Below are 144,179 nucleotides of genomic sequence, written 5' to 3'. Positions count from 1 at the left end.
TCAACCCCTTGAGAAACTCTATGAATCAGCCTACCACAATAACATACTAAGGTTGGCCAACAACATTGTCTCTGACCCCAACCATGTCCTGAACAGTGAATACGAATTGTTACCATCAAATCGGAGGTACAGGGTACCAAGATTTAATGACGTTAGACTGAAGCACTCTTTTGTGCACCAGTCAATCCTAAAACTAAACATAGAACTTAATTCCAGATCAAATGTACGTTGAATGGTCATGAATGTGTCGTTATTTGTGATTGTAATGTTATGGTGAATATGTGTATCCTCGTTTCTTGTCATACATTCTTTGCCTTTGTTGATGTTGCAAGTGGAGCTGCTGAGAAGCAAGAAAAATTTTAGACTTGATCTGACAATAAAGTATTATCGTATTATCGTATTAGCAATAATGTCCTTCCTCAAATTAGGAGACCAATATTGCACACAATTGTCACCAGGGCCCTGTACAACTGCAGTCGGACCTCCTTGCTCCGAAACACAAATCCTCTTACAATGAAGGCCAACATGCCATTAGTTTTCTTCACTGCCTGCTGTACCTGCATGCTTAATTTCAGTGACTGATGTACAAACACACCCAGGTCTCATTGCACCTCCCCTTTTCCTAAATAGGTCCACAATCAGTTCCATAAACTCCTATCACCTGTTTACGATTTATGTGCTGGCTGAAGATTGTTGTGTTCCCTTTAATGATGGCTATTGGTATACCTTTTATTTCCTTTTCCATTCCCCTTTTGATTCCCCATTTTTTTTAATGTGACGGAGGTGACGTGAGAGGACGCTGGCGCTGTTTGTTCGCCGCTTCTCACCGCTTCTCTGTTTGGATTAATCTTTCTGTTTTTGGATTAATCTTCTCTGTTTGGATTAATCTTTCTGCTTGATCCTCCCGGCTTCACCTGCCCAGCTCTTCCATAGCTGCCTCCAACCCACTCCTGGACATCTCACACCTGTCTTTGTTGGCTTGGACTGCTCTCCTGTGGGTTACCTGGACAGCTAGCTAGCTCCCTGCTAGCCACCGCTGCAGTCATCGAGCTGCAGGATACTCGCTAGCTGCTAACGCTAGCAGTTGCCCGGCTGCCTCCTCTGCCTGCACGTCCTCAGCTCCCTATTAATCCTCAGGCTGCTCAGCTTCCTCGGTCCTCCTCATAGGCCATGCTCTGGATCAGCCTGTTGTGCCTGACGCTTTGGTCAGCTAGCCCGCGGCTGCCGGCTAACTTCTCCGGGCTCTGCGCTCCTTCGCTCCTGCCTGGCATGGCACTGAGGTACTTCGCCGCGAGGCTTCTCCAACTCAACAACCACTCCACTCCGCCATCATCTCTGCCATCAAAAACCACGGACTTCTACGACGACCCAGATACATCCACAGAGGCTCCGGTCGCAAGTTTGTTTACTCCCAGACCGGTCACTCCATCCCCGCACTCTGGTCAGCTGAGCAGACTTCCACTCGTCGATTACGTCAACACAACAACGCACACAAGCACGCCCTCTGTCTGCAAGCCCTGGCAAAATCACCCGAGTCCATCCACACCATACAAAGCAACATGAAGCTCACTCTGTTCAATACCCGGTCCCTTAACAATAAAAGCCACATTCTGAACGACTTCATCCTGGACAATAAACTGGACTTTCTCTGTCTGACTGAAACCTGGCAACAACCTCTGGATTACCTCTCACTCAACCTCACTACACCCAACGGATACTCCTACATCAATAAACCACGTTCGGAGGGCCGAGGTGGTGGGATTGCCGTAATACACCGACAGGACTTCAAGACCAGCCCCATCTCCATCTCATCTGCTCCTTCATTTGAACACCTGGCTTTTAAACTCTCTGGTCACACACAGTTAGTCATGGTAGTTGTCTACCGCCCTCCCAAACCACACCCATCATTCCTCTCAGACTTCTCCGACTTTCTGACCCAGCTCTGTTCTTTCTCCCCCTCAATCCTCCTCCTCGGTGATTTCAACATCCACATGGACTCCACCGACTCCACAATAACCGCTGACTTCACTGATATACTCAACTGCTTTAACCTCACTCAACATGTCAATTTTCCCACCCATAACCGTGGGCACATTCTGGACCTTGTCTGCTCCACTGGACTAAATCTACATCACCTCTCTGGCTCCGACCTCACCCCCTCCGATCACTTAGCCATCACCATGACCGTCAACATTCCCACCTCAGCACCAAGGCAAAAACGCATAATCAGCTTCCGTAAGCTTAACTCTGTTTCACCTACCTCGCTCTCATCCTCCTTCTCCGAAAAAATGCCCGCCTCTCCCTTCGTTGACCTCCACAGCCCCTCTGACCTCACTGACTACTACAACCACACTCTCTCCTCCTGCCTCGACCAGCTTGCACCTATAAAAACCAAAAGTTTCCTTCACCCACTCTGCTCCCTGGTTTACCCTCGAACTCCGCATGATGAAAACCCATGCCCGCCAACTTGAAAGACTCCGCAACAAAACAGGTCTCACAATTCACTCCCAAGCCTACAAAGACCACCTGCAGCACTACAAAGATGCCCTCTCCCGCGCCCACTCCACCTACTACTCTCAAATAATTCACTCTGGCTCCGGAAACCCAAAAGCACTCTTCTCTACAATAAACAAACTCCTCAGCCCCCTGGACACCACCTCCCAGTCATTCACAGTCGACAACTGCACCTCTTTCCTCTCATTTTCCAAAGCAAAATAGACAACATCTACAGCAGCTTAACCACCACCGCACCTGCTCCCCCTCAAACCACCTGCCCCCCCTTATCCTGTCAACCCCTGTCTCAGTTCTCCCCAGTCTCCCCTACCGACCTCTCTGAACTCCTCACAGGAATGAAAACTGCCACCTGCTCTCTGGACCCCATCCCCTCCAGCTTTGTCAAGGCCTGCCTTCCTGCTCTCTCTCCACTTATCATTGCAACAATAAACTCCTCCCTGTCCACTGGCATCATCCCGCCATCCCTCAAAATCGCTGCTGTCACCCCTATTCTGAAAAAACCTGGACTCAACCCTGACACCCCAAACAACTTCAGACCAATCTCCAACCTACCCTTTTTGTCCAAAGTTTTGGAACGCGCTGTAGCTTCTCAACTCAAACATCACCTCTCTACCAATAACCTGTATGAAACATTCCAATCCGGCTTCCGCTCCAACCACAGTACTGAAACTGCACTCCTCAAAATCACCAACGACCTTTTCCTCTCCTCCGACGCTGGCAACCTCAACATTCTCATTCTACTCGACCTCAGCGCCGCCTTTGACACCATCAACCACTCCATCCTCCTCACCCGACTTGAAACCACCTTTAACATCACCGGCACTGCCCTCTCCTGGATCAAATCATACCTCTCCGACAGGCACCAGTTCATCTCCATTAATAACTGCAAATCCCCCACCGCTCCCCTCCCCCAAGGTTCAGTCTCGGCCCCCTCCTCTTCATCCTGTACCTGTTCCCCCTTGGTCAATTAATCCGCCGTCATGGTCTCCAATTCCACTGCTTCACCGATGATACCCAGCTCCTCATCTCCACCAAGTCAATCTCTACCGCCACACACTCTATCCTGACAAACTGCATCACTGAAATAAAATCTTGGCTTCAAATCAATTTCCTCAAACTAAACTGTGACAAATCCGAAATCGTCATCATCGGACCAAAAACGCACACCAAATCCACCCACAACTTCACCCTCAACATCGACGGTTTCTCAGTATCCACCTCCCCTCACATCCGGAATCTTGGCATCATTTTTGATCAAACCCTCTCCTTCGACAAACACACCAAACACATCACCAAGACAGCCTTCTTCCACCTCAAAAACATCGCCCGTCTCCGTCCATCCCTCTCCTCCACAGCTGCAGAAACCCTCATCCATGCCTTCATCACCTCCCGTCTGGACTACTGTAACAGCCTCCTCTATGGTTCACCCTCAAAAATCATCAATAAACTCCAATACATCCAGAACTCCGTTGCCCGTCTACTCACCCACTCCCCGACCCGTGACCATATCACCCCCGTCCTCTACAAGCTCCACTGGCTCCCCATCCCCCAGAGAATCCAGTACAAAATCCTCCTCATGACCTACAAAACCCTCCATAACCTGGCCCCATCCTACCTGACTGACCTCCTCCACAGACACACTCCAACCCGTAACCTCCGCTCTGCTGCTGCAAACCTCCTGTCCCCCCCCATCCGGACCAAACTCAGAACCTGGGGGGACAGGGCTTTCTCCATCGCTGCTCCCACCCTCTGGAACTCACTACCCCAAACCGTCAGAGACTCCTCCTCACTCACCACATTCAAAACATCACTGAAGTCTCACTTGTTCAACACCGCCTTCAATCATTGACCGTCGCTCCACCTTATTCTTCCTTTTCTGTTAGTTTATTTATTTATTTTTATGTTATATCTAATATGTAAAGCGTCTTTGTGTTACTAGAAAAGCGCTATATAAATGTAATGCATTATTATTATTATTATTATCTTTTTTATAGTCAGACTGGATTCTATTTTTATTATCAACCTGACATCTTTACATGCTCTTATCTCATACATAATTGAGGGCACACTGCCCTAGGTCCTTTGCCTTCCCCCGATAGGAATGTTCTTCTGTTTTCGTCACAATTTGGTAAAGAAATACATCCTCAGTTATTCACGCTAAATGTGAATATATTGCACAGCTGCATGTTATTCTTCTTTTCTGAAATTTAGTTCAATTGGTTTCAAGAGAACTAAATTTCAGAAGCATTTTACAAGGCAGATTAACGTATCCATATCAAGGTTTAGCATTGGTGATCAAAGGAAATATTTTACCAATTTGCGTTGATTTTTTATGTTGTTTTGTGTTGTAGATCCACCTACACAAAATAAAACTATTTTGACGCCTTTAAAACCTTTCATTCTATTATTCTGGACTGTATGCATACAATGGTCACATAGAATAGTGAATTCAGTAAATCTACAGCACGTCTATAACATTATTTCCAATTATATCCATATATAGCTGACCATTGCTCACATGAAGTCTGAAATCTGAATGTATGCTATTGTATTAACTCACTATTTAATCCTATTCTATATAAGACCATTCAATTAAACTAAATCTACATTGTATAATTTGCCTCACTGCTAGTATAAATAAAATCATTTATGTCCTCAAAATCCTCCAGAATGTTTATCTAGTGCTGAGTTATGAGATGTTTCATATAGTAGCAGTTTACAGCAAAGAGGAAAGGCCCATTCAGCTCTTCATGTTGGAACCATGGTCTTGGCTACTAAAATGCAAAGTAAATCCCACTGATCTGCTCTTTTTCCATGAATTTTAAACTACTTTGCTTCAAAAAAAATTAGTCAATTCTCCCTTGCAATGAGTAGAAACAAGGAACTGCAGATGCTGGTTTACAAAAAGAGACACAAAATACTGGAGTAACCCAGTGGGTCAGGTAGTATTTCTGGAGGATATGGATAGGTGAAGTCTGAAGGAAGGTCCCAACCCAAAACATAAACTATCCATGTTCTCCAGAGATGCTGCCTGACCTGCTGAGTTATTGCAGCACTTTGAGTCTCCCTTGCAACAATCTCCCTCTCAGTAATTCCATATCCAGAAAATCTCAAGTAAATATATTTCTCCAAACTTCATTGCTCAATGAATTAGGAATAATTTTAAATTGATGGCTGCTTGCTACTGGAATCCAAGTTTGGCAACTTAAATTATGATTAATCCTATTTAAGAGTCATGAAAATGAAATTGTTTACAACTGCTGATCTTCTATTTCTCTCTGTGAAAACAGCATCATTGATGTCAAATTTACAATCTGGCAACCAATGTTTCAGTAACATATCATAATGATTGTATTGTAGGACGTGTAAGATTGGCTGAGTGAATATTCCAAATAATTTTAATTCTGTGAATCAAAAAAATGCTGCAGAGATATAAAAATGTTATTCGTTAGGAATTGTTACTGCCCTATATAATAGTCTCTCCCCTTTTATATTACTTACTTTTTCATCATATTATTCTGCTCATCCACCCTCATCTTTCCTTTAGCTTCTTCTTAAGTGTGCCTGTGCTTTTCACCCCCAGCTATTCTACACAGTAGATTCCACAATCCAACTGCTCCCTAGACGAAAAAAAAATTCTCCTGAATTTTTTATTTGATTTATTAGTGACTATCCTTAGAGTCCCACATGTGGAAAATCTTCCCGTTGACCTTAACAATGCATAAAAGTCTTTCAACTTTCTTTAAAAGCTTAGATTGACTTTACCAAGCACCTCTCTCTCTTATCCTCTCAAGACCTCTATCTATAAGGTCACCCCTAATGATGATATCTTCACTTTGATACAAAAGGTACCTTATTTGCATTAATTAAGTTCAAAGTGATCTACTAGTTAAGGGAATTGAAGAGGAATTATCCAAGGATTACTTCTTCTTTCATGTTCCAGATTTGTGTTCCCACCTGACATCTCAAAGTTTCATGAAAATGTCTTTAAGTAAAATAAAACTTACTTTGTTTCCTTTTCGTTTTCACATTCTCCTCCTTGGATTTTGGCTGGGCTGCATCTGTAGATTGTACTGTGGATACTGTGGATTGTATTTTCTCAGACACTTTCTTCGGTTCGATGTAGTTCAAGATTTTCATTTGCTTCAAAGGAGGCTTATAACTTGCCTCCAACTTTTCTGCTTGAGAATCCGATGGGCGTTTCACCTCCAGAAAAGATTGTGGCTGCTGCATTTTCCTCCCTGGAATCTCAAACATACAAAAATCCTTTGGTTTTCTTAACGTATGGTGCTGGATTTTCTTTCTCTTCTTCCCTGCAATTTTAGAACAGACATTTTGAAAACCCAGCAAAGTAGTTTGCTTCTCATGCTGAATTCATTAGTAGCATTTTGGCATTTAGGGTGCAACAAGCAGAATATGCATTGACACCATATTAGACTCTCCTACTCAACTTCTAGTACATATTTATGTTTTTATGTTTAGGGACAGGAGGGACCACACAGCTATTACAGCATTCTTATTACTGGCTAGACCTTGCTTGATGTCAGAATCCATAAAGATCTACAATGATAGGGGATGAGATCAAGCCAGTTAACCAAGAGGTGCTGTCTGACCCACTGAGTTATTTCAGCACTTTATTCTTTTCTTTAAACTAACATCTGCAATTCCTAGTGTCCAAAGTTAACAGTTTTGATGAGGCGGTGAGAGGTTGAAAATTTACGTGTCTGTGTTTTTTAATTACATCAGGAATTTAAGCATCATTGGAGGCACCAGGATTTCTTCGCTACATTATATATTTGCCTTGAGAAAGTAGTAGCGAGCCACCTTTTGAATCGTTGCATTCTATGTGATGAAGGCACTCCCACAGTCCTGCTGGGTGGTTTCAGAAATTCGAAAAAGATATAGCAATATTTTCCAAAGTCAGCATGACGTTTGACTTGAAGGTGAACTTTATGTTTTGGAATTCCTATATATCCGTTACTACGATCAGAGGTTCATGATTGCAGTTTGGGAAATGCTGTCAAAATAACATTAGCATGTAACTGCTCCACACCTTATCAATGTTGTACAGAACAATCATGGTATGGTGGAAGCGGCTGAGCAGATGCGAAAGAAACCAAGAGTTGCAGTGAATGGTGTATAGAAGGTCTACAGAGTAGTGAAGTGAGATCACTAATGTTTGGATACTTGTTAATGATCTTAGCTTGGGATACGATTTCAATCGCAAATTACAATTAAAATATTGTTATTGGTTCCTTGATGTCATAAACGGAACCATTGAGTCCAACGGTCAAGAATTTTAAAACACTAGCTCGGTCATATTGTGTCCAATTCTAGGCGGTACACTTGGAAGTAAAATTAGGTTATGATGAGCATTTCGGAGTAATGTGCTAGATGAATGCATAGATGAGGAATGACAGTAACGTAAATAGATTGGAGAGAATGAAGTTGTTCTCCTCAGATCAATGAAAGCTAAGAGTAGATAGGAAAAAAATAAAATCATTAATGCTTTTGATAAAATGAAGAGAAATTATTTCCATGATTTAAAGGTCACCAACCAGAGGGAACAGATTTACAGTAACTGGCAGACTGAACTTGTCATGAAGAAAATCTCTTCGGATAGAACTAATCGTTAGGACATGGAATCCACTGTTGACAACTACAAACGGCTAAAATCACTTAAAATTATGTGATATGGCAAAAGAGTGCAGAAGTGAGATTAATTGGATTAGTCTTCAAAATGTCAATACAAAGCCAATAGGTTAAAATACATCCTTTTATTCTCTACTATTGATTCTACAGCAGAATCAGTAAACCACATTTTTTGCAAGTGTCTACCAGCAATTATTACCTTAGCCCCTTAACTATCACTTTGCTGATATATACTAGTGTACATGTAAGAATATAGTGCCTTCAACATCAGACACCTACCTGAGCTTTGTAACGTGGCAATGTTATAATTTAAAGCAACTCAACGATTAACAGTGTAACATGCATGAGCCAACCGCAACCAGTAATGGTTGTGTTTCTCTTACCCGTTTCTCTGGTGCTTTTGTCGCTCTTTCCATGATTTTTACCAGGTCTATTTAAAACATTATCAATAAACCTATTCATAAATTTAGAATCATTCGTGCCCAATTTATTTTTCAACTTCTTCCTGATGGCACGTAGTTTTCTATCACGCTTCTTTATGAATTCTTTCTTCAGGTCAGTTAGGGTAGTTTGTGGTGCACCTTTTACGTCAATGCACAGATAATCAATATTCTGGGATTTTTGTTTTTTAATGATTGGAAGCATATCGTCAAGTGAAAAACCTGATAAAAGAAAATGGAAATATAAAACGAGTGCTGATTCGTTACACAGATTCTTCTAATATTGATGTATATACTAAGATTTTGCGATGAAATGGTAGAAATACAGCTGGTGGGAAGCTTATAGGAAGTTATAATAGAAATGTACATCCAAGGATAAAGTATGAATTTAAAGTGGAAACTGAATTAGTTCAGCACATCCTCATGCTGGAATAGTAGACACAAATGCTGGAGTAACTCAGCGGGTCAGGCAGCATCTCAGTCTGAAGAATTGTCTCGACCCGAAACGTTACCCATTCCTTCTCTCCAGAGATGCTGCCTGTCCTGAGTTACTCCAGCATTTTGTGTCTACCTTCGATTTGAACCAGCATCTGCAGTTATTTTCCTACACTCATGCTGGAATAGTCATGCCTGTCATTTTGCCTGAAGATCACAAATGCTTGATTTCCTCTTCCAATGTAGGAGATTCATTAAATGTTGGCACTAATAGAGTGAGTATGGGAAGAGGTTGACAATTGGAAAGAGGTAAGGATAATGAAGGACATATGCATTTGGGTGCAGAGAAGTCTGCAGATTGTTCAGCTGTGCGAGGATAGGAAATCTCTTGCTATTTCTCCCATTTCATGGAACAAGAACTCTTTGATTGCCACACTTGAAATTATATTATGCAATAAAGATGATCAATTAACACTTTTTGTCCACAATTTTTCTCACTGCTGTTTCTCAATTAATCATTTTATTGGAATCAGATCAAATCACAGAGATAGAAGAAAATCAGAAATTATAAAACATGCTGTTGAAAGTCTGAAGAAGGGTCTCGACCCGAAACGTCACCCATTCCTTCTCTCCTGAGATGCTGCCTGACCTGCTGAGTTACTCCAGCATTTTGTGAATAAATACCTGTTGCAACTGGTGATGCTCTTGTTTTTGGTTGCTGTTTTTGGTTCTGTAAACGTAGCATTGGTACTGGTTCTTATGTATTATTGGGTAGATCTTGGCTCAGAAACTCCTCATTGGTGGGAAAAGTACAAAATAAGTCATGCACTTCCACTTCTACATTCCATTGCACAAAGCCCACGGACCTAGACTGAGAGGGATGGTTGGGCTTTATGCAGGGTAGTGACAAAACCAGGATATTATGGAATTGGAAAGAGTTGCGAATGGTCTTAGTGATGGAGAGGAGGATGTTGTTGGTGGCAAAAGCAATTGCTCAGGTGGTGTTGAAGTCACCATTGTGCCAGGCTCAACTGGAGGGGCCAAGGAGGTGGAGCTTTAGTGCTCAACGGTGACCCACAGTGAAGGAGCTGATATACCCTTCAACCACATAAGCAGATAACAAAGCTGGAGAAGGATCATCGCACAGGACTCCATGACATATTAATCAGGAAATTCCACTTTAAATTCCACTGAAACAGCTCTCACATAAGCTGTGAAATTCAGGCATGTGAAAGAATATTTTAATCAAAACATGTACTAAATACTGTGGAATGCCACTCACAAGCTTGGAAACCGTAAGCTTTGATGGCCTGCCATCAGCAGTGAAAATCTGAAAGCAATTTGGCAACCTTTACAACTTGGTTATTAATTATTCAACTATGTTCAGGGACTGGCTTATTGTTAAATTAAATTAAATTCTATCGAAATTCAATTGATAAAGTTCAATACAATTGTTGCCCTGTGTAAGGACACAATGGTGCAAACACATGATAGCAAGTCAACAACCCCTTCCCACTGTTCCCTTCCATCCATATTACTCCCTCCGGCTTTACATTTCACTCCTCTTCTCTCCTTATCTGACACCTTTTTGTCTACATTTCACCTTTAGCTTTTGTCATTCATTTGTCCAAACACTCTTGGCTGCTATTCTATTCATAATCACTCATACACTATACCCTCAATGAACTGAATTAATCCTTGAAGTCACAACTCCCCAGACTAATACCCTGCCCATCCTCAATAGGCATTTCTATTGTGTTGAACGCCCTAACCCCGCTGAGTATTCAGGAGCAGGCAATGCAAAGCCCTTTGACACTTGTGTGCTGCAGCATTTTCCTGAAATGACCCCTCAAATAAAATGTCCAATAGTGCAACATAACTTTGGTGGCAGAAACAAGGAGGCAGATTATTATCTCAATGGAGTTAGGTTAGGTAAGGGGGAGGTGCAGCGAGACCTGGGTGTCCTTGTACACCAGTCACTGAAAGTTGGCGTGCAGGTACAGCAGGCAGTGAAGAAAGCTAATGGATGTTGGCCTTCTTAACAAGAGGATTTCAGTATAGGAGTAAAGAGGTTCTTCTGCAGTTGTAAAGGGGCCCTGGTAAGAACACATCTGGAGTATAGTGTACCGTTTTGGTCTCCTAATTTGAGGAAGGACATCCTTGTAATTGAGGCAGTGCAGCGTAGGTTCATGAGATTGATCCCTGGGATGGCGGGACTGTCATATGAGGAAAGATTGAAAAGACTAGGCTTGTATTCACTGGAGTTTAGAAGGATGAGAGGGGATCTTATAGAAACATATAAAATTATAGAAGGACTGGACAAGCTAGATGCAGGAAAAATGTTCCCAATGTTGGGCGAGTCCAGAACCAGGGGCCACAGTCTTAGAATAAAGGGGAGGCCATTTAAAACTGAGGTGAGAAAAAACTTTTTCACCCAGAGAGTTGTGAATTTGTGGAATTCTCTGCCACCGAGGGCAGTGGAAGCCAAATCACTGGATGGATTTAAGAGAGAGTTAGATAGAGCTCTAGGGGCTAGTGGAATCAAGGGATATGGGGAGAAGGCAGGCACGGGGTATTGTTTGGGGACGATCAGCCATGATCACAATGAATGGCGGTGCTGGCTCGAAGGGCTGAATGGCCTCCTCCTGCACCTATTTTCTATGTTTCTATAAGCCACCTCAAATGCACCTTCAAAAGCACCATACCATTTGTAGATCGGAATGTTTTATTCTGCAACATGTTACACAAATGCAAGCCATTGTTGTAACAGAAACGGTTATAAGTGGGAGATAATCAAGCTGATGCTGTAGAAAGCCTGGATCATCATTTCAAACCTTCCTTATCTTTCCTCTGTCTGAAGAATGGTCTCGACCCGAAACGTCACCCATTCCTTCTCTCCAGAGATGCTGCCTGTCCCGCTGAGTTACTCCAGCTTTTTGTGTCTATCTTCGATTTAAACCAGCATCTGCAGTTCTTTCCTACACATTTCCTCTTTCCTTTCTCTATTTACTTCTGCAATTCAAACCTCACCAAAGACCTACCTGCACAGAAGAATTCCAGTGCACTTCTGTAGGATCCACCTTCAAAAATGTTTTGGAAAGAAAACATTGCAGGCATTATATTTTCATATGGAAGTTCTTCCATCAATGCATCTCGTAGTTTCTGGTGCAATGGAGCAAGTTGCGTTATCCCCTTCGATGTTTCTCTTTTATGCAACTGCGTGACGTTCATGAGTGCCTCATACGATCGTAGCTGCAGCTTAAGTTCTATGCATCCTGATAAAATCTTCAAAAGCTTGCTTTGCATGCAATGGACAATATTTGTTATACTGAGGTATAATTTAGGATCATTGTTGAAAAACTCCTCATTAAGTGCGTTAGATAATTTTACAGATATTCCATGAGTTTTCATTATCTCCACTTTAATCGTATGAACTGCAAATGAAAGCAGACAATATTTATTTTTTCATTGCATCACTTACAACAGGCAAGTTTCCTAATTTATGTTTCAGGTTGGGATCCTTCTTCAGACTTGATCTGAGAAAGAGTCCTGACCCTGAGATGTCACTTTATCCATGTTCTCCAGAGATGCTGCCTGACCTGCTGAGTTACTCCTCCAACTTGTGTCCTTTTGTGTAAACCAGCATCTGTAGTTCATTGTTTCTACATCTTCACTAATTTATGTGATACTATTGGGATACTATGTATAAATTTCCCTTTTTAGGCATTCACTCAAGGAGAACTACCTCCTAGTGGAGAAATTGAAGAAAATAACATCAAGTTGTCGGATTTGGTGACTTTGAAACATTTTTGAGGAAGGATGTGAAAAAAGGATGTGTACTTTCCATACTTGGTTATATACCCCTCAAATGATCCGATTATCCTCATATTTCACTGGCGTAGCTTACAACTCAGCAGTATGAAGCGAGACACACAAAGCTGGAGTAACTCAGTGGGGCAGACAGCATCTCTGAAGAAAAGGAATAGGTGACGATTCGGATCGAGACACCTCTAAACAGTATGAAGCGATATTGATTTCTCTAACTTCAAGTAACCCTTGCTTTCCCTCTCTCCATCCCTCCACCACCCTAGTTCTCCTACTGGTTTCACTGTCCTCCTGATTAATTATACTGTTTGTATGCCTCGGTATCACCTTCCCCTCATCTGACAAATGAACCATGGTCCATTTCCTTGATCATCGTCTGCTTTGATCTGTTCCTTTCACACCTTACATGTCCTTTGTGCCCTTCCATATCTTGTTTCCTTCTCCCCTGAATCTCAGTTTGAAGAAGGGTCTTGACCTGAAACATCACTCATTCCTTCTCTCTAGAGATGCTGTCTGTCCCGCTGAGTTACTGCAGCATTTTGTGTCTATCTTCTATTATCTCTGCTGGTGGCCATGCTGAGAAAACATGGAGCACAGAAGATTAGCCATCGTGAACTGTCAGAGGATAAATTTTTCAGAAAATAGTTTGTTTCATATGAGCCTGAATAATTGAGAAAAAAATTGTAGTCAGACCATCAGAAGTCGATGTTGGCGACGACTGGGGCAGAACACTTCACCAATCAGCTTAGCAGTGCACAGGAAAGACTTTGTTGCAGAATCAATGCAAGACAAAGTGTCCACGCAAGGCAAGGTACCTACTTTGCCATTCTCTACACTTAGCTCTTCATCGGGTTTGGCAAAACTTAAACCGTAACACTAATCATTGATTGCAAGAACTACATAAGATAACTGAGGCATCCTGCACATACATGCCTCGGCAAAAACTCACACATTGAACTTACTTCAAGCTGGGCTTGCGGTAGACTAAAAAGCCAGAAAACCCGAATTAAGCTTTCAAAACTATCAGGGCCAAGCCAGAATGTAGACTCACTGCTGATCAGCAACGCAGAGCTTCTTGAACCTCAAAGCTGCAATTAGGTTGGCAGAAAGCTGTTCGAACTTTGACTGCAAGTGGACAACTACAGCCAGTTAAAACTATGTGCAACTTTCACAGCATGAGCTCGACTGGATTGGGTGTCATTCCAGGAGACCGAGCTCGCAGCGATGGAGGATGCCTACAGCTTTTTCTAGCTCTATAATGCATTGGCATTCTCTCAGGACCCAATGTCCAATGGGTTTGTAATCTGGTGCCATTCTACTCATTGTCTCCATAGTCACACTGGCACGCATGATCAACATCTGTTTGGCTACTATTCATTCTCTAAAAGCCTGCACTGTACTTTCAATTGGCACCCCGCACAGTTGGAATGCACCTGGGCTTTTGAGTTGCTTCTGCTTGTCCCCACAGCATTAACCTGCTCTGTCAACTAAACCATAGAAAGATTGGGTCATAGCTGAAAAGAAGGCCATCGAGCACATCGAACACTTGCTACTTCCCTGCAAAGTCATATCCCCTAGCATTCTCCCTGTGGCTCTGCATATCTTTTCCCCAGAAGTGCATATCCAGTCATCCTCTGAAAAATCTGACGATTCCTGCTTACAGCACCCTTGATCCATAGCAATTTACCTACCTCCACGACAGGTCCATGACGGATGTGACATGCCTGCCCCTACACTCATCGCGGAACATGTGGATAGCTAGGACACTTACATCGGGCTCCAATTTATGGACTGTAACAATGCCTTCAATGCTATAATGCCAGCTAAACTCATCTCCAAATTCCTGGACTTAGTGCTCTGTTTTTTTTCTCTGCAACTGGATCCTTGACTTTGTGACCCATAAGCTGCAATCAGTGGGGATATGCAACAAAACGTCCCCCATAGTAATTCTCACAGCAGTGCCATGCCAGACTGCATTCTAAGCCCCTTTACTATATGCCATGTAGATTCATGACTGTAAAGCCAAATTCTGCTCTAATTTCATTTGCAAGGTTGGGGACGAGACCACCAAAGTGGCAACAAAGCATTTTCCATAATATTTCTCAACAGCCGTGCCCTGCAAAGCTGCGTTCCTATCCCCTCACTATACTCCCTATGCCCTCAGGACTGTGCGGCCAAATTCTGCACCAACTCCATTTACAAGGAGATGGAGAGCTTAGCCACATGGCATCAAGACTGCAACCTCTCCCTCAATGTCAGTAAGACAAAGGAGCTGGCCATCAAGTTCAGGAAGCGGGATGGAGTACATGCCCTAGTCTATATTAAGGTGCTGAAGTGGAGATAGAAACATAGAAAATAGGGTGCAGGAGGAGGCCATTTGGCCCTTCGAGCCAGCACTGCCATTCATTGTGATCATGGCTGATCATCCACAATCAATAACCTGTGCCTGCCTTCTCCCCATATCCCTTGATTCCACTAGGCCCATGAGCTCTATCTAAGTTTTTTCTCACCTCAGTTTTAAATGGCCTCCCCTATATTCTTAGACTGTGGACCCTAGTGGCGGCACGGTGGCGCAGCGGTAGAGCTGCTGCCTTACAGCGAATGCAGTGCCGGAGACTCAGGTTCGATCCTGACTACGGGCGCCGTCTGTATGGAATTTGTACATTCTCCCCGTGACCTGCGTGGGTTTTCTCCGAGATCTTCGGTTTCCTCCCACACTCCAAAGACGTACAGGTATGTAGGTTAATTGGCTGGGCAAATCTAAAAATTGTCCCGAGTGTGTGTAGGATAATGTTAATGTGCGGGGATCGCGGGGCGGCGTGGACCCGGTGGGCCGAAGGGCCTGTTTCCGTGCTGTATCTCTAAATCTAAATCTAAATCTAGTTCTGGACTCCCCCAACATTGGGAACATTTTTCCTGCATCTAGCTTGTCCAGACCTTTCATAATTTTATACGTCTCCATAAGATCCCCTCTCATCCTTCTAAACTCCTAAATTCCAGTGGATACGAGCCCAGTCTTTCCACTTTTTCCTCATTTGACAGTCCCGCCATCCTGGGGATTAACCTCGTGAACCTACGCTGCACTCCCTCAATAGCAAGGATGTCCTTCCTCAAATTAGAGATGGTCAAGAGCTTCAAGTTCCTTGGTATAAATACCAACATCAATTTGCCCTGGTACGACCACAAATTGGACTACTCATCACTACTCTGCACATAAACATTTTTCCTCACATCTCCCTTTCTTTTGCCCTTAACTAAATCTGTGTCCAAGATGTTGAATAAAAGGCATTGGTCCCTGAACAGTAAAAAAATATCAAAAATAACCATGTTCTCTGGTGTGCCACAGACATTTCCAATTGTCACATTGAATAGTCAATAAATGCAGGATATTGGTGTCTTATTGTGCAATTCCTGTGCATTAAAGTAATACATAAAGCATTGCATGCTAAAAGCACTTGCACTCTATTTCACCAGGATTGGGATATAAAACTATGCACAATCTCCCTTGACATGGTTTAAATGAACAGGCACACATTTAGCACTGATTTCAGAAGTTATTTTCAGTTAATAGTTATTTCACTGATAAGAAATTGCCAGACTTTCTATCTTGATTAAGATAGTATCAAAAGTCAATTTATGAACTGGAACCTCATCCCCTCCACTGTAAGAGTATCTCTCAGCCTAACCGCAAAGAACCCTTTCACATTGGCAGTCCTTGTGGAATCCTAAGTGAGATGACCATTTTATGCTGAATTCAGAGCGGTTTAATGGTACAATCCATTCCTGTCACTTATGTGAGGCATAAATGCCCAAGGCATTTTAGTTCTACAGCATAATGGTTTCATAGGTTGAAACCCCGAGGTAGGTCATGCAATGTTAAAAAAAAGTCACCAAAATAGATCAACATCGGGTCAGCTGCAAGGGTGTTTTTAACAAGTGGGATATGTAAGGGAGAGGGTTGCCTGAGAGCTTAGGGAGAACAACTCTGTAGATGGAGATATGCAGCTCGCCAGCACCATGTAACAGTAGAATATACATGAAATATATTTTTCTCATGCCACTGCCTTTTAGGGTTACGCTTAGCTAGCTATTATTAATAGTCATGCAGGTAAACCACTGAGTCAAAGAGGTCACCTGAAAAATAACTGAAAACCATCGGCATTGAATGTACCCACTTATTACTGAGCTAAGAATGAACAAACTCACTTTACAATTTAATTACCTTTATGCCAAACTTAGTCCCAAATTACAGTGGGGTAACTGGTTAAAAAGTGTGAAAGATCTACATAAACATATCCACGACTGATGAAAACAGACTATTTGGCCCAACCCATTCATATTATCACATAGCCTGAACATGAGCAAATAACAAATGTTCAGAGTTGGTTTATTACTTACCAACTCCTCCAGGTTCAGAATTTGAGACAAGGATTTCTGAAAGGAAATAGATTGAAAATTAGCTCTGAAAGTACGTCATCAGCAATAGGCAAAAATGTAGCTTTCAAAATCAAACTGGAAGCACAGATCATTAACTGGGTTATGGAGCACCTCAAAATTTTACAGCACTTAACATTCCTAAATTTTAACAAAGAAAAAGTATTGAGTATTTACTTCCAAGTTCTAATGAAACGATATTAACCTGAAAGATCAGCCTAGAATTTGTCTGTAAGTTCCAAATGTTTGAAATGGAAATGCCAATATTTTTCAAGGACTTCAAATAAAAATGAATCTAAACACATTATACAGCCAATACTAATTACACTGCCAGCCAATACCCATGGATTCCAGCAAAACCACAGAATCGTACAGATTTTCTCCAACTTTGAGAGAACATAGAAAAGTATAATATAGGAACAGGGCCAGTAGCGCACAATGTCTATGCCGAACGTGATGTCAAGATAAACTAATCTCATCTGCCTGCAAATGGTCCATATCCCTCCATTCTCTACATATCTATGGGCCTATCTAGAAGCCTCTTAAACACCACTATCGTATCTGCCCCCACTACCCATTCTGACCACATGTTCCTGGCACCATCAGTGTTAAAAACTTTGCCTTGTACAACTGTTTTAAATTTTGCCCCTCTTATCTTAAAGCTATGCCCTTAACTCTTTGACACTTCCAGCCTGGGATAAAGTGTACCCTAGATATGCCTCTCATAACTTTATATACTTCTATCAAGTCTCCCCATAACCTCTGGTGCTCCAGTTTGTCCAACCTCTTTTGTTTTAGTTTATTTTTTTATTTTTTGTTTTAAAGATACAGCGCGAAACCAGGCCCTTCGGCCCAACAATTCTTTTTAAATGGTCATGTTTTTAATACTGCATTTCATGTTTTCAAGATCAAGCATTTTAATTTAGTTTTATTTTTAAAAGAAGGGAAATTATATATTGGGATTTGCAGCAAGGAATTTGGAGTGCAAGAGTATGGAGCCTTGCTGTAATTGTACATAGCTTTGGTGAGGCAAGATTTGAAGGACTGTGTTTAGTTTTCTCTCACCTTACCTCCTCAAGGTGTACTTATCTTGAAAGCAATGCGACTTTGATAGACTAGATAGGATTCCTGGGATGAAAAGCTGTCCTGTGAGGGACACTATGGACAACGGAGTTGACTGAAGTTGAGGAGAATGAAATGTCATCTCTATGAAATATATGATGCTGAATAGGATTGACAAATGATGTTGGGAGCCTGATTCCTCTGGATGTAGTGGCTAGAAGTAGGGAGCATTGTCTCAGGATAAGGGTGGACCACTATCTTCAGCATCCTATCTCTGTTGGGTATATTGCAACTCTTATGACAAATTATCAAATGTTACAATTTCAGGTAACTTGCACCTGTCTTTTGTTTTATTTTTGCTTCTGAGATATTGCTAGGTATTTTGACGTCAATTTGCTCTTTTATTCCCTTTGTCTCGAATTGCTGGTATTCAACTAATTGCTAACATGACAACTTTGATCTGCAGCCTAGTACCATAATTCCCTCTGTTGTCTCCAACCTCCTGCTCCACACTGCGACTTGAAACATGATAATTTTCTCACTTTCTGTTTTTAATGTAGGCTTCTCGACATAAAATGTTAACTCAGTTTCTCTCAGGAAATGATTATTTCCTGAAGTGCTTCTTGCATTTTCTACTTATAATTCCAAATGATAGCAATCGACCTTTGTTTGACATGTATGAACTATGCATAAAATTATACTGATTTATCATATCTGTACTTTGCTTTTTATAATCGTGTTTACAGTATTACACAGAGATTGCCAGTTACTGGACATCTTGCATTAGACATACACTAGAACAAGCAGGGAATAGAGTGAAAGAGACCTTGTGCAGGCAGATGGGTTTAGTTAGATGAACATCATCTGCATGGCCACCACACACATGATGGGCTGTATTGTTCTATGCTCTATTGCCTGGCTGAATACATTGGACCAAATTTTAGAAGCACTCTTAATTAGTATCTAATTTCCATTAACAGCAAGGATTACATTCCCTACATTATGCTTGTTTTTAAATTCTGATAGACTCTGACTAAATATATGTCTTCAAACTGAAGGTTTCTTACCTTGAGAATGGACACAATTGCACGAACAGTCATATTTCTGGCAACATGTGCAAAGCAAATCTATAAGCAGAAAATAATTTTACCAACAATAATATTTCCTCAAGCTTGAAAGTCCCTCACACAAAAAAACCCTACTCAGGCAGGTCTGAGAATCTGGCACCACTTACTTTGGAGCAAGATAGACTTAGAGAAATCTTAAAGGTTGCTTAATTCTAGCTAGCATGTTCATTCTTAATTATTCTGCTTCGAAAAACTGGGAGGTCCAAGAGTTGTGTTTAAACTATTTAACATTAAGATTAGACCAGAGTAAACCCACATTTTAACGGACTCCTTTATAACAGATTTCAGATATAATGGATGAACCTGCTGATCTACCCCCAGCTCCCACTGTCTCCTGAGCCCTTTAGACACCCAGCATCTGACCCGCACTCCCGACTCGCAAGGTACACCAATAAGACCCACTTCACGGTCTGATGACACGGCTGTTGTTGTGGCTCATGTTGTAGCCCCTGGGGACAGCATTTCCACGGTGACCAAGCACATTTTGCCTGAAGAAAGTGCTGTCCCCATGGGATACAATGTGAGCTGTAACAACAGTCGTGTGAATCGGTGAAGTAGGTGTGCATCAGAGTCTAATTTTAAGGTGAAATGACACCTGGTGTGCTGGTGCTAGAGTTACTCAACAGACTGAATCAGTCAGAAGGATCCTGATGTCACAAGCGATGTTGCATGACCCGCTGAGTTACTCCAGCACTTTGTGTCTTTTTGTGTATTAATCATCATCTGCAGTTCTTCGTTTCAACTACATACAATAATACCTTATTCAGTTATAACAGACAATCGGCAATAACAGACACCATTCCCCCTCCCCATGGCTTGTTATAACAAGGGTTTACTGTATTTGGAAATTGGTTCTGTTAACCTCCCAGACTGAAGAGATTCAGAGATTTACTGCCACTGATTGACTTTGTGCACAGTTTAAAGTGGGAACTGGGCAAGCCATAGCGCAGATTGAGATCACAACATATAGCAAATAAATTATTAAACAGATAAAACTTGGTCCTTATGACTTCCTAGCCGTTTTGAATTCCTGAGTAGTAGCAAGTTTTCACATCAGTTGGTATGATCAGGCATTGTTTACTAAGTTTGGTCAATGTCAAAGATTTCATTGCAGTTTAAAAAAAAGATTTTCCCCATTACCTAGACCAATATTCATCTCTCACCTAAAACTATCAAAACAGCTTAAATGTTCCAAATACCGTAGTGCTGTATGGGGAATATTGGCATCAAAAAATTATCGGCTATGATGTCTACCTCACAAGAGTGACTACAGCTCAAAATTAACGAATTGCCTGGCTATAGAAAGGATGTCATTAAGGTGGAAAGGGGGCAGAAAATATTCACTAGGATGTTACCTGGGCTTGTGAGTTTGAGTCCTAAGGAAAGGTTGGGACATTTTTCTGTGGAGTGTAGGAGACTGAAGGGTGACTTTACTGAAGTATACAAAATCATAAGAGACCTGGATCAAGTGAACACTCACAATTTTCTTCCCCAGAGTAGAAGATTCTAAAATTTGAGACCAAAGGCTTAAGTGAGAGGAAAGAGATTTAAGAGGGATCTGAGGGGCAACTTTTTCACTCAGAAGATAGTTTGTGCCTGCAATCAACTGCAGAGGAAGCTACAGAAGCAGATACAATTGCAACTCAAAAGACATTTGGGCAGATATACACAAGGAACTGCAGATGCTGGAATCTCACGTAGAACACAAAGGGCAGGAATAGTTGATGTTTTGGGTTGTGATCTTTCTTCAGTTCCTCCTTCTCCACACATACATATATTTGGACAGGTATGTGGATAGGAAAGGTTTAGAATGATAGGGCCTATTGGGGGCTTAGTACACTCCCAACAAAATTACCATTTTATTTCTCAGCTCCACCCATATAGCTTCACTGGTCAAACCATGTCGGGCAATTGCCACAACATTCTCCTTATCATAAAGCAACTCCCCCTCCTCTTTTACCCCCACCTCTACCTCGCCTGCAGCACTTGTGTCCTGGAATGTTACGCTGCCAGTCCAGTCCCTCTCTTAGCCAGGTTGCCTTAATGGCCATAACATCCCAGTCGCATGTACCTATTCATGCCCTGAGTTCATTTGCCTTACCTGTCAGGCCTCTCTCATTGAAATAAATGCAAGTTAATCGAAGAGTGCATCCTCACTCCCTGCCGTGCTCCTGCCTATCCCATCTAGAGAACTTGCTTTCATCAACTTTCAACCTCTAATGTCTCACTCCTGCTTTGGATCCTATTAAATACTCGTTGTCTTGAAACATTTTTCCTGTAATTTACATATCATATTAGACATATATCACTATGCTTTAAACCCCGTCTGGAAACATTACCATTAAAACGGTTGTTTTCATTCTCCAGAAATTCCAATGCATCAGGATGAATCTCAGCGGCATCCAGATCATGGATAAGATTTGTGATTGTTGCGGGCCTTTGCCGACATTTCCATTTGTATAGCATATTAAACACTTGCATTTTAAGATTCTGTTCTGCAGAAATAAACTGTTCAACCTCAATTTTTGTAAAGCCTAGGTGTCCTATTGCTATGCACTGCCAATCGTTCCCGATTTTTCCAGCTAGATTCATCAGCAGTTTTTCCGTTACATTATCTGTAATAGAAAGAAGAAAAACATTTTAAAAGCAGTAATGCAAAACTAACTTCTTAATTGTAGCAAAATGAGAGAAAGTCTAGAGGAAATAAACGGCACGTATTATATTAAATTCTTGTTTATATTAGTTCCATGTTTCAAAGAAAGCATATTATGCATATTAATACACAAGAAAATGCAAATGCTGGAATCTTGTGCAAAGACAATCTGCTGGAGGAACTCAGCGGGTCAGGTAGCATCTGTGGAGGGAAACGGACAGCCGACGTTTCAGCTTGAGAGCCTTCCTCCAGACACATTGAGCTTATTTATTTTAATTATCATTACATCTTATATTTATTTTAATATACAACTGGTTCTACGACTTTAGACCAATTCAAACCCAAAATGTGAGGAAAAACCATGGTGCATTTTCAGTTGGAGATACAAGAGATTGCAGATGCTGGAATCTTGAGCAAAAACACAAAGTACTGGAGGAACTCAGTATGTCAGGCAGCATCTGAGGATGGAAATAGATAGACATAGATAGTTTCAGATCAGGCACCTTGATCTTCTTCAGACTGACTCATCTTGATCTTCTTCAGACTGCCTGACCCGATGAGTTCCTCCAACTGCTTGTTTTATGCATTTTCATTCATTCTCCTAAACCTTTACCTTTTTGACCGTTAGTGGCTTCCAAATCACTTGTCAATGCACTCATCCTTTATGTCTCGAGCCTAGAGAAAAATAAGATGAATAAAAAATCATTCTGGAACAATACGGGAACTTTGTAGGCTTTTTATTGTTTTCTGCGCACAATAATGTTTCCTGCATTAGCCCTTCATGAGTGTATTGAATTATTAACGTGACCAAGAAAACACAAATGACATTCTTCTATCTGATATTTTAAGGGAATCTAATTTATTAATTTTATCTGGCCAGAGAAAATCAAAGCAGCAACAAAAGAATAACAAGAGTATAATTTTAAAATTAGAACTGGTCATTTAATAACTAAATAAGGAGATAGTGTAGCACACAATTTGTAATAGAAATCTGGACCTCTAGCCTGCAAAAGGCTTTCACGACTGAAACTGGCAGAGATTGGTTGGGTAAGAGCAGCACAGTGACACAGCTGGTAGAGCTGCTGCCTCACAATGCCAGAGACCTGGTTCACTCCTGACCTCGAGAGATGTCACGGTACGGTAGCGCAGCGGTAGAGTTGCTGCTTTACAGCGAATGCAGCGCCGGAGACTCAGGTTCGATCCTGACTACGGGTGCTGCACTGTAAGGAGTTTGTACGTTCTCCCCGTGACCTGCGTGGGTTTTCTCCGAGATCTTCGGTTTCCTCCCACACTCCAAAGACGTACAGGTATGTAGGTTAATTGGCTGGGTAAATGTAAAAATTGTCCCTAGTGGGTGTAGGATAGTGTTAATGTACGGGGATCGCTGGGCGGCACGGACTTGGTGGGCCGAAAAGGCCTGTTTCCGGCTGTATATATATGATATGATATGATATGTCTGTGTGGAGTTTGCATGTTCTCCCCATGACCATGTGGGTTTCCTTCGGGTGCTCAGATTTCCTCCCACATCCCAAAGACATGGGGGTTTGTAGGTTAATTGGCCCTCTGTAAATTGCCCCTGGTGTACAGGAAGTGGATGAGCAAGGGAGAGGGTGCAAACTTCACTTGCACAGTAGCCACGGTCAGGGTCGAACGCGGGTCACTGGCACTGTGAGACAGCAGCTCTACCAGCTGCCGTCTATAATAATTTGCTAGAAATTAACGTTTACAACAAAGTTTTAAAATTCCACCTATTCTCTGCCAGAGTGATGGCAAAAACCGATTACTGTGAAAATGTAGGGCGTCCAAGTACAAATTGGAAGAATACTGAAACTTTCCTATATCTGCACAAAATCATATTGTTGTAACCAAGAAAATTTGGATGACATTCTTCTCTCTAGTGCTTTAATGGGATTTAATTTGATTAGTTATAAATGGCCAGAGGAAATCAAAGTGGAAACAACAAAAATGAAGCAACATAATTAAAAAAATTACAGCTGGACCATTCACTGACTAAATTAGGAGATACAGTACTGGCACATACAAAATATATTAGAAATCTGGACCTCTCCCCTCTACACAGCTGCTCACCTATTTGTGCCTAAGCAATCTCTTGCAAGAGCTGCTCTGTTCAATCCCAGTCCCATGAATCCGCAAGTTCTTTCTCTTCAGGTGCCTACTTCGTTATACTCCTGGGGCTCAATTGATGTCCAGTCCCACTACCCATTTCTTTGTGGTATTCTGGATATATGTGCAATTTCTTTCAAAAACATAAAATATAGTCCCAGGCCAGGTTTTTCCCCATAAGGCTGCAAACGAAACAATCTTCACCTCCGTCCTACAATTACTCCCTTTCACCCACTGCCCCATGGTGGGCACCACAGACAGCTCCCAACAGTGCTATGGTGTGGCTGAGGGGTATCTTCAAAGGCTTCAGCTACGTTGTCAACGAGCTCATGTATTGGATCTGAAGATGTACAACAGTGCAGCACTAATAACTATTAAAAACTTTGTTTGTTTCTTTGCATTAGTTTTATAACTATTAATTTATTGATTTTTAAAAATATTATATATTTTATGTATGTTTTGCATTTACACCTGTAAAGTTCTACGTAAGAATTTAATTAATCTGTTGTCAGTACATATGACAATTAAATACTCTTGACTCTGAAAAGGAAAGACTGATTCTGACACTACCTTCAGCGAGGTGAGCTTATTAATACAGAAAGACGAGAGACCAACTTATGGACGGAAAAACAATTAAAAATAGGCGCCACAATCCTGTTACAGCCCGTAGAAATAATGCTCAGTCTCTTCCTGCTTCTGAGCGTGAGATCACAGGACAGCACGTAGCTGATTGGTGGGTGTTTTATAATTTTAGTTGCTTTTTGTTTGTTCTGATTGCACAAGTGTGAGCAGGTTCTGCACATTTGAAGTTATGAAGTATAACATACAGCCACATTTCGAGTACTGTGTAAGAAGGAACTGCAGATGCTAGTTTACACCGAAGATAGACACAAAATGCTGGAGTAACTCAGCGGGTCAGGCAGCATCTGTGGAGAAACGGAGAGGGGGACACTGGAGGTATGGGGTGGGCTTCAAAGGTATCGTTCGAGAATGATTTTTTATATATGCATATATAGAGTTGTAGACATGGCTCCAAAGTAAATAATAGGACTGTTCCAATATTGGGATGTTTAATAAATCAAGAGAAAATAAAAGGTTTAGAGGGATATGGGACAAATACTAGTGGGCAAATACTAGCTTAGATGGAGCATCTTGACCACCATGGGCAAGTTGGCCCAAGGGACGCACAAGGAACTGCAAGTGCTGGAATGAGTAAAACACAAAGTGCTGGAGCAGGCAGCAGAGTCTGAAGAAGAATCCCAACCAAAAGATCACCTATCCATTTCTTCCAGAGATACTGCCTGACCTGCTGAGTTACTCCAGCACTTTGCGCTTTGGGCTACAGGGCCTTTTTTGCTGTATGCTTCTACGACTCTAATACTAGAGAAAATGATGAGAAAATAGAAATTCACCATAACAGTTTCTCAACGTATGCAAAAGGGTAACGTCGGTCGGTGAGGCCAAATGTGTTTCATTAACAGACGGAGACAGGAGAATTTATGTTGAGTAATAAGGAAATGGTGAAGAAATTAAACCAACACATTGTGTCTGCCCTCATCGATGCCCACCAGAAATATTAGAGAACCAAGAATCCAATGTGATTGAGGAAAGACATTAGTAAAGTCCTAGAAAAAATGGTGAGACAGAAAGAGGAGCACATGTAAATCTGCTCATCTGCATTCTAGTTTTGAAAGAATTCTCAATAGAGATTGCCAATAGAGGTATTGATAGATTTATTCACAAAATGCTGGAGTAACTCAGCAGGTCAGGCAGCATCTCGGGAGAGAAGGAATGGGTGACGTTTCGGGTCGAGACATCTGAGGAAGGGTTTCGACCAGAAATTTCACCCATCACTTTTCCCTAGAGATGCTGCCTGACCCGCTGAGTTCCCCCCAGCCCTTTGTGTCTTTTTAAAAAAGTTTAGTTTAGTTTATTGTCACGTGTGCCTTCCATCTAATGTGTCCAAAGATAGGCAGCTCGATTTGTTACAAATACCTGTGAGAGAGAAGCGAGTGTTACCTAACTTCTAAATTCATTGGGGTGGAACACTCTCCAAGACAGACGTAAAGCCCACCGTTTGACCTGTTTTTACAAAATGTTAAATGGTCAGCTCGACATAGATTACCAAATTTACACCAAACCCAACCTATCGGGAGCAGACGAGGGCATTCGATTCAATTTGAGATCCCAGCTACCAAGACAGATGTGCGTAGCAATTCATTCTTCCCTCACACAGTTAAAGCATGGAATAGTCTTCACCCTACTATAGTTACTCAACCAGACGCAACTAAATTTAAGGTAGCTCTTCTTCTCCAAGAAGCCCTTCTTGCTTAAGTCCATACTCCGCCACCTCCAGTTTAAATTCCATTTGGAATATTTTGGAGGACCAAGACCCCAGAAGAAGAACTACCTTAGTACAGTGAAAAGCTTTTTTGTTGCATGCCAAAAAACCTGCATCTGCAGTTCCTCGTGTCTATGGACATTGGACAGCATTATTTACAGTGTTGAATTGTTCCTGTGGATCGGATTGCCGCACATGAGACCCGCTTTAGAAGAAAGGAGTGAGAGAGAGAGAAAGCTGCTGACCTTTCAACCAAAGGGACACAAGAGTGCTGGTGTAGTAGGGTCGGGCAGCATCTCTGGAGAACATGGATAGGCGACGTTTCGGGTCAGGACCACTTTGTCAGACCTAGCGACAGTAGGAGGAAAGAATAATTAATGTACTAAACAAAGTACCTAGAAATAAATGTTAGAATTAAACAGTCAACTCACCTTTCCCTGCGCTCTTTTCATGTTTATCGGAGATCCGTTTCCCATGTTATTTTGAAATGTATCTGTGCTTCGTTTCTTGTACTGTCTTAAACTTTACCTGGACTGTTTACGTTCCCTGCACTGTTTTGAAACTTACCATGGTTCCGTTTCCACGAACAGTGTGACGATCGGGAACAAAGGGGGTAGGGTATAAGATGTAACTAGGGTATAAGATGTAACGGGCAATTGCGGGGCAATTGGTGCGAGCGGACAAAATCTACATTTCCACCGCTTAAAAGTGAAACCAAATACACACGTTTTGCCGCCAATCGGCAGAAAACATGACGGCATTGGCGGCACTAATTTGGGTAGAACATTCATCGACAATGTGCGTGAGTTATGAACTAAGCACCACCAATACCTAGTGGATACGAGCAACTGGCGCAACACAGCGGGTCAGTCAACATCCTTGGAGGACACGGATACGTGACGTCTCGGTTCAAAACCCCTTCTTCAGTAGGATTGTAAGTAAGAGAATGAAACGGGAAGGGAGGAAGGGCAGGCCAAAGCATGACGAGTGATAGTTTAATGCAGGCGAGAGTTTTTTTGATAGGCAGATGTTTCAGTGTAGTTTATTATTGTCACGTACTGAGGGTACAGTGAAAAGCGCTTTTTATTGCGTGCTATGAAATCAGCGAAAAGACCATAGACAATAGGTGCAGGAGGAGGCCATTCGGCCCTTCGAGCCAGCACCACCATTCAATGTGATCATGGCTGATCATTCTCAATCAGTACCCCGTCCCTGCCTTCTCCCCATACCCTCTGACTCCACTATCCTTAAGAGCTCTATCTAGCTCCCTCTTGAATGCATTCAGAGAATTGGCCTCCACTGCCTTCTGAGGCAGAGAATTCCACAGATTCACAACTCTCTGACTGAAAAAGTTCTTCCTCATCTCAGTTCTAAATGGCCTACCCCTTATTCTTAAACTGTGGCCCCTTGTTCTGGACTCCCCGAACATTGGGAACATGTTTCCTGCCTCTAATGTGTCCAACCCCTTAATAATCTTATACGTTTCGATAAGATGATTACAATCAAGCTGTCTACAGTGTACAGTGCATGATAAAGTTCAGTGAAGTCCAATTAAAGATAGTCCGAGGATCTCCAATGAGGCAGATGGTAGGTCACGACCGCTCCCTAGTTGGTGATAGGATTGTTCAGTTGCTTGATAACAACTGGGAAGAAACTATCCCTAAATCGGCAGGCATTTTCACACTTCTTTACTTCTTGACTGATGGGAGAGGGGAGAAGTGGAAGTGGGAAGAGGAAGAGGGTGAAAATCGTCCTTGATTATGCTGGTGGCCTTGCCAAGGCAACATGGTGTAGATCGAGTCAATAGAAGGGAGGTTAGTTTGCATGATGGTCTGGGCTATATCCACAACACTGCAATTTCTTGCAGTCTTGGATGGAGCTGTTCCCAAACCATGCTGTGATGCATCCTGATAGAATGTTTTCTATGGCGCGTCTGTAGAAGTTGGTGAGAGTTGTTGGGGACACGTCGTATTTTCTAAGCCTTCGAAGGGAGGAGAGGCGTTGGTGTGCATTCTTGGCCATTGCTATGATATGGCTAGTCTAGGATAAGTTGCTGGTGATATTTACTCCTGAGAACTTGATCTCTAGTTCGGCACCATCTGCTATGTGGGGGATGGTTGGACAAAGGCCAGAGATGAAATGACAGAAGGTGTAAGTCAAGGATTGAAGAGTTATGGATTATGGATATCGAGGAATAATGTTGGTCATGAGGGAGGGGGGGAATAGGTGTGAGAAAGGGGCGAGGCGGGGGGGGGGGGGGGGGTGAGGGGAAGAATGGAGAGAAGGAGGGTTTTGTAGTTATCGAAATTTAAATTTATTACCTAGCATTATTAAACTTGCAGGAGATCATGTCTGCATGCACAGTAAGTTATATTTCTCCAAAGCTGGTATACCTCACACCATACTTAAAACAAGTTATAGTTTTTCTAATCAAATTTCCAAATTATAAATGAGCTAAGTTAGAATGGAAATGAGGACAAATTTCTTTCGCCATAGGGTGGTGAATATGTGGAATTCATTACCACAGATGGCTGTGGAGGCCAAGACATTGGGTATTTTTAAAGTGATGATAGATTCTTGATTAGTAAAGGCATCAAAGGTTACGGGGAGAAGGCAGGAGAATGGAGTTGAGAGAGAAAAATAGACCAGCCATGATCGAATGTCGAAGTAGACCGGATGGGCTGAATGGCCTAATTCTGCTCTTATGTCTTAAGGTCTAAATTCGATACCTCACAATGCAAGTGCAGAGGGTATGAGTGTGTAAAAATGGAGCTAGTGACAGTGGCTGTGCCCTCAGAAGAGCAAGGTTATAAAACAGAGAACAGAATAAATTCTGAGCCAGTGTCTACTAAGTATTGCAGGGATCCAGGTGATGCAGGTTCTGGAATGATTTTAGCACAGAAATAGTTTGCTCTGTTGCATTTTATGCTGTGACAATTAATGGAATCGTTGCCATCCACATGTAACCCTATTATCCAGCACCAATCCTTCAGTTTGTTGTGACCACACCAAAGCAAATTGCACAGTAAGACGACATAGTCTGAAGGTGTGTTAGGTGCACCAGGTGACCATGACCAATGGTATTAGACCTTGGGTGCCAATGAACAAATGTCACATATTTTTGGCACCAAAATTTTAAAACGTTGCTCGCGGGTTGGGGAGTCATTTAAATGGCCTGGGTGATTGGGAGTTGGAGGTTAGAGTCATGGCATAGGACTTGGTCTGTGATTAGATCAACAAATTAGCAGGTGGAGGTGTGTGAAGGAGCATCTACAGATGGGGATTACAGTGTAAACATCTGACAAGGAACTGCAGTTATGTTTTACCCAAAAAAGACACAAAGTGCAGGAGTAACTCAGGCAGCATCTCTAGAGGACACGGATAGGCAATGTTTCGGGACACAAATCTTAATTGATGTTTCAGAAGAGGAAGACAGATTGGTAGAATGGGGAGGAGATCAGGTTTCTACTCTGATTACAGGATGGCCAGGTCAATAACTTCAGGGACGATGTGCCTGAAGGATAAAAGACGAGTGTAGGACTTATCTTAAAGTATACAGTCCAGTAATATGCAATGAAATCATTATGGTCCTGGAAGTCAACAATAATTCTCACTCTGATATAATATGGACCAGTTTCCCTTGTAATGCCCCAGAATGAGCTCTGGAAGAGGAATGATTTGATACATCTGCCACAGAAAATATGTGATTCACTCTGGGTGTTTTTCTGCAGAAACTGCTTTACGAAGGACAGATGGTGGTGCATGGTCCGACTGAATGGATCGTTAAGCAGAATTAAGTCAGGCCCATCCTTCTCAGCACTGGGAACAGCTAAAACCTCAGCATGCAGTGACAATTGGTGTTTGTGTCGTTCAGTTCTATGCACAGCTTGAAACAGCCACACACAAAGGTGGCCATCTGGATGAGCGTGATGTTGAGCATGTTTTTTGCCCCCCCTTATTCTGGAGAATTGTACGTCTGATGAACATTCTCTATGATGGATCTCCAGAGGAAATGGATGATGGCTCAAGTAACTGACAAGGAGTTGGAGTGGAGTGTGGACCACAGCTGTGCTACATACAATAACACCGAGAGCACCTCACGCCTATTGATCAAAGACCAAGGATCTTGCTCGCCATCGAAAGGAAATGCACCCCCACATTCCCAATTCTTATTTTAACTCGGTTATCCATCTAGCCAGCACCTGCCTCAACTCCTCTGAATCAGACTCCCAGCACCTTCAGATAGTTGACGGTAAAGGGAACCAAAGATCAGCAGGGCCATTTCGCAAAAAGTATGCCACTCTCTCATAGGCCTGTCCAAACTGGTCACTGATGCGGATCAATGGATGGACCAACTGTGGGTACAAGCAGAAGACAGAGATGTTCATGTATAGGGAGGCTATGATTGAGTGCATGCTGCCTCTTATGCTTGTGTCCTTCCTGATGGATTTGGCTAAATATTTGATGTAACAAGATAGAGTTTGCAGACTTGGCTGACTCCAGACTATATGACGAAGTTGGACTTCACTGCTGAAAGTTACTGCAGAAAAACCTCTTGACCATATGTCCATCAGGCAATGGTCAGCACAGAATGACCTGCAGACCCTGTGGTATAAGGACAAAGTGGACCCAGTGGGATGATTTCGCTGGCACTTTCAAAACAATTTGGGCAGAATATTTCAATGCTGGAACTCACCAATAAGCTCCATGATGTTAATTTCCAGGCAGTGAGTAGGGTGTGCCCTGTCAAATCCATTCTGTAATCCTTACGCATGCTCTGCCGTTAAGACAGCTGCGGTAAGAATAAAACAAACGCCCAATGGCACGGTGGCGCAGCGGTAGCGTTGCTGCCTTACAGCGAAAGCAGCGCCGGAGACTCGGGTTCGATCCTGACTTCGGGCGCCGTCTGTACGGAGTTTGTACGTTCTCCCCGTGACCTGCGTGGGTTTTCTCCGAGATCTTCGGTTTCCTCCCACACTCCAAAGACATACAGGTATGTAGGTTAATTGGCTGGGCAAATGTAAAAATTGTCCCTAGTGTGTGTAGGATAGTGTTAATGTGCGAGGATCGCTGGGCGGCGTGGACCCGGTGGGCCGAAGGGCCTGTTTCTGCGCTGTATCTCTAAATATAAAAATCACCCCTTTGTGGCATGTATGTTTGCCAAATATGCCTGGAAAAGGATGTTATGGTCCTTGATGAGGTTCGTCCCAGCAACTGTTCAACAAAAGACTCTGTGATCTACAGGCTCACATACGGAGATGAGCATCAACTGCGGTAGAGTGACTCCATTTGGAGGTTCGGTCTGTGTGGAGTATGTACATTCTCCCTGTGACAGTGTGGTGTTCTACTGGATGCGGTCTCCTCCCTCATATCCAAAACCCGTGGGTTTGTAGGTCAATTAGCCTTTGTAAATTGCCCCTAAAGTGTAGGGAGTATATGTGATAGTGGGATAACATAGAACTAGTGTGAAGGTGTGGTCAATGGTCGGCGTGGACTCTGTAGGCTGAAGGACCTGTTCTCATGCTTTATCTATCAATTGCTGTATCAATACTGTCAAGGTAACTCAAATTTCACTGTACCTTAATTGGTACATGTGACAATGAATTGATCTTGAAATCTTGCTACAGGAAGATCAGTAACGTGGTGAAAGATGCACGTTGGTCTGTCTACAATGTTGGTCTTCCAATGTGAGGAGATATGCCTGTAAGTGAATGATGCCAGCTAGCACATTCCAGGGGTCAAGAGAGGCCCTGAAGCTTGGTGCAGCTAATGCAAAGTCTCTGTGGGAACAAAACCACACTTCATGGGTGTATTGTTTAACGAGGAAACATAAATAACACTGGAATATTGTACAAGTATGTATTGTTTTAACAGCACAATATATATTAAGATGTTTACTGGTTTTATTCCTGTTAATATTTTTTGCAAATAAAGTATAACTTTTAATTAAAAAATCATAAAACTCACATAGTGAAGAGTACTGTCAGATTTCCAGAATGATTTTAATATCCGGGAAATGGTCATTATAACATTTCCCTCTGCAATAACTACATTTTCGATTGTGTTATATTGAAATAAAAGTGTTCAGTGATCTATTTTCAGGATTTATAACAGCCTCCGGGATATTGATTAAAGACCTGCATGATGCATTATGTTTAATCTCACACCAGTTTGGAAGTCCTTCTAGTGTGCTTCATCTTCAAGTTGCCATGTAGTGATGGCAAAGTAATGTGTTCCCGCTGACAACTTGTACTAGAGGAAAGCTACAATAATCACAGAACCACATGCCCTCTCCCTCCTTTCCCAAAAGAGACAATGAGAGATACTCACTTCTCGGAGTGGAATGCCTCCTTGACCTCTCTTATACAACGGCAAATAAAGAACATATCTGCCAAAGATGTCCATGGTCACAGTGATCTTAATAACCATTGCACAGCCTTGAAGTTGAAGCTCTGGTTAAAGGAAGCCACATTTATTAGTGAGGATGCACACTTACCCCACACATGTTCCTCACTTAGATCTGGGCAGCAGGTAAGTCCGCCTATTGAGAGTCCTCCCTCTCTTCTGCTCCTTACACAGTGAACGGCTTATCCCATTCCATGTCCTCCGGTCATCCTCCCAGCCATGCTGCAACTTCTGTACAACTTTGAGTAGCACAGTGGTGCAGCTGGTAAAGCCACTGCCTCGCAGCACCAGAGACCCAGGTCCGATTCTTACCTCAGGTGCTGTATGTGTGGAGTTTGCACGTTCTTTCTGTGACTGCTTGGGTTTCCTCCGGATGCTGCGGTTTCCAGTGGGTGAGAAAGTGGGATAACATAGAACTAATGTGAGTGGGTGATCAATGGTCGGCATGGAATCAGTGGGCCAAACGGCCTGTTTCCATGCTGTATCTTACAATAGGTGACCGCATAATGCAACTGTAATGGAGAGATTGCACATTTAAGATGGTGGATAAAGTTCTTAAGGGGTGCTTGTCCTGGCTGCTGTTGAGCATCTTGAGAGTTGTTAGACCTGCACTCATCCAAGCAAGGGGAGCATTCTGACTCTGACTGCTGACTTGTACATTGTAGATGATGGAAAAGCTTTGTGGTATCAGTAGGTGAGTAACTCACTGCAAGAGTACAGTTAAACAAACAGGAAACACCTCAGAATTTTGGCACACTTGAGAGGAACAACACAGGGAAATCAACCTCAGGTACATTTTTGCATAAGCTGGATCTCCCAGTTGCTAACCATTTAACTCCATTTCCCATTCTCATACAGGCCTTTCTGTCCTAGGCCTCCATTTCTAGTGCGAGGCCACTTGCAAACTGGAGGAAGAGCACCTCATATTCTGCCTTACAACTCAAATAATATCAACAGTGAATTCTCCAACTTTAGGTAACACTTCACATCTGTACCCCCCCCAACCTGATTCACACCCACTACCACCCCCCCCTCCCTACCCATTTTCTCCACTCCACTGTCTCCTAGTTATTTCCCTCCTTCTGGCTTTACATTTCACTCCTCCTCTCCTCATCTGATACCCTTTTCATCTCCAGTACTTGCCCACCCATTTGTCAATCACCCCCTCATCTGTATCCCACCTATCGCTTGGCAGGCTTTATCCTACTGCAACCCTCCCTCCATTCAGCTTTCTTCTCCCCCCTACAGTCAGTCTGAAGAAAGGTCCCAACCAAAATATAACCTATCCATCTTCTCTAGACCTGCTGCCTGAACTGCTGAATTACTCTAACACTTTGTGATTATTTTCAAGATTCCAGGAATTGCAATTCCTTGTGTCTCAAGAATACTCTATATTTTTACTTGGAACTTGAAATACCATTTTACACCAAAAATATACATTTTCACGTTCTGATAGCACACAGAACTCCTATGATGTCACATCCACTGTATCAGAACATCACTAAACACATTACATACCTCAAGAATTTATTTCACTGCAGCACACAAATATAAACAATGGATATTGTTTATTTGGACGTAATACATGTTCCAATTCTGTCGTTTGGTTGTTATCAATTTATCCCTTCAGGCCAAATACAGAGGGAATCAACCATTTTTATATCACTTGAGACTATTCTATTGTAGAAAATGATCCTTATTAATCCCCCATTCAGCCAGAGGCAAGAAATGATGCTTCTATACTGTAACTTGTGAAAGGTTGCAGGAGGTTAGATCTTCCATTTCCATTGAATTTAACATTACATAAGACATGTGAACGTTTTGTTGGAAATGCATGTTCTAAATTCTCATTTCCAGCTTATGGTATCTGTACAAGAGCAGACCTTGGGCCTTGGGATGTTCTGGTGTATTTCCACATGCTGCCTTGTCCTGTTATCTCCAATTTGCCCTACATAATCACAAACAGCTGAGCAGAATCATTCAGGTCCCAGATCACGTTTTAAAAGTTTCACAAAGAAAACCATTAAAAAAATCAAGAGACTGCATAGAATGCACAAAGTCCATAGTCTTTTGTATATTTGTGAGCAACAAGGTGAGGGATAAGAATAATTGACTTCATCAAGTGTTGAAAAATCACTCGAGCAGTTTGGAAATATTCTATAAAGGCACAACTTTAATTATGGGAGGGAAAATAGCCATTAGATTAGAGATATGGTCTGCCCAGAAAACAAGGAAGAAATGGACATTCTACTGTTCACTCCCACCACTTCCAGACTGACAAACACTTAGAATGGAGATGAGGAGAACACATAGAAACAACACATAGAGTGGAGATAGGAGGCATTTCTTTAGCCAGATGGTGGTGAATCTGTGGAATTCATTGCCACAGATAGTGGTGGAGGCCAACTCATTGGGTACATTTAAAGTGGTGATTGATAAGTTCTTGATTAGTAAGGGCATCAAGGTAGGAGAATGGGGTGAGAGGAAAAAATTATCGATTTGCTGAGCAGACTCAATGGACCGAATGGCCTATTTCTGCTCCTATGTTTTATGATTTTATGGTCTTATAAACTGATTCTGTTCAACTAGTTGGTAATTCTCCTTCAATTCTTCCTCTGCAACTAATTTTCCACCTTCACTTGTCCTAGGGAACAAATTGTTGGTTACTTCTTCATATTCTCAGTTGCGAAATCCAGTTATCAGTAGAACTTTAAGCATTGCACACTACACGGATATGGGATTAAGAAGAATGGTACAGGGATAGTACTAACATGTAAAGCATGTATCTTCATGGAGTTCATGGAACTCACTGCTATCATCTTGCTGGAGCTATAAAAGCCTCAAGTTCCACACCAGGGTTGTGTTTATGAGCTAAAATGTTGTTGGTGTGTTCTAATTTTGTAGAAAGGGGAGCAGTGCGAACCTGCAGACATCAGGCCAGTCAGTATAAATTGGTGGCGGGGAAGTTATTGGAGACTATTGACAAGAAGAAAATAAATATTTATTTGGAAGTAGAACACAAAGTGTTGGAGTAACTCAGTGGGTCAGGCCACCTCTTTGGAGGACATGGATAGTCCGAAACCCCAGTTTTGGGTCTGGACCCTTCTTCAAACTTGAAACATCACTCAGCCAAATCCTCCAGAGATGCTGTCATCACTTTGTGTTCTTCGCAAGATTCCAACATCTGCAGTTCCATGCGTCTTCATTTGGAAGTATTGCTTTATTAAAGGACAGCCAGCATGGAATAAAGGAATATAACATCTAATTTGATTTAATATTGGTGATTGCTGTATTAATGCTCATTTCAAAGACATTTGATAAATCCATGCAGAAGGCTTATTAAATAGAGAACTTGATTTTAAAGGAAAAATGGCAAATATAACTTACTTAGAAACATGAAGCAAAGAATCATAGATCTGAATGATTATTTTGAGTAGGCAGTTTGCAGATGATATTCTCCTTAGGCTAATCTTGCAATGCAATTTAAAAAACTCGATGGGGCATATTGGTTGTCACGGAAGAGTTGGCCAAAGTGCCAATTTCCATGCTGTGTGACTGTGACACTACCTGGTGCAGGTAGTAGCATTCATTTGTCGATCATTTGAAATTTGGCAATGGAGTGATTAGAATTATAACAGAATATAACTTTTGGATGAATCTCCCAAAGAACCAAAACTGTTCGTGATGGGCCAAATAACATTCTTCAACTGTAACTTTGCATCATGTAGGTTTAGGTTTATTACTGTCGTGTGTACCGTGGTACAGTGAAAAGCTTGGTTTTGAATGCTATCCAATCAGATCAGATAATACTATACATAAATACAATCGAAGGTATTTATTCACAAAATGGAAAATATTTTGCTCTCCCGAGATGCTGCCTGACCTGCTGAGCTCTCCCGAGATGCTGCCTGACCTGCTGAGTTACTCCAGCATTTTGTGAATAAATACCTTCGATTTTTACCAGCATCTGCAGTTATTTTCTTATACATAAATACAATCATTTGAAACTCAAATACAATAGGCAGAGCAAAGGGAAAAATACAGAGTGCTGAATATAGTTCTCATCATTGTAGTTCCATAAATGGTGCTACACTTATAGGTAGAACAGATTTAGGTTTATTATTGTCACATGTACCGAGGTACATTGATAAGCTTGTGTCCAATCAATTCGCTAATACCGTACATGAATACATTCAAGCCAAACCCAAGTAAAAGAGTGGGGCGATTATATATTGGATGATACATGTGATTGTGTCAGATGATAGTAGATTGATAAATCAGAGAGAATAAGATAAAGATAATGAAGGAAGACACAAAATGCTGGGGTAACTCAGCGGGTCAGGCAGCATATCTGGAGAGAAGGAATAGGTGTCGTTTCAGGGTCGAGACCCTTCGTCAGACTGAGGTCTCCACCATAAACATCACCCATTCCTTCTCACCAGTGATGCTGCCTGACCCGCTGAGTTACTCCAGCATTTTGTGTCTGCCCTCGATTTAAACCAGCATCTGCAGTGTTTTTTTTTCCCTAAGATAATGAAGGAAATAAATGTATGTACTTTTACTGCCTCACCCTATAAAAAAAAACCTGCCTGGAAGCCAGGCTGTTTTGCAAAGGAGGAAAGCGTTGAGTGGATCTTGTTTGGGATGCAGGCCATTTAACCCAATAACAGATGTTGACCTCACCAATATGGCGGCGGCGGCGACGTGGAGACCGCAAGTGACGTTATGCGCCGCAGTGCGCGTTCCCGCGACGCTCATGAGCGCGCTCCGGCGGACTGGCAACAAAGTAGCGGCCGGAATGTAACCAGTGCACTGTAGCGAGGCCGGGCGCTGTGAGTACAGGTGGGCGGCTGGAGCACAGGGACAGGCGCTATCACTCTCTCTCTGTACGTTTCATTATATCAACGCGTCTTCAGTCCGCTTTACACAGTTTAAAATCTACCCTAAGACATCATTACCAAACTATTAATTTCTCGAGGAGGCGTTTGTTAATAAACAATTTTGCATTCCAGCCGGGTTGGAGACACTAAGGCAGGTTTTTAATCGGGCGAGGCAGTAAGTAGGGCAGGTTTTGATCTAGGCCTCGAGAGGGAGAGGGACAAGTCACGTTTTTTGTCCCGTGCATAGAGAGAGGTAGGGTGAGGTGTAGGTACAGTGAAAATCTTGCTTGCAGCATCTCAAGCGTATTGACTCGGGCAACACACAAAACATAAAATACCTGTTATACAAGACAGTGAAAAGTAAAAAAGACACAAGGAGCGGTTTACAATAACAAGGCACAAAGTGAAGGAGTAACTCAGCGGGATTAGCAGCATCTCTGGAGAACTTGAAAAGGTGATATTTAGGGTCGGGACCCTTCTTCAGACTTGTGTGCAAAAACACATTAGTGTAAAATACGATTCGGAAAGTCCACGGGAGTGCAAGAGTAGGCTGTAGTGCTCAGTTACTGAGTGAGATAGGATTAAGGTTGTGTGGGTCGGTTCAAGAACCTAATGGTTGTAGGAAAGTAGCTGTTCCTGAACCCGGTGGCGTGGGATTTCAGGCTTCTGTACCTCTTGCTCAATGGTAGTAGTGAGAAGAAGGCACAGTGCGGATGGTGGGGATCCTTAATGATAGATACTTCCATCTAGAGGTAGCGCCTCATGTGGATATTCTCGATGGCGTGCAGAAGAAACCAGTGGGTGGTGTTTATATTGTAGGTTTAATGCAAGCAAAATATTGGAGATTTATTTTCTTAAGTTTAATTAGTGACTAATATTTGCTAAGAATTATAATTTAGGAACAAAAGATCTCACACCATCGGTTTTAATCTAGCCTTTGTTCCACCCATCTACGTATCAAACCCTTACCTCGTCTGTGTCTATCAGCTCCATAGCCTTCCTGCCTCACCTCTCTCCCAACTTTGTCCGCTGCAATCAGTCAGAAGAAGAGTCCTGACCTGAAAAAATACCTGTCCAGATTCTCCAGAGATGTCGCCTAGCCTGCTGAGTTAATCCAGCACTTTGTATTTTTTTGGAAACCAACGTCTGCAGTTCCTTGTTTTTACGAACAAAAGGACTTGTTTGGGTGGGAGACTGCTGATCCCTATTCTTTATAATATTTTGTTAAATTTACTGTTGCTTCAAAGCTTTTGAGTTCTTTGCTCCATTTGAGATTCACAGTGACTTTTCAAATTCTGCAAACTTGGCCCTGATGAACATTATGGGCAGAGGACTTGTAGAACCATCTGTAAAATGCAGTTTCATTTTGACTTAGTATTATTGCCTTAATATTAATTTTCCGGTTTCACCTCTTGTTTACCAATGCGCATACATAACTGTTTGTCCTAACCTACTGGGTCACATGAATGTGGTTTAGTGGAAGGGGCTTTTTATTTTAAAGAAGATGATCTTGCAGATAAGTATAGCATCATAATATCTGCGATGCCCCATATCAATTGGGATTTGAAGAACCGGATAATGAAGTGAAGGTTGACTCATCTGTGTAGTACTGTTTTACATGCAGGTGCAAACAGCCACTGTCGACACATTTATTAAAATACTCTCGCGCCCTTTAGCCGAGAGGCTAAGTCTGTATGTGACGTTCAGCTGACTTTGCACGTCCAGAGTTACCGACTCTGGATTAGAATCTCCCAAGTATCGAGGAATCTGCAAAAAGAAAAAAAATTGCAAGTTTTGTTTTAAATGTCTCTCCTGTTCTTACTTTGGAAATGGTTGGGTGAAGGGAACAATGTATGCAGGGATGATGGCCGGTCTGAAGAAGGGTCTCGACCTGAAATGTCACTTTCTCTCCAGAGATGATGCCTGTCCTGTTGAGTTACTCCAGCATTTTGCGTCTACTTTCTGTGATGGAAGCAGTTGGTTCTATGTGAGAGTTTCGGTCTCCTTTCCTAAGAAAAGACGGTTTTGGAATGATGACAGCTGAAAAAAAGATTAACTGGGCTAATTCCTAGGAAGAGTGATTGTACTATCAAGAGAGTGTAAAATGGTTGTGTTTGTATTCTTTGGAATTTAGTAGAATTGAATGTAAAGGTTCTATAGGGATGTGAAGGGAAGATGTTTTTGCTAGTGAGAGAGGCTTGAACGAGGAGATGTAGTTTTAAAATAAAAGGCAAGTCTTAAAACTGAGGTAAATTGAAGTCTCTTTTTGCAGAAGCTTGTGAATGTCTGAAATTTTCTGTTCTAGAGAGTTGCAAAGGCTAGATTGTTAGAAGTACTTAACGTAGAGGTGGACACATTTTTGATAGATTGCATGACTAAACATTGTGGGGATTAGCCACAATCATATTGAATATGGCTGACCTGAGGGGCCAGAAGTACTATTTCTGCTCCAATTTTGTGTGCTGATGGGGATTGTCAAGCCTAAATGCTAAGAGTATTTGCAATATAGGGACCAGAGTGTCGAGAATAAGTAGATGGTCATTTAAGATTTAAATGATAAATGATTGAGGATTATACGGATTGTTTTCTCTGGAACGCCAGAGGTTGTGGGAGACCTGATAGAAGTGTATAAAATTTAGAGAGGCATAGATCAGGTACTCTGTCAGAACCTATTTTCTTAGAGTGGAAATGTTAAAGAGTGCCTAGCTTAAAGGTCAGAGAGGGAATGTTTAAAGGAGATGTGCGGGGCATGTTTTTAGTTTAGTTTAGAGATACTGCGCGGAAACTGGCTCTTCGGCCAACTGAGTCCGCGCCGACCAACGTTTCCCATACACTAACATTTAGGGACAATTAACAAGTTTTACTGAAACCAAATTAACCTACAATACTATATATCATTGGAAGGAAACCGGAGCACCCGGAGAAAACCCACACGGTTACAGAGAACGTCCAAACTCCGTGTAGGCAGCACCCGTAGTTACGATCGAACCCAGGTCTCTGGCGCTGTGAGGCAACTTTACCACTGCTCCACTGTGCTTTTTTTAAAACAGGGTGGTGGGTATTTACAACACACAGCCAGGGGTGTGGTAGCTGATATGATAGTTTCATTTAAGAGGCTTTGACATAGATATGGAGGGATATGAATCACATGCCGGCAGAGGAGATTAATAGGCTTCATGGTTTGCGCAGACATCGTGGGCTGTAGGTTCTGTTCCTGTGCTGTACTGTTCAATCTTCTAGGAAATGTTTCAAAACGATGCAAATTTGTGAAGAATTGCCAGGACTTTACCAATAAGATTATGAAGAAGTGCCGGTAGGGAAATAGAACGCTAAACTATGCTTTCATTGGAGATATTTGAACGATTGGAGAGTAGAGGGGGAAAATTGACTTTCGGGTGGCACGGTGACGCAGTGGTACAGTTGCTGCCTTACAGCGCTTGCAGCGCCGGAGACCCAGGTTCGATCCAGACTAAGGAGTTTGTACGTTCTCCCCGTGACAGCGTGGGTTTTCTCCAAGATCTTCGGTTTCCTCCCACACTCCAAAGAGGTGCAGGTATGTAGGTAAATTGGCTTGGTGAATGTAAAAATTGCCCCTAGTGTGTGTAGGATAGTGTTAATGTGCGTGGATCGCTTGTTGGCGCAGACCCGGTGGGCTGAAGGGCCTGTTTCCGCGCTGCATCTCTAAACTAAACTAAACTTCCTCAGGAAGGAAAGACTTGGGAAAATTAATTGGGAGCATCAGTGTGGCTCCTCAAGTCTATGTGGAAAGTGAGACCATGGTTCCAAACGTTATTCCTGTAATAGTTTGCTGTGTTCTGGATGTGGTCGACCAGACCTTCTGCAAGAGTGCAGCAAGATCTTCTCATGGACTCCAACCCCTTGCTATAAAGGCCATTATACAGTTTGCTATTCTAATTGCTTGTGCACCTGCAATTTGACTTTGTTTCCTGCCCTGTAGCCTCTGTGCACATGTTATTAGTTTCTCACCATTTTAAATCGAGTTCTGTTTTTCTATTTGCAACCAAAATGAAAAGGAAGTGGACTAGGCCATGTTGATACCAAAACTCCACTGCCATTCAATAAGATAAGGGATAATTTAAAATTTTGTCTCATTGTCACTAATGTAATGGTCTGAAGAAGGGTCTCGACCCGAAACGTCACCCATTCCTTCTCTCCAGAGATGCTGCCTGTCCCGCAGAGATACTCCAGCATTTTGAGTCTGGCCGCTAATGTGATGCTTGATTTCCCTCTAGTCCAAACATATATTTGTCTCTTCCTTGAATATATGCATTGACTCATCATTCTCTGCTCTCCAAGGTGGAGAGTTCCAACCATTCATAACCCTCTGGAGATAAATATATGTGATCGACCCCTTATCTTGTGACTCTGCCAACTATTTTCTAACTCGCCCTCTGAGGGAAACATCTTGAAAGCAATTACCCTCAAGTGCCCTCAGAATCTTCTCTCGTAACCTGATGATTCTCTACATTATACCCAATCTGACAACATCGAGCCCACTCGTGCTGAATTGTCTGTCAACCTTGCAGACTCTGTACCTCTATCTCACAGCTCATTTTTTCCCACCCAGTTCTGTGTCATCAGCAAAGGTAGACACCTTTTCACTGAAGTCATTGGTACAGATTGTAAATAGCTGAGGCCCCAAAACTGACGCAGTCAGACCCCATTTTCTAGCTTTCTAACCTGGAAATGATCTTTTCATTGCTCCTCTTCGGTCCAGTCTTCTAACTATGCTAATGTTACCTCAACTCTCTGTCTTTTTTCATGTTATGTCAGGATCAATCCATGCAGGGAAGAAAGTTAGGAAATGTTTCCTCAAATGTGGTACGAGTGTTACAGTTTCCCCCAAAGAGCAGGTGATGCTAGGGCAATTCATAATTTTAAATCTGTCACTGGCAAGACCAGCATTTTTTGCCCACAAGGCACAGGGGCAGAATTAGGCCATTCAGCCCATTGAGTCAGCTCGACCATTCAATCGTGGCTGATCTATCTTTTCCTCTCAGCCCCATTCTCCTGCCTTTTCCCCATAACCTTTGACCAACTTAGCCACGGCTGACGTATCACCCACCAAGTTTTAAAATGCAAGCTGCAAACATTATCTAGGATGAAATTAAAATGCTACTTGAAGTGATAGAGCAAGATTATCAGAGAAAAATCCTTTAGAATTTGACAAGGAACTTATAATTTAAATAAACAAAGGACTTGATCTAAGTACCTAAGACATGATAGAAGTATATTAAAAAAATTATGAGAGGCAGAGAAAAGGTAGACTGGTGGGAATGTCAAAGATTAAAGGGCATAGCTTTAGGGTAAGAGGGCCAAAGTTTAAAGGATATGTGTGGGGTATATTTTTTTCACAGATTATTGAAGGCAGATACAACAGTGGTGTAAGAGGCTTTTGGTTAGGCCCACGGATATGCAGGTAATGAAGGGGGTATGGGTCATGTGCAGGCAGAGGAGATTGATTTAATATGGCACTATGTTCAATTGAAACCTTGTGGGCCGAAAGGCCTGGTGCTGTGTTGTACTGTTATATGTTCTAATTCAAAACAACTGTGGGAAACATTTCCAATGTCCAGTGTGCAAGAGTGAGGCACACTTAAAATGTAAGAGCACTTTTCTCAGCAGTTTTGTATCAGGGAATTGCTTTGTGTAGGATTTATATTGAGCTAACTGCAGATCATTTATGTCCCTTATGTCTGCAGAACCATAAAGCATCGAACCCACTGATTGTTTCAAAGTATATATAAAGATTATAGGCGTGAGAAGGAATTGTTCAATATTCTCGGATTGATCCCCCTACTTTGCCACAGTTGGTAGACCTAGAAAATAAGCCACGCTGGAAATGTGTAGATGTGTTTTTTATTTGTCTGGATGAAGTTGGAAATAATTTGGTGTTGTCTCTTTGTGATTCTATCGTCTTCTCTGAAATTCTCCAACTGTGATCTGTTGCAAACGAATGAAAGGATGAAGCTGATTCTGTCCAAAAAATACCCATTCCTTGCTGGAGCCTTCTCCCTTTGAATGGTGTCTTGCTTTTGTTCCCCGTGTGTTGCTGTATTGGAGATCAGAAGCAAATCAATGATTTTTTTTTTCCCCCCATGAAAATAATTTAAATAATGAAACTCGTGCTATCGACCTTCGGAAGCTTTGTAGACAGATGAAAGATGAGCAAGGTCTTCAGGTGAAGTGAAGTCGCCATGGGGGGAGTAACTGGAGGCAGTGGAGGCCAATTCACTGGGGGTTTTCAAGAGAGTCAGATGTAGCTCTTAGGGCTAACGGAATCAAGGGATATGGGGAAAAAGCAGGAACGGGGTACTGATTTTGGATGATCAGCCATGATCATATTGAATGGCAATGCTGGCTCGAAGGGCCGAATGGCCTACTCCTGCACCTATTTTCTATGTTTCTAACCTCTTTTCTACACTTTCCCAGTTCATCTGGTCTCTGCTTAACCTGAGCTATTGCCCTTATACATCTCACTTTTTCCCCCTGACGACATACCTCCTCTACAACCAATTTCACATCCTCTCTGTTGCACCTGCCTTACTCCACACACTTCCCTTGCTGCACCTTACCATGTCTGCACCTAACAATGTCTGTATGCATCAGAGCTGCTTGTGCTTCTTGTACTGCTTGCTTTGAGTTCCACTTCCTCCCTCTAGTTGCACTTGGCACCAGATTACTAACTAAGGTATCCTTGCTCCCTGATAATTCCAACTCTAACCTCACCTGAGCACACTTAAACTCCTCTTAGGCTAGACAATGGTAAATGAAGAATACCTTTCCCACATAAAGCCACATTACTAAGACACCGTGGAACCCCTAACCATTTCCTAATATATGAACTAACCAATCTCTCTTTCCACCTTAAAAAGTGGCACCTCATATACCTCAATGGCCACATCAATCACCACAACTTCAACTTGCATGGGAGCCCTGACTTCTCTATCCTTTCTAACCCATCAGTAACATCTTTTCTAATTTGAACATGTTCAGTGTCATCCAATTTCCTATTATACTACCCACTGAAACCTTTAACTGGTTTCTCCATCATAGACGGGATTTCCTCTTCATCTACATAAAGCCTTTTCTCTACTACTTTTCCTCTTGCCAAAGAAAAATGTGTTGTGACTTACTAGGCTTAATCTTCAATCTAGCCTATTTAAGATTATCATTTATCTTCTCTAATAACATACTGTTCTGTACTGTAGGTTTGGAGACAAAGCTATAGTTTGTGCATGCCATGGTCCCACAAGGATGACTGTACCAAGGGCGGCACAGTGGTGCACTGGCAGAGCTGCCACCTCTCAGTGCCAGAGACCCGGGTTTGATACTGACCTTGGGTGTTGTCTGTGTGTAGAGTTTGCACGTTCTCCATGTGACTGTTTGGGTTCCTCTGGATGCTCTGGTTTCCTCATGTTCCAAAGACGTGTGGGTTTGTAGATTAATTGACCTCTGTAAATTGCCCCCGAGTATGTAGGGATTGGATGCGAAAATGGGATAATATAGAACTAGTGCGTACGGGTGATCAATGGTCAGCACGGACTCGGTGGGCTGAAGGGCCTGTTGCTATGCTGCATCTCTGGAACAAAACTAAATGTAATCTTTTTTTGTGTGACCAGTTAATCTCTTGTTGGTACTTTGTCAGTCACAACAATAGAAACAGTCACAGAAACAATTAACAACATGGAAGGAGGTCATTCAAACAAATGAGTCAATCGTAGTTCCATGCAATAATATCTCAGATAGTCTCATTTGCTCGTCCTCTTTCCCACACCCTTGCAAATTCTTTCCTACTAAGCCCTATCTATTCCATTTTCAACATTGGTACTCCAGAGGCCCTTTTTACAGGCCTGTCATGCTGCTAAAAGTAAAAAATTCATTATTCTGTTTTTGCTACGTGGAACATACAGCACAAGCCTGCCCTTTGGCCCACAATGTCTGCAGAACATGATGCCATGATCATCTCTTATTTACCTGTACATAATCCATATCCCTCCATTCTCTGCATTTACCAATGCCTATCCAAGACACTCTTAAAAGCCACGATGAAATCGACCTTGACCACTCCCCCTGGCTGTGCATTCCAGGCTCTCGCCACCTTCTATGTTTCAGAATAAATTGCCTGGCACACCGCCTTTTAAATTTTGCCCCTCTGACCTGAAAGCTCTGCCCTCTAGTGTGTAATAATTAAACACTCTTGGAAGTCTCCAGGACCTCCTTTACATCTCTCTTTAGAAAGATTCCAGCAGTAGCATCTTCCTTCTGTGATTAAAAGGGATATACCTAGGTAGCCAAACCCTCCGCCTCCTTGAGTAGATTGTGTTGGTCCCTAAATTCCCTCCTTTCCATTCTACCTATTTACATGCCGATGGAATACTTGGGGATTGTATTTCATGTTTATCACCGGGCTTCTCATTCCCCCACTTATTTCCTTTTTTCACTTCCTCTCTGAACATTCTACCATCAGCCCCGGTCTCGTCTGTGTTATCAAGCTGACATCTGCCATTTGCTTGGCGTTCTTTTTAAATTCATTTCTCTTTAGGCAACCAATTTCCTTGTTATTACATTATTCCTCATGGAATTACACCTTGGCAGAACTATTTCAAAGACCCACCTATTTTGTTCCCATCCCATTGACCTTCTGAAATGGGTGCACATCCAGGCGTGGGAAAGGTAGTAGAGTGGGAAACCGGGCGGGAGGGAGGGAGGGGGGCGGTGGGAAGGTGAGAAACTGCAAGATCTGGTAGGCCTTGGTGGACTGATCACCAGTGCTGAACGAAATGGTTGCCCAGTCTACGTTTGGTCTTGCCAACGTACAGAAGACCACATTGCGATATTGATTAGCCTGGTGTGAATTGTCAGGCAGTGAAAAAGGGATCGTATAACATAACGTCAACTCAATTTTGAAGTTGGATGGATGTCTATTTTTGGCCTGTGGATTGATAATAACAGTTTCACCTTTTGCTGCCTCCCATGCAGGCTTTTAACCCAAGGATTTGGGCCAAGATGTGTGGGCGCACGGCATGCACGCTGGCAGCTGATCAGCTCAGGCGCGCCTGTGCTTATCGAGACAGGCAAGGAAAGAGCAGAGATCCTGAATGGAGAGACGGGGACCACGATAAGTATAAGCCCTCGTTCAACAGAAGCCCACATTCCAACAGCCCAGTGCTGGTGTCCAGAAAGCACTTTGACAAGGTACCTAATTTATAACATGGAACATTGACCAAAACCGCACAGGAACAGGCTCTTTGGCCCTCAATGTCTCTGCCAAACATGATGCCAAGACCAACTCATCTGCTTGCGCATGATATGTATCTGTCCAATTCCTGCATATCCCTGTGCCGATCCAAAACGCCGCTATCGTATCTGCTTCCACCTCCACCCCTTGCAGCGCCTTTCAACCACTCGCCACTCTCTGCGTAAAAAATTAAATTTACCTCAAACATTTCCTTTAAACTTTGCCCCATCACCTTTACACGTTTGTAGGTTAATTGACTTGGTATAATTGTAAATTTTTCCTAGTGTGTGTAGGATTGCGTTAATGTGCGGGGTTCGCTGGTTGGCATGGACTCGGTGGGTCGAAGGGCCTGTTTCTGCGCTGTATCTCTAAACTAAACTAAATGGCACCAAAATATGCTGATTGTGCATGTGAGCTAGGCAAAAAGAATTTCACTGTGCAGTGCACACGTGACAATAAAGAACCGTTTAATATCCCTCAAAACATTTCCTATCCATGTACCTGTCTGTCTTTTAAATACTGTTATAGTACCTGACTCGACCACCTCCTCTGGCAGCTTGTTCCACATACCCACCACCCTGAGTGGAAAAAGTTGCCCTTCAGGTTCCTATTGTCTTGCCTCTCTCTCTCTCTCTCTTTAAACCCATGTCCTGTGGTTCTTGAGCCTCCTGCTCTGTGTGTTCACTCTGTCTAACCACACCCTATTTACACAGGTGTACAAAACTTCTCTGCTTTGTGTCATTGTATATGAATTCCAAACCCTACGTACTTCACTGACCACTCTCTGGCGTGAAGCCGTCCAGTCGCAAAGATTTATCTTCAACCAGCCACTGCGTATGCCATTTGATCTACATTGTCTTCCCACTTGCTTCCAAAATATATCACTGCACGTTCTCTGTGTCAAACTTCATCTGCCACTTATACATTCAGCTGGCTATATATAATCCTCATGCATTCTCCTACTTATCTATCTCAACTCCCTCTCTATCTACTGATACTTCACAAAGCAATACAGAATACTGTTAGTATTCCAGCTATGCATCATACCTCTGTCTCGATTGCTGCCTTTATTCCGATGAGGCCCCATCCCCCTTTTTGCTTTTAAAAGACGCAGTGGGTTCCGTTTCATGTTCACAGCTATAATTTTCTCGTACTGTAGTAACTGATATAATTAATTGTCCAATGAATTAACTGCAGGGGATAAACATTGCTTTTATATTTCCTTGATATCTTCCCTTGTGGCAATGCGACTAGATTGGCATCAGCTGGACTAGTACAGTGGCCACTAGAATGGATGTGTAGGAAGGAACTGCAAACATTGGTTTACACTGAAGATAAACACAAAATGCAGGAATAACTCTGGGTCAGGCAGCATCTCTGGAGAAAAGGAATAGGTGGAGTTTTGGGTCGAGATTCTTGGTTTGGTATGAAACCGGTTAGAGTGCCTGCAAGAGTATTTGCTGCGATCCAGTTTGTTGGCTGATTTAGTTCCTGGTGTAATGGGCTGCTGTCATTCTAGGGACACTTTCTCAGCTACGGAATGAGATATTCTCAATTGCAGGTCGGGAATTGCAGAGAATTGTGAACGCATCCTAGACCATCACACAGAGCAGCTTCCCTTCCACTGACTCCATCTACACTTTACGCTGAATCTGTGCACTGGATGGCTCAATTGTAATCACTTATTATTTTTATTTTAGAATTATAATCCTGTATAGTCTTTCCACTGACTGGTGAGCATGCAACAAAAGCTTTTCACTGTACCTCGGTACACAAGACAGTAAGCTAAACTAAACATTGTCATGTGGGCACTGGACTGAATGCATTTTCGTAGGTTCAAGGCGCATTGGTTTTGTGGGCACTGATCAGGTACACGTTTAGTTCAAGGGATGTGGGAACCATGGTCAAATGTTCCCCTTTCACCTCAGATTCCAGTCTGCCTTGATAGAGGTTGAACAATCTGGAAGTTGTCAGTTCAGCATCATTAACAAGAGAGGACAAAGTGCTGGAGTAACTCTGTGGATCAGGCAGCATCCATGGAGAATATGGATAAGTGACGCTTCGGGGCAAGACTCTTCCTCAGAGATGCTGCCTGTCCTGAGTTGCTCCAGCATTTTGTGTCTCCCTCTTCCTCAGATAGGTGCATGAACCAGTTTGGGGTATGAAGAAGGGTCCCAACCCAAAATGTCACCTATCCATGTTCTCCAGAGACGCTAACTGACCCGCTGAGTTATTCCAGCACTTGGAGTCCATTTTTGTAAACCAGCAGCTGCAGTTCAATGTTCTACCATTAACACAAGGTTCCACATCCCTGTTCTTCAGCTGCCACCTAGACTAGTTCAATGGTCCTTGTGGCGAGTTAGGTGTGCTCCTAAGTTGGAGATGTATTCCGCTGTTATTTTGCCGCTGGATTCTTCTTCCACCAGGATGCCGACAGTGCAGAGCCCGTGCTGACAGCCATGCGGTGGGGCCTGGTCCCTTCCTGGTTCAAGGAGTGCGACCCCTTGAAAATGCAGTACCACACCAGCAACTGCCGCAGTGATGGGATGATGCAGAAGAAGTCGTACAAGGTATGATACTCAGTGAGCAAGTCAGTCTCGCCCCCTTGTCCAATATCTCCAGCCAGGTGAAACGGTGGCATCCATCTTGTCAAGTCCCAGAAGTGTCAATTAGAAACAGGAGTATTTCAACTCGGTATTCAGAAATATTCAACTCGGAAGTATTTCATTAAGTTTCAATGAGCTTGCGTTTTATTCCTGTGAATTCTAGATTCAGGCCAGTCTGCTTAACCTCCTCAATTGGTACATGTGCCAATAAACAAACCTTGAAACCTTGACAGTCGTAGAGCCATACAGTGCAGAAACAGGCCCTTCGGCCCAACTCCTCCATGCCAACCAAGATGCTTCATCTCAGCGAGTCCCACTTATCTGCATTTGGCCTATATATCCCTCTAATCTTTCCTCTCCATGTACCTGTTCAAGTGTCTTTTAATACATGTACTTTTTTAAATCTTTTAAGAGCAGTACCTGCTACTACCTCAGGCAGATCAGTCCACAGTCTCCGTATGGAAAAAGTTGCCCCTCATCTTCCTATTAAATCTTCCCCTCTCACCTTAAACCTATATCCTCTGGTTATTGATTCCTTACTCTGGGTAAAAGACTCTGCACTCTATTCATAAGGAAAAACCTTATCTATTCATAAGGAAAAAACGACTTGTATGCAGTATCCCAGGTGCAGTCTCACATGTGGTTACTGGAGTTTGACAGTCTTGATTTAAAATTAATAATTGTCCCATTGTCAATTGTTATTCGTGTAAAAGTATTCCAAAATATAGGCACTTGTGGTATAGGAGTGTTTCCCAATCATTCCTGGAAGTATCTGTATGACAAAATATTTGCTATTTCAAGAGTTCTCATGTCATAGGAGCAGATATTAAGCCTTTTGGCTCATTGTCTACTTCCCCATTCATTCATTCATGGCTGATCTATCGTTCCCTCTCAACTCAATTCTCCTGCCTTCTCCCCTTAATCTTTGACCCCCTCATTAATCAAGAGCCTGCCAATGCCCGCTTTAAAACTTCCGTAAGAATTGGCCTCCCCAGTTTGTGGCAATGAATTCCACAGATTCATCACTCTCTGGCTAAAGAAATTCCTTGTCAACTATTTTTCAAAGATGCGTCCTTTTATTCTGAGACTTTTGGTTGGAGACTCTCTCACTAGTAGAAGCATCCTCTCCACATCCACTGAGACCCCCCTCATCCATCTGAACTTCAACGAGCACAGGCCCAGAGCCGTCAAATGCACATCATACGTTAACCCAAACATTCCCCGGGATCTGAAGAAGGGTCTCGACCCGAAACGTCACCCATTCCTTCTCTCCAGAGATGCTGCCTGACCCGCTGAGTTACTCCAGCATTTTGTATCTGCCTTTGATTTAAACACATCTCCGGGATCTACTTTCTATTAAATTGTTTCGAAATCTTAAATGACTAGTGCCTCCACTATTCACTTGGGAAGATAGATGATTTGCAAAATATTAATCCTCAGGAGATTTGGATATCCTTAATAATGGCGTCAAAAATAAGGAGAGTGCGACAATCCAAAACTGTCAACAGAGCGTGTAATCATCTTAATATTTCCTTTGACAGGAACCGTTGATGAGAGGTCGACGCTGTGTGGTGTTGGCTGATGGATTCTTTGAGTGGCAGAAACGAGAAGGAGAGAAGCAGCCCTATTTCATCCACTTCCCACAGACTCATGAGAAAGAAGAGGTGAGATAGCAAGAGCTTGATTTCCTTTTCTGCCTGGTCCATGGGTAGTTTTGGTGATTAAAAATTGTTTGCAAAGGAAAGTTGCCACACCAGGAACTAAATTTATTGTGTATTATGATGTAAAGCGACAAATGGGGCTTAAATGTACAGAGTGTGATGTTTTGGATTTTATTGAAATTTACATTGAGTCACAGTCATACAGTGTGGAAACAAGCCTTTCAGCCCAACGTACCCACACCGACCAACTGTCCCTTCTACACTAGTCCCACTTCACTGCGTTTGGCCCATATCCCTCTAAACCTGTCCAATCCTGTCTTAATTGCTGCTTAAAAGTTGCGATATGCCCTCAACTACCTCTTCCGGCAGCTCATTCCATACACTCGTGACCCTTTGTGTGAAAAACGTTACCCCTCAGATTCCTATAAAATCTTTCCCCCTTCACCTTACACCTATGCTCTCTAGTTCTCGATTCCCTTACTCTGGGCACGAGACTGTGTGCACCTGATTTCAAACACTTCTATAAGATCACCCAGCATCCTCTTGCCCTCCAGGGAATAGAGTCCCAGCCTGTTGAACATCTCCCTATAGCTCAGACCCTCGAGTCCTGGCAACATCCTCGTAAATCTTCTATGCACCCTTTCCAACTTAACATCTTTCATATAACGTGGTGCCCAGAGCTGAACACAGTGGTGCCCAGAACTGAACACTGGTAGATGATTAGAGATTTGTTGGTAGGTAGATGCCAAATGGCCAAATGGTTTAGCATTAAAATATCACAGGCTACCACAGGATATAAATCCGATGGAAAGTTGAATAAAGTGTTGTTAGATGGAATTTAATCCTGACAAAATGCAAGGTGATGGGTTATGGCAAATCTAATAGAGGTAGGACATAAACTGAAATTAGTGGAGTAGTAAGTAATGTTGATGAACAAAGGGGATTCGGGTCCATATTATAGTTCCATGAAAGTGGCGATGCAGGGTGAGCAGATGGTGAAGATGGCATATGGCGAGCTTGCCATCGTAAATCGAGGGCATGGAATGTGTATGTTGGAATCCCACATGAATTGAAGGAGTGCAATATTTTCAGATATTTTAACCTAATTCCTACCTACCTAATCAGTTAGATGTAAAAGCAGCAGTCCTGAAAAGATGAGAATGTGCGGCACCGCTCATCTGCAGCACTGTGCCTTTTAAAACATATACCAGCATCCTTGTATCTCCATTCATCTGTATGTTATATAGACTGGAGTGTGTGCTTTGTGGGATAAGCTGCACCCAAAGAGTCCTTTGGGATTAAACAGAGGTAATGTTGATGCTCGGTGTAGAAAATGAACCTGGTACTTACAACAGCGAGGAGGGATCTATGCTGACTCCTGTCATTGTACGAAACAAGATAGGGGCCAGTGTTCGAATTCTAATCGATGGGCACAAAACAAACGCCTCAAAATCAAGAGGAATTGATCCTCCTTTGGCCTTTTTGACCCTGTCCTTTTATAAATTGTTTAATTTTGCTGAGTGCGTCCCTCACAATCAGCTGCTTTTACTTGATTAGGTTGATGGAGATTCTATGGTGATTGCTCACGCATCAGTATGATAATCTGAGTGGGAGAGAGATCTGCGATGAGCTCAATGTGTGTAAATAGTGAGGGAGAGAGTGGAGATTCTTGGAAACATTGACCAATGACAGTCACCGCAATTACCTGTCTATTAATCTGATTCCGATAGACAACACTGGCAATTTATCGTTTAAAGTGATAGTTTGCCTCCCTGTGGCCTTATCCAATGTAGTGTCCTTTTTAAATCAGAAGATACTGGATACGATTCCCCAGTTAATTCATTTTAACTGCATCAGTGGTTTGAAAAATGTCACTCTTTTCCCTGGCTAGCAACAAGAAAAATTGGCCATAGTGTCTTTTCCATGTTCCATAGCTTTAAGGTAAGAGCGTCAAGTTTAAAGCAGATGTGAAGGGCACTTCTTTTACACAGCGGGTGGTGGGTGCCTGGATCGTGTTGCCAGGGGTGGTGGTGGAGACAGATTTGATTGTGGGATTTATGACTTTTGGATAGGCACATGGATATGCAGGTTGACTGGGAAATGGAGCAGGTATTGGCCGTGTTGAGGCAGGGCTGCAAGGTGCTTTGCACTAAACTTTAGTCCTGGTTTAGAAAGAAAGTCACTGTGAATCATTATCTCCGTCAGAGAGGTCACATGTATGGGTTGTGTGAGTAATGGCTAAACTGTCCCACAGATGCCAAAATGTCTGTGCTTCTGATGATGTGGGGGGGATTGCAGAGCAAGGAATAACAGGTTTTCTCGGTCCAGAAACTCTGCAGTCCAGACCGACACCCAGTGTAACACCAAAGGAGTGGTGTGTTGTCAGTCTTCCAAATTCAAAGTCAAGCTGCTGCCCTGCTTGTGCTTTTGAGTAGGGGTGAAGAACCGAGTGGCTCCATGTGAAAGGAAAGCAAGAAAATTAACCCCAATGTTTAGGCTATTTATCTCACAGGACATTATCAAAATAGATTGTTTCGTCATTGTAAATGGGCTGCTGTATAATCTATATTCTAACTACTGGTCCAAGCGTGCATAGACGGGTGCGCATTGTGACTCATCTCTTGTGGTTTGGGTGGCCTTGGGTCTAAAGTGTTGACATCATATGTTAACTCTTTCCCTATTAATTTTGAAGATTATCTTCACTCCTGCAGGGACTTTTGTTGCAAGTGAGGTGTAGGATTGCGTATTGAGAAAAAATGGAGAGACAATTAGGCAGCACGGTAGCGCAATAGGTGACACGGCGGTAGAGCTGCTGCCTTACAGTGCCAGAGACCCGGGTTCGATCCCGGCTATGGGTGCTATCTGTATGCGGATTAGAACAGAGGAGTAGACCGAGGTACATTGAAAAGCTTTTTGTTTTGTTATCCAGTCAGCGAAAAGGTAGACATGATTACAATTAAGCCGTCCACGGTGTAGAGATGCAGGATAAAGTTTATTAACGTTTAGTGCAAGGTAATGTCTGATTAAAGATAGTTTGAAGGTTTCCAGCGAGGTAGATGGGAGATCACGCCCACACTCTAGCTGGTGAGAGGATAGTTCAGTTACATGAAATGCTGGGAAAAAACTGTTTGTAAATCCGGAGGTGTGAGGTTTCAAACATCTGTATCTTACCTGATGGGTAAGGGGAATCGGAGGGAGTGACCAGGCTGAGACTGGTCCTTGATTATGCTGGTAGTCTTCTGAGGCAGCGTGAAGTGCAGATGAAATCAATGCACGCGAGGTTGGTGACACGTTGGATTGAGACTGTTCTTCTGTCATAAGTTCATAAGCATAGGAGCAGAATTAGGCCATTCGGCCCATCAAATCAACTCTGCCATTCAATCATGGCTGATCTATCTTTCCCTCTTATTCCCATTTTCCTGCCCTCCCCATAACCCCTGACACCCGTACTAATCAAGAAACTATCGCTACCTTAAAAATATCCATTGACCTGGCCTCCACAGCCATCTGTGGCAATGAATTCCATAGATTAATGGAGTCGTGGAGCAGTGCAATGCTGCAGTGATTTATGTCCGTGCTGCCTGTGGGGATTTGCACGAGCTCCCTGAGATGACGTGGGTTTCCTCCTTGTGCTCTGGTTTGCTCCTATAGCTGAACATGTGCAGTTTGGTAGGTTAATTGGCCGCTGTATATTCCTCCTGCTGTGTTAGTGAGTGTAGGATTCAGGGGAGAAAATGGGACTTGTGCAAATGGATTTGATGGCTGAAGGGCCTGTTTCCATGCAGCATGACTCCCAATGGATCATGAAACTCCCAAGATTTTTTTACCTCCATTCAATTCAGACTTGTTTTTCAGGGAATGGATTAACGCTGTTTATTGATGGTGCAGGTCGATGGTGAGGAGTGGGATGGCCGGCGACTGCTGACTATGGCAGGCCTGTTCGACTGCTGGAGATCTCCCAGTGGGGGAGAGGAACTGTACACTCATACCATCATCACTGTGAGTGCTTCCAAAGCCATGGACTGGGTGCACGATCGGTAAGTGGAAAGGGACTTTACATTTGTGCACGTCAGACCTAAGGCAATAATTTCTTACTGTGGCTGTGGGATCCATTATCATCATATCATATATATACAGCCGGAAACAGGCCTTTTCGGCCCTCCAAGTCCGTGCCGCCCAGCGATCCCCGTACATTAACACTATCCTACACCCACTAGGGACAATTTTTACATTTACCCAGCCAATTAACCTACATACCTGTACGTCTTTGGAGTGTGGGAGGAAACCGAAGATCTCGGAGAAAACCCACGCAGGTCACGGGGAGAACGTACAAACTCCTTACAGTGCAGCACCCGTAGTCAGGATCGAACCTGAGTCTCCGGTGCTGCATTCGCTGTAAAGCAGCAACTCTACCGCTGCGCTACCGTGTCGCCCATTATTCCTGGGGGGATTCTGGCAAAAGCGTTAAGCTGTAGTTCAGACGTCCAGCATGAAAACTGAACAGCCCTTTGGCCCATCGAGTCCACGCCGGCCATCGATCACCCATTCTCACTAGTTCGATGTTATCCCACTTGCGCATTTGCATCAGGGGCAATGTTACCGTGATCAATTAACCTACAAACTTGCATGTCATTGGGATGTGGGAGGAATCCCATGTGGTCACAGGGAGAGCATGCAATCTCCATGCACAGACAGCACCCAAGGTCTGGATGGAACCGAGGTAACTGAGCCACTTGGTGTAACATTTAAAAATATTACTCTGCTAAAGTGGGAATTGTTGTGTAGTCTCATGGACAGAATGGGTGGAGAGTGTTGTATGAAATGGTACGCTAACTCTAGAAGGCTTCAATGTGTTTCTCCTTTGCTTTCTCTGGGTAGGATGCCTGCTATTCTGGATGGAGAGGAGGCTGTGCACAAGTGGCTGAACTATGGGGAGGTACCGGTCTCCGAGGCCATTAAACTGATCCACCCAACGGAATGTATTGCCCTCCACCCAGTCTCCACTCTAGTCAATAATTCAAGGAATGACAGCCTTGAGTGCATCAAACCCATAAAATTGGAAGTTAAGAAGGTGAGAGATTTTGTTCTCTTAAAAAGGTTGAGCAATGCCACAGACGGCTGTAGAGGCCGTTATTGAGTATTTTTAAAGTGCAGTTTTGACAGATTCTTGATTCGTATGGGTGTCGGGAGTTGTGGGGAGCAGCTGGAGGATGGGTTGCGAGGGAAAGATAGATCAGTCATGATTGAATGGCAGAGTAGACTTGATGGACCAAATGGCCTAGTGTAGATCGCAGGTAACGACCCACTCCCACTTTGTCCATTCTTCCTGCATACTTCGGATATGAGTAGAGCCTATTCAGATCTAGACCAGAACAGAGCACGTTCCTATCCTGATCCATCCCTCATATATCATATCATATATATACAGCCGGAAACAGGCCTTTTCGGCCCTCCAAGTCCGTGCCGCCCAGTGATCCCCGCACATTAACACTATCCTACACCCACTAGGGACAATTTTTTCATTTACCAGCCAATTAACCTACATACCTGTACGTCTTTGGAGTGTGGGAGGAAACCGAAGATCTCGGAGTAAACCCTCGCAGGTCACGGGGAGAACGTACAAACTCCTTACAGTGCAGCACCCGTCGTCAGGATCGAACCTGAGTCTCCGGCGCTGCATTCGCTGTAAAGCAGCAACTCTACAGCAACATTTTGGCTCAAGATGTCAGGCCTATTCAATCGACCCAAGATGTCAGGCCTATTCAATCGAATAAAGTCCTAGCCTGCTCAACCTCTCCCTATAGCTCAGGCCCTCGAGTGCTGGCAATATCCTCCTAAATCTTTTTTGCACCCTTTCCAGCTTAACATCCTTCTTATAACAGGTTGACCAAAACTGAATACAGTACTAGAAATGTGGCCTCACAATATCATGTACAACAGTAGCATGATTGTGCCTTTCTCACATCATTAATATCTTGTGCAGCTGAGTAAATATCGATGTTTTCAGCTCTTGGAAGTTACTGCCGGGTCTCTCTTCTGCCATGCTTGCTTATTCTTCTAACCTCTGGATTAAGTCAGGCTCCACCTCTGCTTTGAGTGTGGGTTGATCGTTAAACTTCAAAACATCAACTCCAAGTATTGTTGAAGCCCAGGTTACTAGTAAAGACATTAAAAGGCATAAAATGCTGGAAAACTCACTGCACCTGAAGCAGCATGTGTGGAAAGGAACAGATTTATCACATCAAATTAACAGTCTCTTGCCAGAAGCTGCAATGTTGCCTCTGCATCTCTCTCTCCTCACAGATGCATGCTAACCTTTATATTTGCAGCAGTTTCTCTTTTAATGTCACTTTTCCATCAAAGGCAGAATTGAGCTTTTGCAATTGCGTATGGCAGGGATATATCGCTACACGCATTGTGTTCTGTTAAGAGCAATGGTGCCATTGAAAGAGACAGCGAGACTGAGAATGAAGCTGTGGTGATGGATCATACGATTGAATTTTGAAGTTCACCCATCTAGAGAGAACCTTCTGACATGTGGCAGCGCCTGTATGTCTAAAAAATGTTTATGGGGAACCGTAATGTAAAAATTGAGTTGCTGTTACAAGACAAATGAAAGTCAAAGCAAAACAACAAGCAGCTAAGAAATGGGGGAAGAGGTTGCTTATATGGACAGAGTGCCCCATGTGAGCAAGAATATTCCTCTGTTCCTTTGTGCACAATGATTTGTTGGTGTGTTAAATATAGTTTTAGACAACTGAAAATCTTTAATGATTGGACCTACTTTGGGCCCAATGTCTCGACCCTTGGGTCAGTGAAAACATCCTCCCAACATCCATGGATACAAGGAATGTAAAAATGGGGAAGTTTGAGGCAACTTATGTTTGGGTGCTGGAGTACTGTATGTAGATTTGCTCTCCATCGTCGGGCACGGGGGGAGTGGAGAGAGGGTTTTCTACGTTGATTCCTGGTATGTAGAATTTGATGTACGAAGGAAAGTGAATTAGGGTAGCGCAGCAGTATACTTGCTACCTTATAGCGCCGGAGACCCGGGTTTGATCCTGACTACAGGATCCTGTCTGTACGTTCTCCCTGTGACCGTGTAGGTTTTCTCCGGGAGCTCCGGTTTCCTCCTACATTCCAAGGACGTGCTGGTTTGTAAGTTAATTGGCTTTTGTAAATTTAGACCTCCCAACATACAAATTCATAATTTTGATGTCTGAAATTCAGAATTTTATATCAAAATTCATAATATGGCGCGTAATGCAACTTTTCAGCAAGAAACAAAGTATGCACGCCAAATGCGCATACGCATTGCGCTACATTCATGTGTGAAAAACAACTATTTTCAACGGTCTGTAGTTCTTGGACTACATGTACAATGTCAGGCCTATCACAAGTATATTCTTCTATTTATAGAAAGGTTATTGAACAGAAATACTTTTTGCAACACAAAGAAAAAAATGTTTTGTATTGTTTTTTCAATTTTGTTTTTTCCTTACACATCCCAATTCTCTTGGTATTGAATAAAACAATGGTCATAAAATGTATGACTAAGTTATGAAGAAAGAGTTGATATATGCTACTCGACTAAGTATACGGAAGTACTTGTTGAATTAAATTCGCACATTAATTGATTATCAGCCCAAAAAGGTGGTAATTGGCTTTTCTGCTGCGTTTTATATTTTAACCCCGTCTTAATTAATTAATATAGTTATATAATCTTGCACTTAAATTTAATATTTACTTATTACAGTTCCACCGCTGATTTTCTGGCACTTGGTTCCAGAGCTTTGCTGGTTTATCCAGCTGGCCAAGGAAGTCAGCTATGGGGATAGATGTGTTGGCTCCAGCTGGACTGGAGTTCCAGAGTCCCGGCCGCAGGTTGCAAATTCAACCCACCGATCGACCATGGAAGTCCCGATGAGGTCGAGATTGGCTGCCTTGCCCAGCCTAGGTGACACATTTTCGGAGACTTCCAGGGCGGGGGGATTTCTCACGGAACCCCTAGCGACCGAATTGACAAATTGCGATTACTGACTGTTTTGCGGAAAAATGTGAGGCGAAATCGGAATGACGGAAATGAAATAAGAAAGCGGAAACTTTCTACCAAATTCGGAAGGGTTGGGAGGGGTGTAAATTGTCCCTAATGTGTAGGATAGTGTTAGTATAAGGGGTGATTGCTGGCCGACGCAGACTCGAAGGGCCGAAGGGCCTGTTTCCTCACTGTATCTCTAAAATCTAAAGAGATGAGCAGGTTGGTTTGTACTTGGTGGCGTTTAGTCAAATGTGAGATGATCTTCCTGAAACATTTAAGATTCTGAGGTGAATTGAGATGGTGGGTTTTTTCCAAATGGAGGTAACTAGATCAAAGGGCCATTAATTCGGAATGAGGGGGTCTCCATTTTAGAAGGAGACGAGAAATTTATTTTGGTGGTGAATATTTGTAATTCTCTTTCACAGCTTTGGAGACGCATTCATTGAAGATATTCAGGGTGGAGAATTGCAGACCTTTACTCTAGTGAAAAAATAGGGAGTGCGCAGGAGAGTGGTGCCGAGGGCAGAAATGTATTGGCGTTTAGCTTGTGGGACGGGCAACATGATGGCGCAACAGTAGAGTTGCTGCCGTACAGCTCCAGAGACCTGGACTCGATCTTGACTGTGGGTGCTATCTGTATGGAATTTGTACGTTCTCCCTGTGACCGTGTGAGTTTCCCCCGGATACAACGGTTTTCTCCCACACTCCAAAGACATACAGGTTTGTAGATTAATTGGCTTCGGTAAAAATTGTAAGTTGTTCCAAGTGTGAAGGATAGTGCTAGTGTGGGAGGCTAGTATGGGAGGCGCATTCCCAATCTCGTTGTACCCCTGGGTACAATGACAATAAAGATATATTGTATTGTAAGGGGTGATCGCTGATTGGCACGGACTCGGTGGACCGAAGGGTCAGTTTCCGTGCTGTATCCGTAGGTAAACTGAACTAAAGAAGGAACGGCAGATATACCTTTTTACAAAAAGGCACGTTCTTCACTCAAATAAGCAATGTCTTGGGTCAGGAACTTTCTTCAGTCTGAGGGAAGTATCCTGCCCCAAAACATTGCCTATCCATTTTCTCCAGTTACCGAGTCCTCAAGTATTTTGTGTCAGCTTGTCGGGTAGCAGAACAGGCTCGGGACCAAATGGCCTCTCCATCTCCTAGTTCTCATCTGTTGAACATTTTAAAGAATTGTATAATGAAACTGTTGTGTGATAAATGTTTTAAGTAGGGAATGCATCAGACTCCTGCTCTTCTTCACATTAAATTGTGAGCTGAAGAAGGTAGAAGTGTTCAGAACGAGTTTTGTGCAGGACAAGGTGCAACCTGCCAATGTGAAGGTGGCACAATGCTACCATCTAGTGGTGCAAATTTGCATTGTATTCCTATTGCCAAACCATTCGTTCCAGTGCAGTGGTAGAATTTAACAATTAGGAATATACACCGATCAGCCAAAACATTATGACCACCTGCCTAATATGCTGTTGGTCCTCTGTGTGCAGCCCCATGCGCAGCAGGATGCGATGCACTGTGTATTGTGACACATTCCTCCCATGGCCATCATTAAAATTCTCTGTGACTTGTGCCACAGTAAACCTTCTGTCAGTTCGGACCAGACAGGATAGCCTTCGTTGCTCTTGTGCATTGATGAGCCTTGGGAGCCCAATACCCCGTTGCCGGTTTGTGGTTTGCCCCTCCTTGGACCACTGTCGGTAGGTACTCACCACTGCTGACCGGGAGCACCCCACAAGCCTTGCCGTTTCAGAGATGCTCTGACCCAGTTGTCTAGCCATAACAATTTGGCCTTTGTCAAAGTCGCTCAGGTCTTTACTCCTGCCCATTTCTCCTGCATCCAACACATCAACCTCAAGAACTGACTGTTCACTTGCTGCCTAATATATCCCACCCCTTGACAGGTGCCAGTGTAACAAGATAATCAATGTTGTTCACTTTGCTTGTCAGTGGTCATAATGTTTTGGCTGATGTCCAGAGCACTATATTTAATTAGAGGCTTTAAAGTATATATAATTTTACCAAACGAGTGATATAATGCATTTTTGCACACTTAAAGACTACAAGTTACCATGATAAGTATATATTTACCAGCTTTCAGTCTAAAATTGTTTTATGAAATTATAGCTGGCTGCATAATTAAGGATTATTAAACAGTAATTCCATAGAAAATGGATTTAGTTTTTACATGACAATTGCACGCATATTTTACTGGTGCCTTTTGAGTGCGATATCTCTCAAGAGAGTGTGATGGCTGGGCTGTCAGTGTGACTGCAGTAACCCAGCATTGACTGAAGAGCAACGATTAAGCAATAATGTCAAAGCAGAAAGGGTTGCAGCTGAGGATCGGCAGCTTGCTGAGAGATGAGAATGCACAACTCGGGTGTGCTTCATGCAAGCCGCTTACACTCTGTTGCTGTGGAGAAAGGTGTCAGTCTCTGTTGTAATTCAATTTCTTGCTGTTTGTGAAGCATGTTACCCAGGCTTGGAGCTGAGGTAAACACACCAGGATTCTTCCTGTCCCCATCCCTCCTGTGTGCTCTTGGCTGGCCTCGGATGGGTGACATTAAATTAGACACTGAGATTCAACTTGGCACTCTTACACCGCCCAGATAAGGTGGCCCTCGAGGTATGAATGTGCAGAAAGTGACAAAGTCAGACATGCCTTCTGAAGCTCACTGTGCTGCATCACACATGATGTTGAGCTGTTTGGATAGCTACTGAAGTTTGATTTAGGGATGGAAACAGGCCCTTCAGCCGACTGAGTCTGTGCCAAACGTTGATCACCCACACACTGGTTCTATCCTCCAGACTACGAACAATTTCCAGAATCCAATTAACTTACACACCTACACGTCTTTGGAGTGTGGGAGAAAATTCACGTGGCCACAGGGAGAACATACAAAGTTCGTACAGACAACACCCATAGTCAGGATTGAGCCCGGGGTCAATGGTGCTGCAAGGCAGCATCTCTACGCCTCTGTGCCACTCTAAAAGATGACCAACACGTGGCATCTTGGCACGTTGGGCTAAAGGGCCTGTTTCCATGTTGTATGACTCTGACTCTATAACACATTTGGAACAAGTGAGGCAGTGCACCAGGAGAGATAACTCTTTGCAGCTCTTTTGTAAAAATATTTTCACCTGTGTGCGCATTTCCTCATTAAATGCTGAGCAGCCTGTGGTTTAACTCCACATCTGCCCTTCAGCTGTGGTAGAAAGACCTCTACTTTTATTTTGATTAGTGGAAGATAATTAAATTAAGCAATAATAATATATGGGGAATTAGTTGGTTGATGAGGTCAGATTGAAGAAGGACAAGAATATGGGGTTCTGAGTTAATTGTAAAGAACATAATCAGTCCCCCTCTATCTATCTCCAGTTGACTGGCACCCTGGACCACATGTTCTGCTCCTGTCACCCCTTGGCTGGTTCCTTTCCATTTGTTGTCGGGGAAATCTCTGTAATGTATTTTCCCACATCAATATTACCTTGATGTCTTATTATTCCACCAACATGTTACTGGAATATTTTTTCTGATTTCTATTTGTGTAATTATGGATATCATTCACCATTGTTTTCTGTCCCTGTCATAACTTCCAGTCCCTTTGAAACATAACCAGACTGTTTGTGATCTTGGTATCGTAAAGGACCCCAAGTTGATTTTGTCAGTGCTCTCCCTGGGACTGCCGAATTTCATCTGACTTGTTCTACATTGGTTCTTCCATTCATGTCACCTCTAGACTTCAATATTCCATTGTGATTTCCTTCCTCTCTCTAACAGGGATATAAATTCTACTCCTCTGTTCTAATCTGCATCAAATTCGACATTGTCACTCCAATGCTTGTTGTTTGACAGTGGCTACAGGTTATACATTGCTTGATTTTTAAAGTTCTGTATTTAATTCACCATACTTCCCCCCCCCCCCCCCCCCCCCCCCCCATATGATATAGTTTATTTCATTGCTTTTCCAAAGCCTGGCTTATTGGTCACCTAGAAATTGCTCCACTATTTGCTGGTCTTGCTTTCAGCTGCCTGGGCTTACTGTTCTCAACGTCCCATCTATTCCAGTTGGGTGGTGTACATCCCAACGGTATGAGAGATTTCAGTAATCTGCAATCCCACTACCCCTTTCTCTCTCCTCCTGATCCACCCTGGGCACTTTGCACACACCCTTCTTTACAAACCTGTTGCCCAATTTCTTTTCCTCATCTGGTTCCAACTGCTTAACCCACACTCAATCCACGGGGTCTTCTCCTCCCATTATTCCTGTTCCCTCCCCTATCTGGTTTCACTCATTACTTTCTTTCCTTTTGATTCTTTTGCTCTGAGTAGGGGAATTGAGAACCATAGGACATAGGTTTAAGGGGGAAAAGATTTAATAGGAATCTGATACAAAGGGTGTATGGAACGAGCTGCCTGAGGAGGTAGTTGAGGCAGGTACCATCACAACATTTGGATAGGTACATGGATTTGTTAGGTTTAGAGGGATATGGGGCAAACACAGGCAGGTGGGACTAGTGTAGATGGGGTGTGTTGGGCGGCATGGGGAAGTTGAGCTGAAGGACCTGTTTCCCACGCTCTATGACTCCTGCCAGTTCCATTATTTCTGGCCCTTTTGTTTCCACACTGCCCACAATCTACTGTTAGCTCTACATTCTCTACAGATTCCACCTGCCAATCAATCCCTTCTCACCTGGATCCACATGGCTTGACAGTTCTTGCCTCATGCGACTTTATGCTGGTTATCTCCCCTTTACATTCAGTCCTGTGCAGGGTCTCGACCTGAAATGAGTTGAGTTCTTCCAGCACTTTTCTTTTTGCTCCAGATTCCAGCAGCTGCAATCTCTTGTATCATCTTGTTTCTCCATCCACTTTTTCTGCTATGATGCTTGTTAAAAGTTTCTCCTTTAGTCAAGGTTTTGTTCGTGTGGCTTGGCAACAACTTTATTTTGGTAACATAATGTTATGGCTTGTCATACGTTTGTTTTACTTAAAGGTACTGTACAAAAGGAAACATGTAAGAGATAAAGCTATCTCCTTGAGTACAATTTGCTATAAATGCAAGTTTGATTCCTATTATGTTCTATCACTATCACTATTGGACTGAAGTGCTCAGAAAATGCATATTACTGAATACAATATCAAGACTGGCCTCTTCAGTCTTAAAAAGACCTTAACCATGAAACATTAACTTCATTCTTGGCTTCACAGCATTTTTTAATGTTTTTTTATTTCAGTGATTTGTGTAGCTGGATGTGCAAATTAGCTGTTGGCTCTCTCCATTCCAGGGGAAATCAACCGAACACACTGGCTGTCTGATCCGAACCCAATAACTTAGATTGACTGTGTGAAGTGTGGGTGGTGTTTAGAAGGAGGAGCCTGTGGTTTGAGTCTTTAGCTTGAGGGGTAGAGTATTGCACATGAACGACTCCCAAAAATGTTGAGTTGAGGATCTGTACTGTTTGCGTGGTCTTTTTGGACGAAGGTGGTTGCAGAGGATCAAAATTCATATCCAGGGTCCAATTCCGTTTTGGTTAGATTTACTCTTTCCCTCCTAATAGTTGCAGGCTCCTTAAATTGCTTGATGAAAGAGCTCCCCAATCAGTTCCATTCTCTTGTTCATTTACTATATAGCATTGCAAATTTATTGAACCAACAGGCCTGTACACACTACTTGAGTAGTCTATGGCAAAAATGTTATATAATGAAACTGCAATTGATTTCAGTTGCTACAAGCATGAGATAGTGTTTGTATTTAAATGTTGTTATTCATTGCCTCCTCCAGGAAGCCAAGCCCAGTGCCAGCAGCAAGCTGCTGAAGAATTGGCTGCAGAACCCTTCACCCAAGAAGGAGGCAGCAGATGCAGGGACCCCTATGCCAGTTAAAGTGGAGACAAAGAAGCGAGCAGGGTTAATGCACATGTGGCTCCAGAAGTCAGAGGAGCCCTTGGCCAAGAAGCCCCACAAGACCTGAGGTACAGCGTGACACCTGGGCAAGCTTCAGTTGGAAGGAGTTAGCACGTTGAGTGTTTATTTTGTGGGTTGTTTAATTGTTTGTTCTTTATGGAGCTGCATCTTCCCAGCAGGGGAATTGTAATTGAGCTGATGTAGAAGACGGTTAACATTGGGCAGCCCTGCCCTAATAAACTCCAGGGTTCGTTCACAAGCCGAGCCATTCCTGTGATTTAGTGTTTATTAAGCATGGAAATGTTTGTTTTCAAGAACAGAAGATGTTTCAGATGTTGTTCCAATGGTTTACTGTTGCTTTATAATTAATAAATCAAAATACAAGTCTGCCTGTACTATAACTGTAATTTACTTAACCCAGCAGTGCCAGAGAAAGGGATTCATGAAATATGTACCAAGCACATTTTGGAGATCTGGGAATGTTCAGGGCCCTCTGCCCTACGCCTGTACTTTTGACAGGTGGGCTAGAGTGCCCACAGATGTCTGAGCAAGCTGGTGGCAAAGATCAGGCTTTATTCCCTTGTCTGTAGTATGATAGTTATTTGAACAGCCATTGCTTGATTTTTGTTTTCATCTTTGCTACAGCCCTTGATGTTGATCAGTATGGCATGATTTGCATAAAACAGGCAGTGCAAAATGCCCACACAAATCTTGGGAGGCTACAGTGAGTGTTTGATTGCCATGGTGTTATACTGCAGACTGAGGTACGGCATTAGGACCCTGTGGGAATGGTAATTGATGGGGCTACTGGTCTTTAGTAAATTAACAAACAGCAGGAGATGTAGAATGAACACAGAACAAGGATTTAGTGCAAAGCTTTAATTAGCTGTTTGTTCTCAAACAAAGGAAGATACAATTAGATTCAGCTGCTGCAGATATTTTATGCTTCATCCCTGCCTTGACTTGCTGCTGGCCTGTGTGCCCTCAGTCCTCCTTTCTCAGTTGAGTTGTTGACCCAGGCTGAGCATTGGTTACATGCACCAGAGGGACCCATTGGATGCATGTATATAAATTTATATTCATAAAGCACCACTCACCCAAAAGTGCTTCAATCACACAACCAAGCATCAAAATGATTGGTGCAAGACCTTATCAACACAAGCCTCCTGCCAAAGTGTTGTGGGTTAATATAACAGAAAATAGCAACAATAGCAGTTAGATGAATGTTAGCTTAGAAACTGCAGCCTTGCCTTTTTTAATAGAAAGGAAGACACTGCTTCCACACATTTCGATAATCCTGATTTTTTAAAAAGTTAGCAATGTTTCACAATAATTTCACGCAGGAGATTTGTATTTCTGCCTGTGGGTTCAGTCTGCTCCCTTCACCCCCACTGTATCACCAGCTGTCCCCCATACCTCACCCATACCTTCAATTCAATGGCTGCTGTTTTTAATCAAACTTGGTCTCTTGGGATTGTCTTGTTTAAAGGCTGCAGTATGAATGCGTGGTGAAGCACAATATAATTTCCTGAAAGTTAGTAATCCAGCAGTATCTGAAACACAATCCTCATTGCTTTACAATGGACCCTGTAATTACTGCCTTTCACATTCATCCTGCAATCATTTTACACTTCTCGCACAAGAGTAACCAGACAATCAACAGCCCACTTGAGACAGCAACAAACAGAGCAAATTGATGGCAAGGGCCAGGATTACCTGCAGCATAAGATGCCTGATGGAGAATTAACAGGGCAGTAAGCAGGTTTAACAGAGTTAAATGCTGCTGCTATTTGTATGTAGGTTGCTGATTTTCATTCTGCCTTCTACACTCAAGTGCTTTAAGTACTGACAGTGAAGGATTCTGTCCGAGCGCAAGCATAGAAGGATTCTGACCGAGCGCAAGCATAGAAGGATTCTGACCGAGCGCAAGCATAGAAGGATTCTGACCGAGCGCAAGCATAGAAGGATTCTGTCCGAGCGCAAGCATAGGCAGTGGGCCAGGTGGCATGCTGTACTCCCTCACATAAAAAGGCCCTTCTTTCTTACAAATGTATATATTTTTTAAATACAAGTATATGTTGCATGGCAAATCCAAATTTGTTTTCAAAATATCAACATTAATCCTTGGATAATCCTCCATTACTCACTACTGCAGTTTTTTTGTTAGTGTGGTCTGACATTTTAACTCAACATAACCAAATTCTGTCTTTTCTGGGTCATATTAAAAGGATTGGCTCGTTGGTCTAGGGGTATGATTCTCGCTTTGGGTGCGAGAGGTCCCGGGTTCAAATCCCGGACGAGCCCTTCTTTTTCTAGTCTTAGAGGGAGTACAGAGAAGGTTCACCAGATTGATCCCTGGGATGGCAGGACTTTCATATGAAGAAAGACTGGATAGACTAGGCTTATACTCGCTGAAATTTAGAAGACTGAGGGGGGATCTTATAGAAACATATAAGATTCTTAAGGGGTTGGAGAGGCTAGATGCGGGAAGATTGTTCCCGATGTTGGGGAAGTCCAGAACCAGGGGTCACAGCTTAAGGATGAAGTCTTTTAGGAGTGAGATGAGAAAACATTTCTTCACACAGAGTGGTGAGTCTGTGGAATTCTCTGCCACAGAAGGCAGTTGGCTATATTTAAGAGATAGTTAGATGTGGCCCTTGTGGCTAAAGGGATCAGGGGGTATGAAGAGAAGACAGGTACAGGTTACTGAGCTGGATGATCAACCATGATCATATTGAATGGCGGTGCAGGCTCGAAGGGCCTACTCCTGCACCTATTTTCTATGATGCTGAGAGTCCAGCCCAGCCCACCTCTAGTCTTCACAGACAGCTGCTACCTCACAGCTCCAGGTTCCATCGTGGGCTCTGGCCTGGTGGAGTTTGGACGTTCTTCCTGTGACCGCATGGATTTCCTCTGGGTGGTCTAGTTTCTTCCCACATCACAAAAAGTTGTAGTAAATTGGACACTTTAAACTGTCCCATCTCACATGGAAGTGTAGCATTTGATCGCAATGCAGAAAGAATAAAAATGAGATTAATGTAAATGATGCACAGACAGGTTGGGTCAAAGGGCCTGCTTCATACAACTATTTGAAAGAGATTAGGTTATAGGGACTGTATAATGCGATGATTTTGCCAGAAGACAGCATGGATTTGACGGGCTGAATTTCATAGCTGTTCCTAAACACTGGTCTGAGACATTATTTCCTAGTGGTGAATCTGTGGAATTCAACTGTGAAATCCCAGTCATTGGGTACTTTTAAGGTGCAGATTGACAGATTCTTGATTATAGTAAGGGTGTCGGGGAGAATGGGGTTAAGAGGGAAAGATAGATCAGCCATAATTGAATGGTAGAGTAGACTTGATGGGCCGAATGACCCAATTCTGCTCCGAGAACGTATGAACATTTCTTGCAGTTTCCAAGAAGCTACACGGCTGAAGTGGCAATTTCACTTCACCAATTTGTAATTTAGATGAAATGACCTTCTGAAAAATAAAAATTGCAAAGTCCAGTTGAGGAAATTGAATGTAATGCATCCTGAAGGTAGTGAGGGGTGGGGCTGGTACAGGTAGATAGCAGATTTTCATTCCCTGATTTTGGGATACTAATTACACTGCACAAGTGTATTTGTCTATGACGATTGGGTCCTTGTGATGTCTGAATACCCAAGCAAGCCATTTCTAGGCAAATTGATTGGTGGTTTAATTATTTTCAGTGCCCAGGGTGCAAAAGGAGGGATAAAAAGTTCCCACTGTTCATCACTTTCTGTGCAGCTCAATACAAGCAGTCTGAACCACTGTAGACAATGATCCCAAAATAAAGTGTACTATGCCAAGTAAACAACAAATGGTCTACCTATGGGAATTTTTATCAAAACCTCTTCTTACCCAATATAAACTGAAGCACATGAGACATAGAAAGTGGAATAACAAAGGCCATTGTATTCAGCAGATTGCAGGAAAGAAAACAAATCTTAATGCTCCTGTATTCCAGCTCCACAATTTATATATGCATATATATAACGTCTTTTTATTTAATGTAACAATCCTCATTATGGGGTTTTTAAAATTCCCTCATTAGCAGGCTTCCATAAAACCAAAATCAAGGTTATTAACACAATTAATAATTCAAACTCCTTTGCTTTCAAGTGCAAACATTTAGACACAATCTATGTAGGGCTAGCAACGTACTGAAATCTCCCCCACATAAATGGCAATAAAATGTGACGTTTTCTTGCAATTTCCCCCCATTATTTTCCTTCTCTCCCCCCCCCCCCCGCATCCCGATCACCAGAGCGTTATCCAGACTTCTTCACAGAAGAAACTAACCGACGGAGGCCATGATGACGTCTACAGGCACCTCGTCTTTACTTCGTGCTGTGACCTGCATTGTCACACTGTCCATCAGAGCCAGTCGTGCCCGCACGAGCAGGTCGTGACCCCCACGGTACACACCTGAAGGGGAACAAAAACCAAGACCCCAAAAAAATTGCAGTTTGTTATGTGACCCAGTCCATCACAGCCCAGACTTGCCATCACTGACTCCATCTACACTTCATGCTGCTTTGGAAAAGCAGGCAACATAATAAAAGACTCGACCCATTCCTCCTCCCTGCTCCCATCCAGCGGAAGGTACCGAAGCTTGAAAGCACGCACCACCCGATTCAGGAACAGCTTTTTCTTCTCATCAGGCTTCTGAACGGTCCTTCCATAAGTTCGGGTACTGCCCAATTCACTTCTACCCCATTGCTACAGCATGCGTGGCACACAAATAGACTTGTGTTGGACAGCTGCCTCATCACATCCTGCGTCACCTCACCCCATCAACACCACCTCCTCTCGTGTTTATCCATATTCCTGAATACATCTCTGCTTGCCTCAATCGTTCCTGTGGAAAAGGTTACCCATTCTAATCATTATACGGAGAATGAAGCTTCTCCACAATTCCCAGTTGAATTCATTACTGACTGTCTTACATTTATGATCCTCAATTCGTGCTTCCTTCTAGCAGAAACATCTCCTCTGCCTCCAGGTAATGGAGTAATGTGAGGGACCTTTTTGGCCCTCTGGTTAATGCAGAAGCCACCTGATGAATTAACATTAAAGGCCACATCCAGCCTGCTCCTATCGCAGCAAAGAGGAGTTGACTAGGAAATGATCTGATGTTGGTCACTGCTCTGTTGGCAGAGGATGTTCCCTTCATAGTAATTGAAAGCTGCAAGGGGCCAGTACAACCTGAACTAAAGTAAAATTACCATGGTAATTATATTACTACACCAAGGGCATTTTATAAATGCAAGTGGCTCTTTGTAATCACTCATTAACACAACACACCATCTAGTAAGTATGGGGAAGAGAGAGCAGAGAATCATTAATGGTTTAACCATATCCTGCACCTTTCCCCAACCCCATCAAGAAACGCTTCTCCACAACATTACTGGAAGTCACAAATGGCTCCAGTACCCTCCTTGAATCTCTCAGGAAGAGTGTTCAGCCATCTTACCTGCTAGGTAGAGTGTGTGAGAATTCTTGTTCTCCGGCACCTTATCAGATCTCTCACATGGCTGCATGCCCAGGAAGTTAACAATGTTATTCACAGCCTCTGTAAATACAAGGAGCACATGGCTTATAACATTGTACCATATGCTACTTCAAGACAGATGAGCTTAGCCACATCTGTCCATAATCCAATTCAAATAACCAATAATTTCACATAAACCCAGTGTTCACAGACTAATTATTCATTGCCTGATATCAAAGATTACCAGCAAGCAATAAGCAAAACATCCATCCTTTCTGTATGACCAGCGCTGTGCCCACTTAAAGGTTTTCGTACCTGGCAGGAGCCAGTGCAAATCAGATGACACGCCTCTCCTGCACACACGCACTTGGCCCACTCACCAACACCCTCATCAAATTGCACCAATACACAGCACAACCTTTCTGCCAAATGATGTGTTGAATAAATCACATTTAGAAGGTGACCATTGTACTATCTGTTCATCTCCATCCACCCAGCTCCTGCTGTATGACCAAACTGGGAGAGTCAGGAGGCAGGTTTCACAGCCGGACCACATCCCAGGGAAACCTCAAATACCTGAGGGAATAGCTATAAGGTCAGAGGGGGGAAGTTTAGAGATGCGAGGAGCACGTTCACAGTGGGTGCCTGGAACGTGCTACCAGGGTGGTGTTGGAAGTAGATACGATAGTGGCGTTCGAGGTTTTTAAATAAACAGAAATGTGCAGGGAATGTAAGGATGTGTTTCATATGCAGGCAGAAAGGATTAGTTTATATTGGCATCATGTTCGGCATGGACACCTGTTCTTGGCTTGTAGGGCCTGTGCTGTACAGTTATTTTCAGAGGGAGACGGTTCACAGGGAATGAAAACACTGACAAAGCTGTATCAGATTGATATCTGGCATGCAGGGTGACACAGGCTCTGTACAATCAGCATCAACTCTGCGTGCAAAGCTGAGATCAATGCTATTCATACCATCTGCAGATCAATACCAATTAACTGCTAGCTACTGATCAGTACTAACCCTCAAGTGTTTTCGTGCTTGACAGGGCGAAAGTCTCTTCTTTCTCAAAGGTGTCTCCCACCTCCTCCCAGGCAGCACTGAAGTTCGGCTTCAGCACTTTCTGGATGTGGTCGGCCACAGTGATCTCAACATCTTCCAGCTGGAAAAACAAACCCAATCTGTTGGCAAATGACTACATTCTGGATACTCGCAGCCAATACGGTTATTAGTCACGCTCAAAGTTCAAAAGGTAGTCCCGATGAGGAGGAATTAAGAAATGGGACATATGCTTACCTGCTAAAGATAACAATTTACACTTGCAAGGAAATATGGCATTCGGCCTAACTCGTCCAAGATGATCCATCTAAGCTAGTCCCATTTGTCAGTATTTGGCCCATTTCCCTCTAATTTTTTCCTGTCAAAGTGTTCATTAAATTTTGTAAAACAGAATGTCTCTCACAGTTAGTGCTTTAGGCACAAGAACCACTAACCTCAGACAATACATAATACTGGAAGCGACAGTAGCTGTGGACGTGCAGTGCACACAACGGTGTTTGAGGTCTGGGCTAATTGCTCTCCGATAACGTGAAAAATCACCATAAATTACATTATATCAAAATCTTCCACATAATTTATGCATCCATGTTTAAACAATCAAAGAACGTATTTGAAACGGTGATAGAGCCAAGTTTAGTTTAAAAACCGATGACCTTGTCAAGGTTTACATACTAAGAAACTAATGAAGGGGCCATCTGATAACCTGTCACCGTTCTGGTGTCTGCACCAAACCCACATTCATCATATCATTTTCCTCACCACCATTTAAACAAGGTGTTTATTCAAATCCCTTCAGTGGGTTTTGGTGCAGTTTACACAATAACGTGTGAAAAACATTCTGCTCTCTGGGTATTGACTTAAGACCTTTAGTTGGGACTGATACAGAGTAGCAAAACTGCCAACTAGATTACACTGTGATCAAACTCTCCCTGGGAGCATAGAATTGTATCCCAAATATAAAAGCTCAAGAAACTGCAGATGCTTGAATTTTGAGCAATACACAGTGCTGGAGGAATTCAGCAGATCAAGTAGCATCTGTGGAAAGAGTGGACAGATAACGTTTTGGGTCGAAGTGTAATCTGTCCATTCCATTCCCAGATGCTGTCTGACCCGCTGAAATCCTCCAGCACTTTGTTTTGCAGTTGATATCCGAAATATGCTTGGTGAAACCATGTCACAGGTATGATTTCGATCTCGGATATCTCTTTAGGATTTGTGTGGATATAGGATACCTCTTTAGGGTTTGTGTGGAGACAGTTAGGCCTCATACAATCTGCCTTCCCAGTGTACCCACTGAAGATTGACTAGTATTATAGCCACTAATTCTGGCTGAAGATGAACACAAAAAGCTGGAGTAACTTAGCGGGACAGACAGCCTCTCTGGAGAGAAGGAATGGGTGATGCTTTGGGTCGAGACCCTTCTTCAGAATTCTGTCTGTCTGGGTCACACCAGAGACAGACAGTAGGGTGGCACAGTAGCAGAGTTGCTGCCTTATAGCACCAAAGACGCAGGTTTGACCCTGACTACAGGTGCTGTCTGTATGGAGTTTGTAAGTTCTCCCTGTGTGCTCATGGGTTTTCTCCAGGTGCTCTGGTTTCCTCCCACACTCCAGTCGTACAGGTTTGTAGGTTAATTGGCTTCTGTAAATTGCAAATTGTCCCTAGTGTGTAGGATAGTGCGGGTCTATAGAGTGATCGCTGGTCAGCATGGACTTGGTGGGCCGAAGGGCCTGTTTCCACACTATACCTCTAAAATCTAAAGTAACTGGTCGGATATTCTTGGCAGCTTGCACCACGAGGTAATGTCTTCCAATGAAACATTTAATAAAGACCATCTCCACTCTCAGGTGGACAAAGCAAAAACCCATGACCCTTATTTTGACAAGGGGCAGGAGAATTCTCACTCGTGTCTTGGAAATTATTAAGAGATTCATGCAATTCAATTTCCAATAGGCGCTTGCCGTAGATAAAATGATTGCAAACTAGTCTGGGATATCACACAGGTAAATAAAGATGTTTCTATTACATCAAGCCCAATCAGAACCAGTGGAGACTCAGTCCAACTTACCACATACTCATCTTCATACCCGTCCTCTTCAGTCTCTCCAGTGTATGGATCGCAGTCTTTAACGGTGAACTTTAGGGTACAGCTGAATGTACATGCCACTGAAGAGGGAGAAATAAAGGGTAAGTACAAACAGGAGGGGAAAACATTTCTAATATCCAGAGAGTGGGAAATGTTGGCAATGACACTTCACAGTCAGCAGGTTTGTGGTTTCCAGGCTGAACCTACCAGTAGGGGGGGTAATTGGCAGTTTTGCTCATGGCTCTGGACCTTTCTCCCATACAATGGAGGTTTGAGATCAGGAGATAAGGATTAAAAGCTGATAAATTTAGCTGCTCCGCAGCCTAATCATAATCTATTCAATCGGCAGGTCAGAGTGAAAAGAGCTGAAAGGTTTTTGTTGTGCTCATGATCCAGAGGCAAAAAATCCATCTAGCGCCAAGCCCATTCCATCTGGCAGTTCTCTGCAGAGTTTGAATAGGCCTCAGAGTCTTTACACGGAGGTAAGAGGAACTAATATCACCCAGGTCACATTTTGAATTCTCAGCAAGTGAGCAGAAGTGGGAGAATGTAGTAAATAATAGACGGGCCCTTCTGCAAGGTCATAATGGTTCAATAGTTTCAAAGCCCGGCGATTTCTCCCGTACTGAACAGCCTAAGAACCCGAGAACGGTTGCACTGGGAATTTGTACTTCTATCACCACCTGATAAAAACTAACAGAAATGATCACGTTATTTTGAACACAAGGCTTCATGGCATCTGTAATCTTTTTCACTCATTCCAATATTCCCAAATTGAAATAACCCAATCACCCAAATTGCCTCAGACATGGATATATTCCAGGTGCACTGGTTCAAGAGTACAAACACAAATAGGCAAGCTTTAATGTGTAGGAAGGAACTGCAGATGCTGGTTTAAACTGAAGGTAGACACAAAGAGCTGGAGTAACTCAGCGGGACAGGCAGGCAAGCTTTAAAACAAGTTTCATACAAAAAATACTTTATTTACCAAGAAACTGGCACACATTAATGATATTGATGTTATTGTTTATAAATGTTTTAAATACATTTCCTCAGATTAAATCCTATTAAAAAATGCAATTTTCTATGAGCAGCCCATTTTCAACTGTTTTAAAAATAGCTCGAGGTTCTATGCTCGTCAATTCTTCAAGATATGCTTTGTAATGGAAAAATATTGTGCCTACAGCTGATTGCTCTGGTTCATAAAAGACTTTCACATCTTTTGATATGCCAAAGATTTTTTGGAGAAACTCAAAACACAACTGAACTGGCTGAGTTTTGAATTGAGTAGATGTTTTGGTGCCAAATGCTGAAACCAGTCCCAAAAGATGAACCAGCCCTAGTGAAACCAAAACCCAGCATGTAGCTGTAAAACATTGCTCACCTGCTGTTGGATCGTCTTCAGGCGGTGCCACCAGTGTGTAACAGATGCCCGCCTGGTTATAAGGTAGGCTCGCTGCTGGAATACAGCACACCACTTCATAAGCTTCAGTGGGCTCCATCTGCACCGTGACATTCTCCAGGATCTGATCATTCAGAGTATTTGTACAATCAAACTGCAGAAATCAGACAGAAACATAATTTTAAAAATACAACTCGATAAGATTGTCACCTCAGGGCACAGTTGTAGGAGCAGTGCAAGAGAATCACAGTCCACACTCCCTTCAACCACAACCCTCAGCAGTTCTGCATCCAAGGGATCTTGAATGTGCTCTTCCTTTTAAATTCTTATTTCTCTCTAGCAAAGCCAGTTAAAGCAGAACGTGTTAATTCAGATTCTCCACAGTGAAAGGTGTCTCATACAATGCAAAATATTGCACCTGGGAAAGAAGCACTTGGAAATTCAGACTGAAGGGCCTCAACCCATTCCTTCTCTCCAGAGATGCTGCCCATCCCACTGAGTTACTCCAGCATTTTGTGTCCACTTTCGATTTAAACCAGCATCTGCAGTTCTTTCCTACACCTTAAACTGACTACCGCTTGTTTTTATACACGGTGGCACGACGGGAGAGTTGCTGCCTCGCAGCGACAGAGACCCGGGTTCGACCCTGACTACGGGCGATGTGTGTACAGAGTTTATACGTCCTCCCTTTTACCGGTTGGGTTTCATCACTTACTCCAAAGACGCCCAGGTTTGTTGGTTAATTGGATTCTGTAAAGTGTAACTTGTCCCTAATGTGTAGGATAGTGCTAGTGTATGGCGATCAATGGTCGGCGCGGACTCAGTGGGCCAAAGAGCCTATTTCCATGCGGTATCTTTAAACAAAGCCGCCTTCCTAGATTATTCCACAGGAGGAAGCATCCTTTCCCTCACACCATGGTAAGACCCCAGAGCATCTTGCATCTCAGAATGGAAGTCAGGACCTCGCCTTATGGATAATACCCGTTGTGGTCTTGTAGTTGTTAGTGCGGGTCATCCGTGGATCAGTGGCTGGCAAACTCATCATTGAAGAAGATGCAGTTCACACCCTGCATCATCATCCAATCTGCCAAAACTCTGTGTTCTTTTACGATTGATTTGTTAAACTGGGTCCCTGCCTGCAATCTTAGAGGGGCATCTTAGGGCGGCATGGTGGCGCAGCGGTAGAGTTGCTGCCTTACAGCGAATGCAGCGCCGTAGGTTAATTGACTGGGTAAATGTAAAAATTGTCCCTAGTGTGTGTGTGTAGGATCGTGTTAATGTGCGGGGATCGCTGGGCGGCACGGACTCGGTGGGCCGAAGGGCCTGTTTCCGCGCTGTATTTCTAAAAATAAATAAATTCTATAATTCTTTTTCTCAACAAAGTGTCTGTGGTTTCTTGCTGTATACAAATAGGCTGTTTCATTTCCTACATCACAGGTCAATGGCTTCTTTATGAACATATGTGCCAAGGTAGTGAAATACTTTTTGTTTTGCATAGAACTCAGAAAGACTATCACCATACATAAGCACAATCCCCTGGTTAGTACAGAATAGCCCACTGAGTCTATACGCAAGAGACGCCACTTTCCAGTCCCAGCTGTGCAAAGGCCCATTGCAGCCGCCACCTCCATTCCAGTCGCCCCGTGAATCCCCCGTTCAAAGGTTTCTAGGTGTTTTTGGACATCTGAAATTCTGACAGGCGCTACAGAAATGTAAGCGTTTCTGGTTTACCCTTATAGCCCTGTCACTCCTGAATAGAGTATTACTAAAACTTTACCACAGGGACTAAACTGGAAAAGTCCTTACCCAACTGAAACAGATTCCAGAAATTTGGAGGTCATAGAAAACGCTGCATGAATTAAATGCAAGCCTTCTATAGTGGTTTCAACTCAGATCAGAAAGTTAATGGTAATGCTGAGCTAGCTGTTCGAATATATAAATAGTTTTTATATGCACCAATCTCATAAATGTAAGCATGAGCAGAAACTGCAAGCACGCAGGTTAATCGCACAGTCCACCTTCACATGAAACATGAGCCAGGACCCGTGCTGGACTCACCTGGAACACAAGGTGATTGGCAAAGGTGTGCTTGGTACAGCGGACAACGTACTCCGTCTCTGACTCTGTGAGGGGCACAGGGTTGGATGAGGACTTGAAAAGTGTGCCCAGGTCTTTGAACTCTGAGACAGCAGACAGTTGTTCTGAAATGGAACGAGATTTTCACTGTCACTGACAGGGATCCTGTAGTGATTCTGAAACGACTGTTGTAATTCAGCCATGCAGACTGCAAGTGGGAGAAGTTGCCCCTACCTTGGAAAATGTCCTGTCTGCTTGACGCCACCTTCTCTGGCATCTTCACTGCACCTGTCGGAGAGATCTCTGGTATGATAGAATGAAACATGGGAAAAACACCAGGTGAGTTCAATGGAACAAAAGAGCAGAGTGCTAAGAGGGGGGGAGACTGAGGAGAGCTGAGAGGGGAGTCACATCTACAGGTTTCAATTTCAAAGTATTTTATCCTGGCCTCTGGAGGGTTTACAAAGGCGATTCATGCCAACTCACAGACTAGAAACCCCACTATCAACTCCATCTACACTTCACACTGCCTCGAGAAAGCAGCCAACATAATCAAAGACCTCTCCCACCCTGGTCATTCCTCCTTCTCCCTAACCCCATCGGGTAAAAGATACAGAAGCTTGAAACGCGCACCACCTGACTCAGGAACTGCTTCTTCCCCTGTTATCAGACTTTGAAATAATAATAATAATATTTTCCTTTATACGTCCCACACCGGGGAAATTTACAGTGTTACAGCAGCAAAGTGGATAACAAGAGAGCAAGAGATCATTCATTATAAATAAAAGATACATAAATTGTCATCAGTTTTTTGTGTGTTCTTAGCTGTTATTGTTGACTCGTCTGCTGGGAGCAGTGTTGGTTGTGCAGTCACACCGCAGCGGGAAGGAAGGACCTCCTATATCTCTCCTTCACGCATTTGGGGTGAAGGAGTCTGTCACTGAAGGAGCTACTCAGTGCAGTGACAGTGTCCTGCATAGGATGGGGGTCGTTGTCCAGCAGCGATGTTAGTTTTGCCATCATCCTCCCCTCTCCCACCACCTGCACTGAGTCGAGGGGGCAACCCAGGACAGAGCTGGCCTTCCTGACCAGCTTGTCGAGTCTCTTCCCTTCCGTCTGCTGCTCCAGCAGACCACTTCATAGAAAATGGCCGATGCAACCACCGTGTTGTAGAAGGTCCTTAGGAGTGCCCCCTGCACTCCAAAGGACCTGAGTCTCCTTAGCAGATAAAGTCTGCTCTGGCCCTTTTTGTATAACGCATCGGTGTTTTCAGTCCAGTCCACTTTATTGTTGAGGTAGACACCCAGGTACTTATAAGAATCCACCCTCTCGATGTCCATTCCTTGGATGTTCACCGGTGTCGGGGGGACCTGGCTGCGCCTGAGGAAATCTACCACCATTTCCCTGGTTTTCCTCGCGTTGATCCGGAGGCAGTTCAGCTGGCAGTAGTCCGCAAACTCCTTGATCAGTTCTCTGTACGCCCTGTCCTCGTTGCCCGTGATGAGGCCGATGATGGCATTCGTCAGAGAACTTCTGTAGATAGGAGTCTGTGGAGTGTACAGGGTGAACAAGAATGGCGCTCGCACTGTTCCCCGCGGAACCCCAGTGCTGCAGACCACCCTGTCCGAGACCAGGTCCTTTGTCCTCACATACTGTGGTCGGTTGGTGAGGTAGTCCAAAATCCAGGATGTGAGGTGGTGATCCACTCCTGTGCACTCCAGCTTGCCCCCCAGAAGCCCCGGCTGGATGGTGTTGAATGCACTGGAGAAATCAAAGAACATGATTCTCACGATGCTATCTGGCTTCTCCAGGTGTGAGAGAGCTCTGTTCCGTAGGTAGATGATGGCGTCCTCCACCCCGATGCGAGTCTGGTAGGCAAACTGCAGCGGATCCATTGATGGTCTCACCAGGGGGCGGAGATGGGCGAGGACCAGACACTCCAGTGTCTTCATCAGGTGTGATGTCAGTAGCTGTTGAGTTCCTTCGGGTGCAGCGTCTTTGGTACCGGTACCACGCAGGATGTTTTCCCACAGCTGTGGAACTCTCCCCAGTTTCAGTCTCAGATTGAAGACATGCTCCACTATTCCACACAGCTGGTCTGCAGATTGATTCTTCCATTAGCTCGGTGTAGTCCCGATTCTCCAACCTACCTCATTGCAGACACTGAACCTTGTCCCTGGAACTGGTGTGCTGTAATGCTGCAAAATATATTCTGCACTCTCTATCTTCCCGTTTACTTTAGCTATTGTACTTGAGTTTGACCTGATTGTACTTGTGCATCATATTATTTGATACATTGGTATAACTGGCCTTCATCGGTCAGGCCATTGAGAATAGAATTTAGAACGATAAGTTACAATTGTACAAGACGTTGGTGAGGGCACACTTGGGGTTCTGTGTTCAGTTTTGGTCACACTACTATAGGAAGGATGTTATTAATCTGGAAAGAGTACAGAGAGGATTAAAAAAAAATTGTTGCCAGGACTTGAGGGGCTGAGCGATAATAGGGTTAGGTTGGGCAGACTGGGACTTTATAAGATCCCCCCTCAACCTTATATGCTCCAAGGAATAATAAATATCATGAAGGAAATAAATAAGAGTTAATGTGCAGAGTCTTTTATCCAGGGTAGGAGAATCAAAAATAAGAGGATACATGTTTAAGGTGAGAGGGATTAGATTTAGCACAAACCTGAGAAGCAATTTGTTCCCTCAGCGGGTGGTGAGTATGAGGAATGAGCTGCCAGATAAGGTAGTTGAGGCAGATACTAGAACAGCATTTAAAATATACTTGGACAGGTACATAGATAGGAAAAGTTTAGAGGGATAAGGACCAAATGGGGCTAGCATAGATGGGCCATTTGGTCGGCATAGACAAGTTGGGCCGAAGGACCTGTTCCACGCACTATGACGCTACGACATTTGATTGGAAAGTATGCAAAACAAAGCTTTTCACTGTACCATGAAATAATTGACAATAATAAACTTAAATCTTCACTTAACATAGGCTTTTAGGTTGCTAACAAAGCTATTTATTTGATTAGTTTGAGGATGTATAGTGTGTGAAATGGGAGGGGAATGAGGATCAGAGAACAGAAGGACCAGATTAAAAGGCTTTTCCAATCAGTACGTGACCTACATCTGTCCTTTCCCTGCTGTGGCTTCAGGGTAGAGAATAATTAAAATGACAGAGATGAAAAGCTTTTTCAATGAAATGGAGCATTAACAATGCTATTTCTTCATTCCAGGAGAATCGGGTGTTTTGAGGCAAGACATTAATCGTCAATTATCAAAACAGCATTTATAAAGGCAGATAAAAATAAGGTAAACCATCCAATGTAACTTTGCTGACTCGTCTAGGAAATAAATATACACACCCTCGCTGTCCCTTCGTATCTATTCACTGATCAAAATGCACCTTGGATGATTCCAAAAGGTCAAGGAGCAAGGATCACTCCATCGGGATCTAGGAATGGGTGAGACTCACACAGTGGAGGCAGTTAACAGGGAACCAATGGGCAAATGCAGTGTGTACCCACCAGACTTCTGCTCAGTGAGGGGAGCCGTGGATAACGGAACCGATTTCAAGTCGAAGGGTTTCTCGGACGGCTCCAGGGTGTAATGGTGCAGAGCTCGTTCCAGGCCAGGAATGGACACCTGCAGGCCTGGGCAAGAAGAGATTACATCACCTATCATTTGCAAATGGTCCAAGTACAGTAACACCCCAATAATCCAGCACTCTCCTGACTTGCGATATTGGACTGGCAGATTTCCCAGACTACCGATGTTATTCCTGTTAATACCGTATCACAATTACAATTCATTTGTTTAAGGTATTACACAGTATTACAATGAATTTTCCAGTGAACCAGGTAAGTTTTGCATTAGCCCCCCCCCCTCCCCCACCATGAATTTCTTGGGGCTGGGGGCACCCACGAGTTTCCTGGGAGTGAGGGATGTGGGGTGGGAGCACCAGTGAGTTTCACGGGAGTGGGAGGGGGGAGGGAGAACACTGTTCACATCAGAGATCAGATGAAATTTCTTCATAAAGAATAACCTGTGGAATTTGCCACACAGAAGACAATAGAGGGCATGTCATTAAATACATTCATTGGAGGACTCTGAAATGCTGCAGGGTACAAGGGAATAGGGAGAAGAGACCAGGGTATTGAAGTGGAATACAGGACTGTATCGATGGGCTAAGTGGCCTGCTCCTGCTCAGATTTGTTGTTTCTTGAAAGACCAAGCAGCATGTGAAAGCAATTCAATCAAGACAAGAAGACAAGACCCCATTTTCCTGGGAACCCGTGGGTTTTGAAGCCCCCAATGATCCGTTAGAAAGTGATTGGTGAATTTGGAAAAATAAACAGCATACTTTTCTTACCATTGAGGATGTAGGCAGAGTTCAGAGCTTTCTGTTTCTGCTCCAGCACATTCAGGTAGAATGTAGCCCGGTCTCGCACCTCGTTGTCATCGTCCATCATACACCTGTGCAGATAGCAGGGAACCCCATCAGCACATCTTTAGTTGAGTTGAGATACAGCACAGAAACAGGCCCTTTGGCCCACTGAGTCCATGCCGACCATGGATTACCCATTCACACTAGTTGTGTGTCATCCCACTTTCTCATCCACCCACTATACACCGGGGGCAATTTACGGAGTCCATTTAACTAAAAGCCCATCTTTGGGTGATCACAATGGGTGTTAGGGAGAAGGTACAAACTCCACACAGCACCCGAGGTCAGGATCGAACCCGGTTGCTGGCGCTGTGAGACAACAGCTCTATCAGCTGTGCCATCCGTCAGCAGGCAAGAGATATGCATGCAGAGTTGATAGGATTGACAGGGTTGGGTGCTGGGACGAGAGAAGATGAGATTTGTTTTCCCTTTGCAAACATTGTTTTATGATCTGGGCAGGCAGTCGACACATATTCAATAACTTTAACAAAAAAGGAACAACTTGAAGGATAGGGGGGGAAAAAAGCAGGAGAATCAGACCATACAGTAACTCCTTCAGTGGGCCAGTACTGATACAATGGATTGAATGGTCTTTTGAGCAGATTGCATTAACCAAACAACAGCCTCCCCAAATGCCCGAGGAACAAGACACTAGATTGAGAGTCCCATGTACCTAATTTTTCTAAGTAAAGTTTACTTATGGTACATATTTATTGTACCATAAGTAAACTCTACTTAGAAAAATTAGATTCACTACCCTTCAGCAACATATGTTGTTTAGTTTAGTTTATTATCACGTGTGCCGAGGTACAGTGAAAAGCTTTTTGTTGCATGTAAAACAGTCAGTGGAAAGACTACATATGACTACAAATGAGCCGTCCACAGTGTACAGATACATGATAAAGGGAATAACATTTAGTGCAAAGTCCAGTAAAGTATGATTAAAAATAGACCTAATCACCTAAATATTACAACAAAACAAAGCAGCACCTGAAAACCAATCAAACAAACAGAGACTGAAGACAGGACCTAGAATCCTGGGTTGATGCCGATCTATCAGAAAGGGATTGTAAAGCACTTTTAAACCTGGTGAATATGGACACTGAGATGAGTAGGGAGATATTACAACAGGACATCTAACTAAAAGTTCTTATCCAAAGGTTTACCATCTGAACAAAGGCATAAGAAAGGCTTTAAGCGTGGGGAATCCTTTCCTCAAAGATCTTGACTAAAATAGCTGAGTTTTTAGCTGAACAGGAGCCCTTTCTCCTTGCTGATGTCACCAGCAGAGAAGCTGGAATCTGATCTTGAACCCACACCAGCAACTCTCCAGGATTAGGATAGTCTCCTGGAACTGATTCAATAAGGCACTGCTGTGGAAAACCCAGGAACAATGGGGAAGCAAGTAAAAATGTTGTGCTTCTCTGAGGTGTTAATTGGTAATAAAAATATACTAGAAGATGATACAAAAACGGTCATTAAGTAATCTATTTGATTAATGGCCTTTTAAACTTACTGATTGATTGGGGAAGGTGGTGGGGATCAGTAGATGTGTGTGTTAAGAGACCAGTAGAAGGAGCAGTGCAGGGGTGAGGCAGTCACTAATGGAGCACATCTAAGCAGGATGTACAGTGAAGACCACTACTGGCCTTATCAGCCCAGGGCTTGTAATATCAAAGCACCCCAAGGCCATGTTTCGTAACTGCTCTGCAGGTCAGTACAAAACCTGTCTCTCTTTACCACTGCTTAGGGGTTTCCTCGTATCCACAGTGACACCACCAAGCAGCCTTGGCAGTGTGGGGGGTGATGGTTTTTAAAAAGGCTGCTTTTTTGCACCACCCCCCCCCACACGAGGATATGATTAATGTGTATGATTTTGCAGGAAGAATGAAGCTATGGGTTTACAAGGTGTACAGAAGCAGCAGGCTACCACATTTAAATCCAACATCAGAGTTCTGCCAGAGGGTTGGCAAGAACAGTGTGCAATCTCGACTGGAAATTGATGTTATTTCTTCAGGGTATACAATTCCTTGAGTTGAAAAGGCTAAAAGGCATTTACTGGCCTTTGTAGAGATTAGGCGCACAATGAAGGCTGCTATTAATAATAGTCACGTATATATTTAGCGCACTTATGGTCCAAGTTTCAAGAGATTTCATGTTGCATTTCCATGCTTGAAGGATTAATGGCTGATCAAGCTGCGTCAAATTCCGAACAACACGTTTTAACTTTAACCTTTCACTCTGTCTACATAAGAATCTGCATGTTTCCACACTGGCTCACTCAATTAGCTGCAGTAACCTCAGTTGAAACCAAAATCATTCCCCAAGCCTTCACCCGGACTGAACTGCCAATCAAGACCGTTGGAGGAGTTGAACCCGTTCCCTAGAGAAACTCACAATCCTTGTATCAAAATTCTTACTTCTCTAGTGGTTGGCACCATTAACCTTTCTATTATTCCACAGCTGTGAAGGGGCAGTGTTGGACCTCCTGTTAGGAAATGAGATGGGTCAGGTGACGGAGGTATGTGTTGAGGAGCACTTTGGGTCTAGTGATCATAATGCCATTAGTTTCAATATCATTATGGAGAAGGTCAAATCTGGACCAAGGGTTGAGATTTTGGATTGGAGAAAGGCTAATTTTGAGGAGATGAGAAAGGATTTAAAAGGAGTGAAATGGAAATTGTTGTTTTATGAAAAGGATATAATAGAGAAATGGAGGATATTTAAAGGTGACATTTTGAGAGTACAGAGTCTTTATGTCCCTGTTCGGTGGAAAGGAAAGAATAATAATTTGAAAGAGCCGTGGTTTTCCAGGGAAATTGGACACTTGGTTCGGAAAAAGAGGGAGATATACAATAAATATAAGCGGCAGGGAGTAAATGAGGTTCTTGAGGAATATAAAGAATGTAAAAGGAATCTTAAAAAGGAAATTAGAAAAGCGAAAAAAAGATATGAGGCTGCTTTGGCAAGTAATGTAAAAGTAAACCCCAAGGGGTTCTACAGATATGTCAATAGCAAAAGGATAGTGAGGGATAAAATTGGTCCATTAGAGAGTCAGAGTGGACAGCTATGTGCTGAGCCGGAAGAAATGGGGGAGATATTAAACAATTTCTTTTCTTCGGTATTTACCGAGGAGAAGGATATTGAATTATGTGAGGTAAGCGAAACAAGTAGAGTAGTGATGGAAATTAGGAGGATTAAAGAAGAGGAGGTACGGACACTTTTGAAGAATATAAAAGTGGATAAGTCTCCAGGTCCTGATAGGATATTCCCTAGGACATTGAGGGAAGTTAGTGCAGAAATAGCAGGGGCTATGACGGAAATATTTCAAACGTCATTAGAAACAGGGATGGTGCCGGAAGATTGGCGCATTGCGCATGTTGTGCCTTTGTTTAAAAAAGGTTCTAAAAGTAAACCTAGCAATTATAGACCTATTAGTTTGACGTCTGTGGTGGGAAAATTAATGGAAAAGATACTTAGGGACAATATATATAATTATTTGGATAATCAAGGCCTGATTAGAAACAGTCAACATGGATTTGTGCCTGGAAGGTCATGTTTGACTAATCTTCTTGAATTTTTTGAAGAGGTTACCATGGAAATTGATAAGGGCAAGGCTGTGGATGTTGTCTATATGGACTTCAGTAAGGCATTTGACAAGGTTCCACATGGAAGGTTGATTAAGAAGGTTAAATCGTTGGGTATTAATAGTGAGGTTGCAAGATGGATTCAACAATGGCTGAATGGGAGATACCAGAGGGTAACGGTTGACAATTGTATGTCAAGTTGGAGGCCAGTGTCTAGTGGAGTGCCCCAAGGATCTGTGTTGGGTCCACTGTTGTTTGTCATTTACATTAATGATCTGGATGATGGTGTGGCAAATTGGATTAGTAAATATGCAGATGATACTAAGATAGGTGGAGTAGTTGATAGTGAGGTAGATTTTCAAAGTCTACAGAGAGACTTGGGCCTTTTGGAAGGGTGGGCTGAAAGATGGCAGATGGAGTTTAATGCTGATAAGTGTGAGGTGCTGCATTTTGGTAGGACAAATCAAAATAGGACGTACAGGGTAAATGGTAGGGAATTGAGGAATGCAGTGGAACAGAGGGATCTGGGAATAACTGTGCATTGTTCCCTGAAGGTGGAATCTCATGTGGATAGGGTGGTGAAGAAGGCGTTTGGTATGCTTGCCTTTATAAATCAGAGCATCGAGTATAGAAGTTGGGATGTAATGTTGAAATTGTACAGGGCATTGGTGAGGCCGAATCTGGAGTATGGTGTGCAGTTCTGGTCGCCAAATTATAGGAAGGATGTCGACAAAATGGAGAGGGTACAGAGGAGATTTACTAGAATGTTGCCTGGGTTTCAGCACTTAGGCTACAGAGAGAGGTTGAACAGGTTGGGTCTTTATTCTTTGGAGCGTAGAAGGTTGAGGGGGGACTTGATAGAGGTTTTTAAAATTTTGAGAGGGACGGACAGAGTTGACGTGGGTAGGCTTTTCCCTTTGAGAATGGGGAAGATTCCAACAAGGGGACATAGCTTCAGAATTGAGGGACAAAGGTTTAGGGGTAACATGAGGGGGAACTTCTTTACTCAGAGGGTTGTGGCTGTATGGAATGGGCTTCCGGTGGAAGTGGTGGAGGCTGGCTCGATTTTATTATTTAAGAGTAAATTGGATAGGTATATGGATAGGAGGGGATTAGAGGGTTATGGTCTGAGTGCAGGTAGATGAGACTAGGTCAGGGAGAATGGTCGGCGTGGACTGGTAGGGCCGGACAGGCCTGTTTCCATGCTATAGTTGTTATATGTTATATGTATATGTTGTGGATCTCTTGTGGGTGGCAGTACATGGATTATAAGCTCTGCTGAATCAGCTAAAACATTGCCTGATTGGATTTCCACTTACTGAACATCACAAGATGGTCATTCAGTCCTTCATACTTGTGCCACTGCATTGCTAGAACTCTCAATTAGTCCCACTCCCTTGCGCGTTTTCCCCAATTTCTTTCCCTAATTATTTACACAATTCCCTTTTGAAACGTATCATTGAATCTACGTCTATTTTTCTTTCAAGTAGCAAGTTCCAGATCAATACAACTGACTTCAGGTTCGATCCTGACTACGGGTGCTGCACTGTAAGGAGTTTGTACGTTCTCCCCGTGACCTGCGTGGGTTTTCTCCGAGATCTTCGGTTTCCTCCCACACTCCAAAGACGTACAGGTATGTAGGTTAATTGGCTGGGCAAATGTAAAAATTGTCCCTAAATTGTGTAGGATAGTGTTAATGTACGGGAATCGCTGGGCGGCACGGACTTGGAGGGCCGAAAAGGCCTGTTTCCGGCTGTATTATATATGATATGATATGATATGATACATTAAAATTTCATTTCCAGGCCACCTCTGGCTCTTATGCCAATTATCTTAAATCTGTTTCCCGTGTTACTGAGTCTTCTGCCTTGCCAATTGTATCCCCTTGTAATAAAAACTCTCCTTGATTTTGAACGCCACGATCAAACCGTCTTTTAACCCAAAGAACTCTCAGTATGAAGAAGGGTCCCGATCTGAAACATCTCTTATCCATGTCTCCCAAGGATGCTGCCTAAACCGCTGAATGACTCCAGCATTACACAACTCTCAGCATTCCCAGTTCCAAGTCCCAGTCTCATCAATAACTGAAAAAAACATGAACCTTTTTCTGCAACAATTCTCCCTCCCAGATCAAAACCCAACACGTGGGAGGGAAACGAGGTACAGGGAATGCAAATCCCGGTCGATCACCGTGGCGGTACGTATTCCCCATGTAATTAGCACTGTACCCCATCTCTTCATGTTACACAGGTACAACTTAAAAATTGTAATCAATTTCTTTTAAGATGTTGGCAAACCTCAAGTCCAGCCCTACAGGGGAAAAATTATGCCAGGCATTATTGTGACACACTAGTTAACACAAAGAAAATTGTCACGAGTACTGGTTTGACACAGACATTAAGGGTTTTTTAAATGATCCCTGACACATAATTGAAACAATTCATTAAAATGGCACCGAGTGAAAATCCACGCCAAAGTATCATGCAGAATCCTTTGAACAGCACACTGAATTTTAACCTCAACAGATTTGATATCAATCAGTAACTCAGACAACATCAAAGCTTCATTGAAAGAACAAACGGACATCCCAAAGCACTTCACATCCAATGATATTTTGAAATGTAGTGAAATCTGGTACATTGGCAAATTCCCCACAGTATAAAAATATAACAATGAATTTCTAATCAAAAAAAAAAATTTAAGCCAACAGACTTTAAAATGATTGGCACGCTTCACATATAAGCATTATTTGCAAAGTTTATTCACAGCATTTGAGGGAGTGTCGGACAGTACTATAGGTTCCCAGTATGCAGCTCATGTAGCTGCCTCTATGTTTTCCCCAGAGTTACATAACTCCCGGGCTGATGAGAGGTTGTTCCCTCCAATAAATTTGATGGAACTGTTCCACTGCTGTCGGCATGGCAACCAATAATCAGGAGACCAAATATGGCAGGTCTCAATGAACTCGAGTAAAGGCTGCTTGCATTTTAAACAGCAGCTTTTCTGCTCTCAGGATATCCCAAAGTGCTCTGCAGCCAATTAAATACTCTGGAAGCTGGTCACTGGTGTAGCATAGAAAAGGCTGCAACTGAATTGGGTACAGGAAAGAGGAAGCAGCAAAGAGACATACAGCCAAACAATTAGGGTTATTTCCACAAAAGAATTGGTCGAGGGACATATGATGGCTTTTCAGCAGAAATAACTATTGCTCCCTTTTAAAAAATGATAAAATAAAGTGATTGCCAAATCTATCTATCCATAAAAAAAGATTCAGGCACCATTCTTTGGGCCGGAGCTGGTAATCAATCACGTCTCTTCAGTGCACTGCTGCAGAAATGCTGCTCGTTTTTATTAGTGTTTCAAAAAAACTTATCAGAGAGAACAATTTTTAATACACCAAATATGAATATACTCAGGAAGGTAAAACTGGCAACAATGATTTTATGTGAACAGTTTAATGGTCCAACATTGATTCTTACTAACATCAGAGTCAGACATTCATAGTGATTCCAGTTGCCAAGTTGCTATTTGCCTTCACCAAAAAAAAAAGCACAACAAATATATTGGGAAACTATGAGGTATTGCTCCAGATGGAACATTTTCCTGCCAATAGCTCCAGACCCATAATATTGATCTCTCCCATTCACCAACATACTGCATCATATCAATTACCATCATTAGTTCCGATAATATGCTGTCTCCTTTCATATCCCTCCACTTAGACTCTTAGGCCCAGTGGTATCATGGTGCAGCGGTAGAGCTGCTGCATTACAGCGCCAGAGAACCAGGTTCAATCCTGACTACAGATGCTGTCTGTACTGAATTTGTACACTCTCCCTGTAACTGCGTGGGTTTTCTCTCGGCGCTCGGTTTTAAGAGCGGCACAGTGTCACCGCAAGAGCCACCACCAGAGACTCAGGTTTAATCCCGACTATAGATCTGTCTGTGCGGAGATTGTACATTCAGGATCGAGGCCAGGTCTCAGGCAGCAACTCTACTTCTGCACCACTTTGCCCCCCTCTTAGTGGGCAGCATGTTTCCGTTCTTATGATAAGCACAAAATCTAGGTTAATCCTCCTGTGCAATGCTGAGGTGCAGCTATATTTTTGAGGATGTTGTTTGGATGAAATATTAACTGTTAACGCATGTTTAAGTAAATTCTAAAAACTCCAAAGTATTTTTCATGAAGAAGCTCATTCTCTAGGTCTGGTCATTTTATTTATTTCACACATTTCATTCCTGCCCAGTACAGTTTGACCGCCCTGACTCCTTTTAAAACTAGACAATTGTGTGAATAAAGTACTTTACAGGCTGTGAAACACTTTGAACATACTTTGGTTGATGAAGATTTCATAAAACTGCACAAATCTACTCTTGGAAAAGCCCAACCCTCCACTCAGTCACATGCTTGCTACTGAAGGTAGTGCATTTAAGCAGGCCACTAGACTATTTTCCCTTCACTACTGCTAAACTCTTCTCTCTCCGACTGAGATATTGTGAAGAACAATCTCTCGTGCTTTTTCCTGCTCCTCCCCCCCCCTCATCACACACCTCAAAACACACTCCTCTCTATTTGCAACCAGCTGAGACCCACAGATTTTATTCTGAACAGTCAGCCACATTGCAAACATATGAAGAACAGGAGAGCACTGAGGGAATATGCTAACCGAGTCACAGTTAAAGAGAAACACTTTCATCAGCTTAAATAACTGCAAAGCTGATGTTGTATTTCTGAACTCATTACAAATGTTCGACTGTGACCTTAGGGAATAATAAATTGCACAGGAAAGTTATTTCTGCCCCCTACAGCCATAGACGTGTCCAGAGGGGAAAGATTACACTGAGAGGATTAATAGGCCAATATGTTCAATATAGACTAGAATTGGTCACTCAGATCCACAAATTACATCTCCTCCAAAGATTTTTCTGAAGAATACTAAGTAACACTAAATTGAGAGGCGTATTGTGCCCAATCTCTGCAGCACCTGTGCTACACTGAAAAAAGTAACATACATAAAAACATAGAAAATAGGTGCAGGAGGAGGCCATTCGGCACTTCGAGCCAGCACCGCCATTCATTGTGATCATGGCTGATCATCCACTGGGAGTTATTTCCATTGTAAATCATACCTCTTCAGTAACACGCTCACACTGGGGAACATGTCATCATTCTGGGCTCCAAATTTCGCCAACGCACTCACAGCAGCTACAAGAATTTGGAAAGAAACAAAGATAATGGTTTTTAATATTAACTGCTGTGTGGCTTCAGGACAAGGTTCCAAGAATGCAATAGGAACAAGATTCTCCAGCTTCAGCTTCTGAAATAATGTAACTACTTTTGAACTTTGCTTCCTGATTGGTTTCAGGAACTCAGTGCAGGTTTTCAAAAATGGTCAATAGACAATAGACAATAGGTGCAGGAGTAGGCCATTCAGCCCTTCGAGCCAGCACCGCCATTCAATGCGATCATGGCTGATCACTCTCAATCAGTACCCTGTTCCTGCCTTCTCCCCATACCCCCTCACTCCGCTATCCTTAAGAGCTCTATCCAGCTCTCTTGAAAGCATCCAACGAACTGGCCTCCACTGCCTTCTGAGGCAGAGAATTCCACACCTTCACCACTCTCTGACTGAAAAAGTTCTTCCTCATCTCCGTTCTAAATGGCCTACCCCTTATTCTTAAACTGTGGCCCCTTGTTCTGGACTCCCACAACATTGGGAACATGTTTCCTGCCTCTAATGTGTCCAATCCCCTAATTATCTTATATGTTTCAATAAGATCCCCCCTCATCCTTCTATATTCCAGTGTATACAAGCCTAATTGCTCCAGCCTTTCAACATACGACAGTCCCGCCATTCCGGGAATTAACCTAGTGAACCTACGCTGCACGCCCTCAATAGCAAGAATATCCTTCCTCAAATTTGGAGACCAAAACTGCACACAGTACTCCAGGTGTGGTCTCACCAGTGCCCGGTACAACTGTAGAAGGACCTCTTTGCTCCTATACTCAACTCCTCTTGTTAAGAAGGCCAACATTCCATTGGCTTTCTTCACTGCCTGCTGTACCTGCATGCTTCCTTTCAGTGACTGATGCACTAGGACACCCAGATCTCGTTGAACATCCCTCTTCCTAACTTGACACCATTCAGATAATAATCTGCCCTTCTATTCTTACTTCCAAAGTGAATAACCTCACACAGTGGTGCAGAGGTAGAGCTGCTGCCTCACAGCCACAGAGGCCCAGGTTCGATCCTGACTATGGGTGCTACCTGTACCGAGTTTGTGCATTCTCCCCGTGACTGTGGGTGTTTTCTCCAGGTTTCCTCCCACACTAGAAAGATGTACGGGTTTGTAGGTTAATTGGCTTATTGGCTTCTGTAAATCATCCCTTGTGTGTCTGGTAGAACTAGTGTTGGGGGGGGGGGGGTTTGATCGCTGGTCGGTGTGGGCTGAGGGGCCTGATTCCACACTGTATGTCTAAACTAAATTAAAGCAATAACTCCTTCTGCTGTGGCTCTGCATTGTAAAAAGATCGAAGGCCAGGGTAGTTCGCTGCTCAGAGTTACCCCTGGCTCGAAGGGCCGAATGGCCTATTCCTGCACCTATTGTCTATTGTCTAATTGTACATCGTATGTGTGATATGCAACATCGGTATGATGCAGTGCAGCGAGTTGGTAAGCTTGGTTTGACTGTCTTCCTGATTTAAATTAGTCAACTACAGAGTCAGAACCAAAGCATCATGAACACGAGAACACCACCCCAGGGTCTCCCTTTCAAAATGTTAGTCAATTATGGGTTTGACCTGCGCTGCCATTCCTGCACTGTAAGTCAATGGCCTGAAATTTCCTGCACAGCGTTATCATGAAAGCGATACTTTATACATCCTAACATGAATTACTGTAGAGATGTGAAGACAAACCACTTTACACTCGTAAATTTGAAATCTGGTCTTAATACACAAGGTGCAGAGTAAATTAATCTTGGTAATTAACAGCAGGAATGAAAGTGTTTATACAGTTAAAATAAAGTTTAAATGAAGTCTGACATATCAAGTTAAAAACAGCTAAAGGCAGATAAGTAATTTCTTTCCCAGAGCACTTGGCCTCATTAATTTTCTCATTCTTTAAACACTAACCTGCCTTCTCAACTGCTAACCCCATCCTTGTTTCATTCCCCATCCCCTTTGCTGCTTAATATTCACCCGATCGAACACTCTACAACAAAACATTGATGCACACAATAGTGATTGGAGTCAACACAAAGAGGGACTCACCTGCCCGCACCTCTTCATTCTCCAGAATAACCCGGTTATAGATGAACCGAATGTACTTGGAGGGATTGGGAGTCCTGGCCCCTTCTCTCCCGAGCAGGTGAAGGATGCGAGTGGCCAGGACGGTAAACTCGCAGTCCTCGATAAATTCACAGAGGTGAGCCAGGCCGGTCTCTTTGCTCTCTGGGTTATCCTCGATGATACAGATGATGCATTCCACAATGGCACGCTTGTACTCAAAGCCACCCTGGGAGAAATGGAGGAGAAAACAGAAGTCAGAATGTGTACACAGTCTGGGATTCCCATTGCTCATGTGTCAAAAGGTCTTGTGAACATTTCCACATCAAGTCCAATCCCCAGTTGATTTATTTAATCGAGCTAAGCTGGGAGGAGTTGCACAGGGAGACTGATTTATATTTTGTAAAACTTCTCTGGGAGTACTAAACTGTTTTGTGTACAAAATAAACTGGAATGCTGTACCATTGAAGGCACAGGATAATTTTGCTTGTCTGTTTTTCAAGCACCATGTTCTGCTATATATTTAAAATACACCTAACGACGAGGGACAATGGGATATTACAATCAAATAATTATATAAAAATGTAATTTGTCCTGTCATGCCAGTGTTGGCTCTTTGAATGGAGAGCGATCCTAATCCCATTTGTAAATTCTTACTTTACAAATATTTAGCCTCATCATGAGGTACATTCAATTTCTCGGTCACTAATTTAAGTTATCTAAAATTCCTTCTCAAATAGTAGAGAGAAGAATTTCACATATTACTAACAAAGCACTGTGTTAATTATTAGAAGGGGCAACTTCACCCTAAAAGTCTTATTAACTTGTTACAACTGTTTCTCCCTTAAGTTCTTTGAGAACCAGCAATTATCAGCAGCCTTCTGCCAACAATGTTTTACTCAAGGCACAGGATGCAAGAACCAGCAAATATGCCTTCCAGTTTCATGCATTTTCCTGAGGGGTTTTCCACTCTTGGCAAAGCCTCACACAACCTTGCGACAAATAGGCTAAGATCAGGAAATCACCAGAAACAAAAGTCATAGATATGCCCAGAGCCACATCTTACATACACAGCAGCTGTGCATTCTTCTGCAATACACTGACCATAAATTGAATGCCGATGAAAGGTGTCTCCCAAGAAAGCTATAATACACATCTATAAAACTACGCTCCAAGCACAACTGAAGTATATTCTGCCCAGTTCTATATAATGCAAGTTGCAAGGACACCCAATGCCTCAAAAGGTGACGTTAAAAAATTACTGAAATGTTCCCAGGCACAATTCTGTTTGGTTGCACAGACAGACTAGTGTTAGGTTGAACCCTAAGCAGAAGCAGTGAAGGTTGCAAGATTAAGTATTCAAGATGAAGTTTGTAAGAAAAACAGTTTCTATTGGCACAAGGCGAAAGGGCACGGGTTGAAGGTGATTTGAAGAAGAACAGCATAGAGTGGCACAGTGGTAGAATTGCTGCCTTACAGTGACAGAGACCCGGGTTTGATCCTGACGATGGGTGCTGTCTGTACGGAGTTTGTACGTTCTGCCTGTGACCTGCTTGGGTTTTCACCGGGCGTTCCGGTTTTTCACATTCCAAAGACATGCAGATTTGTAGATTAATTGTCTTCTGTAAAATATCCCTAGGGTGTAGGATAGATTTAGTATATGGGTGATTACTGGTAAGCGTGGACTCAGTGGGTCGAAAGGCCTGTTTCCACGCTGTATCTCTAAAGTCTAAAGCAAAGTAACCAGAGATGATGCAAGGAACGCCCATTATACACAATAAATAGTTACGATCCAGTTTTAAACGTTTTAAATGCCTTTCATGTTATATTTGAAAAGGGAAAGAACTTGCTAAAAAAGGTTGCTACTCACTGATATCAAGGAACAAGTTGGAGGAAGGTCCACAGAAGGACCCATGACTGGTTCAAACCTAAACAGCCTACTCCTGCACTTACATTATGTTTGACTTTGTTGTAGAGTTTTTTCTGCTTCAATTTTTTTTTTCTTTCTGTTTTTAGTTTTAGTGATACAGCATGGAAACTGGGTCCTCAGCCCGCCAGGTCCATGCCGACCATCAATCACCCATTCACACTAGTTCTATATTACCCCACTTTCGCATGCACTGGGGCAATTTAAAGAAGCCAATTAACCTGTGAACCCACACGTCTTTCGATGTGGTACGAATCCGGAGCACCTAGAGGAAATTCACGCGGTCTGTCTGCCTGACATTGGTCTGGCAGTCATTTCTTCTCAATCCCTCCCCCCGTGTGAAACGTAAAAATGTATTTGCGTGGGAAGGAACTGCAGATGCTGGTTTAAACAGAAGATAGACAACAAAATGCTGGAATAACTCAGCGGCTCAGACAGCAACTTTGGAGAAAAGGAATAGGTGACGTTTCAGGTTGAGACCCTTCTTCAGACCTTCGAGACATTTCTTCAGAAAAATGTATATGTTCACTTTTCCAGTTCTGCCGATGGGACAATGATCTCAAACCTCAACCCTGGTTCCCTCTCCATAGATGCTGAACTATCCACAGTATCAGTTAGGACACAGCTTGAGTAGGGCGTGCATTTATGTGAGGAAATATGTCACTGCAGCGAGAAGGTGCACAGGAGGAGATTGTAGCTACAAGAAAAGATTCGATAAGCTAAAGCTGTCTACTTTGGAAGAGAATAAGCTGTGGGGTGACAATTAAAATGCATTGGATGCAAGGGCCTATATAAATAAAAAGGAAGGAACTAACTCTCTTAGACGAGGGGACAAAATCTAAGGGCATAGATCTAAAGTAATTGGTAGAAGAACTGAAGTGGGATGAAAAAGTATTTTTCTTCCAGAGGTTGATAGGGTCTAGGAAGGTGATGCAGGGGAAAAACCCTCATCATATTTAAACAATACCTGAATGACTACTTGAAAACCTATGACTAATAGGGCTAAGAATCCTGTGCTGGAAGGTGGACACGGTTGGATAGCTCTTTTTTTAAAACAGTGCTCACACAATGAACCAAACAGTTCTTCCCTGTTGCATATTTGCTACGATTCAGTAATAACTCATTTTAGTTCAGACCTTATCTAGGTGGTTATCAAAGTAGTTCTTTTAAAAAAAAAAAATTTCACCTACAGGACGTGAATGCTGCTGGCAAGATCAACATCCTTAATTGCCTTTGGAAAGGTGACAGCAAGTCACCTTGGAAGGCGGAACTCCTTGTGGTGAAGGTGCTTGCACAATGCTGCTTCATCAGTGCTGGGCCTCCCCCTGGACTCCAGCTCAGCAATAATAGAGCAGCAATGATTTATTTCCAAGTCACAGTGGTGTGCGACATGGAAGGGGACTTGCAGGTAGTGGCATAATGATGCACCTGCTGCCCTTGACCTGGCAGCAGAGGTTGTTGGGTTGGAAGATGAAGAAGAATCTGTGACACAATGCTGCACTGCATTTTGTTGAATGCAGCAATAAAGTACCGGCTATGGAGAGGGAGAGAGAATGTTTATGGTAGCAAATTAAATCTCAGGTGGCCTGCATGTCCTTGGAGGGCATCAGGTCCACGGTATGTTCAGAGCTTTAGAGTTTAAGGACACAAAATGGAAGCAGGCCCTTCGGCCCATCGAGTTCTCGCCAACCACTGATCACCTATTCACACTAGTTCCATGTTATCCCACTTTCTCATCCACTCCCTACACATTAGGGGAAATTTAGAGGCCAATTAACTTGCAGAACTGTATGTCTCTGGGATGTGGGAGGAAGCCAGAGCAGCCGGCAGAAACCCATGCAGATACAGGAAGAATTTGCAAACTCCACACAGACAGAACCCCAAGTCAGAATCAAGCTCGGGTCTCTGCCGCTGTAAGGCAACAGCTCTGTCAGTTGCGCCAACTCATTTAGGCAAGTAAAAAGCATTCATCGACCCTTGATTTATGCCTTGTACATGATGGAAAAGGTTTGGGAGTTAGCAGGTGACACTCACCACAGGATACAAAGCCCTCTGAACTGCACTGGTAACCATGGAAACCATGTGGCTGATATAGTAAAACATTTGGTTGACACAAGGAACAGCAGATTCTTGAGTGAACAGAGTCCTGGAGAAATTCAGCAGGTGAGGCAGTATCTTTGGAGGAAATGGACAGGCGACACTACAGATCGGGACCCTTCTTCTGGTCATCGGTGATGCCGAGATATTGATGGGCAAGATCTTGGTAATGGTAATGCCAAGGGAGGTGGTTAGCCTGCCTCTTACGTGGGAAAATAGTGGAGGGGGTGGCATAGCGGTGGAGTTGCTGCCTAACGCCAGAGACCTGGGATCGATCCTGACTACAGGTGCTGTCTGTACGCAGTTTGTATGTTCTCCATGTGACCGCATGGGTTTTCTCCTGGTGCTACGTTTTCGTCCCACATTACAAAGACGTGCAGGTCTGTAGGTTAATTGGCCTCTGTAAATTGTCCTTAGTGTGTAGGATAGAACTAGTGTACGAATGATTGCTGATCAGTGTGGACTCGGTGGGCCGAAGGGCTTGTTTCCACGCATTATCTCTGAAACACGTCTCACAATGTATTTTTGACTCCTGTTCTTCAAAGTCAATTAAAAATAAAGTAATTATTTAAAACAATAAAGTATTTATTTTCCATGTTCACATACCTCTTCTCGCAGCATGGTGAACAGGAAATTCATCATCACGGAGTGCTTCCGCGGGTACTTCTGACACAGGGCACTGATGGCCTGCACCACCACCACCTAAACAAGCAACAGAACAACATCACACACCAGCTGAGCAAAGACCCTCCAATCACTACTTCCTTTCAATCAGATCTAAAGTATTTAGCACAACTACTACAATGCAAAAAAAGTGAAATAAAAATAGAAAATGCTTGATGTTCGCTCGGCAAGTTGACTGATCTGTGGGGAAGAAGCAGTGCTGACACTTTGAGTTGCTAACCTCTATTTATAATTCAACATTGTCTGCATCCAGACTTTATCCTTGTATGATGTACACGTACATGGGGGTGAGTGTAGAAGATAAGACAAATCAAGATATCTCTTGACATCCCACAGTAAGGCCAGAGATCAAGCCTCCTCCTGTACCATCAGGCCTGTTATTGCAATGGGCAATGTAATGAACAAGATCTGGTGTGGCTCAATGTTAACCTTGTGGTCTCGCCCGGGTCAGAAAGTTCAAGCTCCTCTCCTGCAACTGAGCTGTAACTCCACCAAACGAACACAATTGCTGTAGTCCTTTCATATGAGAATTGTACAAGTAGTCTGGGGGAAGGGGGGGGGGGGGGGGATATTAATTTGAAGAGTAAAGAAGAAATAACAGGGAAATGAGACACTATAACTACTCTGCTGGAAATGGAATAGTCTACATGGCTGATTGGCCTCCTTTGTGCTACAGCAATACTTCTTTGAATTTTTAATAAAAATTTTAATCTGCACTTTCTTTTAAAGGGATGCAGGTCAGTGTTCTCGAAGACAAAGTCAGCAATTACAATACACTCTGGTAAAATAACAGAGAAAGGAAGAAAAAGGTTATGTCAACAGGACTAGTTGTGGGGTGGCTTATATAATCAGAGATACGGCACAGAAATGGACCATTCAGCTCATTACATCTAAACAGACATTTAAGGCCATCCAAACCAATCCTATTAACCCACAGTTAGACCATTTCCTTCTAAGGCGTTACCACGTAAGTGTCTGCTTCAATGCTTCTTAAAATATAGTAATGGACCAGATTTCACCACTTCCTCAGGCTGCTGTCTCCAGATATCAACCACTCACTGTGTAAAAAGAAATCTCCCCCCAAATCCCCTTTGAAACTTTTATTTCTACTGTAAATTACAACCGCTTGTTTTGACAACCCTACCATGATAAAGATTTTGACCCTTGACGCCATCTATGCCTTGTATGCTTCGATCAGGTCACCCCACAATCTGCTTTGCTCTTAATGTGGTGGATAAACCACGACATTCCCAACTGGGCTAAATGAACTGCTGTGTGTACTGAATTTTATTCAAACAGAAACAACAAAGCCATATTGAACTGCAGATGCTGGAAACTAGATCAAAACACAAAATGCTGGAGTAACTCAGCCGGTCAGGCAACATTTGTGGAGGGAATGGATAGGCGACATTTCCTTTTCTGGAAGCAATAGGGGAAAAGGCGCCATTCTGTCACAAAAGGGAGAAATGGGCTTGCTTACCTTAAACTCATCTGAAATTTCAGACATGAAGGAGGAGATCTGCTTCATGAGACGGTCAATGCTGCTCTCACTTCCGGTCTTCAGCAATGTGGTGATTGCAAGGGTGGCAATGCTGCGGTTTGAGTCTGTCACCAGGTTTTCCAGGTCCAGATTGCAAGCCGTCACAGCCGAGGGATGCTTCATTGCCACCTGGAAATAAGTGGCATGGGCGTGTTAAAAATCATTCACTACTGACAGTGCAGCATCGCAAACGCTCCTCTCTGACAGAACAAAAATTGGCAGGAAATATTCCAGATACGTGAAAAACACTAGGAGCAGAAGTAAGCCACACAGTCTTCGGAAATCATTCCACCATTCAACATCGTGACTGAACTTGTATTGATTAATTGAAAGAGATAGCATGGAACTAGGCCCACTGAGTCCACACCGACTATCGATCACTAGTTCATTCTAGTTCCACATGATCCCAATTTGGTATATTTACTTCACGTTCCTCCTTTGTCCTTATATCCCAAGATTCCATTATTCACCTAAAATCTCTCCCATTCTTATATAATCCCAATATCTGAGCATCCACAGATGAGGGGGTGGGGGAAAATCCAAATAAAAACACTTCTCCCCATCTTTGTTCTTTACTGCCAAACCCCACAATCCTTTATTACTCATTTCTGGGATGTGAATCTCACTGGCAAAGCCAATATTTATTCCAAAGATAGACACAAAATGCTGGAGTACCTCAGCAGGTAGCAACATCTCTGGAGAAAATGGACAGGTGATGTTTTGGTTCGGGACCCTTGTTCAGATGCCGCCTGACCCGCTGAGTTACTCCAGCATTTTGTGTCTATCTTTGGTATAAACCAGCATCTGCAGTTCTATGTTATTCCAATAATTATTCCTGTTTGCCGTCTCTGCAACAATGAAGAACTCCTGCTATATTTCTAAGTCAGGTTAGTATATAACTTTGGAGGGGAAGATGGTGGCGATGTTGCTTCATTGCTCCTGTTGCCCATGTCCTTTTTGGTAATTCAAGTTGAAAGTGTGGGCAATTCTCCTGCCAGAAGGACCTTTAGGATCTACCTGTCAAATTCTCTGAATATGTGATAGGTTGCAATTAAATACTTCCCAATCTTCTAGACTCTCGAGATTGATGGCCAAATCTACTGAGTTTCTTAACAAATAGTCTCCAAAGAAGTACTTCTGAAACAAAGTTGAGAACTTAAGTGTGCGGAATTTGGTGCAGAGGAGGGAAAGGCATTGGCATTTGTCTCCTGATACTTGTAGTTGTTTGCATTAACGAGACAATTCGTATTTAATATTTTAGCGACTATGTTAATGAAGAGTGCAAATGAGTGCATTTTAATTGCTAATTTTAAATCGGGAACAGACAAGTTTTCACTAACCAAAGCTATTATGGAATATAGGATAAGGTGATTGAATGATATCCAGGCCAGCCTTCACCTCAATGAACAGTGGAACAAAGAAAACAGGATGACTCCCACACCCTTGGTCTCCTTGAATTAGATCAGTGGCAGTTTGCTATGCGCAAACTGGTTACCTTCAACATTAGTACAGTGACCATGCTTCAAAAATTAGGAACAAAGAACTGCAGATGCAGGTTAATACATAAAAGGACACAAAGTGTTGGAGTAACTCAGCGGGTCAGGCAGCATCCCTGGAGAACATGGACAAATGACGTTTCAGGTTGAGACCCTTCTTCAGACTGGAAAAGGGTCTCGACACAAAGTCTAAAGAAGGGTCTCAACCTGATATGTCACCTACCCATGTTCTCCAGGGGTGCTGCATGACCTGCTGAGTTATTCCAGCCCTTTTATGCTTCAAAAATTCACTGGTGCAGAATGCGTTGGAGTTTCATAAGTTTGCAAACCAAAAATGCTCTTGAAATAAAAGTTCTTTATTTGAAGAGGATGTTTTGAGCCTCGGGTTTCAGAATATAATTTTACGCCATTCAATATTCTGCATTGCGATAAAGTATAAGCAGTTACAAAAGATTACAATGCAGGAGGCCAGTCACCACATTGTGCTTCATTGCAACAGCAATCCAGAACTAATCTCACGGCCACGCTCTCTCCCTGCATCATCAAATGTTTACCTACTCTTCTCATAAAAGATGCAATAGTTTCTGCTTCAATTATTCTCTGTGGGAAACCATTCAGTGCTCTGACAATCAGTACAGAAAATGCACCAAGTAGATAAACCAAATACACTGTCTGTGTCAAGTTTAAAAACACCACCTATTCCAGAGCAGAAAAAACCCATTTATCAAACTCTATACCTGAAATCTACTGTTAAGTTCCCTGTGCCCCACAACTGAAGTTTCCAATCCCCAGTATCATCCCCATGGCATAAAGATTTACTGGAAAAATGCAAAACCTTAGTGTCAGCCTTGAAACCTCTTACCTTGTTGAGTGTCCTGACTGCTGCATACCGCAGGGCCGCCTTCGGTGAACTACAGAACAACTGCAGCACTGCAGGGAGAAAAAGCAGCATTGAATTCTCCAACTTTACACAATACCCCCCCCCCCCCCCTCACCCCAGTTACGCACTAATTTTCTCACTCTCCCCCCTCAGTCATCCTGCTCTTTCCCCTCCTTCCTACTCATCTCCCACCCCCAACTCCCTCTATTCCATTTTAGGAGGAACAGCATCTCATATTTCGCTTGGGCTGCTTACAGCCCAGTGGTATGACTATTGATTTCTCTAACTTCAGGTAGCCCCAGCATTCCCTCTTTCTCTATCCCACCCCCAACCAAGTCACACCAACTTCTCGTTTTTACCCAACAAACAGCTTTATCATCGTTACTTTTTTGCATATCTTTCATTCATTGTTCTTTATCATCTTCTATATCTCTCGTTTCCCATTCCCGTGACTTTCAGTCTGAAGGGCCTCAACCCAAAACGTCACCCATTCCTTCTCTCCAGAGATACTGTCTGTCCTGCTGAATTACTCCAGCTTTTTGAGCCCTTCTATCTATATATCTCCCTCTTGCTTTGCATTTCGCACCTCTTCTCTCCTTACTTGTCTCCGTTTCATCTCTAGCCGTTGTCACCTACTCCACCCATCTGGGCCTCACTTGTATCCATCTATTACTTGCCAGCATTTGTCCTACCCCCACCTCCCTTTTCCAGACCCCCCCTCCCCCACTACAGTCCAAAGGGCCCTAACCTGAAATGTTGCCTATCCATTCCCTCCAGAGGGAGGCACAGTGGCGTAACGGTAGAGCTACTGCCTTACAGTGCCACAGAACCGGGTTTGATCTTGACAAGGGTGCTGTCTGTATGGAGTTTGCACGTTCTCTCTGTGACTGTGGATTTTCTCCGGGTGCTCAGGTTTCCTCCCACACTCCAAAGATGTACAGGTTTGTAGGTTAATTGGCTTTGGTAGAATTCTAAATTGTCCTCAGTGTGTAGGATAGTGTCAGTGTACGGGATGATGGCTGGTCGCCGCAGAGACAGTGGGCTGAGGGGCCTGTTGCCGTGCTGTATATCTAAAGTCTAAAGAGCTGCCACGGTAGCACAGCGGTAGAGTTGCTGCTTTACAGCGAATGCAGCGCCGGAGACACAGGTTCGATCCTGACTACGGGTGCTGCACTGTAAGGAGTTTGTACGTTCTCCCCGTGACCTGCGTGGGTTTTCTCCGAGATCTTCGGTTTCCTCCCACACTCCAAAGACGTACAGGTATGTAGGTTAATTGGCTGGGTAAATGTAAAAATTGTCCCTAGTGGGTGTAGGATAGTGTTAATGTACGGGGATCACTGGGCGGCACGGACTTGGAGGGCCGAAAAGGCCTGTTTCCGGCTGTAGATATATGATATGATATGATATGAACTGCTGAGTTACTCCAGCACTGAGTTTTGCTGAAGATTCCAGCATCTGCAGTTCCCTGTGAATCCACAACAATCCTACACCTCTGTCGTATCAGCCCACACCCATTATGCTTATCTCTTGGCCATTGACTGTGTTTGTGGGTTGCAGACAACTCCCACTATTTCTGTTCCTAATGATTCATAAAGAAAGTGTACATTTAAAGAATTCAGTGTGGTGGGGTGTGTGCCTCTCCTGCTGGTGAGATCTGACCTTACACTCTCTCTCTGTTTTCATTATACTTTCATAGACAAGGCCAGTATTCACTGACAACACCTAATTACTGTTGAACCAAGTGCCTTGTGGATTTATTTGAAGCAGTTAAGAGTGCTATGGATCTGGAATCATTGAAAGACCGGAAAGAGCGAACTTGCAGATTTTCTTCCCATAAGGCCATTAAAGAACCACAGGGTTTATTACAATAACCGCCCTGGTCACCATTATTGATACTATATTTAATCCAGATTATTTAATCGACTAAATTAAACATACTCTGCTGTCATGTTGGGATTTGTCTTCCTGTCTCTGAATCATTAGCCTCAGTCTCTGGATTGCTGTTCATTAATTAAAAATAAGAACATTTCAACCTGAGCAAGCAAAGAGAAAGTTTTTGAAGTGATTCACCCTTCTGCACATTATTTATTCAAACCACTTTCTTTGCTTTCATACACTTACCAGAGACAGCAGGTGCCAGTTCTTTGGCCGTACAGTTTGGCAGATTGACAATGGCAGAGGCTGCTTCATAGACCACCATCTCATGCTTGTTCCTCATGCAGTTCTCAATGAAGTCAAACAAAGGGCTGTCACGGCTGAGAGAACAAAACAACCTATTACCTCCCTGCGGTTCTTGCAAACCTGTCGGTCACAAGTCAAGCCTTCTACACGGTATATCTGGATTCCAGGACTGAAAATGTCTCCTCTGCACAGCACAAATAAAGAGAAGTACTGACTAAGACTGAGGATTTAAAGAAGGTTTAAAAGAAAAAAAGCGGCAGCTGCAGCAACACATGTCCCACATGTATTCCAGATGAAGACTTGCAATGTCATTGCAGTGTCCAAATTCTGCTTCCTCACGGATGCACTAAACGCAATGCTATGTTGAATATTAACAAAGCCTGTGTCACTGGGACATCTTAAGGATTCGTAACAACTTTTACCTTTAGATAAATAAATGCTGTGAAGCACATTGTCTGCACTTTCTACCCGGCCTTTAATGATCTCCAGTACTTTACATTGAAATGACATTTACAGTCATTTACTCTCTTTCATTCGCTACCCACTTAAATGTCAGTGTCGTTTTTTCCCGAGTCAAGGTATACCATACTTTTGACGCCAGTTCTTTTCAACATTGCTTCCATATATTTGTTATTCGGGTTCAGTATTGTAACTAATGAATATACTACACTACCAATTTTCTCCAAATGCTTCCATCTTCCAACACAAGAAGTCTCTGCGAACCCATCCTTTTTATTCTGAGATGCTGCCTGACCCGCTGAGTTACTCCAACATTGTGTCTATCTTAAGTCTCTGCGAAACATCCATATTATTAACCTTTCCTGAGCAAAAATAATAATGGGTAGCATCTGCTACTATAAACCTTCTCATACCATAAATAATTAGGTTTAGGTTTTACACATTCCAGGTGGCCATTCGGGTAGGGATGTTAACACTGGAGACAGCAAATGCTGGAATCTGGAGTTACAATCAGTGGGCCAAACAGCATCTGTGGGGGTGAAGGGGGAGAAGGATTTGTCGATCTGGGTCGAAACACTCCATCAGGACTGAGAATGGAAAGAGATGATCCACTACAAAGAGTGGGAAGGGCGAGACAGACGTCAGTTAGTTATTGGTGGATTGCGAACGAGAGGTGACGGGCAGATGCGGCCATGTGAGGTGGGGAGAGTGGTGGGGTGTTGGGAGACACAGGCAGGTGGATGAAAGGCAGCAAATCTTTTCTCTTGGGGCAATGGCAAACATCCTTGGCCATTAGAACAAATGTGTGCCACATTGCTGACCACTAACAGTAAATTAAACATCATGTTCTTTCCAGTTTGTATGTTACTGCTGAATTTAATGCAAAATCTGAAACACTAAATAAATTTCAGTTCTGCCTGGCATAATAGCTATGCTCATTCATTAGTTCTTCCTGTAACGGTCAACTTTCAAAAAAGAATACAATGTAGAAATGTAATTAAAAAAACTAATAACAAGAAACTGCAGGTGCTGGTTTACCAAACAAAGACACAACACGCTGGATCAGGCAGCATCTCTGGAAATCATCGATAGGTGAAGCTTTGACCAAAGAAAAACACATAAATGAAAATGAAAGACCAAATGACACCTATCGATGTTTTCCAGAGATGCTGCATGACCGACCTAGTTACTCCAGAATTCCATGTCTTTTAAAAAAAAAATACCCAATGCTATCTCTTTTTTAATATCATTAGATTCTCTCTCTGCTTTCTTGAGGTTTGACTAGCTCGAAGTTCCTTCCACTACACTGTACCATGGCTGTAGGAACTACTTTGTGATAACAGCCAAAATCAAAATCTAAGCAGGGTCCAGAGATCAAAACCTCTACATCTCCCACTTAGGTAGTGTATTTTTAAAGACTGGGGCATATACTGACATGCAGATTTAAAACAAAGGGGTGTTGCGGAAGGGGGTGACCATGATCTTTCAGTTTGATGACTAAGCTCTAACAACATTAGAGCTTGTTTTTATGCCCCTCGGTCACTCCATACATTGGAAAGTTGCAACCTTGTTTCGCAGCTAGTCTGCTCCAACAGGTATCTTTATAAATGATTAAGTCTGTTTTCAAAAGATAAAACACTGAATAATGAGGGGAAAACAGATTGCGGAGGACACTTGCTGTGCATCCTAAGGGATCTTGGATAACAGGTTGGATGAGGAATTGAGAGCAATAAATTTTGGATGATATCGTATTATTCCCTTTGGAACTGTGGTCATGTCATGAAGTAATGTAGCTACTACATGGCAATCTGAAGCTGTAATTCATGTGTTAGACAAGAATCTTGCCCAACATAATCTTGCTCAATTTGTGTCAATCTCCTGACCACAAAAACCACAATTTCTCCACACAAATTTATTTTTGCTAATTTTCTTCCCCACCTCCCCAAAGACGCCAACACTTTGGTGACATATGGTTTCACAGCTGCCAGCCCCCTCTTGTGCCTTTCTAAACCCAGCATATGTGAACCTCGACAGTCAGTGCACACTATTTAACTGCGGCATGGTTCCATAGCCAGGTTCACTAGAACTAGTTCAATAGCTGACTTTTTACTGAAGCACTGTGATCAATTTAACTGTGGACAATTTAACAGCAGACACCAAACCCAAGGTCCATCTTATCCATAGGCTTAACTACTTTAAACTTTACTTTAGACTTGAGAGACTCAAAGCAGAAACAGGCCCTTCGGCCCACCGAGTCCACACCGAACAGCGATCACCACATACATTAGCACTATCCTGAACATTAAGGACAATTTACAATTTTACTAAAAAGCCAATTAACCTACAAATCTGTAGGCTTTTGGAGTGCTGGAGCAAACCCACGCAGTCACAGGGAGAATGTACAAACTCTGTACAAACTGCACCCGTAGGCAAGATCAAACCTGGGTCTCTGGCGTCATAATCTAGCAGCAAATCTCGGGCAGCAAATCTACCGCTTTGATAATGCCACTTACTGAATACAGTGCAGATATTGTTCTGTTTGGGAGGTGTAGTAGGCAGATGACTCAGAAAAAGTGTAGGCAGATGACTCAGAAAAAATAATCAAGTCAGTCCATTCACGAGCAAAGCAGGGACCCATATACGAAAGGTAATGTAAGTTAGAAACATTCTCCCACTGAAAGAGGCAAGATATCACATTAATCAACCATTTTACGAGTGAGTTTTTGCTAAGGATGCAGAGCCAAGAAAAATGCATGAAGCTAAGCAACAAGCATGGTACAACGCCACGTGACTGGTAGAACAGACTGAAAGGAGAGAATGCCGATTTCTATTTTTTTATGCCACCACTTCCAAAATCTACCATCCCCACCCAACAGGGAATACAAATTATCATACAGCTCTTCGAGACTTTTTTGTGCATTTTACAATCACAAGGAACACAAAATGTTTACAACGAACAAGGGTACTTTTCACTTTCCACTGGTGTTAAGCTTTGTCCTGCCTGAGGTAAACATGGATTTTGCAGAGCAAACCTCCATATTTTCTCAGTGGATATTTCAAAAGAGATTCAGCTAATGTACACACCTCCCAGTGTTTCAAAGATAATCCTCCACCTATTTCTCAAGAACAACTAGAGATGGGCAATAAATGCTAGATTTGCAAGTGAGAGCCACTCCACCAGCATTAGTTTTTCCCCCCCCACAAATTCTATCAGTGTTCAAGCTATCTTTCAGAAAGAGCCTGCCAACTTAACGCTGAATGGTAGTGCATTGAGTGCTGTATTCTTTACACAAGGAGTGTTGAGAATGAGGGACTTCTACCGCACATAGTAGATGAGACAAATAGCATAGATATATTTACAACATAACTAGATAAACACAAGAAAATAGAAAGTTGTGTAGGAAAGAGCTGTCGATGCTGGTTTACACCAAAGATAGACACAAAACACTGGAGTAACTCAGCGGGACAGGCAGCACCTCTGGAGAAAAGGAACGGGTGACATTTCGAGTCAAGACCCTGCTTCAGACTCAAAAATCTCTCAACCAGTGTCTGAAGAAGGGCCTCGACCCAAAATGTCACCCATTCCTTCTCTCCAAAGATGCTGTCTGTCCCGTTGTTACTATAGCATTGTGTCTAAAATAGAAACTTATATTGACCGTGAGAGATGAAGAGGGGCGGTAGGAGGTTCAATTGCAACAAAACGCTGCCACAGCCCAGTTATGTTACATTCCTACTCCATGGCTGTGAACTCTTATAATCTGAAATTAGCCTAAACTCCTGTTTTTAATAGACATGAAGATAAACAGCAGGAGGAGCAAGCTACTCAATTAATTCAATAAGATCACGTCTGTTCTTTTACTTCAATGCCATCTTCCTCCACTCACCCCATAACCCCTGATTCACTTAACATTTAAAATCTCTCAATCCGTGTCCTATGTATTCTCATCAATTATCACCCAAGATTGTTGTGCCAGTATTAAAATAAACATTTCCTCACCAGATGGGAGTTGGATTTGAACCTAAAGAGTATGGTAGGTGGAAGGCACCTATTCCATACTATCCAGCACCTGATACAATCAGAGATACCATCCGTCGTAACAAATGTCAGCCATAAGAGTGGAAAATTTGGTAAAATTGTAATGAAGGCAACCCTATTGAGAGCTCACCTGTTGTCATCTTCCTCCAGCAGTTTGGTAGCAACACGAATCATCATACAGTAGGCAAACGGGGATTTCAGGCCCTGGCGCGAGAACTTGGTCACCATCTTGCTGACTGCGAGCCGGTCATTTTTACGGATGTGGTACAGCAGACCCAGAGCATGGTACTGGAAGAAATGAAAGGAAGAACTAGCACTCTTGCACAGTGCATCTCATCCTTGGGACTTCACGAAGGAAATTACACATTTTCTTTAAATAGGCAAATATAACAATAGATTGATTGATTGAAAGACAACATGGAAATTGGTCCTTCGGCCCACTGAGTCTAAGATGACCATCGATCACCTGTTCACACTAGTCCTATCTCACCCACTTTAGCATCCACTCCCTACACACTAGGGGAAATTTACAGAGGCCAATTAACCTACAAACCTGCACATTATTGGGATGTGAGGAAACCGGTGCACCCGAAAGAAACCCATGCAGTCAGAGGGAGAACATGCAAACTCCACAAGGGCAGAACCTGAGGTCAGGATTAAACCTGGGTCTCTGATACTAAGAGGCAGCAACTCTAACAGTTGCACCATTGCGCTGCTCCTCGCAGATCTTCCTTCAAGGTCAAGTTGTTGTCAATGGAATCGGATGAAGGAATATGCTACATGAAACCAGAGAAAATTCCTTGCTACTCTTTCTAGGGTACAATTAGAATTTTTCCAATGTTTTCTTGAACATGTTGATAATGCATTGATTCAATATTATCACCAAAAAGACAAATAGCATTTGCCTTTTTGGTGATAACCATGCCATGCAATCACAATACCATAACCTGTTGGAAGCATTCATAATGTGTAGCAAGGAACTGCAGATGCTGGTTTACACCAAAGATAGACACAAAATGCTGGAGTAACAGTGGGATAGTCCAGGAGAGAAGGACTATCCCACTAAGTTACTCCAGCATCCCTGGAGAGAAGGAATGGGTGACATTTTGGGTCAAGATCCTTCATCAGACTCTTCAACTGATGAAGGGTCACGACCCAAAACGTCATCCATTACTTCTCTCCAGAGATGCTGCCTGTCCAGCTGAGTTACTTCAGCATTATGTGTCTATCTTTGGAAGCATTCATAAATTTGATTAATAACCCCATAACCTTCATTTCCCCCAAAAGATCATGGCCAAATTCATTCAGCTTGACATCATTCATATAGGTTTCTCTATTTGGCTCTAAGATCTGGAAATCCCACACTGAACATCCCCAATTTTCCCCTATTTCTTTTTCAAGATACTCAATAAGTACCACCTCTTAGATCAAACCATCCTACAAATTCCTCACCACTTGTGTCACATTTAACGATGACAGGAGCCATGAATCATCTTGGGTTAGTTTGGACTTTAAAAACACAATACAGCCTATGTGGAAAGCGGAGCCAAGGGCAAAGCTAAATCAGCCACAATCTTACTAAATGTTAAAGGAAACTCTGGGATCACATGCCGTACCCAGCCCTTCTTACATCCCTACACAAATACGTTATGACACGATTGTAAATCTCCTTTGGCCCTCTCCAGCTGCGGTGCCAAGAATTGAACACAACTTTTGGTTGAGGATTAACTAGTAATTTAGAATACTTCGCTAATCTCTTTACTTTAATATATTACTGCCAAATGAAGAAAATCTCCACAGAGATGAGGATTCAACACAGAATTCAGTGGAATACTGGAAGGTACAGATACCTGGCAAGCCACTGTGGAAAAATTGCTTCATTGTTTACCATTGTACAGCCAGTTAATTTACCTGCACCATAATGTTGTCACTGGAGGCTGCCTCTTGAGCTTCGTTCACCCAACGTTTAACCACATCAAAACCAGTCTTGAGTAAATGCTGTGAGACATGAATGGAAAGGCTAATCAATGACCAACTATTTTCTCTCGACTATTACTTCAAATTACTCAGGAGTTTGGTGGTGCTGCACTATCATTTTTTCCAGAATAAAAACACAAAGTGCTGGAATAACTCAACAGGTCAGGCAGCATCTCTGGAAAACATGGATTGGCATTTTGGGTCGGGCCCTTCTTCAGACCGGTTTTAATGAGGGGGCTACGCGGTGAGGCCAGGCATGTGTTTTGCGGAAAAATGTGAGGCGAAACCGGAGTGGCGGAAATGAAATAAGGAAGCGGAAACTTTCTGCCAAATTCGGAAGGGTTGGGAGGTCTGCATGTCTTAATATCTAGAGGAGGTAGTTGAGGCAGGTACTATAACATTTAAAAGACATATGCACAGGTGCATGGATAGGAAAGGTTTAAGACGGATATGGGCCAAGCATGGGCAGGTGGGACTAGTGTAGATGGGGCATCTTGATCAGCATGGGCAAGTTGGGCATTTTTCCATGCCGTGAGACTCTACGACCCTTGAATGAATGGCTTGCTTGGCCCTTTCAGAGGGAAGTTAAGAGTTAACCACATTTCTAAATGGATCTGGAGTCACATGTAATCTTAAAGTCAGTTATGGTGACTGTGAAACCAATGAATTGGAGTAGAAGCCTGTTGGTTCGTAAAACACACTTAATCCCATAACTCAAGGACATTTACAAACCTGACGGTTTTTACAATAATTCATTAGTTTCACAGTCACTTACTGACTTGAGATATTTAATTCCAAATTAATTTTATAATTCAATATCAAAATTTCCAGCTGCACTATGGGATACCTCTTGCTCATTCATCTAAGCATCTATTTAGCAACCCAGTAACAACCACACTACTACAATGCGGTATAAAAACTTTATAAAATGAAAGAGGAATCTGTAAAATACCGCAACATACTCAGGGTGACAAGCATTCATCCTTTCAACGGAGTGCAGCAGGCAGCACCACTTACCAGGGCAGAAAGCAATGCAGAACTGGAGACACTGGGAACTTTGTCTACTATTGCCTGCTTCATATATCGTTCAATGGCTTGCAGCATGGTGCTCTGTCAAGTAACAAACAAGAGAGCGGGTGAATGAGACCTGAAGTACGATCTTCAGAAAAGTCACTATAATCAGCAGCTGTTCAGACAAGTTTACAGCTCAGAGAAGCAATAGGCCAATGAGGCTAAAAAAAGTCAACATGCAATAGAATCGCTTCTGTACATCATGGAGAGAGCTATCAGCTTTGCAAGAATACATTGAGAACATACTGATGTATCAGAAGGCAAAATGTTAGAATTCACAAGCCACAAAGATTAAAACAAAACCTGAAGATACAAGAGAATGCAGATGCTGGAAATTTAAGAAAAAACAAAGAGCTACGGAACTCAATGGATCAGACACCACTTGTGGAGGACAATGGTCTGACGATATTGCGGGTGGGGATTCTTCTTCCCTTAATGCACGTTATGATGGGCATGATTCACAGATCCATGGAAATGCAGGAAAAATTCTCCGAGAGGAAACTGCATCACTATTACAAGCAACTGTACATTCAGCTATGGTGGGAAATGTTAGTACAGCAGTAATCATGGGTTGGTCTCAGGCAAGTATTCCCAACCAAATACAGATGTAGGATGAAGCTCTCATTAACTTTCCTGAATTTTTACCTTATTGCAAAAGCTTGGCAATTTCCAATAGCACCAATGTTCGCTATATATTCAGTAGCAATCTCTGAACATTTTTGCAGCATCATCACTCAAAAACAGGTTGGCTCTACTCAAAATAGGTCTGTTATTACCAGCACACACATGTATACATACACACACACACACACACATATATATAAATCAAAACTTGGCACAATCAAGATCATAATGAACATAATGTATCATCAAGATACATAAATACACACGTGTATATGTATATATTTGTCACACACACAGATATACCTATGTGTGTGTGTGCATTTATGTGTATATGAATGTATTTATAGATGTATGTGTATATGTAATATATTAAATAAAAGTATACAGGGTGGTCTTTCTTTAAAATCATATCCATGTACTTAAATGGTTTGCAAGACCCTTTCTTGAGAGCATTACTTACATCAGTAATTTTACACAGTGCTCTCACAGCAGGTCCACGATAATTGTCTTCTTTGCCAGTCATGTCTTTTGTCAGGCTGTGAGAAGGAAAAGAACTGTTTAATAACCGAAGCAAGATTTCGGCTACATGACACAAAACGATTCAGCAATGGAGAGCATCTTTTCACGATAGTATGCACTCATTAAACTGCCACTTCATATTTCCCCTGCCCAAGATCTCCTTCATGCAAATCTTTAAACCAAGAAAAATCAAGGGCCTTCATTCAAATGGCATCCTCACAACCGCAGCGCATCCCACAGCACATTAAAACCTACAAATTATTTTGTAGTCCTTGCTATTACAAAGAAACATGACAGTGAAAGCCTCAACAATGATACCAATGAATAGATAATCTATTGTGGTCATGTTGATTGAGGTATAAATATTCGCCAGTGTACAGCGGGGAGCTTTCCTGCTCTTTAATATGGTGTTGCGGGAATTCGTTTTTATATCCTCCCTCAGCGCAAATGTCTCAGGTTAGAGATAATATCTCCACCAGTACAGCGCTCTCTCAGCATTGTACCAATGTCTCAATTTTCTCAAGTCTCCAGAAATCCTGATCTTCTTACACAGAGGCCAGAATACTGCCAGAGATCTTGTTTGACCCAAAGCTAAAGGCACTCTCCAATTCCAGCTCAACCCTTTCCAACATTCTCAACTTCAACTTCATTTACAACCGGGTAAGATTTTAAACCGATCCCCCACCTCTCTGCTCCAATAGTCTTTTTTTGAAAATAGTATCCGTCAACGCAGAGAAAAGGTGTTCGCTTCCCTTTCAACATGCTGACACCTGGATGACAATTGTTGGAAGGATATCTCCCTAATGAATGTTCGGAAATTGCTTTCATGCATTCAAAAAATAATTGGACCAGGAGATAAATATTGTTAAGAATTACATGAAATCAGAGTTGCTATAAAGACAGTATGCTCTGTGATGAAGAGTGTATCTTATTAACACCCCATGCTGGCGAAGAGCATATTGTCTGCAGTTGGAATATAGCACTTCTAATGTAATTTATTCCCCATAACCCCCAATGTAATTGAAGCTACAAGACATCAGGACAAAATTACCATACATGTGGAACTTTATTGCCAAGCTGATAAGTTTGGAATCCCTCCCATGCCTGCACTTTGCTGACTGCAATAGTGCCCGTTAGAGCTGCTGCTCCAGCATCTGTTATAAGCTGGAATATTAAATGGCGAAAAGTCGAGCTCCAAAATGGCAGAACAGCAGGGGTCCCTCATTCTGATATCTCTTCCAATCAAAACTGTACAAACAGTACAGTTTACAATTTAATGAACAACAGCAAATGCCGTCAGACTGTTCAATGCAGAAAGATCACATCTGAGCCTAATCCTGTCCTTCCTCTGTATCTGTCAACTTTCAATCATAGCCAGGAAATTGCAAGAACTGTGCTGATTAGAGTTTTAGCTTGCTGACCATTGATCTCCCGTTCACAACTAGTTCTATGTTATCCCACTTTATACACGAGGAGCAACTTACAGAACCCATTAAACCTGCAGACGGCTCCTTTTTGGATGTGGGAAGAAACCCACACAGTCACATGAAGAAAGTGCAAACTCCACACAACACCCAAGGTCAGGATCAAACCTGGGTCTCTGTGCTGTGAGGCAGCAGCTCTACTAACTGTGCCACTGTGGTGTGGTTGTTCTTAAAGTCACACCGGGTTAGAATGGTTAATTGAATGGCAACTTGAGCTCTACTAGCTTTGCGGCACACTAGTAGCCCAATTTAAACCACCGTTATCAACCAGGTTAACATGGATCCATGTGTAGAAAGGAACTGCAAATGCCGGTATATACTGAAGATAGACACAAAGTGCTGGAGTAACTCAGCGGGTCAGGCAGCATCTCTGGAGAAAAAGGATGGGTGACATTTTGGGTCGGGACCCTTCTTCTGACTGAAAATATAGGAAAGGGAACTGAGGATAAGAAAAGGCCAAAACAAAGCAGGGCTGGCAACAGATAACCAAATTAGGATGGAGTCCATAATGGCCCATTGTTCGCTGGGGAAGAGGTCACAAAGGGACACAAGGATGCGAACAGTGGAACTAGTAGGACAACTAGGGTGGGGGATGGGGGGAATGCAAGGGTTGCTTGAAATTAGAGAAATCAATGTTCATCCCGCTAGGTTGTAAGCTGCTCACGTGAAATATGAGGTGTTGTTCCTTCAATTTGCACCTGGCCTCAGCCTGACAGTTGAGGAGGCCCAGGACAGAAAGGTCGGAATGGGAAGGGGAGTTAAAATGTCTGGCAACCGGGAGATCGTGTAGGCCAAGGGACTGAGCGGATCAATATCTGGCAAAGATTCATTCATCAGGAGTGGATTTTAAAATATATCATGGATGCAATTGATAAAGCTGCACCAATAGGGAAAAAAAACAAAGGTGAAGGGATTGTACTTTCCATGTAAGTGACATCCCAAAAGGAAATTAATAAAACCTGCATGCCAAAATAAATTATTCTGGGCTACAACTTAACTGAAGTAAAGCAACCTCACCTCATTTGTTCTTGTTTCCCTCTGGATACCCAAACCATCAGAAGTAGATAATCTGACAGCAGAACATTAACTCTTCTCTGCTCTCCAATAATACTGCCTTAAGGTTTTTTCAGTACTTTTTGCGTTTACTTGATTTCTAGTGTTTGCTTTCTTTAAAGTGTGAGTTTAAAAACCTAAAGATTGTGAAGCACACTGTGATGAGCTTTAAGGCCTCAGCTTGCTCTGGGGAGCTCAGGGCAGTGCAGCGGCAGAGTTGCTGCCTTATAGCGCTAGAGACCCGGGTTCGATTCTGACTACAGGTGCTGTCTGTACAGAGTTTATACACTCTCCCCGTGACCTGCGTGGGTTTTCTCTGGGAGCTCCAATTTCCACCCACACACCAAAGACAAACGGGTTTGTAGGTTAATTGGTTTTGGTAAAATTGTAAATTGTCCCTGGTGTGTATAGGATAGTGTTAATGTGCTGGTTAACTTTCAGATGGAGATTTAGAAATGAAGAAGGAAAATTGGAAACTCGTGTTGCAGCATTTCCAGCTTTCGTTTTGATTCTGGCACCCATGGGTCTCCGACTACAATGTAGGATTTCTCCGAGATCTTCGGTTTCCTCCCACACTCCAAAGACGTACAGGTATGTAGGTTAATTGGCTGGGTAAATGTAAAAATTGTCCCTAGTGGGTGTAGGATAGTGTTAATATACGGGGATCGCTGGGCGGCACGGACTTGGAGGGCCGAAAAGGCCTGTTTCCGGCTGTATATATATGATATGATATGATATGATAATACAGCCATCATTACAATTGCCAATAACCCACAGGAAACAAAAAACGCCTTTATCAACCTCAGGACACTAACCTGCTGGTAACAATGATGACATCCTCAGCAATGGTAGACATTTCTTTAATCGTCAGGTAGCACATCCTTCGTAGAGTGGGCTGAATGAGACAGCAAGAAAATAAATGAGTAATTCATTGATGTTTTGTGCCTACAAGGTTCAGCGGTAATCACTTGAAAATTTGTATGTGAAAATTATTCAGTACTCATACTTTTCTCATTGAATTGATTTTGAAAATTTCATCTCGGAGAAAGAGCTGCATTTATCATCTTATTAGGAAGTGAGTCACATACAATAAATTGCTTCGCATCTCAGTACCTATCACAAAGCCAAGCGCAGCAGCACTTTGCATGCACGAATGGCTAAATGATGAGCAAGGCTGTTGAATGAGGCTCAATCTAGACAAAGGCAGTTACCACCCTCATCACCAAAGGAATGATTTTCCACACCCACCCCATATCCTGATCTAAAATACACCTTACTGATGTCTTAGTGCTAAATAATGGCAGTCGCTTCAAGGTCCTCAGCAGGATGCCTTCTATCTGCCAAATGGGTTAACTGCAGCTCATTCCATTACACTGAATTAGAATTGTTGAAGCCTCATTGCCTGCCAGCTGCTCCCTTGGCTCTGTAATAATCCACAAGGTATAAATAGAGAGGAAAAAATGGATGAAGGAAGACGCAAGAATTCCATGCAAGAAAGGTCAAAAAATATTTTTTTTCTAATGCTATTTACTAATATGCAGAAGTACAATAATGGGGCTGTTAAATCGTACTACAATCAACATTCAGGAATTATTCTACCAGATCCGTTCACTGCCATGGATTTCATTAAAGGCCATAGTTGCATCTATGTATATATCTGACCTGTTCGGATAGCATGCAAAATAAAACTTTCCACTGTACCTTGGTACATGCGAAAATAATAAACCTCAACCCAAGTCATAAACAGTGCGGTCAGAAACTTCTGTCAAGCCTCAAAATGGGTGATTGAAATTTAGAATGCATTTACGAGAAGTGTGAGAAATACAATCCAACAGAATAGCCTGGAAAAGATACTTTGAGCAAGGATATACTAATAGTAATAGCAAGGGTCGGGCAGTACTATAAAGCTAGAACTGCAAAGCTTAATGAGGAGTTTTGGTAAAAGGGGTGGGGAAGAAACCAGTGAACGGTCAGCCAGGGTTCAGGAGAAAGCGGTCGGGGGAGGAAAAATTAAAAGGGGAGTGGGGGAGAGAAAGAGGAGGTCCAGGTTTACATCTTGTGATAGAATTAATCTGATTAAATGTCGTGTTTTTATTTTCAGATGTCCTAGACAGAACAATTAAATTCTTGCTGTTGTATGAAATTCTTAGTATCGCAAGTGAAGTACATTCATCCATTTAGTTGAAGCATGTTCATTTTCTCCTGCAGCACTTTCTCCAGGATAGTCACAAAAACAAGCGAAGACTCAAAAGCACCAGAGCACCTCTGTAATACTGGCAACTAATACTTACATCATTTGACTGGAAGAGTTTGGTCATAGCAAAAAATGCTTCTGTAGCCTCCACCGAGCCCATGTGCTCTCCCTGTTAACAACATAAAAGCTTGAGTTACGTTGCTTCCAATGACAGATTATCCGAGAACAAGATCACTGGGTGAGCGTGCAAGATTTATGCACTCTGCAGTTACAGCACTACATAAAATACTCATTAGGTTAAATAAAAGACGGCATTTTACAAATATGCTCAGCCTGGTGGTATTTCCAACTATCGAGGAAAATCATTGTTTGTCAAATTCCAGGCTGCGTGGCGCTGCAGGAGTTTGGTAAAGTAGTGAGTGTTGGGATCGCTCGTTCATCTCAGTCTCACGCTCACTTGGAGGGGAAGGAGAATCACGGAGAGGAGCTTGTTCAAGGACACAAATCACTCCATTTGCTCACTTCCAAGTGCAATTAATTACATCATTGTCTTTTATTCACAAAATGCTGGAGTAACTCAGCAGGTCAGGCAGCATCTTGGGAGAGGAGGAATGGGCGACGTTTCGGGTCTCGACCTGCTGCCTGACCTGCTGAGTTACTCCAGCATTTTGTGAATAAATACCTTCGATTTGTACCAGCATCTGCAGTCATTTTCTTATACTCATTGTCTTTGATCAGTTATCACTTTTTAAAATAAGAACAGAGCATGCTGAAGGTCAGGCAATATATGCATCATTCAAAAACAAAGCTGAGGGTCTGGGAAACCTGAAAGAAAAAAAATACTGTTAACTCTCAGCAGGTCAGGCAGCATCTGTAAAAAGGGCAATGATTCAATTAGATGACCAAAGCAAAATTAAACTGCTCGGCATCAACTTTAGAAAGTGGGGTGCAGAACACACCACATTTTGCAGCAACAGTGCTGAAATGGAGATGGTCCAGAGCTTCAAGTTCCTAGGTATAAATATCACCAACAATTTATACCAACGACCTGGTCCGACCACACTGACATTACAGCGAAGAGAGCATACCTACGCCTATAATTCCTCAGAAGACTAAGGAAATTCGGCATCTCCAACGATTCTTACCTATTTCTATAGATGCCCTGCAGAAAGCATCCTATTGGGATGCATTACACTTGGTTTTCACAATTGCTCTACCTAAGACTACAAGAAATTGCAGGGAGTTGTGGATCCCTTCCAATCCATCAATTCTTTCCACCCCCAACTCCAATCGACTCCACCTACACCATGCTACCTCACAAAAGCAGCCAACATAAGCAAGCATGACTTACACCCCAATCAACGGTCTTTTCACCCCTCCCACATGGCAAATGATATAAAAGCTTGAAAACACATACCACTAAACTCAGGAACAGTGTCTTCCCCGCTATTATCAGATCATTCATGAAGCAATGGTGTAGACCCAATCTCCTAATCTACCTCATTGGTGCCACTGAACTTTGTTTTCATCGGCACTTTCTCCTCAGCTGTAATGCTGTAATTTCCACTGTTAATTTTTCTCTGCACCGTCTATTGTACTTGCACATGGATTGACTGTACCCATGCATGCCTGTATACTACGCAAAACAAAGCTCATCACTTTATATCCACACATTATGATATAACAAGCTAATCTCTCCAAAGAATAACATGGACAAGGATCTACTACAGAATTTATTGGGGGTTCCTGAGTTATTGGTGAGATTAAGACCCTACTATGGATAAGCTTTGCACAACGATCAATTAGCATGTTGTATTTCTTTCGCAATGCCTGGGATGTTTAAAGTTGGCTGCGCTAATATCTGATTGCCTGCAGCAAGTTTTACTTGATGAAACCACATTTTTCTCTCCAACAATTAGAAGGAAACAGAATAAAATCATTCAACATGGAGTTCTACACTTGGTGCACAGTCCATCATCTCCGAGTTATGAGCCTAGGCTGACAAGATCAACTCCAATCCTGTGTAACTAGTTTCTGGAGGAAGTGTTCAATCAAGGTTATTATGAGAATTTGGCAAAAGGCCACTACCTGAAAGCCCTCTCTCTTTATAGACTCTGCTAAACCTTACTTTGACAGAAAACATCAAATATGATCGCAATTGGCAAATGGGATTACAGGGTTGAATAACCTCTCCTCTTTTAAATCCAATAATTACAAGTTCAGAATTTATACATATTTCAATCTAGTAATTTAAAAGTTCAAACTGTATAGTTTTTAATCCTATAATTCATAAATTCAAAAGTAATACATTTTCAATCCAGTAATTTAAATGTTCAAAATGTATGAATTTTTCAATCCAATAATTTTCTTTCAATCAATCTAGAAGTGTGTGTAGCTTTTCTTTCAGCTTTTGTGGGTTAGATATGTGAAATGCAGCCAGCGTGATAGCATTGCCGAGCAATATATCACTCTGCTTACAACCCAAATTTGAGAATTCTCGATTTCTTCATCCCCCAGCCCTCCAAACCACAGAGACGACTGCACTCCAATTCTGTCTTCTTGACCATTTTCAACTTCCTGCTCCTCCGTGGCAGGCATTGCTGAAAAAGAATCTGTTGGGTAAATGCAAGAGGTGGCAGGTAGCCATTGCAGTACCGGCACTGGATTCCAGAGAGTAACAATTGGTGTGGATCCAGGAACCATCAATGTAAACTCCTGCAGCGCACTTGTTGCAGGTCCCGTATGGTCTGTTAAATGGGCCAAAACGAGCTAATACAATTCATGTTGCAACAGCACCATCTATCGAGGACAAAATTATACTTCAGCAGGAGTTTTCATTCATGGGATGCAGACAGCAGTGACAATGCCCAACAGCCATTGTCAATTTATAATTACCCCTCAACCAGTGAGGCAGTTAAGAGTCTACCACATTAACCAGAGGAGTCAAGGACTGCATTATTCCTTCCTTAATTCCAATTCAATTTTAATGACAATAATATAGTGACCACTCACACGGTTAGCTTTTTTTGTTCATCTTAGTTATTTAAATATATATCCTGCAATAGCCGAACTCATGTCGCTGGATCAACGATCGACAACTCCTTTTACTATTCCGGTAGCTTTGCTGTTATGGTGCCACTATACTATGGCATCATTAAAGGAAAGGGGCATTAAAGGAGAGGAGGCATTCAAGGTATTTTCTCTACATTGTCGAGGCCAAGAGTAGTTAAGGCAGCAGCTTTATTGAAAACTTGTGCTCTGCCTGCCAGGTCCAGTTGGGACTCTCGTTTGCAAGCCACAGTACCCCTTCCCATACTGACCTCTCATTCTTCAGCATCCTCCAGTGCTAGAGTGAGACCACACGCAAACTGGAAAAACAGCACCTTATATTTTGCTTGGGTAGCTTACAACCCAATGGCACGAACAATTAATTCTCCAATTTCAGGTAATCGCCCACCTCCACTGTATTAAGTGCAATCCTTCAAAATGTCATGACTTCTAAAAATTCCCAATATTTAAAAATAATCCCCACATGTAGCATCGGATTAACAACAGCAAATGAGATGAATTTCAAACAAACTTTTTGGTGCGTTAGTTGACAAGGCAATCAAGCTCTCTGTTTGACACCAAATCTGAGGTTCTTCAACTGAGCAAGCAGATGGAAGCTTGATTTAAAGCTTATTTAAAATATAACAGCTCTGACAGTGCACCACTCTCTTGATACTGCGTTGGAGTGTTTGCCTAAATTAAAATCCTTGGATCGAGTCTCAATCTATGAACCAGTTTTTGGTGCAAGACTGCCACCTATTGGGCTTTGACAGACAATAACTAAATAAAGTTGCCCACGCTTTTATCAACATCAATCACATTGCAACTCATACCTCCACACTGACACCAAAATGGTAATGCTGGAAATAACAAGACTTCTGTATTATCATTTTACTGTTTTGACAGCCTGTATTTTATAACTAAGCACATTGATCAGGCCTCAGCTGTCATTTCAGAACCTCTTCGGCAAGAGCAGCAAAACGTTTGCAATAAAATACAGTGTGCTGGAGAAACTCAGCGGGTCAGGCAGCATCTGTGGAGAACATCGAAAGGTGACGTCTACGGTCAGGGCTTTTCTTCAGACTGATTGTAGTGGTGGAGGAAGAAAGCTGGAAGAGATTGGGCAGGACAAAACCTGGCAATTGATACAGGTGAAGAGCGTGGATACACAGGGAATGGAGGGATATGCATCATCTTCCTCACCTTCCACCAATATTCATCCCTCTGGCTTCACAATTCGTCCCTCTTCTATCCTTATCTCAGAACTTTTCTCTTTTCATTTTGTCGTTGCATCCCTTTGTCATAAATTGCCTCTCCAGGAAAATAAAAGCTTCTTCAAATACCCTATCAATTCCTCTCTGGCTTTAAAACTTACTAAATAACAATAAACCCACAATAGGTACAGGAGCAGATCATTCAAACCTGCTCTGCCATTCAATAAGATGAAGGCTGATCCATCTTTCCCGTTGTGCTTTCTCACCATCAATCTCCTTACTGATTGGAAATCTATCTCTGCTTTAAATTTATTCGAGGATTCAGCCTCCACAGCTTCGTGGGGCAAGGAGTTCATATGACTCAATATCGCGAGAGAAAGGATCTGTTACATATTTCAGGGATTAAACGTCTTATTTATGCCCCGGTAAAAAGGGTGGATGTATTTAAGGAAAAGCCAACTAAATACACAAGGGTGAGAGACACAAAAGGATACATAAACAGAGAGAAAGGAAGTGGAGTGGTGTGCAAAAGGATTTCAGCAAGACAAAAATCAGCAAGGCAGCAATCGAGTCACATTGTCTGGTCTGCCCATTGATCCCATGTAATTACAAACATTACATAAACTGAATTTTGAGGCTATAGGAAGGTTTTGGGAAAACACCACTCTACTAATTACCATTCATGCTTGGATTTCATCTATGTACCAAGCAGCAATGGCAAACTAGCAGCACGTTACAGTGCCCCATGTATAGAGTTTAGTGGGCAGCACAGTGGCAGTGTTACTTCCTTACAGCGCCAGAAACCCGGTTTCGAACCAGACTACGGGTGCTGCCTGTATGGTTGCTCTGTTCTCACAGTGACTGTGTGGGTTTTCTGCGGGTGCTCCAGTTTCCCCCCACATTCTAAAGATGTGCAGGTTGGTAGGTTAATTGGCTTCTGTAAATTGTTCCTAATGCGTAGGATAGAACTAGTGTATGGGTGAATGTTGGTCAGTGCGGACTCAGTAGGCCAAGAGGCCTGTTATCACGTGTATATCTAAACTCTCATTATAACCAGTCTTTTGTTACGGTCTGACTAGACCTATCTAAGGACTTGCAATTCTATCATCACCACTTTTATAAACAGAAGTTCACTCAACAGAAAGCATTTGGGTTTTTTCCTGCAGTTTCAGCATTATGTTGTATCTTCACATCACATTTCAGCTTTCTACCAATGAACCTATGGATATGAAGAGAACAGATACAAATTGCCCAAAAGATTGAAAATGCCATTCAAACAACTTGTTGCTCAGAATATGTGTCCGTTTACAAAGTTATGAAGAGTTGCCCAACCTGGTTTATCAGGTACAGGATCTTGGTCAAAATGTGAGCACATTTCCGAGGGTTGATAGGAGTCTCATTAAAAATACGAGCCTAAAGAGAGAAGAGAGCAAAAACGATGTATTTGCATATCAAACAATTTTAACAAACCAATAATTAGCACATCAAATGCCAGAGATGTGAGGCCATGATATCAATATAAAGGCAAAAAGATATTACATCCAAGCACAAGTTTTAATTTACTCTCCCCATTTTCTCTCTGGTGATGACCAAACAAACATTGTGAAGAAATCTGATAAGGCAGAAACGGAGAAAGTGTATGTATGGGGGTGGTGGTGTGGGGAGAACTATGAGGTAAACCATAGTATAAAAGTATAAATACATCCAGTACAGATCTCTGCCATTAAAAAAATGTTACGGATTACTTTATAGAAGCAAGATAGAGGAAAAACATGCTAATATCACAATATGGTTTAAATAAAGGCTTTTGTGGAGCATTAACAGTATTTTGACTGCAGGATAATTTTGACTGCATAGTCTGTACCCTTCTTCATGTTCTATGTAATTCAAACACAACAGCCTGATACAATTGAACTGCTCACTACATTATTTCATAAAGCAGGTTAAAGTCAATCAATGGAAAATAAAGTATTTTTCTTTCTAATACATTAGTCGGATTTTTGTCTAAGCAGCACATCTAAAGTATTATCACCATTATTGGCATTAGCTTTTTTTTTAAAAACAGATAATTTAATTTACAATTTAAATTCCACAGCTGCCGTGATGATATTTGAACTGATATCTCCAGCTCATTAGTCCACTGACAATCACAACACCACAATAAATCCTCCACAGGATGTGCAGCAGCTCACCCTGGGTCCCTGTAATTGAATCAACTCGTGAGTTCTTCCCACATGTGAACCTCAACGACCATCTGTCTGCCACTTTCCACTGTTTATTTCATCTCCTCCTGTTGCTCCAATCAACCTGCTTCAGGAAAGCAGTGACAACTAACTAAACGTGAAGGCAAATGGGTTTGAGGGTCTTTGTGTATCAAGGATAACCAGCTTCCATCCCTATTCTGTGTATTTTGAGATGAGTAATGGATCAGAGCCTGCAGCAAGAGGGGCAGGAGGGAGCGTTGTTTGGGACAGATTATCCATGATGGGCAGCAAAGACTCAAACAGCCAGGTAACTTACCTCTGCATCTATTTTCTTGTGCTGTGCTCCCTTCTGCCCTCTATTTTGAAATTTTGTGTGCTCCTGGTGGACTCTTGGTTCACAGTGCCAAACTAAATTGCTTCTTCACCTCTTTGAGCAATCCTGGGCCATATCCTTGCATTTTTTTTCACTGTTTACCTGCTATGGCCGTGACGGAGCATGGAATAGAATGGCCATTTCAGAAGTCAGGTGGTGGACATGTGAATCATGTTCTTTGTCCAATAGAGCAGTTGAAATGTAATTCAGTGCTAGGGATGTTGGACTGGGAGTAGATGCTGCCTTTGGTTCACTTATCTTACCTGTGGGCTTGGAAGGTTTCGTTGTTATAGAGCACCAGTGATAGCTTTCCAATGCTGTGAAGTTTCTGCTGTGGGTTGTCCAAGTCATGGAATCCGCAAGAGGGCAGGAATCTCTGCTCCCCAGCATACATGAACCATGCACCGGGGAGGGGGGGGAGGGGGGGGGGGGGGGGGGCGCAGCACGGTGGCACAGCAGTAGAGTTGCTGCCTTACAACGCCAGAGATCCTGGTTCGATCCTGACTACGGGTGATGTCTGTACGGAGTTTGTACATTTTCCCGTGACTGCATAGATTTTCTCTGGGTGCTCTAGTTTTCCTCCCATATTTGAGAAGTACGGGTTTGTAGGTTTCCTCCCACATTTCAGAAGTACAGGTTTGTGGCTTCAGTAAATTATAAATTGTATAGGATTGTGCTAGTGTATGGGGATCGCTTGTCGGCACGGACTCAGATTGTGCTAGTGTATGGGGATCGCTTGTCGGCGCGGACTCAGAGGGCAGCAGGGCCTGTGCCTCTAAACTAAACTCAGAGGAGATAAGTGTGCAGCAACATTATCTCCACATATTATCATCACGTACGTCATTGACCCAGGCTGGATTTACTTCCGATGTTGGTAATATTGCTACAAATGTTGAAAGATTCACAACAGCTGTCATGATTGATTGGATCACCAAACTCACAAATCCTTTCACTGCCCATTTCTTCTCCACTGCCCTAGAGACTGATCATGGGAAATCTCACTGATCCAATTTCTTTCAGGGCTGGGAGTACATGGATTGGAAACAAAAACATAGATCGATGCTTACCTCCTGCAGTACAGCACTCTTCTCCAAATGCTGGAATGGATTTGAGCCCCCACCTGAAAGGGAAACACTTAGATATAAAAGCCATCGACATAGTATGCAGGAATAAACCAACAACACACAACAGTCTGAACATCAAAAATATCCCAGGATACTTTACAGTGCAGTGAAATAACGGGAATAACTAACAGATTGGATCAGGTTCCAAAAAACATCAAATTACAAATCTGAGGAAGGTTTACATTGTGGGATAAATGGAACCCACCTACAAGAATCAGACAGATTCAGTTGGAAGTACAAGACTAACGAGATATAACTGTGTACGGGTTTAAGGACCACTTCTTATATTTAACATCCAATGGCCTGGCAGCTGAATCCAAGGATGGCCTGATGTGGAAGTGAGAGCAAGGATAAATCAGTACACCATATGTTTATGGAAAAGGAAATGGAAGGTGTGGAGCACCAAAATCCAAGCTGAAATTATATTTTACCAACACTAGGTGGAGAATCAATTGCAGGTGGAATTGAATTGAAGGTGGAATCAAGCAATTTCTAGATGTGGAAATGAGCACTCCAACAATGAATTGAATGCAAAGTTAAAAAATATCTTCCCATCACTCAGATGGAGAATTTACTGCCACAACCGTGCCTTGCTGTTAAACAGGACCTCGACTGCTTAAACAGGAACTTTGTAAGTTGAGATATTGCAGAGGGTAGTACACCATCTTACAGAAACTCTCTTCCATCATCAAAATGTGTAAAGCAATATGCTTCTATTTTTACATATCCAATCATAGCCACCAAATCGTCTGGAATAGGTTCTGTTCCTGGACCCACACTGGAAGTTTCCAAGGCAATTCCATACTATGCACTTGTATTTCTAATTTATACAAAAAACTTATTATACCCAAAATGTCACCTAACCATGTATCCAGAGATGCTGCCTGACCCATTGAATTATTCCAGGACTTTGCTTTTTTTTGTAAACTAACACCTTCAGTTCCTTGTATCTCTATTTCATCATTGCTTTGCTTGGACTACCTCCAAATTGTGACGTAGATGAACCAACATCTAGTCAACTTTGAGCGGCTCGATGTGAAATATTTTGTTCAGCAATTTTCTGTGAAGTACCATGGGACATTTTAGTACACAGAAATCAATATGTAAAAGAAAGTTCCAATGTTTTTTGATCTCCTGTGTTCAACTCTTCAGACTGGGCTATAAACCAAAATCTATTTGGAATTTAGCTTGGCATACAGATAGACACAAAATGCTGGAGTAACTCAGCGGGACAGGCAGTATCTCTGGTTAGAAGGAATGGGTGACGTTTTGGGTTGAGACCCTTCTTTACTGTACTTCAAAATACTTAAATATCTATAAAGTGCTTTGAGACATCCTGAGCTAACAAAAACTTGTATGTAAATGTAAGTTATCTTCTTATAAACTCAAAAATATCCAGAAGTCAGTTGGTGAGTTTTAACACATAAAACTCCCTATAAATATTATGGAAAATACAAATGTTAAATTTTGAAACAGAACACAATCAAAATACAACTTAAAGCTAATTTTTGCCATTCAAATCATGTGCCAATGGTTGATAAGAATATGGATTGTTAACATTTTGGGTCACAACACTTCTTTATGGAGAGAAGACAGGAGAATGGGGTTAGGAGAAAGAGATAGATCAGCCATGATTGAACGATAGACTTGATTGGCCGAATGGCCTAATTCTACTCCTATTCCTTGTGACCTTAGGAGTCTTTTTTTGTAAGCCAGCATCTGCAGTTCCTTGTTTGTACATACTGAAACAGATCAGAGCACACTGACTGCATCACTACCTGGTCAGCAACTTGAGTGCCCAGGAACAAAGGAGATTATAGAGAGTAATAGACACTGCCTGGTCCATCATGGGCACTGACCTCTCAAGGAATTAACAGGAGGTGCTGCCACAATAAACAGCCAATATTATAGACCACGCCACCCTGCCCACGCTCTCACTTCACTCCAACTATGGGAAAGAAGGTACAGAAAGTCGTCATGTACTGTGCCACCAGGTTCAAAAACAGCTTCTTCTCAGCACTCCTGGGGGCTCTTGAACACTACGCAACACTAACCACAAGTATGAGCTGCTACTGATTGTGTCTTAGGTTGCACTGCAGACTTTGCTGTTTCTTTTGCACCAGTATTACGATTATTAATTTATTGATTTTTAAATTATATTTATCTATATGTATTCCATTTACAAGTTTGTTAAGGTGCTCCTAGTATGCAGGAGAATGGGTTTGAGAGGGAAAAAGAAATCCGCCATAATCGAATGGCGGAGCAGACTCGATGAGCCGAATATATGTTTTCTGTGTCGTGTCTCCGTTCCCGCTGCGGCCTACCATCGGCCATGCACCCGGAGCTGGCGGGCTCCGGCTGGGACCACCTCGGCTCTGGTTTGCAGAGCCCGCGGCCCGGACTCGCCACCTGCGGTGCTGGCTGCCTTCGGATACTGCGGGAGCAGCTGCGACTCGTCTCCGAAGGCTTCGGCGCGGGCCGCCTGGACGTCGGAAGCCCGCAGGCCCCTGGGTGGGGGCCGACATCGGGAGCTCCGGCAGCGGCAGCGTCTTCGCCTGACCCGAATCGCGGGGCTTGGGTCGGCCCGCCGCGGACCTTTCACCGTCCGGCGCGACACTTCAATGTCGGAAGCCACGACCGCCCCGATGTGTCAACTCCAACAGCCTGACCGCGGGAGAAGACGGCAGGGGAAGAGAAAAAGACATTCTGGCCTTCCATCACAGTAAGGAGGTGACTGGAGGAGACTCACTGTGATGGATGTTTCTTTTGTTTGGTGTTGGTTTATGATTGTATGTGTATTGCATATTTTTATTGCTTATTTTTACTGGTCTTATTGTTGAACTGCGGGTAATTTTTCATTTCACTGCATTTATGTGTGTGACAAATAAATTGACTATTGACTATTGATAGCCTTATTCTGCTCCTATTTCATTTGGTTTTATGATATAACCTTTGACAGTCATACTGATTAGGGTTGAGATTATAAATGTCACAACAAAGTTGTTCCAACACAAGTGAGTCTTGAGACAGGACAAAGAAACCCAATTGTTGGGATTCAATGAAAGTACCCAGGTAAGATGAACATGGGATAATAAGGTTCAACTGGAAAATCGGACAGTATTTTGCAAGAATGATTTTTTAGTGTTAAATTTTAAGAAGAGTAACGGTGGGAGAACGAGACACAGTATTAGTTAATGTCAGGATCAGTTCAGTCATCAGTAGGTCATTTGAGAATAGGGCCAAGGAGATGGGTCTCATGGACGAGATAACCATGCAAAGGGAGAGGAATCGTTCGCTCGTGTGTCAGACGACGTTCTGCCATCGCTTTGCCACAGCTGTGCCTCTGCGGTGATCGTTCACAGTGCATGCCTCTCCGCCACAAGTCAGTAGGTGGGCCATTGTCTGTACCTCTCCACAGTTGCATTTGTCAGAGTCCGAGAAGCCCCACTTCTTTAGGTTGAGTCCACAACGTCCCACTCCAGTGCAGAGGCGGTTTAGGGCTTTCCAGGTAGTATAATGCAGGTGATGTCCTGGTGCCATCTGTTTGGTTTTGGTACCTGGCACGGTTGGCTCTAGTTCCATGAAGCTGTTCTGACTCTAAGTGTTTCTTGGCATGTTGGTGATTATGCAAGGGATGACGGGGGTCTGTGTCCACCGCGGAGGAATGAAAGTGGCAGATAATATTTGATTCTGTGGCATGGACCTCGAGCTCCCAGAACTCAATATTTAAAGGAGCTTGAAACAAACAGGAAAATTTAGGGTGGCAGAGTACAATAGTGAAAATCCAGGGATTATCTTTACAGTCCAGGATGACCCAAAAATAGCAAATAGTTTGTAGAGCAGAGGAATCTAGGAGTGTAGGTATACAGTTCCCTGAAAGTGGCATCACAGGTAGACAGGGTAGTAAAGAAAGCTTTTAGTACATTGGCCTTCAACAATCAAACTGTTAAGTGAACAAGTTGAGACATTATATTACAGTTGGTGAGGCTGTATTTAGAGTATTGCATTCAATTTTTGTCATCCTGCTAATGGAAGGATGCAATTAAGCTGGAAAGAGTGCAGAGATTTACAACAATGTTGCCAAAACTCAAGGGTGTAGGGAGTGATTGGACAGTTTTTGATTTTATTCCTTGGAGCACAGAAGCTGAAGGATGATCGTATAGAGGTGTATGCAATCATGAACAGAATTGATGTGATCTAATATTCTTACACTCTTATACTGAAGTATGATGGTGTCTACATAGAATAGAATCTTTTCAGAAAATGACACAAAGTACTGGAGTAACTCAGCAGGTCAGACAGCACCCCTGGAGAACATGGAGAGGTGATGTTTCTAGTCAAGATCCTTCTTCACATCCTAAACATGACCTCTCCATGTTCTTCTGAGATGCTGCCTGACCCACTGAGTCACTCCAGCATTTTGTGCCCTTTTATGTATTAACCAGCATCAGCAGTTCAGTTTCTAGATTCTAAAATTTTTATTGAACTGTATGCAAGAAAGGAGTGTCACAGTATTCAGGCGCGTGTGACAACGTTCCATTGATAGAAAGATTTTTACTGAACTGCATGCAAGAAAGGAATTTTACTGTACCTAGGTGTATGTGACAATATTGAATCATTGATGGATTGAATGAATAGTCTTTTACCTAGAGTAAGGAACCAAGAAGCAGGGATCATAGGTTTAAGGCGAGAGGGGAATAGAAACCTATGGGGTAACGTTTACATTCAGTAGATAGTGGGTATATGGAACGAGCTGCCAAAAGAGGTGGCTGGGGAAGGTACATTTAAAGTTCATTTGGACAGGTACATGGGATAGGAAAGGTTTAGAGGGATATGGGCCAAATGCAGCCAGGTGGGACTAGTGTAGACAGGGGCAGCTTGGTGGGCGTGCGGCCTGTTTTCGTGCTGTAAGACTCCATGTACTCCAGAGACGCTGCCGGACCCGCTGAGTTACTCCAGCACTTTGTGTCTTTTGTGAGATTCTGTCTCTGTGCACAGACCCTGGTGCTGAGCCTGGCCGGCGCTGCCATAACAACGGGCAGAGCCCACCCCCCATCCCGCCCGCGGCACCGCAACTCACCAGACTCCTCGTCCTTCTTGTCGAACTTTTTCAGCATCTTTACTCAGCTCCAGGGGTTTTATTTGTGTTGATTAATGGCGCCCTACAAACGCCGTCTGCACCCAAGTCCCCAACACTGTCCCGGGCCCCCCGCTCCTGCTTCCGGTGGCTGCGCCGTCACTTCCTGCCAACCAGTCACATCGACACGTCGCCCGGAGACCCCCTGCGCATGCGCGGCACAGTCCTGCCGGAGGGGACGGTCCGCAGTCTGAGCATGCGCCGCACGTCAGGCCGGATCGGAGCACCGCGCATGCGTAGGATGCCTCCTTCAGATTGACCCTCTGTCTGGAACGTGGAGTTGTGTAGGAGACTCATTCAATTTGGAAACCCATTCACAAATAAAAGATTTAGCTTTATTATTGTCACCTGCACCGTGGAACAGTATGCTTTGTTTTGCATGCTATCCAATGAGACCAGATAACACTGTACACCGACGCTTCCAGCACTTTGTGTCTTTTTTACAATACACAGAGTCTAGGCTGGGCTGAAGGGCTTGTTTCTGTGATGTATCACTCTTAAGAGCACAATGGATGGTAATTGGGAGAGCTTCTTTTCTGTAACTAGTCCAACTTACTTCTTATGAACTGGAAATTGACCTATGGTTTTCCTTGACCGGTTTAATAGTGAAGTGCCTTTAACACCTCTGGAAAAGAATATGTCCTCTTCAAAGCAGATATAGCCAATGGGCTGAATCGGAAGTGCACAGACTGAACCCATTCTATATCTACTTCACAGAGACACAAGAGTCTGCAGATGCTTGAATGTGAAAGCAAGAAACAAAATGATGGAGGAACTCAGTGGGTCAGGCAGTGTCTGCAGAGGGAAATGCAGTTTATGTCATTGTCCATTTCCCTCCACAGATGCTATCTGACCAGCATTTTTTTGAAAAACATCTATAGAACATTAAATCTAGAAAACACATGAAAGGGCCCTTTGGCCAACAATGTCTGTGTCACATATAATGCCAAGATTAACAAACCTCATCTGCCTGCACATGATCCATACCATCCATTCACTGCATATCTATGTGCCTATCTAAAAGCCTCTTATCTGCCTCCACCACCACCCCTGGCAACACGTTCCAGGCACCCACCACACCCTGTGTAAAAAAACTTGCCCCACATATCTCTTTTAAACTTTGCATCTCTCACCTGAAACCTATGTCCTCTAGTCTTTGACATTTCTATTTCATCATCTTAATCGTTCAATGACATAGTCAACAATTATTTAATTTATCTTTATTTTAATCCAATATTAATTGGATTATATGCTTGGTATATCTATGCCCTTTGTTTAAATCATATCATCATATCATATCATATATATACAGCCGGAAACAGGCCTTTTCGGCCCACCAAGTCCGTGCCGCCCAGTGATCCCCGTACATTAACACTATCCTACACCCACCAGGGACAATTTTTTTACATTTACCTAGCCAATTAACCTACATACCTGTATGCAGCCAGAGATTGTAAAGGAGTAAGTTTCTCTTTGCACTGTATTTAAAAAGTATTAAAAACAGCTAGCAGGTTAGGAACCGAATGTCTCCTTGTCTGTGGCAATGTGTGAATACCACAAAACTATTGATTACTTACTGTGGTCGTGGTCATCACCAAAGAACATTCTAGACACCAATCGGGGATTTGAGAGAGTGTATGTTTCTTGTAATCAACTCCTTGGCACTTGCTGTTGCATTCGAGTAGAGAAATAGCAACACTTTGACCCCCTGGGTGATAAAGTTGGTTTAGCAATACAGGTGAGAGAGGAAGGTGTTGAGGAAAGCTAGCATTCGGTGTTAAAAGGGCATTGCCTCCTTTCCTTAGTGGGGTCCAGTCCCACACTCGCCCTACTCACTCTTGAACTATGACCAAAGTTGTGACAGGATCTTGTGCATTGAAAATCAGAACCCTTTTGCCAGGATGGAAAAATCAAATACTAGAGGGCACAGCTTTAAGGTGAGAGGGGCAAACTTTAAAGGAGACTGGACCAAGTGGACCCATTGGGCCCAAACCTCTCCTGCATTGGTGCAGCACCCCCTCCTCCCCCCCACTCCCCTCCTCCTCCCCCCCCCCCTCCTCCTCCTCCTCCTCCTCCCCCCCCTCCTCCTCCTCCCCCCCCCCCCCTCCTGCAGCAGGCAGTGAAGAAAGCGAATGGTATGTTGGCATTCATAGCAAGAGAATTTGAGTTTAGGAGCAGGGAGGTTCTGCTGCAGTTGTACAGGGCCTTGGTGAGACCGCACCTGGAGTATTGTGTGCAGTTTTGGTCTCCTAACCTGAGGAAAGACGTTCTTGCCTTAGAGGGAGTACAGAGAAGGTTCACCAGATTGATCCCTGGGATGGCAGGACTTTCATATGAAGAAAGACTGGATAGACTGGGCTTGTACTCGCTGGAATTTAGAAGACTGAGGGGGGATCTTATAGAAACATATAAAATTCTTAAGGGGTTGGAGAGGCTAGATGCAGGAAGATTGTTCCCGATGTTGGGGGAGTCCAGAACCAGGGGTCACAGCTTAAGGATAAGGGGGAAGTCTTTTAGGACCGAGATGAGAAAGCATTTCTTCACACAGAGAGTGGTGAGTCTGCGGAATTCTCTGCCACAGAAGGTAGTTGAGGCCAGTTCATTGGCTATATTTAAGAGGGAGTTAGATGTGGCCCTTTTTGCTAAAGGGATCAGGGGGTATGGAGAGAAGGCAGGTACAGGCTACTGAGCTGGATGATCAGCCATGATCATATTGAATGGCGGTGCAGGCTCGAAGGGCCGAATGGCCTATTCCTGCACCTATTTTCTATGTTTCTATGTTTCCTCCTCCTCCCCCCTCCTCCTCCCCCCCCTCCTCCTCCCCCCCCTCCTCCTCCCTCCCCCCTCCTCCCCCCCCCTCCTCCTCCTCCCCCTCCTCCTCCTCCCCCCCTCCTCCTCCCCCCCCTCCTCCTCCCCCCCTCCTCCTCCCCCCCCTCCTCCTCCTCCCCCCCCTCCTCCTCCCCCCCCCTCCTCCTCCCCCCCACAAGCTGCCAGTGGAAATAGTTGAGGCAGCTACTATTAAACAGCAGGTAAAAGCCATTTGGGCAGGTACATGGATAGGAAAGGGTTAGAGGGATATGGGCCAAATGCAAACAGGGAGGACTAGTGTAGATGGGGCATCTTGGTTCACATGGACATGTTGGGTTTTAGACTTTAGACCAGAGTAAATATCATTAGATGATTGCATTCCTTAGTAACTTAAATTGATCCAAAGGTCAAGACAAAGTTCCAATACAGGCTACATTAATCATCACATCTCCTGATTAAAATTAATGACAATTGTCTGTACGCTTGCAATAAACCTATAGGAAGTTTTTCCTTACGGATTTAGAAGGGTCAATCACATTGATTCATGCAATGAGTCACCAGAGGAATAGATTGGAAAGAACGTCAAGGGAATAATTAAGTAACACATTGTGCTGCATTAAACCTTCTCGTTATTGACTTTTAAAGAAATATAAATAATCACATTTTAAAGCAGATTACAAAATATCTCAAGACCTTTTCTGTGTCACAAGATTTATTTGATTAAGATGTATAACATCATGAGGGAAATAGATAGGATGAATGCACAGTGTCTTTAATCCAGGGTAGGGGAATCAAAAACAAGATGACATTCTTTTAAGGTGAAAGGGGCAAGATTTAATATGAAACTGAGGGGCAATGTTTTCACTCAGAGGATGGTGGGTATATGGAACAAGTTGCCAGAGGTGATAGTTGAGGCAGATTCATGACCATGGTGACTCTGGAGATTGAAAGTCAGTCCATGAGTTGAGCTTTGACCTTCTCCCTCCACATCCTGAACTTCTCTAGCACTCGCTCACCCCCAACCCTTCTGTAGGGCTGGGGTCAATCTCAGTTATTGTCCTCACACAGAATCACCAACTAGTTGCCCACATTGTCCCGTCTGTCACTGTGGTACGTGGGAACCTCCGATATGAAGATTATCTAAACTTGCTGATAATTGGAGACCTAGCAGCTACTCAGAAACAGCGTCTTCCCCTCTGTTATCAAGCTTCTGAATGGCCCTTCCATAAGCTAGGGTACTGTCTGATTCACCTCTACCCCATTGAGGACATTGGACCTTCTGTGCTACAATGCTGAGAACTATATTCTGCACTTTCCCTTTGTTCTATCTATTTTAATTGAGCTTCACTTGATTGTATTTATGTGTAGCATTACTTGATTTGATTGGATAGCATGCAAAACAAAACTTTTCACTGTACCTCAATACACATGCTCATAATAAACCCAAGTCTATTGACTCTTGTTAACTGGGCTGCATTAAAGAAAGTCCTTGCCTAATGGCACCATGGAACACCTTCATTAGATGAGCAACACCAGCTCTGGAAGGTAGCTCAATGTCACCTTCTCATGGGCAACCGTAGCAATTCATCAACAGTTTAGAAAGATGAGGGGAGAACTTTTTGAAACCTATTGAATAATGAAAGGCCTAGATATAGTGGATGTGGAGTTGTTTCCAGTAGTGAGTCTAGTACCAAGAGGCACAGCTTCTGAATAAAAGGACGCATCTTTAAAATCCTCTTTAGCCAGAGGGTGATGAATCTGTGGAATTCATTGCCAGTTGACTGTGTAGGCCAAGTCAATGGGTATTTTTAAGATGCAGATTAGTAGGTTCCTGATTAATAAGGGTGTCAATGGTTACAGGGAGAAGGCAAAACAGAGCTGAGAGGGAAAAAATAGATCAGCCATGATCAAATAGTGGAGGAGACTTGATGGGCCAAAAGACCTAATTCTGCTCCTACGTCTTCTGATATCGAAGCTTTATTTAAAGTCATGAATCTCCCAGCATGGTGTGAGATGTGTCTCCACTTTCAACAATCACAAACACAATTTGAAAACAAGATGACACCATTACTTATAGAGGTATGCAGTCTTTAATTCATCAAGTTTGGTTTGTGGCTGGATTTTATAATATATATATTATATAATATATACACACACATACACACTCAGTAAGTAAACAGAAGCTGGTTAACATTTCTGTAGAACCTGGAGGTGGATTTTTTTTAAGGAATACTGTCTGCATCAGAAAAATGCTCAAGACATCTTGAGGAATCTTGAGCCCCAAAGATTATTCTGTTGTTAATGCACACTAATCCCATCCTTTTAATTTCACACTGTTGTCCTGAAAAAGCATCTTGAGGGGAAGGACTGTAAACTTTTGAGAACTAATTAAGGTGTCAAGAAGCCAGCCTAAATGGCAGAGGTTCTAAGCACTGGATGTGATGTTGATGTGAAAGGAGGTAGGCAGGTAAGGTTTAAGTGGAAAAAGTCTATTGTATCAAACTTGGACTAAATAGGGTAGGGGAAGAGGTGGAAACATTGATAAGTTCATAGTTAGGGACCTTGGTCAGGGAGACTCTGTTCTTGGTACATGTGACTGCATCAATTGGAGTAGAAGTAGGGGGGAGGATCTTGATTTCCCCACTGCAAGGTCAAGAATGAGGCAGTATAACGAGGCCGTGTCAACCAGAGCTACACAAATTAACAAGGAAGTCAGAGAAATTAGGCTGGAGGAATGGTTATAGAGCAAGAAAGTTCTCAGCAGTCTGATCTTAGATAAGGTGCCAACCTATTCACTGGCGTGGAGTAAACTTGTTTAATGCAAGTTTCCCAATTTATTCTCAGTCTCCCAATTTATTTTTGTGATCCAAATTCCAAGAGTTACTGCAGTCGGTCTTCCTTTAACAATGCTGGTGTTGGACGCCTGGGGGAATAAACCAGGTTAAAAGTGTGGTGGAATAATCAGTATTCTTTCTGGTGGCAATTTCCTTCATATCCTGCAAACATTTTCATCCTGCACAATAAATAATGATAAAGAAAGCTGATATACAGAGATCTTTAGATTAAAATAGCACCATTTGAGTGTTTTTTTTCCCCTTGATGGTTTCAGTGGAGTGGTTGAGTTATACTTACTATAATTATTTAAAAAATATTACACAATATATCCAGGTCTTCCCATAGGTTTCATAGAAGCTTTCTAATGTTTGGTTCCTTTTCATGATGTTTGGGTGTCTAATCAGATGGAACCCTTAATACGCCAGAAGGAAAGCAATACGTGTGTGACTATTAGTCCAGTGGGATTCTGCACAAACTGGTAAAGGTGACTCGGAGAGAATAAAATAAATGGACAACCCACAAATGAAGGCCCAATTGGCCCATCACAACTGTATCAGTGTTTACTCTTCACCTGAGTTTTCTTTTTTAGTCTTCCCAGATGATTCCTCTACTTATACCCAATTCTAAGGCAACACTTTGGAAAAAATAGTACAGTGGAATGTGATGAGTCCTAGCTTCATTGGGTTAATTTAATATCAGAATAAGAACATAAGACGCAGGAGCAGAATTAGGCCATTCGACCCATCGAGTCCACTCCGCCTTTCAATTGTGGCAGATGCTCTGATCTAAATCTCTGATCTTCCCTCTCAAAGTCTTCCTATTTCCTTACCTCTCTTTTACACTGCACATTTAAAACAAAAATAGAAAATGCTGGAAATGCTCAGTAGATCAAGGCCTGCCTGGATCTGAGGGAAGAGAATCAAAGTCAACGTTTCAGGTTGGAGATCCTTCGTCAGAATTGAAAAGGAGACAAAATAAATGGGAGAAGAGAAGAGAAAAAGTGTCTGGTGGTGGAATTTCCTGTAAGGGGGCATATTGGAACAATATGCTTTAATTGGATGAGAAACTAAACCAAGATCTCATCTTCTCTTTAAGGTCATGACAACTATTGCTAAGAGCAAGGGAGTTAGCCTTGTTGATCTGGCCAGTATTAATCTCTGTAATATAAATCCCTTAAACAGGGGAGTCTGGCCAATATTAATCCCTTTAATCCCCTATAACAAGGGAGTTATACTTGTTGATATGGTCGATATTAATCCCCTTAACAAACACCTACACAGGGAGACTATTTGATCATTATCTCAGAGTTATTTGTGGGAGTTTACTGTGGGCATTGTGCCTGTCAACTTTCCTGCACATCTAAAGTATTGTCAATAATGTATTTAAGAATAAATTGAAATTATTAACAATAGTTAATTAATTTTATTTAAACATCTTTGTTCTGTGCCAACTTCTGACTGACATTCCATTGAAGTGCCTTTGATATATTAAAAGGTAGCACAGTGGCACAGCGGTAGAGTTGCTGTCTTACAGGGCCAAAGACCTAGGTTTGATCTTGTCCCCAGGTGCTGTCTGTACGGAGTTTGAACGTTCTCCCGGTGACCATGTGGGTTTTCTCTGGGTGTTCCAGTTTCCTCCCACATTCCAAAGACATGCAAGTTTGTAGCTTAATTGGCTTCTATAAATTGCCCCGAGTGTGTCGGGTAGAACTAGTGTATGGGTGATCATTGGTCGCCACGGACTTGGTGGGCTGAAGGACTTGTTTCCACGCTGCATCTCTAAGATAAACTAAACTAATATCCAACTTAACTTTGTTAAGAATGCATTGCCACATGTCTGGATGGTTCTCCTGGTGCATAGTTTCACAGCCCATTCTCAAGACTCTGTCTGCCACTGCACACTCCCCAGGACCCAGCTGCCCACTTAATTGGCTGTGTGTTGATGTGTGGTTGTGGTCAATGAGTTACAATGAGGAAAGAGCACAGTAAAGCCTGGTCCTGTTTCAAGCTGGTCTAACTGCATACATATTCCACATGGGATGGATCACCCTTTGCCCTTCCCACTCTCGTCAGACCAGGAACATGGACTGAGAAACATTTCAATCAGGGTTGTAGGAAATGGTAAATTCAACCTTGGTCACTGGATTGGGAATACCGACCACCAAATTTTCCTAGCTCAATTCATTCAGTTCTATTAACTTCTGTGGAACCGTAGGTTCATAGGTCAGTACACTTGGTGCCTAATATTCGAGAACGCTACTGATCCTGGATTAATTTTTACACCCCCTTACTGGATCTACATGTTGCATTCCTCTGCAGAAGATGACGCAGAGAGATGAAGGTGACTTAGCATAAATAACCTCCCTTGTGGCAGTGAAACCCAAGGTTCTCAAAGAACCCTGAAAGATTCATTGCAAATGGGCGCTGCATATAAAAATAGTTTAGTTTAGTTTAAAGATACAGTGTAGAAACGGGCCCTTCAGTCCACGCCGACCAATGATCCCCGTACACTAGCAATATCCTACACACCAGGGACAATTTACATCTTTATCAGAGACAATTAACTTGCAAACCTGTACGTCTTTGGAGTGTAGGAGGAAACAGGATCACCCGGGGAAAACCCAGGTGGTCATGGGGAAAACATACAAAGAGAATATGTACAGGCAGCAAGTGTAATCAGGATCGAACTCGGGTCTCTGGCACTGTAAGACAGCAACTCTGCTACTGTGCCACTCCATCCCACAATAGATTTGTGTTGAAGCTTGGATAGGAAAGGTTTAGCGAGATACGGGTCAAACATAGGCAGCTGGGACTAGCGAAGATGGGGCATCTTGATTAGCATGGGCAAGTTGGGCCAAAGGGCCTGTTACCATGCTGTATGACTATGACCCTTGAACTAGGTGGCTCGCTTGGCCATATCAGAGGGAATTTCAAAATTAACCACATTTCCAAATGGGTCTGGAGTCACTTGTAATCTTCAAGTCATTAATGGTGACTGTGAAACCAATGAATTGTAAAAGCTCTATAATGCTTACCCTCGTCATTTCCTCGCGTGAGAGGTTGTAACAATACCTCACACTGTTTGAGAGAGCTGCCTTTATCAGGTCAGGTATATTCCCCCCTCTATTTTGACTTCAGAAGCAACTCTCACATTTTTCTGTTGGTTTTTCGTTCAAATTAAGGGGCAGAATATTGCTCTGAGGGAGAGCCAGATTAAGACTGTCCAAGATCATTTCAAAGTTCGCCCTCAACTGCTTGATGGGCTAGGAAGGACCCAGTTACCGAGGTGAAAGGTCATTGTTTAATCCACCAGACTACCTGAAGCCCTACTGCTGAAATGTTAGCGCAGGAATTCCAACTGGCAAAAAGACACACATTTGAAGGGCTTATTTCTTTGAGAGATCACAGACATTATCATCAAAAGTTTCAAATTGTAAACCTGACTGCAAGATATTTCTGTGCTGATATCTGCCAGCTTTTAACAAAGCAGCACTGAGCTGTGACAATTATGACCACTAAAACAGCATTTGATTTGTTTGTTCAAAAATCATTCATAAAGACTTCATTTTAACTGGGAAAATATATAGCACCATCTTTCAAAAAAACATTGCCAAACTCAATAATTACAAAAGTCAACCCCCTCCCTCTTCCCCGCCCCATCTCCGCAACTCCTCAAGGTTAAAATTTAAATCGTTCTGACTCCTCTTCCTGTTGTACTCGGGTTCCGTCTTCCTTAGTTGGCTCTGTTGAGGCAAAACAAAATGGTTTCTTTTTCAACAGTTTAATGCTTTAAATTGCTCTCTGATGCAAAGGTACATGTAGTTTGACAAGTGCCCTTGCCCCTGTCCCTGTCCCATCACCTGGATAAAAGCTAACAGAGTCACAAAGTCCAAGATCCATGCCCCTGTCAAATTTGAGGAGGCAATTGAGGGCAGGATAGCTGCCCCTGTCTATGGTGGAGTAAGATGGGGGCAAAATGATAAGCTGCTATGGTGGAGTAAGATGGGGGCAAAATGATAAGCTGCCATGGTGGAGTAAGATGGGGGCAAAATGATAAGCTTCCTTGGTGGAGTAAGATGGGGCAAAATTAATCAAATAGGCTTCCTATTAGAAGTGTGTACAGAAGTGTGAAAGCGCACACCTCCAGATTCAGGGACAGTTTCTTTCCTGCTGTTATCAGGCGACTGAGCCATCCTTTCAAGAACTAGAGTGCCATCCTGAGCTACTATCTACCTCATTGGAGACCCTCGGACTATCTTTGATCGGACTTTACTGGACTTTATCTTGCACTAAACATTATTCCCTTTATTATGTATTTGTACACTGGATGGCTCAATTGTAGTACAATACAATACAATACAATATATCTTTATTGTCATTGTACCCAGGGGTACAACGAGATTGGGAATGCGCCTCCCATTCGATGCAATAATTTAAGTAATTAACAGCAACCCAACGAAACGAAACAATTGTAACAGTTTTTAGACAGGGTAAAATATGACAATAATCATGTATTGTCTTTCTGCTGACTGGTTAGCAAGTAACTAAAGATTTTCACTGTACCTTGGTACATGTGCCAATAAACTCAACTGAACTATTTTCAATGTGGCCTCTGTTTAAAATAAAACACTTGAGGGTTGGGAGAGGACAGAATTGGAATCAGCAATGGCAACTTTTATGTCGAAAACGCTTGCTGGCTTATACCACATTGATTTCATTTGTGTGCTATTAAGTACAAAATAAATTGAGTTGACTGTTCCGCATATGTCAGGATTTTGCAAAAGCTCTTTGATTGAGAGACATGAAGAACTGCAGATGCTGGAATCTTGAATAAATTACAAAGTGCTGGAGGAACTCAGTGGTTCAGGCAGCACCACTGGAGGGAATGGACAGGGGACGTTTCATATCAGGACCCTTTTCAGACTTCAGTACTTTCATTTGTTTGATTCCTCCACTCTTAATACACTCCTTGCACTATTGCTTTTTAAAGCATATATCCAATTTTATTTTATCGATTCCAGATCAAAATTAAGAGAAATAAGCTGCTTCAATTTTAAATGACACACTGTGCTGAGGTAACTCAACGGGTCAGGCAGCACCTCTGAAGAACATGGATAGGCGACGTTTCAGGTCGGGACACTTCTTCAGACTCCGGACCCAAAACATCAATTAACTGGCTTTGGTAAAAAAAATGTAAATTGTCCCAAGTGTGTTGGGATAGTGCTAGTGTACGGGGTGATAGCTGGTCGACGCGGACTCGGAGGGTTGAAGGGCCTGTTTCTACACTGTATCTCTAAAGTTTAAAAGTCTAAAACCCATGCTCCTGCCCTCTCCCCGTAACCTTTGACGCCCTTACTAAACAAGAGCACTCACTCGCATCTTGGCAAATCAAAGCCAAGTAGCGGGACTTTGAAGGGGCGTCAATGCAGTGGGGAGACATGCTTCACTCACTGCAATTGACGCCCTAGTGTCTCCAGGGTGACCTGTTAGTCAGATAGGACAGCGGGATGCTCTATGGATGTTAGGATCAAATAGACTGAAACAAAGGCAGTCTTAGTGAAAGGAGATTAGATTTGCACGGACTCAGCCGTACCTTTCTTGTTGTTGCAGGTCAGCTCGCAGTCCTCTGGTGTGTGGAACCGATTGGTGTTGCCGCTGCAGCCACCATAGATGAAAGGTCGGCACTGGCCACTTCTCCTGTGGTAGTACCACCGCAGGGTGTACCTGGAACAGTTTCCCTCGTCCAGGGGAAACAGGCAAGGGTCTGCTCAAGCCAAAGCATGTGCAAAGAGTTAGAAGAAAATAAATTATATCATTGGAGGTTTAAATTATTGTCGAACAACCACTATTTCTCTCCTCTCTCTTCCCTCAATTCCCCTTCTTACCAAAGAGGGATACATCTCTTCCAACTTGTCCTTGCTATAGCTCTCTGCTCCTTATGAAGCACCAGATAAATGAAAATTGCCACCAAGGAACTTAGTCTTGGCATTCACTAGGTTAATGGATAGAAGAGCAGGTAAGAGTTCACCATCTAAATCAACTATCAGGTGTAAACAAGCTCCAGTTAATATTGCAGATTTCTCTTTGTTCCATGTTCTGCATCGTACCATTTCCCCCCACATAGTTAGAGTTTTAAAGTATTTCATTGTTTGTAAGGTGATTTGAAACATCCTGAGGTTGGGAATGATGTTACAGAAATATGTCTTGTTCCTCTTGTTGCAGGGAATCCTTAACATTCTGCTGCGGGTCAAAGTTGGGTTCATAAATTAGAGGAGCAGAATTAAGACATTTGGCCCATAACATCGACTCTGCCATTTAATCATGGCTGATCTATCTTTCCCTCTAAACCCCATTCTTCTGCCTTCTCCACATAATCCCTGACACTCTTACTAATCAAGAATCTGTCAATCCCTGCCTTAATAAAATCCATTGACTTGGCCTCCACGGCCGTCTGTGGTAATGAATTTTACAGATTCACCGAGTTCAGACTAAAGAAATTCCTCATCTCCGTTCCTCTGTTTATTCTGGGGCTCTAGCCTCCGGACCTAGACTCTCCCACTAGCAGAAACATCCTCTCTACATGCATTCTATCCAGGCAATTCACTGTTTGGTAAGTTTCAATGAGGTCCCCCTCAGCCTTCTAAACTCCAGCAAGTACAGGCCCAGTGCTGGCAAATGCTTATCATATGTTAATCAAATAATTCCTGGGATCATTCTCGTAAACCTATTCCTTAATCAAATTTCCTTAATTGATCTATCCTGAAGATTCCCTAAATCAATTGAGGATTGATTTATCATTTAACTTATTGAATTAATGAGGTTCCTCCTCATCCTTCTGAACTCCAAACGTGACATCGCAAAAGCTCCCGACCAAGAGGGAGATGGTGGAAACAATCCAGTCTTGCTGAGACACCCCTCTCTCCTGACCAGTTATCTGCACACAAGTGACTCTAGACAATTGTTGAGATTGAACTAAAGATGTGAAAGCAGTCGACATAATGGTGAGACAAACAGCAGGTAGAGCAGAGAATGAATGAGCTGCTTGGATTCCATGCAGAGGTTAGGTGATTCATCGGGCAGTGAGGCAGGGCAGAGTTGCCCGATGGACTGATGTAGGATGCGCTGAAGCCAGATCATGAATCAAGAGGAGGGAAGGCATGGACCCAATCCTGGTCACCGATATTATTTATATTGATAAGACTACTGTTGCATCTATAATAAAACCTCGCATCAGACCATATCCACCAAAGGGGAGACCAGCCATCTACCCTTGACGTTCAATGGAATTACCACCCCCAACCCTTCTTATCAACGTATTGGGCGTCGCCAGCACCCAGGAATATGACGGAATCAGAGCGTGAACTGGAAATCGCACCCAAACATAGCTCCTCGTGCAGGCAGGCTGAGTAGACTATTTCTGTACACTTGCTAGTCGAGGATTGGGGGTATGGTAATACTCTACTGGACTGTTTTGTAAGGAAAAGTATTTTGCTGTGTTGTCATTTAGCATATGTGACAATAAAGCACCATTGACCATATAAATACTGGGGCTAGCAAAGAAGGTTCAGAAGCTGGGCGTCCTGTACCATGGAACCTGTGATGCTTCTAAGCCTTACACCATCTAAAAGGTACAAGTGAGGAGCACAGTGGAATAATTTCCACTAGCCTAGATGAGTGCCGGTCCAACAACTCTTACAAAGTTGAGACTCAGCCACTTCACTATATTCAAGACATAGACTGGTAATAAGGTCATAAGGGAATCAAGGATTAGAGCAGGAAAGTGGTGCTTAGGTTTAAGATAGGCTACAGTCTCACTGAATGGTAGAGAATCCACGAGGAGCATACTCTGCATCCAGGGTAAAGCAGTTCACTTGCTGAGCGTCCCTTCCACCGTCCTAACATTGACTCCTTTTTAAAAAAATTACCTACCACCCTTGCCACTCATGTGGCCCACTGGCGTGGAATTCCTTCCCTTAATTTGAGGGGCGTCTCCACCACACCCTGCCTCCCATGTTCGGCAGCGGAAGGACCCTAGACTGTGGCCCTCCCCCACAGAACCTTGGCGTTGGCTGCACCAAGCTTCAGTGCGTCCCTCAGCACGTACTCCTGCGGTCTGTAGCGGGCCAGTCGGTTAACATTCCCCTACGGAAACATTGACTCCTTCCACTAACAGTGCACAGTGGCTACAGAATACACTGCAGTTCATCACAAAGATCATTCCGACAGCACCTCCCAAACTCTGTAGGGCTGGGGCAAGGGTTCTCCTGCAGGTTCCCCTCCACGACAAACACCATCATTGCTCAAAAACCTGGAAGTCCCTCAGCGAAAGCACCGTGTGAGTGCCTTTAACACATGAATTGTT

The 144,179-nt window shown here is 42.9% G+C and overlaps 2 protein-coding genes and 1 non-coding gene across 6 annotated transcripts; 2 read left to right on the top strand and 1 right to left on the bottom strand.

Annotated features, from left to right (window-relative positions):
* Positions 1–37,757: 37,757 nt before the first annotated feature.
* On the top strand, positions 37,758–65,766 carry hmces (5-hydroxymethylcytosine binding, ES cell specific). 4 transcript variants are annotated; one of them, XM_078413843.1, is made up of 7 exons: positions 37,758–37,844; positions 46,896–47,111; positions 49,581–49,724; positions 51,302–51,424; positions 55,310–55,458; positions 56,300–56,492; positions 65,258–65,766. In XM_078413843.1, exons 2-7 carry the CDS (start codon positions 46,923–46,925, stop codon positions 65,444–65,446), a joined length of 987 nt encoding a protein of 328 aa, XP_078269969.1. In that variant the 5' UTR covers positions 37,758–37,844; positions 46,896–46,922; the 3' UTR covers positions 65,447–65,766. The 4 variants fall into 4 exon arrangements, with proteins under 4 accessions (XP_078269969.1, XP_078269967.1, XP_078269968.1 ...); XM_078413841.1 differs by having other exon boundaries at positions 37,758–37,854; XM_078413842.1 differs by having other exon boundaries at positions 37,768–37,898.
* Positions 65,767–66,254: 488 nt separating this feature from the next.
* Positions 66,255–130,299, bottom strand: LOC144601802 (coatomer subunit gamma-1). Its single transcript, XM_078414235.1, has 24 exons — positions 130,119–130,299; positions 124,982–125,034; positions 122,670–122,750; positions 117,173–117,244; positions 115,697–115,776; positions 112,286–112,361; positions 111,148–111,240; positions 110,065–110,151; positions 108,284–108,441; positions 103,599–103,732; positions 101,460–101,527; positions 99,042–99,230; positions 97,484–97,579; positions 92,839–93,082; positions 90,696–90,771; positions 81,904–82,007; positions 81,059–81,184; positions 77,757–77,825; positions 77,505–77,647; positions 75,429–75,600; positions 74,027–74,124; positions 71,923–72,061; positions 70,882–70,980; positions 66,255–69,833 (listed from the first exon to the last, which is right to left on the bottom strand). The coding sequence occupies exons 1-24, from the start codon at positions 130,153–130,155 to the stop codon at positions 69,703–69,705; spliced, it is 2,625 nt and encodes an 874-aa protein (XP_078270361.1). The 5' UTR covers positions 130,156–130,299; the 3' UTR covers positions 66,255–69,702.
* Positions 67,612–67,683, top strand: trnap-ugg (transfer RNA proline (anticodon UGG)). Its single transcript has one exon. It is a non-coding gene; the product is annotated as a tRNA-Pro (tRNA).
* Positions 130,300–144,179: the final 13,880 nt, after the last annotated feature.

The sequence above is a fragment of the Rhinoraja longicauda genome, chromosome 17 (assembly GCF_053455715.1).
Source record: "Rhinoraja longicauda isolate Sanriku21f chromosome 17, sRhiLon1.1, whole genome shotgun sequence".
Classification (NCBI taxonomy): Eukaryota; Metazoa; Chordata; class Chondrichthyes; order Rajiformes; family Arhynchobatidae; genus Rhinoraja; species Rhinoraja longicauda.
Note: the sequence above shows the minus strand (reverse complement) of the source record. Positions and strands in the feature narration are given on the sequence as shown.

Coding starts and splice junctions, on each gene's coding strand:
- hmces (XM_078413843.1), top strand. CDS start 46,923: ATGTGTGGGCGCACGGCATGCACGCTGGCAGCTGATCAGCTCAGGCGC. Junction 49,725..51,301: donor TGCAGAAGAAGTCGTACAAG/GTATGATACTCA, acceptor TTCCTTTGACAG/GAACCGTTGATGAGAGGTCG. Junction 56,493..65,257: donor TAAAATTGGAAGTTAAGAAG/GTGAGAGATTTT, acceptor TGCCTCCTCCAG/GAAGCCAAGCCCAGTGCCAG.
- LOC144601802 (XM_078414235.1), bottom strand. CDS start 130,155: ATGCTGAAAAAGTTCGACAAGAAGGACGAGGAGTCTG. Junction 110,152..111,147: donor CTGCATTGCTTTCTGCCCTG/GTAAGTGGTGCT, acceptor CATGTCTCACAG/CATTTACTCAAGACTGGTTT. Junction 97,580..99,041: donor AAATTTCAGATGAGTTTAAG/GTAAGCAAGCCC, acceptor TTGCTTGTTTAG/GTGGTGGTGGTGCAGGCCAT.